Genomic DNA, 115,660 nt, shown 5'->3' on the forward strand with positions numbered 1-115,660 from the left:
AGGCAGTACAATTATTACTTTATCAAACAAGCTTTGACTTCGACTCAAGCGTAGATTTCAGCGGTCATAGTAAACTCTGCTCATTCTCGAGCTGCCAGTAAATTCAACACCAAATTTACTGAAAAAAAAATGTGATTAATATAAATCAGTTTAGTCAGACGGATTTCCAAAAAAGTGAAGATGTATTTTTTATTTTATCACATCTTTAAAAAGTACGAAAGATAAAAATATGGTAGTGGGGTATAGTAACGTCACTCGCTAGTAAAAAGCGTACTGGTAAGTGACGTCACTCGAGATTTTGGATCACTGAACCCACTCATTATTTTGTCTACGGGATAAAAGAAATATTGTATCCAATATTTTTTTGCTAATCTGTCTTCTACACCTACCCTTTTGCAACTATTTGCAACAGACACACTTATTAGAAAATACACTTATTTGAAAACTAGTGTATTTTCTCAACACTCCAGTGTTTAGTCACGCTGAACTCTATTACAATCATACGAAAGGGTGATACGATGACGTATAGGTCTCATCAATACGCGTCGCGCGTTCGAACATTAACCCGCGCCTAATGAGGTCGGACAGCGTTTAATAGAATTAAGCGTTGCCCGCGGAAGGGTTAGTGTTATACGACCATTTATAACAACAGCCGTGGTTATGACACAATTTCCTGTAATTTGTGATGTGTTTTTGTCAATTCTTTTATTTTAATTACATTAATTGCAGGAATGCGTATAACGGAGTTCATTAATTAAAACTGTTCCCTCTGTTTTTGAATTTCTGTTTCGATATTGGTTTCTTGGATTATTGAAGATTCTCCCAGAAATAGAAAATAAAATGAAAACAATGCCATATTAAAAGTTACAAAATTTTCGCCTTTGAGTTTAGTCTAATCGACAACCAATAGACAATTGCACAAACTACAACAAAGCAATAATTAATGACAGCCAAAAGATTTTGTACGCGAATGTCTTTGTCCGGCCACCTTGAAATCTCTTAAAGCGTCATGCGTTTATGCAATAACACTAAAGATTTCCCAGCTCACCTCTGGACTCTATTATTCGTGACTAGTGGAGTGGTCAGGTGCGCGGGACGGGGCGGTGTTGAGGTCAGCCGAGACGCAAGCCTTTTGGCTGTAAAGAAAAGCTACAGAAGGACCAGTTCTTATAACAAATGAAACGCGATTCGAACGTCTTTGGAACTGTGGCCTCTAAATGTTACAACGGAAAATACTAAACATTTTTGATAGGATGAAGTGGGTAGTTGTTTTAGGTGTTCTTGAAGGGGTTTAGTACTTCTGTTCCTGTATTTTCGGTTCAGTGGAGGAGGGGGGGGGGTGCATCAGAGTCGCGGGCGGTGCCGGCCCGTTCTCACGCCTCTGAGGTCACGCCTTACTTTGACCATCGCCGCACAACGTACTCGTAGCTCACGAGAATAATGGAATACCTGTAACGGTATTGAGGTTCTATGCAATATTTCATTCGACGCCCTTCAGATAGTTCCACCGCGCATTACATGGGAAATACTTTCTAAAGTTTTGAACATATCTTCATTGCGATGGGAATTGTGTCTTGAAAGTGAATTACATAAATAGCATTTATATGATTTTTGAATTATATAAAAAAAATGAGTTCTTGTTTGCGGGTGACTATTTCACTATTCTAAGGAAGCATAGGGCCTCTCATTGGTTTAAATTATCGAGTCGGAAAACGACCACTACCACTATAATTGTATCTTATTCACGACTTTGGCAATAGTTTCAAATAAAAATAATTATAGTTTCCAATACCACTTATTTCAGTGCTCTTTCCTCATCAAACCAAACACATTTTCCGGTACAAATCAGTGAAATCATTCTTCTTTCGTTCGCTCACTTCTTCATCCATAATTCCCACGTCAACAATACTCAACATCTAAAATCTAAATTTAGCTTTCACACTTGTGTTGAAAACCTGTATTACTGTGAAAGCTAAACCTGACGTAACACATCCAACAAAGACACACAAGCTCCATTGTAATCCGTCTCCGTAAGAACAGCATATGAAATCAACATGAGCGCCATAAAGCCATGTTATCCTACTTGAGCGGGCTTTTGTGAGCCGGCGACAGATAAACGCAACACAATGCGCTTAATACTGTAATCTATGAATGTTTTCTATTGCGCCGTAGCTTTATAAGAAAGTTGGGATATCTGGCTAGATTCTTTGTTGTACCAGTGATTTTACATGAAGGTTGGGTTGTTTAGAGGTAGGTCAAGAAAGTAAGGAAAAGTTATATTTGACTTAGTGGGTATCATTAAAATAATGCGGGAAGGAAAGGGTGTTTGGTTTACACTTCGATTTCGAATACAAGCAAGCTCTTAATAAGTGTTTCATTTGTAAATCTTATGCTCAGAAAGTACGTAGACATATGCAGATTTAACACGATCTGTAACTTTTGTTGGTAAGGAAATATTTTGACTTCCTAGCATGAAATACGTTCAGTCTTATCTAGACAGAGGGATAAAAAATTATATCGTAGTTGAAGCTGTGTATGGTGTGTTCTTGAAACTATTTTTCTACTTTGATTGTCTGGAATGCTTTTCATCAGCCACAGCTCAGTATAAGTTTTGCTTGTTAGCAAATGTTTGGTGTCACGTGTCTTCTCCACCCTTCACACATGTGTTATTGAGTGAGAAGCATACATTAACAAATTCCGTTGGAACAGATATCTTATTCAGAGGTCGGGCCGCCTCCGCCGCGCCGCGCCTCGGTCGGCGGCGCCCGCTGCCGTGACTCAGCAAGACTCGGGAAAATAACACCTTCCCGGCCCCAATTCACACCAAAGCCTCGTTGAAACGATTCAAATCAGAGATTTCAGGACGATACCCGATTGTATTATTCCGGTTTCGTAACCAAAAATCCAATTGTGGCTGGATCCCTTTCGGGAAAATTTCGGAGTCCCGCTGAGATTGCCTGAATCGAACCGGCCTTCGTGGGAATGAATAACCGCGAATAATACGTTGTCATCCGCCATTATTATCTCACAATGATACAGTGGTTTTCGATAAAAATCTCGAATAACAATCGGGCAACTAGACCCTGCTATAGGCGTAATGTTATTTTAAATAAAAGAAGATATCATAATAATTTATGTAATAGTGAGTCATTAAAACAATTATTTCAATGTCTTTATTATAATAAGCATGTGGTTTTCATGATGTGATGTCAGCCGTAAAAACATTAGCCAAAATGGCCGGATTTGAAAATAACTTCATACGACTAGTGTATGAGATAATAACTCAAATATGTTATCTGCAATTATGTGTCTAAGTACATAATGAGTACGATCGAGTTGCGTCGCTGTAGGTCCACATGAGAACGGTTGTTCGGATGACATCAAACGACATAGCTTACTAACCTACCATGCAATTCACTGAGATTCTATTCTTCTACGATATAACATGCTTCTGAAAACAAAAATAGAGAAAGTTATTGCCGTGTTTATAGTATAGTTTATAATATAGTAATATTTTTTTTAAAACATTATTTGAATGAAAAACGAACCTATCTTTTTAAAGTCTGCTTAAAATACACACCTCAAATAATGAATAAAGAGAGTATCCTACTCATACAAGGCGTCCATAAATATACCATTTAAAAATAGTACCAGTTTGAGTTTCAGTGCTAGGTCGTTGCGTGCCACCCGCCCTAAGGCACGAAGCGTCGTGATAAATGACAAGCATACAGCCTGCGCTTAAGTGTAGGTTTACCTATAATCAATTGTTATAATTTTTCTTGGGATTGTATGTCACTGATAGAAAATACTTGAAATTTGAGGTAGGGTTGGTTATAGGGTGTCTTTTAAGTGGTATAGATTATTTTTATCAAGGTAAAATTGAATTAATCGTAAGAAGTTTTGACAACGATTTTGAAAAGCAATTATGTAATTATTTAAATAAATATATATTGAGGGCTTTAAAAATAATTGAAATAACATCTTTTAATTTACAGCTAAATAAGTACTTTCAATATTCCGCAATAGAATCGAATAATATTCTCAAATTGTATTGATTACATTAAAAAAATAAATAAATTATAAGAACTTGAAGGAATCCTGGTTATATTTTAATAAAATTACCCAACCATAAATAAATCGCTTTAGATAATAATAATTGCGATTGGTATGTCTTCGTGTAGTACGCTGCACGGTACCATGATAAATGACTGCGCAGCGTACGATCCACGCTGTACCTTAGCGAGACAGGACAGTGTAATGCGGTCGACACGCATTGGCGCACGTCATAATATTAATTAGATTTGTGTTCTATTTGGGAGATATTTTAATTTTGGTTTTGTACTCGATTTAAAAAAATCTGTTTTAAACAATTTTTCTTAATTTTTTTTTCGTACTTAAAGTAATTAAGATAAACGTATTAAAAACAGAACATTTCGTTTGAAATTATGAGAATTTTTTACAATAAACATTATGCAGGCACTGGAGCAACACTCAAAATATTGGAGTTAAAACCGACAACATTTTTTAGTGTTATGTAAATCAAAAGTATTATTATTTTCCCTAATAAAAATTAACAAAATTTTAATAAAATCAAGGCCAATACTTGATACTCCTACTATACAACAGCAAAGACCACAAAACAATGTCAATCGAGCTTGACAGTGAGATGATGACGTCAGTAAACGTCATCCACCCCCTCCCCGCGGAGATAACGAGCGCCAGATTTGTGTAGGGAAATTTATGAATACCTCCAGATATTCGGCGACGGCGATGACAAGACGGAATATTGAATACTTCGCGAAAATTGTTTAAATATTGTTAGCGTCTTGCATAGAAACTGTTTGTACGTACATGCTGCTATTGTTTCATAAATATTTTCTAAAGTTCGAAAAATAAATCTTTTGGAGTTTAATGAAAAAATTGAATCTTCTGCAAGTATTTTTTTATGAAATGTGGCAAAACTGTACTCTACCTATGCTTATTTTTCAGTCTGATAGAAGTAGTTTATGCATTTGTTTATTTGTGGCTGATTACCAAACGTCACTGAGTTTTAAACTATGCCCCAATTGTGGCTTTTAAACATCCAATTATTTCGATTGCCTATTGGTATTCACCAGTACTGACAAAGGCAGGATACCATGTTAAGGTAAGTAAGACGTTTTCTACCAAAAATAAGAAATTTTGCTCCTAGTCAAGGAGATAAGACTCCCTAAATTATAATTTCGTAGTTTTGAATCACTGAAAAGTCAGTCATATCATTTAAAAAAAGCAACGGATAAAAATGTAAAATGTTGAGACATTACTGTTTACTTGCGTTGCAGTTCCAGTGTTACACTTATACAATAACACATAACCAATTTATCCCCAATAAAACACGTATTACTAAACAAGTGCACATAGCAACTGTTTCCTTAGTCAAAACTCCTCATAGTACGAACTTATACCCTGAAGATCATCGTTTAACAAAAACCACATCATTTAACGTCGCGGATGGAGTTTCGTGGCGCTCGCTAAGTGGGCCACGTTTGTAGAGCGCAGCGTATTTACTCTATACTCACGATACCGCGATATGTATGAGATTATACCTAGTTACTGGAGTATGTAATGTATCTTGTATCTTCTATGTATAAGCATCTTATTCCTGGAACTTGTAGCTGCAGTTATAACTTACTAGCTGTTGCCCGCGACTTCGTCCACGTGGTTAGAAGATCTTGAACCGTTTTTGCAGCGCACGCAAGCCCTCAAAGATGAATACTTTTCCCGTTTTTTCCACATTTTCCATTGTATCTTCGCTCCTATTAGTCACAGCGTCATGTAATAGCCTATAGCCTTCCTTGATAAATGGTCTATTCAACACAAAAATAATTTTTCAATTCGAACAAGTAGTTCCTGAGAGTAGCGCGTTCAAACAAACTAACAAACTAGTATGGATTAAAAAGTAAGTTGCAAGAATGAATGAAAGAAGGCATGCAGCCTTCTTGCAAGTAACCTTTTTAGTAGTTGGAGTTAGAAATTAAGAAGAATTGGCAATTCATAACTTCTTTTTTACTACTTATATACTCGCAATACCTGAACATAAAAAGTATAATACCATTTATTTTTACCAATTTTAATAGTCAATAATTCATGAATTTATTTATGAGTGAAAGTGTTGAATTCTATGTGAGGGAATACGTATAGGTATGACATGGACTAAAATACAGATGTTTTTGCTTTAATTTCCAAATGGATCATTAAAAAGGGCATTAGAAATTGTAAAATAAAATGTTAAAGTTGGTCTCTGAGAAGTTACTTACTTTAAAATGAATGCGTTTGGTATCTGAAACTTAGGTAACGTGTTAAAACATAGCCACGTATATAATGAAACATCTGGCTTCATTTACATCAGATATAAAATACACAATATCTCCGGGCACTTCCTACGATTGGTCGAGGTGCAGAGCGCAGGAAGTGACGTCAGAGCCCGCTATCTCCACAGCTGATTGCTCATAAACCCGTCGTCGACTCTGATAACACTCTGTCGAACTTTGAGAATAGACCCCCAAGATACGTAAGTACCCACGTATCTTGGGGGTCTATTCTCAATGTATAAGTGAAGTCAAACGCCTTATTACAACATTATTAGCTTTGAAGATTACGTCCTTATTGCTTGAACCTTACAAAACCATTACGTCACGTCCTGTTCAGGTTACACGATGTAAAATAGATTTATTTAATAAGATGACAGCTGTATTGGTGCCAGATTACATCCTTATGTTAACTTTGTAAGAATTACGAAGCAAAATCTAACTACGTATTATATTTTATTGAAACCAATAATACTTATAACGAAGTAACATAAGGACTGGCTGAAATCACAATATTTTTTTTTCTAAAAGTATTTATGTAGAGTATGCTTTGATATCTAATATCTGAGTATACTCTAAATACTTTCAGCCAGTCCACAAACCTGAAAAAGGACAAAAAAGAAAAAGAAATAAAATGAATAGACAATATGGTGCAATAACCGTGTCTATAACAAGTTATAAAGAACAGCATAACCATTCATCGTGGCACAATGGTTGCGTGCCTCTCTGCTCCCATTGTTTTAATTTTACCCGGATCACTAATTGCCAGGGACGCCCGGACGGCGCATTTTAAATATCCCCGCAAACGTTTTTAACAACCACCTCATTGCATTTTAAAAGAAAGGATTATAATTTCTTTCACTCTGGGCGGGGAATTGGGGATCTTTTATTAATTCAGCCGTTGTTTAAAGATTTTTATTTTATTTTCTAAAATAAAACTTTTTGTTTTATTTTTTTAATTGAATTACACGACAATTTATTTGTATAGACCGCTTAAGCTATAAGCAGTCTTGATAGTTTATACTTAAAGTTTCATTAAGTTTTAAGTCGTTTGCCGATTTCCTTACAAACTTACTAAATGGTAAGTCATATAAGTTATTCCGAACATGTGTCGTTAAATGTAGACACGTAGGATATAAACTTCTGCTTCATGTCCTTTGAAAAGGTTATGGAAGGTGGTTAACAAATTAATCATCGTCGTGGGTGTTTGACACTCGATCACATCGCACTTGTAATTCAAGTGAAACGTGTTAGGTGGCTCTACTTACACAATTTTTCACTATCATCTTTTTTTCACATTAAGCTGTTACCTCTATTAATATACCTACCTAAAGTCACATAAAAGTCATTTAGAAAATATGAAGCGAAAATATAGAGAAATTGCTCTACATTTCACTTTCTATGCCATTTACAAACATTGCACAAATAAGAATACTTTCCTAACAACGATATCGTGATAATACATACACGATTTTTGTAACATACACTTATACAGCGCAGAAAATATAAAACAAAGTGCGGTTGGCATCGCGCGGCCTGGCTGTGTTGGGCGAAGCTCGAAGGTGCGTTCTGTTTTTGCGTCCAAATGGCGAAATAATGACAGGCGTACGTTTGCCGCGCCGGGTTTTACCACGTCCTCCCGCATGCTAATACCGTTCCATGAATATTTATAAACGTAATCCGACACTATGGAAAAAAATCGATGCGATCAAGTCTTTTTTTTTATTTCGCATCGAGTATTTTTTTATGGAATATGTATTATTTTATTTTTTATCGTGTTTTTATTTTGAGTTTTTAGTTTTTGTACGATTTCGGCATTTTTATTTAAAAATCTACAATCTAATTAATAACCATACTATAAATCGTCATAATTGATAGGCAAATCGACAGGTCTTATCTAACAGAAATTATCAGTTATTTGAATTCAATGCAAAAACTAAAATTGAAAAGCATGTTCTTCCATAACAGATTTTCTTCAGAATCTTTAGACGCACTACCATAAACAAAAGAAAATCAATAATTAAACAAAAAAGCACGAAACTACGTTTAGTTCACATTTAAAAAGCGATGCATATCGGATCGTACCCATTAGGGCAGGGGGAGGGCGGGCTTTCCTAGGATTTAAATTTAAATTGCAACGGTCTCTATCTAAAGAGTGTCACTCATGTCAGAGCTTGACAGATCGATGATTGTATCGAGAGCTTCGATATAGCACGCTAATCCTTTTTGAATAGAAACTCTGAGAAACGCGGGTTCGTATTTAAAATAAGGAGTTCGATTGAATTGTGTTGTCCTTTACGTGTAAACAATGAGTTAAATGTATAATTGTTATGATATCATCACTGACATTTTTTATGAATTCTGATTTAAGTGGATAAATAAAAAGTGTAATTGCTTTTTTTTTATAAATCAAATATTTAAAATCTTTCTTTTTTTGGATTTGATCCTTTATTGACAGGTAAATAAAAGAAAAAAAGGAACGCGGTGTCAACACCATTATTTTGAACTAACCTTGAATAAATGCATAAGCCGTGACGTTGGAATCAAAAATAAAAACACAATTTTAAATGCACATAATTTGAAAGCAGCCGCGAGATATCTAACAGACGGAAAATATTAAAGGGAACTTTACCTACATTTTTAAAAGAAGTTTTCTTTATCCAACGAATAAATCGAAGGTAGGGAGAAGTTACCCAGCGGAAGTAGAAATCTGTTGTTTTATTCATGAAAAAATAAAGAAGGGAAAATGTGGAATGCGAAGCAGTTTGTATGAGGAACTAAGTTTAAGTTTTGCATAAAACCTTAAACTTTACGCAGTATTTAAAATTGGAAAGATGTCAGGAAAATGCTCATGTGAGAATAACAGTTCCAATTGGAATCTTGAAGGCTAAGAGATTCATAGATATGTCATGCATTAATTTATGTAAAAGTAGTCATCACGAATCTAAGGCAGAGTACAAGGCAGAAAAACGTAGTTTAATTTACACCCGAGTTGAGTCAAAACGATCTTGTTGTCGTTACTATTCTTATTATATTAACCCGGTAACTATTTCATAGCAAAGTACAACTTTATAATTCTGAATCTGTACTACCTCTCAATTCAAAAAGTGTTCGTTATTTGAATTGATTAAACGATACTGCTACTGCTACACTGAACACAAAAAGAGCAGATTGTAAAAAAATAATCAAAAAGCCATATAGAAAAAATAAAACAACAATTTTCCTAAATGTGTAAGCGCCGTACAAAATATTGAGTTGTGTTCGAAACAAGTGAAGTTGTTGACAAATCCTCACGCACGGTATCCATTAAATAATGCAAATTTGTTGTAATCCCCACTCCGAGCTGCCGGCAGAGAGTGAAATATTTAATTTTCATAAAGTATACATTAGAGGAACAAGGGGACTACTCTCCTTGTTAACTGTACCGCAGAAACACTTCTAATATACCTATTTTGAAGAATTAATTAAAACCGCCTCTTATGCCGCTTTTAATGTGGTTTAGAAGTTTCGTGATGGAGTTTGAATAGAGTTTTATTCTCAGTAGGTTTTAAATTAGATATAATTTACTTGAAAATCGCATTAAATTTCAAAAAATGTTAGGATATTACATCTAGTAGTAGATGTAGTATAGATTTTTTAAAGCCAAAGAGCTGTTATGATAAATATACAATTTGGGGATCTCTTAAAACAAACGAAACCGTTAATCTTCTGATGCTATGGCAAAGAAATGCTACCAATAAACCTGGTACTTGTCCAACTATTATAGGCACACAATCGTTGGCAGTTCGACGCGAGCCGACAGCAAATTTGCATATCACCAATATTATATCGTCACGCGAAAAACGTATCCCTTACGCCTGTGTACACATGAATGACGCGTGATGCTGCCGACCTTCCCTGACGTCATCCATCATTCGACGTGGCGCCTGCACCTAGACTCGTGACAGCGCGGGTGGATTACCCAAATCACAACGAAAAACCAACCCTCTACGCGAAACATAGAGTTGAATTTCCATCACTAGATAACCATGAAAGGTGGCACTCCACCTCCCCGCGAGTGAGGGAGGATCCCTGTCAAACGCTGGCGAAGAGTTTGACAGACGCGGGGCGCGGAGTATTTGACATGAAGGGGCTTGTTTGATACGGGGGTGAGCTGACAGCGGGGAGGGGGCGAATTCTGCCCGGTCATGAATAGGCAATGGGCTCGCTTTATTTATAAAGATTGTTAGCCCAAACACCGGCCCAGTGAACTTCAGTTGGAAAATAAACACATCGTTTCTATTGATGTGACACATGTATTTCAAGCTTATTGGAATATCCAGACAATTTTTGCCAATTGTCTCTAACTAGAGCAAGCAAATGAGTCTAATTGGAATTCAGAACTTGTTCTATGTGGGAGTCTAGAGACCATTAAGACCAAAAATGACAGCTAACAATTTCCAACAAGACTACGGATTGTGTATAGACCTCCTTGACTTTAGAAATTTGCTAAAACATTAAGGAAGCACCGCAAGCTACACGCATACCTGCAACTAGCGTTGATATTTCACTGTTACCCAAAATAAAAGAGCACATAAGAGTTTATCAACGACAATTTAATTCAAGCAACCGCAACGATACCCTCGAGCATCTTGTTAGGGGGAATAAAATCCATAAAAGACACGGCAGTGCAGAGGCAGCGTTGGGTACAAAATTTGATTATTCCGCGAGGTTGGCCTATCGCCAGGGTTTGACTATTTATCAAGAGCTCTCGCCGCTCGACGGTTTACAAGGATACTAATCATCGATACGGGATCTCTATAGAGTGGTGGGACTGTGTATTGTGAGATACTGGTGTGACAGATGCACGTACATATAATATACTATTGCTGCGAAGCAAGCCTGTGGCTATATTGTGTGCGGTGTGCATAAAAACCGAAAACTATTGATGGTCGATGATCATAACGGTTAATTCGAAAGTATCAAGAAAAATATTTGAGTGTTCACTGGCAAAAACGAATTAAAAAATTCTTTAAATTACTGTTACCACATCGCAATAATAGCAGATCGCAATCATCCATCATTTTTTTTATATTTTGAGAATACTGTTTTAATTTAAAACAGTATATTACTCTGTATTAGACATTGTAAGGACCATCACTGATTTAATATTCAAACGACACATTATTATTATTATACGTATATAGGATTTGCCTTCAATATTCAAAATAAATGTGCAAATGTAATCATAACGGAAATTCGACAAATTAATTATCAACAGAGTTTTATGAACTACATATGTATACGAATTAAAAAAGAAAGTGGTTAAATAATTTTATTTTCATTTTAAGGAGATAAGTAAATAATTATTATGAAGGAATTCATAAAACTGCTCCCATCTGCCGCTATCTGTGACATCATGTGTATATTATCTACTCTATATAATTCCACTACCGTAAATTTTATCGGGCTGTTTTCTTATTGTCATAAATTCAAGTTGATATTAGTGTCCTTTTGACATCAATACAAGATACATCGTATATTTATCATTAATTATTACAATTATGTAAGCCTCATAATATAATGATTCGCTAGTACCTATTCATTACTATAAATTATATGCAATTAAACGCAAGTATGTCTAAACCGATACAGAATTTTCAATTTATTAATGACCTATTTAAGGTGTCCAAATTAATTAATGTAAGTGCAATACTTGGGCAATATTAGTCATAGTTGGAGCGATATTTTTATAATGACCTATCAATTAGTCAAATTATATCCACCTGAACCATTTACGTAACTAATATAGTTAGACAGATATTACGTGCATTTTGTAATGAGCGTCAATTCCTAAGAACACGACCAATTAAATTATGAACGATGAACATTAGTTTAATTGGGCTTAGTACTTAACTAATTTATACTGATATCAAATTTTAAACAAAGCTATGAGCTTTTATTAGTATGTACTTACTTTAAGGGTACTCATTATTAAAGTACCTGTGTTAATAGCTAACTTATAATCAGGTGTTGATTACGCCAAATTTATAGAAAATATAATTGCATCTAATTAATATAATTATGAAATAGCTGTAAGGAAATCGTTCTAATAAAATGCAAGTTGTAAATCAAAAGATCCTTTAGTTTATAATATACAATAATTTTTCTAACTACTATTTAGCTAAGCGAGCAGATTCAATGCAGCATTAATAAAAATAATAACAGATAAATATAACAGAGCATTAAAATGAACCCCTTGAGCATTTGAGATTCCCGCTAGGGTTGTTTCCGTGCCGTCCTATGATTTATAGCCCGCGAGATTTCGCCTCGGGCTCGCGTTTCCTTTTGTCGCTCGATTCGGCTTTGTGGCAGCCCTCGGTTGTAATAGACAGCCGATGATTCGATCCCGTAATGAATTCACGCTGCGTTCTCAGGTCTTTATTTAGTTGTTTTAGCTTAATTAATATGCTTAATGGCGTTTTATGTTTCAATTAATGTTATGATGGGTTAGTTATCAATCTTCTGTGTGATTGTTTGTACACTTCTCTTTTATCTACTTGTCTTGACTGTACAAAAATGATTGTATTAGTTATATTTATTATTGGGAATCAAAGTTAAATTATTGTAGTTACAGTAGTAACTAATTACCTATGTTGGAAAGTTACCTACTACAAAATCTAAAAGAGTTTTTTGAAAAAAAAAGCTATCTATTTATACGTCAAATGGATGTTCAAAAAATATTTGAAACGTAGTTTTTTAGCAGTTTAATAAAATCTTGTCTTTTATCAGTACGCTTTTTACTAGCAGCTGATGTTACCAGCCCCCACTACAATATGAATATTCATCATCTTATGTGATTTTAATCTTTCTAATTTCTTAGTGTAGATGTAATAAAATGGAAAACACGTATTTGAATAAGTGTTTTATTTTATTGTTTTAAATCAGCTTGACGGTCTAAACAGATTTATATTTAGTATTAGATTTAGTAAAATACCCTAATGTATCAATATTCAAAAAACACACAATAAAAAAAAAACCATTTTTTTAAAAAAATCATCCCTGGCATCAAAAATCGACATGGCCCGATCTTAGCTCAAAATACTAACATCATCGGCTCATGTACCGTCATCCCCACATCAATGTAGGGAGGGTTTAATAAAACAAAAGAAACAACATGTCGGCAGCGATCTACCGTCTGTCAAATAATGATGCTCATTTGTCAAACGCAATCGGGATGCTGCGATGTTCTTTATTATAGCAGTTATATGACCAAAATGTTGGGAACCCGGGTTTTGGGGTGTATGTTGTGTGAGTTATAGTTTATATGATGTTTCGGTGATTTGATAGTCGATTCGCTTTTATTAACTTTTGTTTTTAATTTGGTAGGTTTGTTTCAATGCTGTTTTAAGGGAAATCTTTACTTACAAAAGGTATATATTAGTAGCGTTTATTGCCCCTCAGTTTAGTCTTCTGACACGAGGTATACAATTAAATAATACTTAAATCTTTTTTTTATAACATTCAAACATGATACATAACTTTCTCATAAATGCAAACCGATGTCTCAATAACGAATACAACTTAATAAAACCTATCTATTCAGCATATACAAAGCCTACTTGTATACAAACATGTATGTTACAGGGATGTCTTCCTAGAGGCAGGAATAAGCTACGGATAGGGCTTGCCGTCGATCCCATCATTTCTTTTATATTTTTTCATCAATGTCACACGTGACGCCCGAATGTCATTTTCATATGACGAAAAAAAAATGTTTATTAAGACGACGGCTCCGCGATATTACAATTTTGCACTAGTGAAATATGGAAAGTGATTTTTTACGAGAATATAACAAGGTGCGTATAAGATTAAAAGCGAGAGGGTTGCTCTTATTAATGTATGTTTATGTGAGCTAAGTTGGTTGTTTTATTAAAAAAAAACTAACGTAAGGTTGAGGCATTTATATAAAGGAATAAATAAACTCATTTATAAATTGTGTTTATCAGTAAAAGTGCTTGCCTAGAATACTAATACATCATTTATGATTTTTTTTCAGGTTTATTGTCGTTTACCTACTTAGCAGTTACTGGTTGTGTAGATATACTTTTTTATTATAATAAATTATTTAATATCAAAGCAGTTTTTTTTAATACACTATTAAAACCTGCCGTCCCATCCACATTTTGCTGTTCTCATTAGTCTTAGCGTTGTATTATTGATATCTTTACTCGGTAAACAAAGAGGAAACTAATAAAATTATGTATTCGTTACCTAGTTTCAAAAACATATCGAATATAAGTGCGAGAGTTTGTCTTAAAATCCGTGTATGATACTGTCATTTTCGAGATCAGATCTTGTTTTGATAACAAATATTGCAGTAAACTAGTATACTTAAAGTCATCTAATGCAAGACTAAAAACAGTTAAAAAAACTACATTGATTGCCTACCTGTGCCAAAAGTCCCACACTGTCTCAATACCTATTACTTCAAGTAAATGTTATATTATCAACATATAAATAAACCAGGTGATAGTTCCATACTCGTACCCATATCTTATTCACAAAGATATGCGGTTGTGAGCCCGCAGCATGCAGCATCGCATCACACCGCGCCGCGCCCGCTCCGAGCGACGAGCGTGGCAGATGTGTCGCCGGTTGTGATTGTCTTGCCACTATGATTGATGATCTTTCGCGGCGGCTGGCCTCTAGGGCTACCACCAAAGTGTTTTGGAGATATATTTTTATATTTATTTTATGAATCTAAATGTGTGTTTTAGGGTAAATACCTACGAAAAGGATTTTCTTTCGTGTAATTGTAATTTCCATTTTTTTTCAATTGATACTTAATTTGACAATAAAACTTCAGTATTGAATTTGAATGTTTAATTTAAATTTTCAATGGCATAAATATAGTTAAAAATTTGTGTAAAAGATGTACAATATGAGAAGTCAGTATAACATAAAGCATGGTACCATTGCTTATTTACGTGCAGACAAATTTGGACCTCGCAATATTTACAAACCATTGTCAAGGTCTATTATGAAAGGGTAGCAGGTAACAAAACCTATTTCAACATTCTTTATCTCTCACAATAGTAAACAACAAACAAATTAAGAAAAATATCTTAAATCCTGTCAACAAAGTGATTAGTAATGCATCTATTGTTCTGTTGTTATTGGTTTAAGACGATAACTGTATAAATACTTCTGATTTACGCAGTATGTACATAAACAAGAACAGTCGCACAACAAGCAAGAATAAAATATAAAACTAACTCTACTGCTTGGTAATAAGGTCTCTTTTTAAATCAAAATATAGGATTACTGTACGGTTTAACAATGCAGGGATTATCCTCCCTTTGTGATTGTGATTGACAGATCACTCCATCTCTTTCTGACGCGTTGTTTATTCAGACTCCGCCTTCAACTGTCACTTGTAAAAAGGGAAATCCCGTATCTATTAAATCATGACTAGAATTGCTATTATTATACTGTAACCCAGAATGATAAAACTTATTTATTTCTTAATTAGTAAACGCAAATTCGGTGCATTAAAAAAACAAAGCTAATTTCTAGCTCGTATTACCGCGAAATTTGGTTTTATTTATTCTAAAATTTTGTTTGATTTATACTAAATCAAACATATTTATTAAAAAAAAATACATTAAACCATCTCCACCCGCGTGCCAGCCCTAGATGTCTATTCAACTCACGTTTATTCAATATAAGCAAACTCAGGCATAGGCCACACTGCCACAGTAAAAGTACTTTGGCGAAATATTCAACATTCGTAAAGCGTGGTGCCGCTTCCATTCCGATGTAGATACGACTGTGTACGAACCTCTATGGACTGATCTTGTAATGTAGAAATGAATCTGAGTCTAGCTTTGACTTGTGCATGTGTAACTTATAATATAGGGAGCTTCTAGCAGAGATATGGGTTTTTTAGAATTATTTATTTTTTGCTATTGTTCTGATTATTTTAATAATTGTAGATGGATTGTATGAGGATTTTTATTCGATTTTATATTTTATCTTGAAATTAGCATCGATTTGGAATAAGGAACTTTGTGTTGAAAACCTTAATTGCAATTACTAAGAGTCAACTTGGTGCATTATGACAACATTGACAAGTAAAAAAAGAAATGTAATCTGACATTCAATTTTCATTAAAAATAATGTGTCGATAAATCCTTGATACTCATAGTACATATAGTTGCAATTGGTGTTCTACCATATTAGCTTCGGGCATCGTTTAGCTTTTTTAATAATTTACCCTTTCATAACACCAATATTTTGTACTAGATATATTATCTATGTTTTATACTCATTGCTATAAAATTTGAAGACTACACTATGCAAAGAAAGTATCCAAGTCAAGTCGAACACATAGTCAAAGTTATATCTAAGTTTTACTACTATTTCAAGTAGTAGAGGCTTTCATTTCAAGAATAGCTACAGGCTACGCCATCTGTATTTTTCCTAAAAGGTTAACAAGAAAAGTGAGAGAGGAAACTGCACTGCATCAAAATATATCTTCCCACATTCCATTACATGGCTTTTAAGCCTATCACACTGTATCATAAATCTTTCTGTAATATTAATATAGGTATCTACCGCTACAAATCCTGCCTCAATATTGTCGAAAACTCAATTTTAGGCCTTTCTTTGTGAAACCTTCCCACATTATTACATGAAAAGCTTTCGTGTTAACATTTGCTAAGAACGGTTCATGTATCTTGTGTTGGTTCAAAGTTTGGTCGTTTGCTCAGCAGCCTCTTTTCTAGTAACCGAGATCGTTACTAGATGGCGCTGCCAAAGGTTTTATGGATCGCTTGAATATTCTTTTACGTATCTTTAATTTGGATTGAAAATGGTCTTATCAAAATAAACATTAAAGGATAAATGTTCGTTATTGCCTTTATCTTATTCTTAATAAAAAAACAGAACTAAACAGGTAGAGAACCAACATAGCTCAAATGTTACACTTTGTATTCAAGTTTTCAACCGACTAGGTGCTTCAAAAGGTAGGAGGTTCTCAAGTCTTGTCTATATTTTGTCCTTTTTTTCATGTTTGACACCTCAGAATTACTACTGGATGAAACAATTTTTTTTTACCATAACTAGCTTTCGTTTAAAAAAATAAAAAAAAATCGGTCCTATGTTTTTTTTGTCAAAACAATATGATAACTACAAACCATAGTTAATAAAAACTATGCTAATTTAACATAGGTTTAACGCCTCCCATCGTCTTGTCCATACAAACACTCAACTGAACGCATATTAGCGAAATAGACAATTAGATACAGCGTAGTTAAGAAACATCACATAAACTTATTGCATTTAATTGTCCATTAGATTAGTGATTACATCTGGTATAAAAATTTGTGCTGCAGCAACGCTAATTTAGTTTCGTACCAAACATGGGGATGTATGATTGTTATTTTCCTTGTTCTTGAGAAAAATCTGTACTATGACGAGTATACTGTGAATGAGAATATACAAGATCGACCTTTTTGTAAGAACTTTCAATTAAGTTTTAATCCTAGTGCTTTGTTACTTGTTATGATTTATTTATTATCTCTCGATCTGTTTCTCTTATTGAAAAAAATGACAATACGTAAAATATTACAATATTTTAACAGAATAAAAAGGGAAAAAAATATGATTTTATGAGGAAGGTTATAATGAAGTATTTTACAAAAATTATTCATTTCAACAATATTTATTATGTCTTGGAGATGAAGCCGGGATAATTTCCAATCATATCCAAGACCTTTCATATGTAGATTTTGCTTTATTTTGGTAAACCATATTGATAACAAAATGGCAACTGATAACAAATTAAAAATCGGAACTAATAAGTCGCTAATCACCTAATCGAAGGACAGAGCTTCAAACTACTTTGCTAATTAGTGCTTATTGAGGGGGTTGTTGCAAGCATATAAAATGGAGGTGCGATCCTGACAGTCATTATAATTAACTGAACTTTTGTAGTGAACGTTACTCCTTGTACTTCCTAACAATATGCCAGAGTCTACCACCTCTAGCCAGGCTTCCACGCCAACCCCCTATGAACTCAACGGTGGCGCTGAAGATGGCCACTGGGACCAAGTGTCTACGACCAATAGTGAAAGTGTTATGCAGGCTGTCATGGTAATTGATACATTTATTTATTTCATCCTTTTTAAAAACACATCTAAATATATCAAAAAAACAAAATATTTTGTACATCTTGTCTAACACTCTGTTTTCTTTTTTCACAGCCTTTGGATTGGACCGAGTTGCCGCCTCAGTGTATTGCACCAGTACCAGTATCGAGCAGCAATGTCTCCAGTGAGTACGTCACCAGCAGCGCCAATCATATCAACGTGCTAAGCAATCAAGTCATCTACAGCCCACCGAACTACATCAACGGCCCTTATCAGAGGCCAACTGTTCCCAATGTTCCTAATGGGTACACCACTCTTACCGCTCCAAGGGGAATGCACTCGCATGTCTTAAACGGACATGTTATGCGGCCCCAGAATGGACATCTGACAAGACCTCAAAATGGACCAGTCACTCCCGGCCCAGCGTGGTCGAATCAAACGACACCAGGAAGATTTGTTGCTCAAACCCCCGGGTGGACCAACAACAAACCCGCTGGAGCAGTCAAGAAGCAAAAACGCATCAGAACTGCGTTTACAAGCCAACAGATGATGGAGCTGGAACAAGAATACTCAAGGACTCGTTACTTAGACAGAGCTCGCAGAATAGAGCTCGCAGAGATTCTACGCTTGAACGAGCGCACCATCAAGATATGGTTCCAAAACCGCCGTATGAAGGAAAAGAAGGACAGAGCCGAGAGTCTCGAAGATTCTGAAGAAGCCAGTACAACTGTATCCTCTCCCGAAATGGGCAATGTTCAAATGCCAATGCTTATCCACGAGCAGTACCCTGGCATGAAGAACGATGGTTATAATCAGGGCAATATTTATTTAGAACACTATCCTGCGATGTCGACTCCTATTTCGATGCCAGTTACAAGTTTGAGTACAACGATGCCTGGTGGTCAGATTCAGATTCCAGCGCAGAATATCTACGCATCTTATATGGAGGATGGGTGCCAGCCTCAGTATCAGGAAGTGCACCTACAGGTGCAGCCTTACCCATCGCCCTTCAGCGAAGTTCCAGAGTCTTCTTCAGAAACTGCACCCAAAATAGAAACAGAGGCAACTGAAGTTCCCAGTGACATTATCGAAAAGAGTTGGGATCTGTCGTGGATTAGGTCTGTGCCGTATGAAGAAGAATATTAATTATAGTTATAGTTCTAAGTCATTTCATTGTAAATAATTCATTCAATAAATACCTTACCCAGAATATATATTTTTTATTTGTATGTAAAATGTTGACCTATCACTTATTAAAAGTTTAATATATTTTTTTATACTGTAAGCTATAGATAAGATATAGATAACAGATTTTCAATTTTTGTTTTTGTAAAGAAGAACAATTTTACAAAACACTTGGGCTAATAGTTAGTATCTGGAGGCATGTTACCACATCTCAAACTACATGTTGAGTTGTGGAAGTGTACCGGCGTAGAGTGTCGTCTTCCACAACTGCAATAACATTACCTTAACTGTTGATAGTAGAATCTCTAAACTACTACTCTGAGAAAAATAAAATTATCGAATATTTATTAAAAAAACCTTTTATAAATTACACTTCGTTTCCTTTTTTACTATTTTGTATGTAAATCAATTATTAAATAAATAAATATAATATTTTAATGATTACATGGCGGAGAACTGCAGAAAGTATAGATCTCTCATGAAGATAAAAAACATTCCACCAGAAAAATTATTATTATTAACAGATTTGAACATCTTAGATTAGTAAGAGTCATTTTAATCGACTTCAAAATTGATTAGCTTCTTACTTCTAGATTTATTATTTGTGTTACCTCAGACCTACAGACTAACTGAGCCGATTTTGATTATGGTTTTTTCATTGGCACGAAACAGTTCTTATTTGGAGTAGGTTGTACGTTCTTGTTGTTTAAAAAATATTACCCGTACGGTAATCCATCCTCTATTTCATTTAAAGTAGTAGCAAAATATCAAGAGAGATTGAGAAATGAGAAAAATATTATAATTTATCAGTTTAAAAGAGTACACTGTCCATAGTACAAGAAATCTTAAAACTATTAATTTCTAAGAAATAAAACACAGTATCTATTGAAGTATTTTTGAAGGGAAAACTTCTTTAGGGTTGTTGTATATTTTTTTTGTAATGAGTAAAAACTGTTAAACTCGCGTAGGATACGTGACCTGATTGAAAATTCGTAAGACGAAAACTTCTTTAGCACAATACTGCATCGATAGCGAAATAAATAAGTATTGTATTCCGCCCCATAAATGATAGTCATTTACTAGTGATAATTAAAGCAATTCGTGCAAAAATATTCCCTAACCATTCCAGAATATCAAAAATGCACTACATTAATATTCAAATTTTCACTTCTGCCGGCACTCCCTGAGTGCAACCCGTAGTTTTCTTTTGTATTCCCTCGATCAGTGTGTGAATAGAAAACTCCGTTTTATATTGCAAACGTTTTTGGACTTCAGTGTATGATCGCGCCAATTAAGAAGCTAATTTTAACATAAATAACATAACGCAATAGGCTTTGTAGGACTACTAATACACCATAACATGCCGAATGTAAGTACTGGGATTATGCTTCTAACTGCCTCGTATTAATAATGCACATAACAATACCGCATGAAATTATTTTACCATTGTTTTGTATAAAGATATATTTTTAAAATTTTAACGCTTGTGAGAAACAAGCATTTCTAAAGAAAATGGTCACCAATCCAATTTATGACTATACCAACCGCTGCCGTCAACCTCGATTTATATTTCTAATTATTTATTGTTAAAACTTTAACAGAACTGTGATATTTTTACCGTGCCAGCAAAACAAAAAGTATTTCGCTATGCCTCCTAAAAAAAATACAAGATGAAACATTTTGGTAATAAAATTAAATTTTAAAATGACCCTCTTTTTTCTATCACCGTACCGCAGTGGGTACTTAAAAATATAGTAGACAAGCAATAAAATCTCCAAAAGACAACATAAGGGATATAGTTGCCTTGAATGAATAGTAAACAAGGATAAACAATGCACATGATTAATGTAAATATTAATATCAAATTATACTGGGTACCTACAAGTTCAAACACATTAAGTATTACAACAATTAATAAGAAACATTACGATTATCATCCATCGTACGACAATAATTAGTTAATAGTGTATGATTAGGTAATATTATAATTAAATAATGATTTTCCAATCATGACTCGAAACAATATATAAGACTTCATGAGTTGGTTGCTCTTAGTCGTTTTGTGGGTCGCTGTGATTGATAACATGATAAAACATTTGTTACAAAACTGTGATCAAGATAGTTCTAGTATGCAGAGTGTTGGTGATTTCATTACAATGGATTTTAATATGAAAATGGTGAGCAAATACTTCGTAATAATAATTAATCCCCATAATTGTTAGAAAATTAGGATGTGGAACTTTAATTAGGTTATGTTATATTTTTTTATCTACATTTAAATAATGAACGACGCAGGTAAATTTAGCATTGTCACTCATTCAAATGTTGTTTAATTCCAGATGGATCGTCCCCAGCATCATAGCCCCAAAAAAGTGAAAAGGTTTAGAAGTGCATTTACAACGGATCAAGTTAATTATTTAGAGAAACAATTCAAGAAGTTTCCTTACATAGGCAACGCTCATCGTAAAGAAGTGGCCCTATCTCTAAATATTCCCGAAAGAGCTGTGAAAATCTGGTTCCAAAATCGACGAATGAAAGAGAAAAAAGATGGTTCTAATAAGGAATTTGATATTTTACAAAGTATTCCAAAGTCTTTGGAATTCGCTAAAAGTCAATTAAATAATGCGAGTGTGGTATCAGCTAATGATCAACAAATGCGATCATTACCATTACTGAATGATGTAAACCAATCAAGTTATGATAACGACATGGTCAAAGCCAAATTTACAAATGATATGTCTGTAGTTGCAGACCCGGGAATCAATAATACAAAAGTGAAAGTTGCTCCTGTATCTCAACATGTTGTAACAACTAAAGTGGTTCATCCACCTCCTGTGTTTTTAAACAATGGACATTTGAACCAAGATCCTAGAACACCTAGTGTCAATCTAGATCTATGTAAGAAGCTTCAGACGGAGCCGTTCAAACCATACATCGAGCCTGCGCTAAAGAAGGAAACAATTGAACCAAAGAAGTTTGAATCAATAAGTCCAATAGAGCAGACTGCACCAGAAGACTTATCAGCGAGTAGAAAACCTATTTATTCTCCAATGATACAACCTCCTTACACTAACGCTGGTTATGTATCTATAACGCCAACGGTATCGCCGTTTTACGCTCAACCATACATATCTGCAAGTGGTGTTGTTTGGAAACCAGTCAGTGTATTACCTGTGGTTCCTTCTCCAGCCACTCAAGGCAGTACAGTGTATGATATGCCAGATAGTACTGCGAACAGATCATGTAACTGTGATTGTCATGCTAACTCTCAAATGTCTTACAATTATCCCCAACAGTCATCTCCAAGATACATTATTACTAGTATGCCATTTCAGAATCCCAGCACTAAGTTCTAAAATACATTTACTTGTAATGGTTTTAATAATACATCTCTAGTCTGTTATAGACGTAGTATGTTTTTAAGGAGTGTTATTTGTGATTCTAAATCCCTTGTATATATTTGACTTGTATTTTTGTGTGTAAAAGTATGAATAAAACCAAACTATTTCATTGTGTAATTCTTTATTTTAAATTCATTAAATATTTATAACAAAATCATAACACTAATAGGTAGTTGACACTATATTTCTAATTTATTATACGCTAGAAAGGTCTACATTTTCAAACACACGTAGGTTATATTAATATCTACAAAGAAATAGGTTACAAAGACTTAAGATAAAATATTGAAAAAATAACAAGAAGCAGAAGAAAAGTCACTATTATTCCTTATAAATAATCTAATAAAGTAACCAACACTTTCTAGGCAAAGTATAAACTTCAAAAATAATAAAGTTCTTAAGAATAAGTTCATAAATAGTTTTCTGAATAACTTAAAATAAACAAGACTATCTGTAATACAATATTTACATCCACTGTGGATGAGAAAAACAATACTTAGGCAGGTCTCGGCAGGCACAATCTAAATCTAAATAAATGTCAATAATAATAACTACAATACTGGTAGAAATGTATTTTTTATTTTACTTACCTAAAAATACTTATAATTACTTTTATATTAATATTAAACTAATGTAGGTAAACAAGAATAAACTAAAATATCGACTCGCACAAACATTCTATAAATGTCAATATTTTAATAAATAATTTTTATATAAATCTACCCTGTTAATAAATAAAATATATTAATTCCTTTTTTATATAATTTGCTATCGTATTTTAAATATTTATTTATATTAATTCTCTTTTCGATATAATTCTTTTAGTATTTATTTAAATAGGAGTATAATAGGGGTAGTAATTAGACGACCAACAGTTATTGACATCATTACCAAATTGATTGAAATTCCCTTCACCGTTACCATAATTAAATTCATAAGGATAGTACTGAGTTTGATAAATATTATTGTCCCTACAAAAATAGGACGCGAAATTAGATGCTTGCATTTCTTGCCCTTGGTTGTAATAAGTAGGTAGTTGGTACATTTGCTCAGTGTTATAGTAACATTGGTTTGATGGTTCGCTTTGCTGGTCGTTGTTGACTTGTAAGGGAGGTGAAGCGGCTTCTGAGGGTTGCGAAGGGGGTGAAGAAGGTACTGTTGGAGTATCATTACCTGTTTCACTTGAAGACTCGTAACTGGATTCTGATGATTCTCTTTTCTCCTTCATTCTTCTGTTCTGAAACCAGATTTTGATGCATTTGTCTCCAATGTTCAAGGTCTTGGCCAGTTCAGCTCGTCTCTCTGAATCGATGTAGCGATGGCGGAGGTATGTGCGTTCTAAAGTACGTATTTGTTCTGTTGAAAACGCTGTGCGTACTCTCTTCTGCTTTTTCTTTATTGTTCTGGTTATACCTGACATAAAAGTAAAAATACATGAGCAACACACTTAAAATCAAGATAGTTGTATAGCTTCTTTCTCTGTCTAGCCCTTTTCTTTCTTTCGTTATGCTAAGGTCTTGTCTTATTCAACCAAATATTTGACATTACATATCTAATTTTCTTGGGTAATGTGGTAACGTGTCAAAATGCCGATTATATAAAGTTTTACTAACAATCGTACGGAAATACGTACCATTTGATTTTTGTGGTACATTTTCTGGCCATACAGTAGTAAACGGTCGATTTTCCCAACATGTGATCTGGAAAAAACCACTATCTGGTTAATTTCATAACCTAACAATTTTCCACAGTCAGAAGAAAATACAATTTGACAAATATTACCTCATTTTTGTTCTTTAAGGGTGCTAAAGCAGTTAATAAAATATTTTGAATCATTATGAACTAGCAAAATCAAATAAATTATAAATATTCTAAATCACTGGTCCAAACAGCACGCTCTCACTTCAATCATTAACTTTTGTGTCACGATAACGTACTTTTCCTAAAGATTTTTAGATGTACCGACATTTGTTTCACAACTAATGCTTATGGGTTCGAAATACCCACAAAAGATCACACTTTTATAGTAGATTTAATTAAATACGCCAAACAAACTTGTTACGTTCATTAATTTTGGTTGTATAACTATTTCGTCTATTTTCGTTAGATTTCACGAACCTCAAGCCATTATCAGGCCTATGATGATAAATTTTTGAATTATTTATAGCAATGTTGTGCAATCATGACTGCACCAACGACCGAGATATTATTATGCTATTATAGGTCAGTAAGTGGAGTGGGAATTAATGTTCTCCTTGTTCATCACTAGCTATATCAAGACTGGATTGAACAACATCAAAGAATGGGTTAATTCTTCTATGGCTGCATTTCAGCAATAATAAAAATGGTTTATGCAATCCACAAATCGCTGTCATTCATCGTTCATTCGAATTATGTTTTAGTCAATGAAATAAAGTTCAGAGCTAATTTTAAAATGTATTTATTGTTCTTATAAATATAAATTAAGTTACTACAAACTAAAAATAAATTAAAGGTAATTTGCACACTAGAATATCACAAAGAAAGCATAGTTTGTAAATCAAAAAGCCTTTGCAAAGACTCCTTAGGTTGTGATGGTTTCCAACCAGTTGAAGATTCTAAATCTTCATCATTGCTATCGGTAACGCTGGCTGGTGATATGGGCTCATACACTGGACTGTTATCACTTCCTGAACTTTCTTCAGAATGAACATCAAGACATTTCACCAAAAAGTCATCTATTACATTTGCCAGATTACCCATTATGACATCATCAAGAGTGACGTAACCAAATTCATCGGTCTTTTCATTTATACGTGATTCTACTACATCAAGACGATTCGCTGGAGAAAGTCTGTCTTCTACCGCTTGTTCGAATTCTTCTTGCTCTTCTGCAGATTGTTCTGACATTCTTTTGATCTTCAAGCGTCGATTCTGGAACCATATTTTGACGGCTTTGTCGTTAATTTGTAGCTGTTGCACGATGCTTTGCCTCTCTTCCCTTGAGATATATTGTTTCCTTTTGAAAATTTCTTCTAAAGCTTCCACTTGTTCGGTGGTAAAGATGGTGCGCTTTCTCTTGCGCTTGACGACCGCTTTGAAGTTTCCTTTAGAGGTTGGTGCGACTGAAAACAAAGAAACATCATTTTAAAATACATCGCCACTAGATATTTAACATATTTTTGGATGAATGGGAATGTAACGAATATTATTACGTTAACCCAGTGTATAATACTTACTTGTGATGTGAGCATGATGTTTCCTCAACATAAAGTGATTATCTTGTCGAGGCTGAACTGGCTGCGTTTGGGGTTGCAGCTGAAACACTGGATAGGATACTGGCTCAGGTGTTAGAGGAGTGTACTGGTAAGAGCTATGAGGAGTAACTGAGTAGTTACAGAACTGGCTGCTCGCAAAGTTTGCGGTTTGATCGTTCTCAGTTGCAAACTCAAGTAATTCTGGATCCAATGGTGAATGTATGAGCTGTTTATATCCATTTTCTGCATCAGGTTGTGTTGCCTGAAAATAAAATGCAGAAATTAATATAAGGACATTATTTTATACCTGAAAGTTTCGTGTAGGTTGTGACAAAGAATAAAAGCGTATACGCAAAAGGTGCAACGTACTGTATGCTCTGAATAATCCAGATTGCGGTATACATTTTGATCTGTACTACCTTCAACCTGGTTGACAGCGAAAGACATGTCACAGAGAAACTCGGTTTGGTAAGAAGCCATGATTCCTGTGTGTACTGGGATCAAATGATGTCAATTTGGAATATTCACTACCCTTTTATACGTGTTACCTCTTTGGCTAATTAGTAATTAGCTACCCCTTCCACAGGTGTTTCGCTAATGGTTGATAGTAATCCTTTTATTACTGCCTAATTAGGCTGAATTGAAATAAAAAAAAACATGTTTACATTTAAGGTTTTAGATGAAAAAATAAAAACAAGGATATGTAAACATGTTTATCGAAATTACAAGCTAAGACAAGCTTAACTGTGTTTAGGAAATGAAGACTTGTACTAATGCCAATAGTCATATAATAAATATCATAATTAAATTGATCGCAAGCTTTTAGATGCTTTATTCTAACATCTACCCATCTAACATTTTACGCATATTCATAAATCACCATTTTATGTTCTGCCTGGCATGAAGAATTACAACTTTTCCTTATTTTAAATTTTAATTATCATTTACGTTATCGATGCAATTGCCAAATTGTCTAATTACTTAAATACCCTCTATAATTGCCTAGACTCGTAATTGATTTTCGTGATTCACTATTTGATAGCTGATAGTTTATAATAATTCCGTTTATTTATTATCTAACTGCTCTATTGCTTTTTCATGATTGGAGAATTTTTGGGAGGATTTTCAAATACTGAAACAATTTTATGCAACTTTATCTAATGCGTGTGCAACGATGCAATGCAAAATGCCTATGTCAAATAAATAGGCTTTTATTAAGATTTGATAACTTTATTATATTATGTAATAATAACTGCAATCACTCTAAGGTTTGCTGTAAGAGAAACCAACTCTGGATTAAGCTCGCGTTTGTACACAAACTTTGCAAAAACATATTGTCGAGGTGTGTGATTGTGACATGTGATATAAAGTATAAACAAATAAAATAAATCTTGGTTTTATCATTTGGTATTTTGCTGAATTGTGTGTGTCCGACTAAATAGCTACTAACCTATCTAAAACATACATTATTAAGTACGTGATTTCGGGGAAACGTTGGGATTTCAGTTATTTTAATCATATTATTATCATTGAACCTCAGAAATGAAAATCATGGTTAAAAAAGTAGGAAACATTTTTCATAGATTTTTTATTAAAGATAAATGATACAACGTCCTTAAAATAAAACTTAAGTAGCTTAAAACTAGAAATGAAAATATATTTTTTTACTCGAAAAATAACTTTTTACAAACAGATGGCAACAGCAATTATGGCATAAATTGTAATATTTACAATTAATAACATGTCTAAAATATAAGAAATAACAAATTAAGTAATAAGTAAGTGTTATAAGGATATGTAGGAAGAATATTTACTAGTCGCGGTTGAGGCATGTTGACCGGCCGGGTCTGAAGGCGGGGCTATGTACGAGAAGTACGGGTCTTGAGATAATCCCAAATTACCTGTTCTTGAATGCAGATTATTGTCTTCATACGTAGGCATTGTTGAAGACATAGAAGTATTAAATCCATAATTATCAGTCGTCGTAGACGGTATAACGACACCGCTTGGCAGAGGGTTGTAGTATGTCGATCCTGCACTAAACCGCACTAAATCATCGTTCAACTTCAAGTTGGCCCCGTTCGGCACGTAGCTATCAGATGTCATCGAAGGCAGAGCGTTAGCATTCGGTGGCAGTGATTCATCGTTGCTGTACCGATAAACCTCAGACATCGGTGAGTAAGCGGTCCTACTCGTCCCCTGCGTGTAGTATGATGAATAAGACAAGTTTGGTGTATACGATGGCAGTTCCATTGTGCTCTGCGGCCCTTTTATCACAGATTTCAATGGATTGATTGTCGAGTATTCGGGAGGTCTTGCGACGCTGTCGTTGGATTGGAGGTAGATTTTGTGGTGAGATGTGTGGCTGTCAGACAGCAGGCGCCTGTGCCGGTCGTGTCCCCCACAGCTTCTCCCATGACTCATCTTGTGATCTTGGCTCGGAGACATCTCTTTAGAACTTGAGGGACTGCTGTCATCTACTGATGAAGACGGCTTGTTATGTTTATTGTCTTTCTTGTACTTCATTCTTCGGTTTTGAAACCATATTTTGATTTGTCTCTCCGATAGTTGTAAGTAGTTCGCGAGTTCGATGCGTCTTGGACGGCAAAGATAACGGTTTTGATGAAATTCATTTTCCAATTCGACTAGCTGCGAGCTGGTGTAAGCTGTGCGAGCTCGTTTCGTAAATCCTTTTTGGTAAGATGTCTCGGTTGACATTCCTAAAAATAAAACAATATACTTAAAACACAATAAGAAGATACATAATCAATCAAAACAATTTTTACAATAAACTAAAGTAAACTTAAATTTACATTTTTAAAACTATTTCAATATAAAAAGAAAAATCAGAAGGCTGGTCTATATTTTGCCCAAAGAATTAGCAATGCCATACAACGTGGCAATGCAGCCAGCCTTCTGGGCACGTTTCCCGACTTTGGCAGGGATGAAGATTTAGTAGTCTTTTTTGACGCTTTGTAAATAATGTAGATTTTTCTTTTTCCATAAGAAGTAAATAATGCATTTGTAAAAATATTGAATATTATTTAGAAAATAACTTGAACAGAATTCATCCAAATAAATACTTACAAAATTATAATAGGTTAAATTAAACATTGTGTTGTGTTACTAACCTGTAGCTGACAAAGACGAAGAAGCTCGAATAGTAGTGCTTGAGGGAGACTTGTTACTCCATGAAGGATTCTGAAATATGAAATACCACTTTAGAATAACGTCCAACGTTGACTGTGTTAAACAATACAATAAGGTAGGTTCGATACAATTCTTAATTGATACTATCTATAATAAAATTAAAATGCCATTAGGAATCCGGTTATTCTGCTGCAAATCACCTTCAACTCCCGGTCTCATTTGGCGTCAAAGCAAAAATACAAATTTTTGTCATTAAATTATAGATATAAAGATCGTTTTAGCGTGACAGTTACCTGACTGGGAAAACTAGAATCGTGCAAGTCGTCGATTTCTCTTGCAGGATCTTTTATGACATCGCTGCCTAGACCACTTCTTCCATGATAGCGAACAGGTTCATTAGCGACATAGCTTCGTGAGTAAATTACTTGATTTTCAATATGTGTTGCGGTTGAATTGAAAATGTTGTCACTTTTGTCGATACAATCTTCCGCGATTACTTCTTCTGTACCAGAACCGTAGTTATTTGAATTGTTGCTGATATTCTCGTAGTTTGGCATGTGGTACTCATATCTTGGTTCTAATTCTTCTTGGGTGTTAACGGGGTTATAAGATTGGTGTAAACCAAGAATATCTTGTATGCTGAATCCTGTCGAGTCCCTTGAGTTGTAATCTTGTACGAAGGCGTTCGGTATTGACGACAAGGCTTCTGGTTTGCAATCTGAGAATACATTGTCAGAGACATTGTAGCTGACACCATCGGACAGTATATCCGCAACACCATGGGATGTCACTCCGCCAGTTTTGCAGTCTCTCTGCGATGTCTCTATAGGATCGTACTTTGGTAAGCCTGGATTTGAGAACTCTGATGTAGTTGAATCTCTAGAGTCTTCTTGATCGGAATGTAGACTCGGAGGCGATGGGGTTGCTGTTGACATGTTTACAATCCTTACACTCTTAAGATAACAATCACTGACACATACTTTATTATGATTACGACCAGTGTTATTGTTAGCACATAAAATTGTTTAATCACTAAGCACCTAGGCGACCGCACGGAATGAGACTTGTTTACAAAATGCTTTTCGTCACCTGAATGTCATGTTAATTTGGTAATGACTTTGTTTCTCTGTGTGTATATTGAAAAAAGGTTGTTGCGTTTGTGTGCAACCGATAAGACCAAAATACCGGGTCTCCGATAGTGTGCATTCAATAGATAAGTTTAAAATCTGTTTCGGTAGCCAGCTCGCTTGTCACAACTACTTATCCTAAATTTATTTGTCTGTTGAAGTAATTCGTCATATCTCTTTCTGTCAGAACGTTGTTTTTGTCTTAATCTTTAAACAAAATTTAAATAACTCAAATTCATTTAAGTTCCTAATTGAGTGAAGAATCTTATTTGTTATAGGCGAGGGAAAATTCTATAAACTGACTAGTAAGAGGAAGCATTTTTCGGAAATCAGATATATTAGTACACTAAATTATCCGTCCAACTTTTTCATAGTACCATCTTAAACTGTTAAGGCTTGTATTCTCGCTAGAGACCTTGTGCATTTGGACGATTGCGGGTTTGATATAAATGCAGTATTTATACGGGACGCATTTTTAAATAGTTATTATAGAAATCAGACATATTTTTAAAAAGTAACCAAACCAAATCATTTTCCTATGTATTGCAAAGCAGTTGATTTTTTTATAATGTTCTTTTATTAAAAATAATGTAGTTAAATTATTTTATCTCTACGAATTGGAGGTGATTTGGGGATTTTTTTACTTGTTATGTGATGCCAATAGAAAAATTATGGCTAAACCAAATTAGGTATCATATCATGTAGATTACTAACTATTTCATGCATATATAAATTCTCTGTAAGTGCCGACGAAAAGTTGTTTCATTTGCACGCTTTTTTCAAGCTTTTTACGAAAGAGCAGCCTGCTTTTTCTAAAGCCAGCTTTCATCACCAGTGGTGTCTAATAATAACAGGAAATCATAGTATCAAGTTGAAAGTTATGCTGTTGGTACTATAGGTTTAAACTTGCAACCTTTCACATAAAACTAAGACCTCCGATAGTTGTGGTTTTACCAATGATTTGTGTTTCATGACTAGTCAATTAGACATGAACACGAGCCGATAGCTTGACCACAATTTCTTACGTAGGTAATGTAGGTCTCTACCTACTTGCACTTACTGATATGAAACTCATTAAGATACAACCAAGCGAATTCTGAACCAAACAAATATTCCTTTAAAATTTTAAATATACCAAATATTTTGTGTCTTCGAAGTGTGAAACCTTAAGTAATGGATTTCGCAAATCCAATAAGTGCTTTAGAAATTAAAAAGGATTATAATGGACGAAACAATTAAGGTAACGTGCTAAGCGATATAGTTTGAAATGTTACTCTTGAATGCAATCAGAAACCTATTGAGTTTGTATCAGATGATTAGTGCTAGGAATATATTGACAAAAATGGCAAAATGATGAAAAAGTTGGCTTAAGCTTAAGTGTCATTGATCCGCCTTGAAAGCTACACAAATTGTTAATCATACAAATAAGTAGTAGCTAGAAAGTAGAATTGAAACATTAATGACAATTTCTGTCCCATTGTTGAACAGTCATGCAATAAACTAATAACTAATAATGATTTTGATGACTTAACAATAATAGGTCCTAATTTAGATGCAAAGTATTATGCCAGTGCAAGTATTTTTTTCTAAAGGTTTGTAATGTAAATTAATTACGTGAATACTACGAATAACTCAGGGGACAGATTGATGGAGATACATCTGCAGTTAATAAAGTTTACATATTTATTGCAATGATTAAATTAAATTGAATTATCTTTTTTTTTATTAAAGCAGGTATTGAATTTAATGAATAGTAGTTTGGAGAGCTTAATCTAACAAAAAATCAGATTATAACAAATGAAAAAAGTAATATTTGGGAATTCGTCTGCGGTTGACGTTATCGTTGGCTCAGCATTTATCTCAACTGAATAAGGTTGAGTTCCGTAACAGACTTTAATAAGTAAAAAAGGTAAAATATTAAAGGATTTGTTCACTCCACATATTGAATATTTTATTTTTATTTTTTATCACGAGACAATAACCAAACAAATACAATTAAAAGTCCTTCTTTATGACCTTCCGGACAATAAAAGCGTATAATATTCGATTGTACAAAATCAGCTGCTCTGGCTGCGAACCCGCGACCCTGGCTATTGTCTCGAATGATGGATGAGTCCAATGCGTGAGGGACCGGCGCTTTCGCAGCTTACGTTTGTTCCGCTACCGGTCTGACAGATTATGACGTCATAAATTCGTATTATATGTCCAGCGAAAAGCTGTGAATTTGTTAAAAAAAAATGTTGGTTGAAGTTAATGTGGCTTGATTGGTTTTCGATGAAATCAATTGTTATTTTGTTTTTTTTTTATTAGGTAAGATTAGGTCGCAGTCAATTACACAATTATATTATTATAGCAATTTTGCAATATAACTTGAACGGACTTTCAAATAGTTTAACCATTGGATTATTCGACGACATGTAGAGTCTATCCATTTACGTGACCATGCCGAACCCACCGAGCGCGACGTGCTGTGGCGCGGGTTCGATCCCTGTGAAGGACAAACATTTTAGTATTTGAAATTACGTTTTGTTTTGAGTCTGATGTTAAAAAAGGATAGATTTTTATGTTGAAATGCACATGTTTTTGTTTGTCAGTAAATAATGCTACGATGAATCTATGCTAGCTAATAATCTTTTTGCACTCGTAATTTGTATCATAAAATACAAATGTATTATTTTTATTTGAATTAAATATTTTGTTTTATTCGGTAGTGTCCAGTTTTACCATTTTTGTGGGTAGACTGCAATAACGGCAACGGGAAGCTACCATATGTTGCCAGTATTACATTGTGGGAATAATCAGATTCACAACGTGTCAAACATCCTTTATGAAGCATAGAAACCGTTAAGTTTAGTAAAATTTACTGCTTCTGGACAAAGCGGACTAGTTCGGCCGAGGACCCCAGGCTCATAACGTCAAAGCGATGATATATTACAATTTGCTCAAAGGGGACCCTTTTTTGTTCTCGCCGGTAATGGTTTAGTTTAATCGACACCGGTGAGAGACAGAGATATAGTTTTTTGTAGGTTAGAACGGGACAAAAGACGAGCGTTTCATTCCCGCCGAAGAGGAAAGTGAGTCAAGCTGAGCTGCGTATGGATGACTATCAACAGTTTGCTTTAGGATTTTGTTAGTGACGTTTGTGAATGTCAGCAAGCGATATTTTGGCTATATTGTGAGCTATAAACGTAAAAACTTTGTGGAAACGACAACGAGATGTTATGAAGAAGCAGTATTTGGGGTGATGACGAAAATTCGCAGGCCGAGGTAGAAAAAAAAACATTATAATGTCAGAGGTTAGTGAGGTATCGATCGGCTTTTACTTATGTAGCTTCACTGAGAATAATGCCATCTGTTTATAGCAGCGGAATCTTCCTGAAACCTTCAGGGAGTGAAACGAATCTGTTTTTATGTTCAGGCTTCAGGGGTGGCGCTACTGTTGTATTAAAGTTCCGATAGATGGCGCTGTTTGAACTTTTTTTGAATTCATATTTATTATTGATGATGTTACATTTGCAATTAAGATTCTTTATTTATTTACGCCTTTTGTATAAAGTTTTCTTTTATTTCTTTCTTTTATAAAGGTGTTAGAATCTGTAATTATTGCTTTAACTTTAACAGCGCCATCTGTCGATATAACGCAGTAACCACATTGTGCTTTCGTTTTGCCCATGTATAAATTAAAGTAGGTTGTATAGCTCAAATAGACTTACGTATATCAAATATGTACGTAATCTGTGGTATGACGCAGATTGGGATCATGCAGTGGCTTTGTCTTGAGGTATTGCAAAACCCCTTTCGCCGAATTACGATCTGCCCCATAATATTTGGGTATAGTTTTGTATTAGGAGTTTACCTACGTGTCGTGTATTATTTTATTTTCTTAGTTTTCATCTTACTCAAATCTGAGTCAAAATAGGATCCAGATATTCTTAAGATTTTTAATGGTTGATGATATAATAGTAGTAAACGGACAATGAAAAGTAAATTATTGATCAGCACATAGATATAGCACCTTGATATTATTGCCTTTTTGATTGTGCAGTATGTTTGCCTGAATTAGCATGGCCACCTAAGTTCACATTGTGGAATGCAATAAACGTATTGAGTAATGAGCACATGCTTAAAGACTAATAAAATCTAAGTAGAAAGATACATATTATGCCATGTTAGGTAAGCGACGTTTTGGTTTGTTAAAAACGAAATCTTTAAGTTACCTCTGTCAAAGCACCGAATCTTAAATGAAAAGTAAGCTTACAAGTATTACCAAAATCCTTTGAGTGCTATCTTCGGGAATTCCTTACAAAGTCATTCAATAAGTGCCTTTTGATCCCGAAACCAGTCGAAAATACTGTATACCACTTTATTGTGTATTAGCGAAAGAGTTTCTCCACTTTACCGTAGGCGTAATGTATCCCAAGTGTAGGAAGGTACAGACACCAACAAAAATCCATGACACTATCAGATTTCCAAAGCTTTGAAATTCAATGGGGTGGAAGTACTTAGTATTGGGACTAGGAAACCAGATAGGCGAAACACCATAATGAGTCTATCTTGTTGCAGTATGTAGTGGGCAGCCCTTTGCCCAGAAGTGGTAAACAGCAGGCTAGATAAAGTAGATATTCTTGCTCAGCGACTTTCGTTGCTAACCTTACCTAAAATCATGTTATCGCATAAAAGGATTGAGTGCTTTCGCGGACGTCACGAATCGTTACACGGCTCCACAAACTTAATACTCTTAGAGATGAAATGCATTTAGTTTTATACAAATATTATGATAGCGATGAGTAAGTTATGACGTTATAAATACTTAAGTACTATCAGCTTCAAGTCTGTAAACGCACTTGGATTTTTACAAAACAATTATACACAGTTTCTTTGGAATTCAAGGTTTAAGTATAAGCGTTTGATAAGGGGCACTTAATTGAGCAACTATGTAAAAGATATTTTTATAGTTATTTTCGTGAGGTTGATCCATTATTTAAAGGGAATTGTTTAAATACCCGTGAAAAAACCATTGCATCATTTAGGTAATAACTAATATTTTTGTATTCGATTTAATGTCAGACCGTTTTCATTTAGTGATCTTTAAAACTTTTCTTCATAAAGAAATATCTGTAGTATAAGTTACGCTGTTTTATATTAAACGTCAAAACAACAGTACAGACGAAAAATATGTATCGTTTGATGACAACACCACTTTCAACTCAAGCTGAATATTTCAACATTTTCAACTTATAACTGCAGGCCAAGATTTGCGGGTTTTCACAGTAATTGCACAAGTTTGTCCGTTTCTCGCAATACATAAATCGCAAAAGAAATTTTGAAGTGCTCGGGTGAAACCGCTGGCGTCTGAATTAATTTCGTTCTTGCAAATTTACAATGTTGGAGTTACGACAGTTGCGACGAATGCGTCTGTTCCGACGTATACGACGATTCCGATGTAGTTTCTGGAATCTGTAGAACTTGGGGTAGTGCAGCTTGTACTTATGTTTTGGATGGAGGGGTGTCTGGTTCAGAATTGTGTAGACTAATAATTGAACTCTGTTGAAGCCTGGGCTTAATAAATTGGTTCAGAATGATGTTTGCATAGAACTGAAGCGTTTTTTTTTAATCAAAATGAAACCAACCACCTACCACCGAACCACAAAACCATACATGTCATCGATATTTTTTGTTAGCATGATGTCTGAATACAGCGTTACTTAAATACGTTAATTCAAGCTAAATAGAAAAGTGTTTGCTGGTATAAACGATGCTTTGAGCAAAACAAGTAAATTTTCTTTAAAGGGTTTATATTCGGGTATTTTTTTTGTTGTGTGCCTTTTCTAATTTAGAGACAAAAAGTTGAAGAATTTTCCAAATTCTACTAGTTTCGAGTTAACTGAAAATACTGCGTAATGGAATCCCTATAAAGCAACGAATTCAATTACTTTACACGAATAGATTAAAAAAAGTAATCGCAGCTTCTCTTGTATATACTGTACCTACATCTATAGAGAGAAGGGTGTCTGCGTCTGTCTGGTAACAGTAAAACACGATTAAACTGAACTTTGTAGTGTAATGTCTATGGCGTCTGGGCGTCGCGACACACTGGAATCAATGGCTCTCGTATAAATTGTGTTAAAAACGCTTATTTTTTGTGCAAGGGTATTTCTTAATTTATCGTTTTCTTGCTTTAATCTAAGTGCGTACTTTTGGTTTCCCGTTTCATGAATAATCGTATTATTCGATTAATTCATAAAATACAAAATAAAGTTTATATGGTTTAAGCATGACGGTTTTTAAAGAGCTGTACGTACTTAAAAAATCTTTAGGTAAAAAGACGAAATTCAGAAACTTACTTTAAAGAGAAGACAGCTTTCGGCAATACACCTAAGAATTATATTTTATCATAAAGATTTGCAATATCAGATGTTTGTCACGTGACAAATAACGTTATATTACATTCATCATCCAAAATAATATATCAACTTATAACATAGCAAACACACGTACATCCATCCACAGAGAAGCGTCAACAACATCGCCTCGCTTGTGCCTTAACGTCAGATGGATAGAGTCTAATTTTGCAGTTCCCTGTTGTTATAACCATGTGGTAAAGTATACAGAGCTTTATATTAAAAACGTTCTCGCCAGGCAGATGCTGCGAATGAGCCTGTTAACGCTAGTTCTGAACTCATGCCAACACTTGATACGAAATGGGCCGGATCGACTTTTATTGTTATAACTAGTGATTACACCCGGGTTTGCGTGGACACGGTGTACGCGATGCATTGGTCGCAGCCATTAAGCGGTCTACGGGGTTTGCAATACTGCAGAGTAGATAATTACTATTTTCACAGGAGGTCTATAGTCGAACAGACAACTAATAACTTGAAGTTTAACAAAGTAGTCAAATATTATGCAAATCGGAAATATTGATTGTATCCATAATTACTATTCTGATTTCTGAAATTATATACTATGTAGTAAATATATTTTTAAATTGAGCCCTGAAAACCACTTTTATTATATATAAATACATGATAGGAATTCTAGTTCAAGAAAATAGAGGACCTGTGAAAGTCGTTGGAATATCGCGAATTTAATTTGAAATCTCGATGGAGTCCGATCTAAATGCCTATTTTTTTTTTCTTAAATTTTATGAACACTAGGATAAATCTAAATCGTTTTGATGTCATCGTCAGTTTCTATTTCTCACATCTTCAACAAATACTTTGATTTGAATCGCTGTTAACACTGCCTCATGGTAATTTTATGACAGCTGTAAAATTTACCATCCAATTATAGAGGGGATGATTTATTTTTTATGCCCTGCTCACTAAGTAACAGAGCTGTTGATGAATTAAGAATTATTATTTGGTAATATACTTTTTGAATAAGGTTCTAATTATATAAAAATAAGTTTGCCTACGTGTTTAAGTAGACCTTAAAAAAGCTTTTAAAACAAAAATAAACAATAATAAGACAAATTAAAATAAAATTGTCAGCAATTTTTTAAACGCTTTGAACAACTTCTTTTGGATTTATACAGAAATTTGATGCGTAATCTAATTGTTTTTTTTTTGGGATGACAATAGTCATACCGAAAAAAAAATGGACGTTAATGGACGTTGCTAAGACTGTGCAATAGCACAGTCCATTAAAAAGTTCATTTTCGAATTAAATAAAAACTAATTATTTTTTAAATAAATCGTTACACTAAAGCGACCAGACACAACTACACTCACACGAAATGCGTAACAAATTCCCTAGCCATATTTTCGGAGCATTGTTCCCATTGTCGCCGACAATTATACAAGGGGTAGCATCCCTACGCTAGCCAATGCAGACTCCATCTCACACAAAGACCTACCCTTCCTCTCAACCAACAACTATTAATGTAGCCAGCGCATAATAGAAACTGCGTGTTTTCAGGGGTCAATATTAAATGGTCAGCTTTGTTGAGCATGTAGGTACAATTTTACTTTTTTGTACTATTTGTTCAGACTTAACGGCCAGTAACTATGTACATACAACGGTATTTATTATTTTATTGATGAAATAGATAAATATAATTTCTTTAATAAATGTTTGGTATAATTGGATGTAATGAAAATTGTTGTCCTGACGATATAGTCCGTCAAAGAAAAGCAAAAGAATTTGATGGATAGGCTGCCACGTTTGCGAATCAATAGCATTACGCTGCTAAAACTCGTTATTCATAATTCTTTTGGCGCTTAGATCACTTCATATTATCGACTAGCTGTATTTTCAACACCCACCGCATCAATTTAATAAAAAAAACCTTATTTTGCCTAAAATAGAAGATTTTCTCTAAAATAAAAGTACCCTACGCTACTCCTTATTACATCAACTATGAAGTACGATACTGTAAAAGCCTTCTTTGTACTATACTTTATATTTCATACATATCTATTAAGGTACATAGAACATGCATTGAGATTTAATTAATTGCACAGTTGTTAATCAAATGGTTTATGTTAAATACGTAAAGCTCATAAACAATTTGCATAATAAATTCAAACCCAAATAAACATGAATTAGACCAGTGACAAATACATATCTATTCATTACGGCAGACGCAGATGAACTACCAATAAATGTCAATGGCATTCAATGCAATTTAATTGAATTACGTTCGTTAGTAACGTTAATGGGATAATTTGATATTAGCTACGTACGTCACGTATTGTTATCGCAGTGTATCGGTGTTATATGTTTATTAGTTGTTGTAAATCACGTGTAATTGTCATCTAGCCGACTACAATTTGCTTTATAATATTCCGTAATAACATTTTAGGGCTGTGATTGTAGTGGTATGAGTCTGTTGGCAGTTTGGCACTGCTGTTATTGGCATAGAGGCTTTGTTTGATAGTTTTGATAATGTACATTTGAGTAAATGGTGCTACGGATTTGCATGTAATTCGAGGTCGATTCTTAACTATATCTTTATTTACTTATGTTATGTTTTAACGAATAAAAGGCTTTTAGTTTTCAATAAAGCCGTTCGTTTTTCGTTAATATACAAATAAAAATAAACATTGAAATATCTGGAGAAAAAGTTTTCATTACACTTTGTTTTTATAATTTTGTACAGTACCATAAGTAGAAGACGTTTCACGCTTCCAATCGCGCGCTTTTCATCGCGTCTCCTTATCTCATATTTACCAACAAAAGATTAGTCATAAATTATACAACCAAAATACACCCGAGGATTAAAGCGTCAACAAACCCATGGCAATTAGTTCAAAGCATAATGCCTATGAATAGAGAGCCTTTGCAAATTAATACTGTATTGTAAAGAAGACTTCGTAAATCCCTGTGCGCACTTTAAATAATTCCACACTTTAATACAATGGCATAAGGGTTAAAATCGTTTGGATAGTGTATTTTTAAGAGTATTTATACAATATGGTTGTTATTTCTTGGAAGCCGGTGTTAGTAGCGATGAAATCCCGCTTAATAACCCTACTAGGAGATAAATATTCGGATATATCCGAGTGCTTCCGACGTTGCGAAGAATTAAACTGAATTATGCTTGTCTATGCACAAGAATATTTAAAACGAGCCATTTTTATGGTAATTTTTGAAAATAAGCGAATTTTCTGTTGCAGTCTAAGTATTGATCCTCCTTTATAATGGCGAGATCGTAAAATTGGCACTTATTTTAGATAGCGTAGGTTTTTTTAAACGGTATAATTTGAAACTTTTTAACAAAATACAACTGAAAAACATTTATCACGTTGGCTAACAACAAACAGAGTTCAGTCCGCATATATTTCAATTAAATTCCCAAAAATATTAATGCAAACACGGTTTTAAACGAAAATTGCATAGAAATTTCATAAATTTTAACATTGTACACCTTTTCGAGTTTACGAATGTAAAATTGGTTATATCCGCGGCTGAGTCGAGGTATCCCATGGGAGCGGGTCCGTGTTTTCAGTTTAATATTGGCATTATTTTTTATTAACCCCAGTTTATTCCAGCCCGTCCGATATCAGTATTAAAACACGCATAACTCTTCACATTTGCGATGGAAAGTGTAATTGATTTTCGACGTTCATGTTTTATTGATGGTTTAGGAGAGAGTACCTTTGGTATCTACTTACTGCGTCTATTTATTTACTTAGTCATATATGTTCGACCATAAGGTTTACATTTTTAAATGTTTTTATGTTTGGGATAATAGGGGCTAGTAGTCTCTGAATGACATAAAAATCATAAAGTTAATCTTATGTAAATTATCGCAGTGAGCCACAAACGAGTCCGACGAGGCTTCATTTTCACAGCATCAAAAATGCTAATTTTTGTACATCAAATTCTACCTTCATTCTCGTTTTTGCAGAATATTTCATTAAAATACAAAATGACAGGCGAATAAAAGGCTTTCTCTTCTTTTTTTCAGCGCCGAGTCCTGGTATACATGTGACGCCCGAAGCGAAAATGGCACGGTCTAAAATGGCGGGTGAAAGATCAATATGACCTACCGAAAGGTAAGCTGTCTCTTTCGCACTCACTGGTTCTGTTTTACTGTCTCTGTCTGGCGGGCTGTAGTCCCTCAGTTTCGATAAGTCGTATGGCGGTGTAGTTTCAGTTGCGAATTTTCATGGAGTCCCCCAATGTATGGAGCTTTAGAGTTCTATTCAAGAGCGTTATGTTTGTAAAGCGATTAGCGATTTGCGGTGGATGTCATTACGTCGGGCCTAGAGATAATGCTTGATTATGAAAATTCGAGCGTTGAAAATTATTTTACGGAGTGTAAACATTTAATTGGCAATTTTGTTAATTAAACTTCAGGCACCCATCCAGAATTAAAATAACTAAGTGGACGATTTAAACAAAGCTATCAAAAATTAAAAGTAGTGTCCCGACGTACCCCGTACAACGTGTGTTTGAGAAGTCTGTTTTTTTATCACATATCTTGTTTACATATATCTATAGCTTATACAAGAATATGTTGGCAAACGCCCGACTAAAAATCCTAATTTATATCTGACAACAAAACTTTGTAGATGCCTCAGCTTTCCAGATTAATGCCAACATCTAAGTTTAAAATGAGCATACATTATTTGTATCCCAAAATTTTTCGGCACAAAGCGTGTGACGAAGTAAAAATATAAAACTAGTAATGTTTTTGCACCAGAACCTTTATTACTGTGCACAAAATTTTACCTTGAGTGTCTCAGAAAATGGGGTAGACGGAGGTTTATCGCAAATTGTTTAATCTAACCTGTCATTCACGAAGAAAACAAAAACCGTATTGTTATAGGGATCCTGATATACCTGAACAAGATGTGAAGACGTAATTTATGCTAAAACAGCCACTTTTGTCTTTTACGAACGACATCTAAGACCTTTTTATGGTTACATGTTGTAACATTTTTATTGGTAGGCACAGATTTTAGTGACGTGTTGCGTAATCTCAGCGTGAATTTAAGAGATTCAAAAGTAGGGACTAAAGCTGTAAAAAATTACGTTATTTTTTTAAGACATATTAAAAAAAAACGAATGATTATTCTGTGATAAAGTTAGCATTTGTTTCTATAGAATTTATGTCCCGAATTGAAATTCTAAAATTCTCTGTTGAACCTTCTATTGTTTCGATCAGTTGATAATTACTTTAACGGACGAAAATACTTTAACGACGTGTATATCTCATGCGAATTTATATTGTTTCAGTCCGCGGGTCGGACAATCGGATCCAATTTTATATCTTCATTAAAGCTTAACATTAGGGTCGTTCGCGGGTCGCTTGTAATCGAAGAGTTAGTGTGGGCACGGAGCTACTCGATTTATTGCCTGCTCTCATCGATTCTGATGGCTACAGTCCGTAACGAAAACGAAAAAAACGCTGTCCATAGACGTACAGCTACGTTGTCTACGTACTCGAGTATAAACTAAAAGTAATCGATATCACTCTTTCCAAATTCAGCACCGTAATGCTCCTTGGAATTTGCCAATCGCTATAAAGCTATTCAGAATAAATTACCAATTCGGATCTGCCAATCGTTGTAAATTAAATTCAAATGAAGTAGGGATTTTTTTTCTACAAAGCTAGGTTTTTTTCGTTCCGTCATTCCGGACTGACTGAACACTTAACAAAGGCTCTTCGAATCCAACCACAAGAGTAAAAACAAGGAATCCGCTCTCGTCAGTCATCAAACATATCTTAAAGTACATTAGCAAGGAAATTTATGCTTTAAACACCAGAAGCTACAGTTTACTTTACTACGTTTTCATCGAAACAGTTACGACACTGAAATACGACGTGGATCATCCCTTGAGGAGGTAAAAAACTGAATAATTCGCGTACATATCTCGCGACATGGCACGCGCCTTGGGAGTGGCAACAATTTCCTATGTGGTCGATCCGACAGGCTGCGCTATAAAAATACGCTATTCAGAGGAAGGAATATGTTGACATGTCGTGGAAACATGGGGTTACGTCACCAATGATAACTGACTGAGATATATCGCAATATATTCGTTGTATGGATACGCAAATATCATAATTCTCAAAAGAAATTGTTAAGAAAATGTAACCCTAACTTATCGAGTCGCTCGTAAATACTTTATCGAATACGTTAGTCTAGAAAGGAGAACGATATATTATTTGCATTAGAATGTATTGCATATTTGATGGAAGAACGGATTGCCTCGGATGATTTTACGTAAACGGTTGGTCTTTTAGAGATTTGTGTTGAATATAGCTTTGGAATAAATTTGTCGTCAGAAATTCTGAAAAAAAGTATAGTCGAAAACAAAATGAACGATACTTGACTTAAATTCAAAAGACTTTGGCACCCATCTGTTATTTGCATATCATTACTCGGTCTATTGCTTTCGCCGTACTCATAAATAGATCCGATACTGGGTTATCTTGAAAATATTATGTAACAATATTAAAGGGTGGGATTGAAGCGATGATTCCTGAGAAAGTTTGTGAGGGTCGGCCGGGCTCAGATAAAAAGGGTGCGAGCAGAGTGGGGCAATAATGCGGGGCCTGTGACACTGTCCTTTGCCTCACAATTTGACTGTCTCTTAACTGAGTGCGTATTTAGATACGGTATGAATACTGTATGGGGCGAATGATTGTAGTTTGCTCCTGTTTTGTATTCGGTGTTAGCCGTTGTTAGTCGTTTGTCAAGTGTTTTTTTGAAACAGAATTTGCTCTGTGTGTGGTATACTTATTTGGAAGACATTACCAAAACTTGTTAATTAATAAATTAACATTTTTTACAACAACAAGTTCGTGTCTTTCCCATTTTTATCATTTACATGGTCGAAAGTTATACATTACAGTAAAGTTGGCATACTTTACATCACTTTACGACGAAAATTTTTAGAAAACGGTCATAAACTATATGTGTAAATATAATCAATCCTCACTGAAGCACATCGATAACCGATACACGTTGAATTATTTACAATATGATAACTTTCATACTTCAGTCTCGAAAAATATGAAAGGACACGAATCCCCAATGCCAATGTTATTTACATGAGTGTTCCGATAAATGTAAGGAGGGTAGGACGGGGCTATTTACCCCGGCTAGCCCATGATACGCGTAATCTCTCGGAAAAGGGTTCCGCAGCCGACATGCCCAAGTGACGGCTACCAACGAACCCCGATTCAACACGAACTGTATAATTGACGCTGTCTTTTTTATTACCAGCGCGACAGAACGAGATGACAAATCGATTTGAATTCGAATCTCATGTAGCTGAGAACTATTACCACCTAGAGGGACCTAGCCCGTATTGATTTTCAATATTTGATACCCATTGTGTGAAGTTTCATGTAGAAGGTAATTATTGTACGGAATAATAGCTCCCTTGAGGCACTACATCAACGATGAATATCTACCTAATTACTTTCATGGATGAATCGCTGGATATGGGCGTGGAAAATGGAGCAAATATAAATTTCATACAAATATTTTGTACTGTGAAACTATGGTAATCTCTACAAAATAGATATAAAAACAATCATAAGCTAAATCGCATCTGCAATCATAGCATGTATGCTTGTTGAAATCAAACAAACAATTCAAATTTACAACAGCGACACGACAAATCCACCAAAAGCTGTGTATTTTCGATTTTGGGAGAATCCAAAGCAAATAACCAGTACAATCAGATTAAATCCATGTTTGTCAACATGACCATCAGTTATATTTGGCTAGAGCCGCGCATCGAATATTATCAGGCACCTCTGTTTGTAGCCCTTATGGCTACAAATGGTCGGCGTATAATTATTATCGCACTGATTTATAGCAGAGGTACCGTTAGCAGAATATAAACGGTAACATTATGAGCGCCTTCCGTATCAATCTTTGATTATGGCCGTCGTAATTGTGTTATACCTGCCTGTTACTTAGAAATTAGATGGTGGGGTACGTGATGATTTGTTCCACTTCATTATGTAGTCTGAGAAATGTTGGGAGTGCAAAATAAACGCGTTTACTAAGATTTAATAAGCACAAGAGCATTATCCGATTGAAATTAATGGACCATACACCCGTGTTTCATAAAAACTAGAATATACTCTCTAAAGATTAAATAAAATACATTTTCCCTCTTGTTTTTTCTGTCGACAGTCCTTGATGTTTGCCGCTGCACTATTTCTGCATCAATTTAATGACGTCATAAATTCTCAATTAAATTCAGGCTGCATGCCTCCGCCAGATACAAACAGTAGAATAGCGACATAAAACTAATTAGCTGGATAGTTATTAGCCTTTCTTGTGATTTATTTTGTTTTCTCTATTTCATTTTAGGAGTGTTTAAACTGTTCATTTTATTTGTACTTGCCTGGTTTAATTAGTACCTACTGTTTATGTTTTTAGACTGTTGCTGATTGGCTGGAAGGCAGATTGGGCGTTGGAGGAAAAATCAATGGAACTTGAGCTGAAATAAAGATGCTGCCGAATCGCCTTTTTGCCAAGACCGGTTTGGTAAGATACTTTAATACTCTTTCAATAAAGTACCAGAGGAATTTGCTTCAATGAAATCAAACAGTATTTATAAAATACTAGCTGACCCAGCAAACGTTGTTTTGCCTATGTGAGTATTTTTAATGCAACATTATAAAAAAAATAAAAACAAACAATTTAGTCCAAAAAATAAAATATATTTTTTTAGTGTGAGCAACCCTTATCACTTAGGGGTATGAAAAATAGATGTTGTTCTATTCTCAGACCTACCCAATATGTATACAAAATTTCATAAAAATCGGTGGAACCGTTTCGGAGGAGTACGGTAACTAACATCGTGACACGGGAATTTTATATATTAGATAGTACAGTATATTGGTTATGGATGTATTACTGTTGATTAATATCCAATCTGATGCTCATGTGAATATTTTTCACCTATGTTGGTAAGTAGTATCTTACTAAGTATACACGGAGTGAGCAGCCCAGTTCATGTATCCAATGACTAGAACACGTTCATGATAAAAAAAATGGTATTTATGAGATTTGAATAAATTTAAAATTCAATTTTTATTTAATATTATGATGCAATTCGTAGTTTTTTACAAACACAGCTCTGTTGCGAGCGCGGTCCGAGCCTTGTAACAATGGTGAGGGGCGCGGACGGTTTCGTTTTTATCATTTTTAAGAGTATATTTCAGATTTCTCTTGTTTAATTTTTCTTCGTACTTACTATCTTAGTTGATGATAAAAAAATTATTAACCGCGCCTAGGGGTATTTTACGTCGGATACATGAACAGGACTGCTTTTGTAAGACGACTAAAAAATCACGGTGTATTATAGTAAGTTGCAGAAAATTATTCATTTCATTATCTGTCAAATCTTAAAGCTTGGATTACTGACCTATATATTTGCGCCTGATCGTTTGTGTTTTATGTAACCAAATAATTCTATTCTATTCGTTAAATATCCATTACATATTGCACATCCAGCTCTTTGTACAACCAAAATAAACAAAAAAGACGTCGCAAAGTTATTTCCAGTATTTCCCAGTTTCCAATTCGGTGAGGTTTGCATAAATGTTTGGCAGAGTTCTCGTAACGGCTGCAGCTGCGTTTGTGATTGCTCTGGAACTTTGTGCGCAGCAAACTGATTGCGGAATGAAAGATACGTGTGTCGACTGTCGAACTTACGTTGATATGCGACGGATAATAAAACTGTTTGATGACTGTTCCTTATAATGGAGTTAAATGGTTTTGAAATTGCGTTTCTACAGGAATTATGTTTGGGTATAGTGTTCTACGGTTGCTTTCAAACTTTTGCCCGTTATTGTCCATAATTTCATCGTATTTTACTCGATATCGGATTTCTATATATATGATAGATAGGTAGATATGGTTTTTGTTATTTTTTTCGACTAAAAATTAATATAAATTCAAAGTCTGGGTTACTTTTAATTTCTTGAATTCTCAAATTTATTAAGCATCTCAGTACTTACCGTGAGATTAAGACATGTTAAATGCTGTCAAGCATGTATAGAACAAGAAAGAGATCATTTACAAAATATACTTTTTAACAATGGATTTTTTCGTTCCAAAAATCTGTTAGGTCTTGAGCTCTTGAATTACAACAAGAATAAAACAAGAAAGTATTTACTTTACAACACCGAGTGTGTAATATAAAAGCGAATGAATAAAAGTTGTACAATATGGGATGTTCGCGAGCCCGAGTTCCGAACGTGCTCCTAATAACTTCGGTATCGGTGAGATTTACTCCAGAAGTATGTCGACCATTCCTTGTTCTGAACTTGTGTACTACATCTGTTGTCTCTGTTAAATTGTATTTTATTAGGTGGATTACGAAACAATTAGGTAGATTGGGGTTTCTTTCCAGTTTAATTAAAGTAAAGGATGTTGCTCTAAATTCTGTAACTATCTTTTCCTTAACATGTGATAGTTTAAACTCAGGGATGTTAATGATATATAATTTCCTATCCGGATACGGTTACGGATATTTTTTATTTCGGATATCTGATAGTTTCGGTTACGGATATGGATATCAATAAACACTGGCTTTAAACGTGCACGTTACACCGCTTAGACAAAATATTGTTTTTGCATTAGCAATCATATTAGCTACTTAAAGTTGTGGTGTTAAGCTCCCCTACGTAAGAACATTATTATATACTCCAACCAAATTCATATACCCGGTACCTAGTATTCCGAATCAGATTTTCCCTTTGTATTACGGAATACAAAAGCAAATTCTTGGAGACCAAAACATTGTTGGAATCTAATATTCCGATAACAAGTTTTGTATGAACGGTTAAAGGAAAAACGGCACGATGTTTGCGTCTTTGTAAGTTCGTACTTACGCTTCGGGCGACAGTTAGCAACTTGTTATGATACGACACCGCACTTGGTGACACCAACCACCTTACTGTTATTTCAAAAACGTTTTCCTTTTTAATTAACAAAAAAAAAACAAAAATCATTACGATTATTTTCAACAAAAATGTTCTTCTTTATTTGATGACTCAAAGCTACACAAATTGAAGAAGAGATAAAATAATATAAGGTATATTTAGAAATTTAGAATACAGTTTTCAAAACGGTAGAATTAGAATCGGCAGTACACAAAGCCAAGCAGAGAAATTCGCTATCTAAACTTGTCCTCTTGCATGACAAGCAAGACTTTTTGCATTTGTCGACCTATTTTGATGGGTTAATTGGCAATTTTATTAAACGATTTGTTATATAATTCCTTCCAATAATACCTCCAAAATTCTGCAGTCATTTCATTCAGCCATTTTCGTTCTCGGCCTCTAGGCACAGCTTAAAATATGAACTGTCAGTAGCAACTGCATGTTGGCTGGACGTTATGTAAAATTAAAGCATTTAAGTGCCGAATGCGGCTCCAGCTTCCATCGACTGTGGCGACCCCATTAAGAATGAAGAGCTTATTCTGCGACCGAAATATTACATGCATTTTATAACTACATTATATGCTCTTGTGTTGTAATGAAAACTATACTTTTTATTTTAGATGGCAAGCAATCTATCCTGTCATAATAAACGATGTTTTTATTTACCCTACACTATATTATACTCGATCAATACGAGACCGATTCGTAATTGAGGGTTAATATGTGTCAAATGGTTAGCACTCAATCATTCGATGTTTAAAACGTTGGGAACGGTTATTCGATGGCATTGCGTTGAAAATCGAAATACGATTTCGATAGCGGTAGGAAATTACATTTGTGAGGCTCAGTTGGAATATTTTTGTTCGGATTTCGAATGTTCCGAGTATTTTTGTTTTTGAACCTAGTCTTATCTTGTAATTTCTTTTGTTTTTTATTCTATTCTGTAAATGTGTGTGTTTTGCCTTTGTTGTCTGGTTGTTCGGTTTCATACGTATTTTTTTTCAAGAGTTTTTTGTTTGAGTCGGATAAAATACTACAGCAGACAAATATATCCTTCTATTTTAAGCTTCTGGATACTTCTTCGTGATTACTTACTCGTGGATTTAAAAGTTTTATTTATAAAATAGGTTATAATACCAAAATTTAAAGAATTAAACTGGCTGAATGTTCTCAACTGAATTACTTAAAAATTACAAAAATATTCACCCTCAAAATTTAAGAAACCCAAACGAATCTCTATCAGCAATTCGCAGCACATCTCAAAAAAGTGTTTATTGATATTAGATCTTATCATGAGAGGATCTTTGGCACGTCATAGAATAGTCCGCTTCCATTTGGCCGGCGACCAAGGGAAGCCTTCGGGTCCAATTAACATGTTGATAATAAAACTAAAGGTTTGTTTTTCTGTAAAAAGCAGTATTCAGAGTGTTCAGAGTATCGTTGCGAATGTAATGTGCAATGTTTGTGTAATTAGACGGTTCTGGGACACTTAAGGCGGGTTTAGTAGAGATTATTCTTGCACGGTTAGGAAGTCTAGAATTTTCTTATGTTATTATCTTGTATGAGCTTTTGTTTTTCAGAATGTTTATATTTTCGAGTTCTGAGATTTGCCTTTAGATGTTTTCTTACCGAGAACGTGAAGTAATCAATCAGATAAGCGTGTGTAACAATGGCTGTTCCTTAACCATATTTAATCCAATCTAAGTTCTCTGTCTAAATATTTATTATTTTTTTTAAATTCGATATTTTTATAATTGTTGTGTTCATATATTATCAATTAATCAATTCAGCTTATCGAGGTTCACTGCTAGACAAGCGCCTTTGCCAAGCAGCACCACAGCATATTTTATTATAATAGAGCTAAAACCAGCACCTACATCAAAAGAGTAAAACAAGGCAAGAAACCAAACTAGGAGGTGTCGTAATTCCAGTTTTCCTTTTTGGGGAACATTTTGTCCATTGTATAGGACTTGTTTCTGGTTAGTATAATGTAGGTATATTATGACCGGTAGCTGCCTACGTAACGTTTTGCTGTCGGTAAATACGATCAATGTAAGATGTTTACTTTATAACCTAATAACATAAAAAGTATTGTACGCCCTTTAAGCCACTTTTCCTACTTTTATTGAACACCCTTTACATTAATACAACATCATCATCCTAGCCTTTTTCTAACAATGTTGATGTCGGCTTTTAGTCTGACCAAATGTAGCTGAATACCAGTGTTTTACAATCAGCGTCTGCCAATCTGATTTCCTCAAGCCAGTTACCAGGGCAACACGATACTCCTTTGTAAGACTGGTAACTGGTTGTTAGACTTTCTTACTAGCCGTACTTTCTGTCAAAAATGTATATAATAACAGCAGGGACACAAAATTTCACGTGCCATCCGAAACACGAAGAAACTCGTTATGACATAGAAGGTCGCCCATCGACGGACCGATCGAGTCAAGCGTAGCTCAACCTGTGATCGATCAACTTCTGCAGATATAGCTTAGCCACATTACATTAATACAACGTGTTGTTAAATAGCTTAAAAATGCTATCGGAAATTAGACATTCTAAAACATATTTCTTATTTGTTTTTTTTTAGATGTCACACTATTTTATACTTAATTGACCATTCATTCTGACCCTAGACTGCTTGACGGTCTGGTACAGAAAACATTAAGGACAATAAGGGCGAAATAAACAGCCCGTTGTCAACCTTTTACATCTTAATGTTTTCTATTCAATTTCTTATTTCAACGTTGTTTATTTTTGTTAATATACCACGGCATTAAGAAAAGTATTTATCAAATTACCTTACAATTTATGAAATAAACATTATTTTAATATTCTAAAGAATTTTGTTTTGCTAAGTTTCAATTTAATGGTATGATATTTTTTTAGCATTAGCTTTATTCCAGCATTTTAATTCATAGAAACCAAAATTACCTAAATCCTAAATTATTTCGCTCTTTAAATAGTATGATGTATGTATCTCTTCATAGCAATAAATACATCAAATTCCCGCTATGACGATTCTCCAGCTTCACCAAAGAAGGGGTCCTATGAAGAGACGTCAAAATTACTCATATGTCCCCTGGTTTACAATACACCAATGTTCGAAATCTAGGTGTAGGTACCTTGTAAACATTTCAGAAAGCCATGTCCAGACATAGTCGCATAGTTTACAACGGCAATTAATAACTTGGCTACACGAACCCGGGCCTGTTACAGCTCTCAATACATTGTTAGTGTGCACCATAATTCCTATTCACCATTGGATTACGAAGCGCAGTCGTGCCAAGCAATACATTAAATTGGCTGCAGCCCAAACGCATTTGTGCCCAATTAATGGGATTTTACGAAGCGAGCATTTCAAACGCTGCTTATTTGGATGCTGTCCTTGTTTGTTTGTTAGATTTTATGGTAATTTGTGCTTTTCGTTGTTGTTGGGTTAATTTACACTATTCGTTATTTTAGATTTGCTTAATTACAACTTATGTAGTTATTACATTTCTTATCGTGTTTGAATTTTGTTTTCTATTATCGATGTGACTTGACTTTGGAATTCATCTTTGTTTGATGGATTAATGATATTTGTTAAATAATTTTTCCATTTTCCATATGTTTAAGTTTACAAACCGTCGAAGTCGTTCGTCAAAATTATTTTATGTTTAATATAGAAAGGCAAAGTCCACTTGTTTATCAAACAAAATTTGTAACTTAGAAGACAAAACACAATTCATACTAAAATCTAAAAGCCTTTTTAAAACGTTCAGTCGAATTCCAACATGGACTGAACATCTAACTTGTATTGGCATCCACCCAGCTTGCAGCTTGACTATAGCAGTAGGTGTTGTTAGATATCTCGAGGTTCCATCCCCCTCGCCCGGTCTGGACAACGAACGGTGAGATTTACTAAGTATACTGCAGCTTTGAACATATAGGTACCGTATTTATGCTCGTATGATCCGGATATCGAAGGTTAGTTCTGGTGTGAGAAACCGAATTATAAAATTTTGCTTTGCTTTTGCTGATAAAAGTTATGATGTGAATTTATTTATTTTTATAACTGTTTCTATTAACTTCATTTTATAGGACAAAAGTTGACGAGGTAAATTGATTTGACGGGAAAATGGTTTTTTGAAATTAACATAAAGGGATATTACTAAAAATCTACAATAACAAAAGTTACAAAATTTGTCCTTTCAATTAAATTTAAAAATGACTCGAGAATATGTTCAGTGAGCTTAACAAATTTTGGGATACGGTTCAAAATTGTTTCCTTAGTTTACGGCGACAATTTGTCTTGAAATTTGACGGTGTTGAAGTAAATGTCTAAGTAATTAAACTGACGAAACAACGAGTTTGTCTCAATCCACTGAGGCGAAGGAGAGAAACAGGTTGACAAATTGATAGCCTGAGCAGAAACATCGCGTCAACCATTATTTCTGACTTCACGTTGAAATGTCGCGAGCACTCTGGCTAACATACGTACAGATGTACACACACATTCATATGGTAAAGTACATTACATATATCATACATGTTGTAACGTGTAGGAGATGTTTTGAATGATGAATAGTACAAACAAAAGTTTTCAGCAACATAACATTTTGTAAAAATCAGTTCATTCTTTTTCATTTTATATCTATGTCGCCGAAATAGTGTTAAATGTAAAAACAAAACATGTATTATTGTAACACCAAGTAATGACAAATGTAGAAGGAAAAGAACTATATTTTCAATTAATATAATTTCGAAATCGGAGATACCGTTAGCATTAAGTTAAGGTTAAAAATACGTCACGTTGTTTATAATTATTATTAAAGAACCTTAGTCTTTTCTCTCACTGCACAATAAGAAGTATTAACTTTATCTATTTTTGGTTCGATAAGTATTTATTTAATATACAACTGTAACTAATGAATAAACTAGTTTAAATATATTCACTTAAAATTATGCATAACAAAAATCTTCGGCATCGCTGCAGGCTGGGAGTGTCGCCATCTTCACTTCATATCTTTATCTTTTACATAAATATTATAAGCCAATCCTTAATATCCAATAATGAACTGAAATCGCAAAAAAAAATACTAGTTTTTTCCCTTTTGATATTTCACAGATTCCAAAGAAACTCGTTCAGAATTGTAAGCATTAAAATACATAGATAAATTCTGTATCGGTGTAGGGAGGATTAAAGTTGAGCGAAGACTTAGTCCCCTGTCCTTCACTTAAAGGGTCGCCAGTAAGTGTAAGTAATTTGGCGTAAAACGTCGATGTCTGCTTCTTGTAACTTGAAATCTGGTCTTTATAAGCTTGTACGTGTATATTATGTTGGTAAAGTATTTTGTTTAAACCTTCACGAGATTAAGGATTGTAGTCTCAGTCTATAGGGCTATTGATTTAGCGCTACTTTAAAGTGTGGCTTAGAGTAACATGATATTCCAGTCTCATAGATTTCTCTCATGGACTTAATACTAGCTCAGACTAGTTTTTTCAGTTATTTTCTTTTCCGGTGTTTCCGGTTGAATTCTTTAACTGAATGAAAGGTAGTGAGTTTTGTGTCTGGTATACAATAAAAAGTATAATATATGAATACTTTTCCTCAACATAACATCTTGCTTCGCAGATAATGTAATGAGAGAGAATTCAATTACCGTATCTCTTTGTTTTTTCCCTCGCCATAGCAAGGGCTTGGTAAAGTGCACATTCTATGCTTACTGTACATTGGCGATTTGTACCGCGGAGCGTGGTTCCGAGTGTTCCGACACAACAGCGATGCTCTGTCCCCCTCTCGCCCCGCTTCCCCGCCGCGTGAAAGAGCTGGCGAGGTCTATTCAAATATCCCCTGTCTGTTCGCACCCCTCCTCACCCGCCAGCGCCTCGCAGTCTCGTTCATATTTCGTGTTCCTATTTTGCGCAGCATCCCCGGGTATCCAAATGCAGTCCGCAGACTCCAAACGGGCGTAAGCCAACGACGTTGTGTTCAAATTTCAACCTTATTTCTCGCCGGATAAAGTAGAATATTGATTGTGCGTCCCTGGTTCGATTACGACCTTAAGCGCATAGGCGTGGTCGCCTCCCGTAGCCCGGAATAGGGGTAGAGATTCAGTACAAGTAGCGTGTAGGGGCGCGGCTCGCCGCAAAGTTAGACGCAACTGAGCTCCAGCCGATAACGACACTTCATGTTACACTCAGTTTAGAATTTAAAATTTAATATTTTATAAAATCTTGAACAAGGCTTTGGGAAAATATAAGGTACGTATTTGTGATTATTTTCTGTGTATTTTCCGTGGTTCGTTTGAGAGGCGTAGGTTTCGTATAATTTGATTGCGTCAAGCGTTCCCTTAATGCGATTTGCCCTCACCTTTTTCCCTCGCATGAGCCGAGTCGTGACGCGGGCAAGTGTTGTTGACTTGTTGTTTCTATTTTGTTTTGACTTGGATTCTAACTGGCGTTTATTGCTACCTTTTTTGTTTTACAAACTTCTTTCCTTTTAGTTAGCGTGATTGTTGTGAACTGATCGTTTTTGTTATTTCAGATCGCGGGCGGAGTGGCGAGTGGCGGTCTTCTGTGTCAGGTAACGTATTGTTATTTTCATTTTGTTTTCCAATTTGGTTAAATATTATTTATGTACAGTTATAAATTTTATATTTTTTACCTACATATTTATATTTAATTTTAACTTCCTTTACATCCCTATTTTCTGTTCATTATCTTTTTACCGTTCTTATTAAGTATTTACCATATTTTTGTTAATCAATCCTTTTCGATCTCTTTTGTTTAAATATTTTGGTATCCAAAAAAAAAAATATTCAAGGTTTTGCGACGCGACGCTTATAATCGACTAGTATTTTTTACAACTTACAACACGTTAAAAAACAATATTTACTTCATAAAATTCAAAACCAGATTAAAATTGTCTTACAAGTCGTAGGCTTTTAAAAATCATGTAACTGATTGATTAAACGATATAAAAAAGTATTAGACATTAATAAAATTTAAACAGAAACTGTCTAAAACAACGCGTTTAAAAAGTAAATAACTAAATTTCATAAAAAATATTGAATATTACGAAAACGTCTTAGGAAATCATAAAACCAAGAGGAACAACATAAAATCATAAAAATGCATTCGTAGGACAACGGAATCGCAAAAAATATAATCGCAACGCGAGAACGGCTCCATGCTTACGACAACGACACTCAATCGCATCGATTTTCCTCCCCTAGGTGTAGACAGACGCGCGGCCCGTTTTAACTACCTACCTTATTTATTCAGAATCATTTCACTGAAAAGCGACTCAGATAAACAGTTCCAAAGCGTTCCGTTTCGTTATTATCCGATCCGTAATTGCCGACATTATACCCGTATCAAAGGACCAAAAATATAAGGAAAGCGTAAATAGGTATTTCTCCGTTTTCATATCATAGCAACTGTAGCAAACGGCCCCAAGAGAGCTATATTTATGAAGGCGGAGCAGAATGTAATAACAAAAGCAAATAAGGATTTTGTGACGCCCGCCTTTGTAAACCGAGTATTATATTCGTGACTTTAGGTGAGAATTATTTTTCCCTGTAGGGTATTTAATTAGGTTTTTTGTATAAATAATTTTAATGCTAATTTAGAATGGAACGACGGGTCCTCAGTTATCATGGTACGGGGGAAGAGGGAGGGGCTAATCGTTTCGTATCGTCATGTCGGCAACATTTGAACGCTTTGATCGTTAATGATATAAGCTGTCAAAAGTTTTTCTTTGCGGCTTTGGAGTTTTCTTCGGTAACATCTTTTGAAACGATGATATGAAATGTTGTAAAAATATTAAGGTAACATTCGTTTCTTAAACAGAATTTCACTAGTAATTTGTATTTCATTAACAATAATTACGTAAAACGTTAGCTAAAGATACTTAACGCAAAAAAAAATATTTCGTTAACACTTTTCATTCAATACGCCTATCTGTCCGTATACTGGGCTCAACATAAAATAGAAAGCGACCAACTACTTAAATAAATAGTTTTCCGCGATACAAAGAGGCGGTTTTTAGTACCATTTCTCAGCCATTCATTAACCCCGGGCAGGGAATGGTCGAGATTAATACTCACTTTCGAGATTACACACAGTTGAGACGAGCTTGTAATTTTTGGTGATGATGCTATTCATTTTCTAGAACTAAAATGATCAACAATATTTCTTTGTTTTAAAAATGCGACGGTTGCGCGGCGATTTTCAGATGTAATTTATTTCCTTACAAATATGGCGCTAATGATTAAAAAATATTTGAACTGCATATTTGACGCGGTAAACATTTAACGAAAATTCTTAAATAAACATTTTTACGGATTCTTCTAACTTTAGCTTTACGCTCTCTTTGACGGATACCATCGATTTTAACACCTTTAAAAAATGTTGTTTAAAATATTTCACTAAGATAACAAATATAATTTCGTTCGCATATCATACTCTACCACCGCCACCCAGTACGCAGAAAGTATTTACGCTCTACCACATGAAAATTCCTTAATTTTATAAAAGTACCAACGGCTACCAGCCACAGTCGACCGCAAAACCTCAATTTCACTAACACCGAATTATTTCCTTAGTTTATTGCCAAAATACGGTTGTGTCCTATCGTACCGGTAATGTTCCAGGACGGTACTTAATCCTCCCGTGGCCGGCAATATGGCCGAAATAATTTGGTATACCCTCAGCCGTTTATAAGACTCGGTGGATCCCTTTTGTTTGCGCAGAAGAATGAGGGAAATTTACAATACTAACAAGGTTTTATGTGTCTCTTGGTGGAGCTTAGCGGTTAGGAGCTGTAGGAATCCGACCGTGTATATACATTTGCTACGTCGATATTCTGATGGAACCTTTCCCCTTATGATACGCGTAGTAATTAGTTTAAATATTAAAGAGATTTTGCGAGTATAAGGGAATAAATAAAACCTGGGACAAAATTTCTTTAAAATGGATTTTACTTATTTAATACACTTTGATCGGATATTTTCTATATAGAACCCACGTTCGCATCGAAAAACATGATCTTTAGCGTATTTTTAATCTTTTCCCTACATTTATTACCCTTCAGGAAATTTAGTATCATTTATACGAGCTCATTATCCGACCAAGAGATCAGCTGCGCACTCTAAGCAGTTCACATGGCGCTATCTTTATTATTACACTAAAATTTTATCACTTAACTGACGTAAAATGCAAGACGTCTAATATTACTGCCATAACTAAGAAAATGAAATGAATAACTAATGAGTATGCTCAACAAGTCTTAGAAACGGAATTTTATTACCGGACCAGCGTAAATTCATTTTATCTTGCCCTTCATCCCATTCGGGATATTTCCAGACTTTTATTTTAATCTAAGAACGTCTAAATGAATTCTCTTTTATATTACTAAATTTAAATATTAATTTTATCATTTGCTCGCCCGCCTTCCATTAAACTAGCATGAATTGCCGTCGTGAGATTCCCAGACGCCATAAAGGCAAGTTTTTATGTCTTCTTTTGTTTGACCTGTCGACTTTGAATAATAAAATCGTTTAAACACGTCTCTCACAGACTTAGAGTTATTTTATATATTCTAGTTATCTCAACTGAAACTCCAGCTTTACTGCTCAGCTCACTCAAGCGATAAATTCAATTAACTGTTTGAAACAGGTGTGGATAGTTTTAATTAAATAACTTATTAATATGAACGAAGAATAAATACGTAGAACTTTAGCAAGAACATAATATTGTTTTTATGCCGTGAATATGTTTTATCACAAATAGTTCTTTATAATCTCTCATAAGATTTGCGAACGCGTACCAAAATAATGTGCCGTGGATTAATTAATCAGATTTGAAGAAGTTCTAAATACTAGCGCGTGTCCCAATGTACATGGCTATTTATAGAAAAACAAATTATTTAGTGTAAGAATCTGAAAAGTGTCTCACAAATAAAGATAATTGGAATTTCCAGCTCGCTATTTAGATTTCCCTCCCAATTTACCAGATCTTTTGGATTTGTGTCTATATACAATCGTGCAGGGAATTTGTCCTCGGCCGTGGCTCGCAATCTAATACGTATGCTAATTTATGATAGCTCGCCGGAATTATAGATGTCGCCCCGGGCGCGAAATTACGATCCCCTTTCCCCCTGCTGCCGCCATTCGGTGGCGGCCATCTTGCCATTTGATTCGCGTGGGCACAATTAAAATGCAGTAAACCACCCACAACTAGCCTGCTAATGTCCTTTTTTAATGGTATTCAGACTTCTGCCGGCGGCACTTAGATTCTGCAGATAATTTGTTTGCATTCCTAATTTCTTTTGAGATCGCAGCTTCAACCAAAACCGTTTTTCATAAGGCTTCATTATATTATCATCATTTATGAATCACAATTTCACTCGCCTTAACGGGCAAATATATTTTACTTAATTAATATTCTCAAAAGTTAATAAAGATACACAACGCCAAAATAAACCATCTGTATTAACAAATTCGCTCGGAAAGCCGGGAGTAATTTAAATATTGCTTAAGACGGTCTAAGCGGGTCCCAAGGTCTGCTTTTTACCTTCACAAAAAAAACTTTTGTTTTAGCCAAGATTAACATGCAAATTAGTTAACGGCCCTTAAATTAACACTGAAGTGACTCGTACCTTTGCAGATCTCGTTTCCATTTCTTTTGAATTCAAGTGTTATTTGGGTTGATATATTTTATTCAGGTTTGGTAGGATGTGTCGTAGGCGGGCTCTAGGGTGCAGTACAAGTCCTGAGTTGTGAATATTTCAGTCTCTTGTAGGCTCGGCTTTGGTGAATGTGGAGATAAAAATGGTTTAACTATGAGCAGGAGTTAGTTGAGGTGAAATTCCCTTCGTCTTGCATTTCTACAATTTGCATCGTTCAGAGAATAGTTGGATAGGACTTCATTTAAATAATGTTTAGTCAAATGATTCTTAAAAATCATGGTTACAGTTGAGGATAGTCATTCTAAAATCTTATTGGAAAATCGGTATATTTCAGATGTTACAAACCTTTTAGTATTCTTTACCAGCAGATCCTTTGAAAAACGTTATCTTTTAGCAAAAGATAAAATTCTGCAAATGTCTTTTAGTTCTGTCGTCGTAGATTGTCGGTAATTTATCACGCTGCGTCAAACGGGGCTATGATAGCTCCTCCAAGTTTTCTTACAAACTGCTTTTACAAATGAAAAATATGAAATTCGCGTAGTATTTTACTCTTGCTGTGTTATTTCTAGTAAACATAGTTGCCGGCTCGCATTAATTTCGTCGGCGCCCAGAAACTTGCATAAATATGAAAAACGGGTTTCACAACTCGGCTGCTAATGTGAAATATTTTCTTATTCTCTATTTTATTTCATGATCAAACATTCTAGTTATACTTTAAGCAGAATGTTAAGTTTTATAAGTATTTGCATTTCTCTGCGACTTGATTCTCATCTCATCTCATCTCAGCCTATCGCCGTCCACTGCTGAACGTAGGCCTCCCCCAAAGAGCGCCAACCATCCCGGTCCTGGGAAGCCCGCATCCATCCACGACTTGATTATGAAGAAGTATTCAGTTGAATTAAAGACGAGTATGTGAAAACCGATTTATATAAAGAATATATAATTTCAGTTATAAAAGACTAAGATACCTGAAATCCATAAGAATATTAATATTTTGTTTACAAAAGTCAGTTACATATTATAATTTGTAAAGACGATGTATGCTGAAACATAATTCTTGTTTTCAACCAACAATAAAGAAAACTATCCAACTACAATTTATTACGAAACTAATTTAGTATTCACAAACAATACCAGAACTAAATAGAACAAAGAGCAAGTCTCCTCTGGCTCTATATATTTAATGCATTCCAATTCGCTCTCGCCGTACAAAGGAGCGTGCGTTATGCAAATGCAATTTGAAATAACAGCGCTCACAGTAAGCCCTGTTTACACTATTCCAGTGTTTACGGTACAGTGATCGAAGCTAGTACTAAATCATAGTTTTGTGATTTGAATTGCAATGAATTTTTAATAACAGAAAGATTCTTAATTCTACTGAAATAAGGAATGTTTCGTGGAGTGTTTAGATTCCGATATCAAATGTTTCCGTACTTTTGAGCGAGTGATCCAAAGCCGTTTGTTATTAATGCTAGTACAATATATTAAGCTGTTTTCTTCTAAATTTGATGCCAAAGTTGATCATTGATGATATAATGTAGCTAAATCAGCGATGTGTAACCAACAAGTTTTACACATATCTCAAAAATTAAAAATCAACATTCCAGTCCTGATCGCTAGTCTGGCCCGGTACTTGCATAATTTGAACAGAGCATAAAGCCGCGGCTGCCAACACTATGTACTTGTGTTGGCTCGCAACGGAAATGTAATCCCGTTTGTTTGTTATGAGTCAGTGTCGCTTATATATCCGTCATTTTAGTCTGATAACTATGTATTATGGAGTTATAACCCATAGTGTCACTAGCATTGTGCGATTTCATTCTCGTTATTTTGCGAAACCAAATAAACTAGTTCTGAAAAAGAATAAGTTGCGTATTTCGACAATTACTCTGGATTCAACATCGCTTTATTCCAGTATACCTACATTTGCCTATTAACAGTTAATTCAACACGTTAAGTCCGACTAAATACAGGTAATATTTCAGGCCACACACTAGACTAAGTTTGTGACAGCATAAATGTACCAGCTTAACTGGCGTAGTTCCGTTATGCAGATAAAGCGACTGCAGAGAACTAAATTAAGTTCTGGTTCCAGCAATTGTCTCGCACGCCGAGATAGTTGCAACTTAACCGTGAGTTATGTACCCGCTTTGTTCGGGCTTAACTGCGAATAATAATGTATATTAAGTTAATGCAGCGGATAAAGCTTGTTCTTATTGTTTGAACTCGTAATTGTGTTGGTAAAGTTTTGTTCTACGAGTGCATATCTTTGTACGACAAATGCGGAGACATTTACGCATTTACATTTTTTTGTCTTTTGTTTCCTCTAAATAAAGTAGTAAAATAAGTATAATGTAACCTTTTTTAATTTAAATCCTTTATTGTTCTGCTTTTATTATTTGATTTAAACGTTAATGCTTTGGAGATTAGGCATGTTGAGCCGTCAGTCCCAGTGGTCGTACTAATACCTTTGACATGCGTTACGAACAGTCGACATTTATCTGAAATTCAGTCGCATCTGGTGAGACTGGACGGTGACAGATTATATTCAAGGTTTATGAAGGGAATAAACTAAATCAGAATTATTTCTAATTAAATTCAATTTGAAAATCCCTCTTTAAGAGATTTCTTCTCATTTCGCAAACAAAAATAAAATCTAGAAGCAAAAAAAAAGCCCCTTTTACAAGATCGAAACATCCAGAGTGGGCATCCGATTCCATCTTTTTAAATATTAATTCCCAAACTACTCACGTACCGAAGGCAATTAAGGAGAATACATAACTAATTCCCAGTGTTTTGTTTAAGTCAGTAAAAGTACAAAACAATGTAATTGCTTCCAATTAGTTTTGCAATCAAAAAACCTTAAAGTTCTGAGTCTCAAGCGGTGTTATCTGACAAAAAGTCCGCCGCACAGTGGTTCGTCCCCATACAAGAGGTTGGACATAGGATTCTTAAAACAAAAACTGTCGAATTTAAAAATATAAAGTATGCCATCGTATTCCTTTAATAAATTACAACAAATACTACTGATTCAATTTTTTTGATTGGGCTTATAGTTTAGGAGTAAATCGAAAAAAAGTGTTTATTCACTATGGAGAACAACACAAAAATGTCTGTATCTCGCGATTCCCGTCTTGTTTCGTTGTGCCGTTACCATTACTTGTTTCCGCTGATTAAATGCTACATTTTCTTCAAAGACACATGGTGCCCGAATCGTGCACTTTTTGAGATATGACCAAAATAAATATAAAAATAAAAATTGAGCCCTAATACGAGTGTTTGACGTAATATGACCTGATACTAGTTGATATACGTAGATTATGGAAATAAGAAGAGAGGATAAGGTACGAAAGTAGCTGTTCATGTAAAATGCGCGCATTAATAATCGCTGACAGTAATAATTTTGACAATAACAACCAAGGTATCGAATCGGACGAAAACATCAATAATAATAGAAAGTAGCAATAAAAACGGGTTATTGTCGGTAAGCACACAGGTAATTAGCAAACAATAGCATCAATTGGTTCATTGCTAATAAGCCGGCCTGTGATTTGCACCTGTGAGATCACTAACACGTTGCACTTAATGACAAGCCTACATACCGCATTAGACATATACATCAATAATATGATGAGATGCTTTCAAAAACATTAACTAATGAACATCCTCTTCTTCATCAACATCGTGATCACTACGATCGTCATCGTCATCATCGGTGCTAAAGTCAGAATCTGCTTCTGCAACATCGGTATCAATGAACTCAAAATCAGGCGTGTTATCATTTATGAGTAAATCGCTGAGTTCCTTAAATGAAGACTTTCTTTTTGTATTTTAATAATAGCAAGTTGTTGAGGATATCTTCATAAGTCACGATGCTACTATGTTTCCGCGTATGGTTTTCTCAATATTTGCGAAAGTCTTTATTTCTCGCTTCCGATGCTTCTTCAGACATGAAGCCTATAGGCAGAACAGATAGGTGGTCTACTATCTGAGGCCCATGTACAAGTAATTTATGAAGGCTGGAAGGCATATAGTACCACGCATAGAGATCCACATACATATTTGCTGTCTCGTCACAGTACAACTTGAATTTTGCTAGATCTATCTCCTCTCCTGATGAAATGAACTGCAGTATCACAGCAATTCTTCGAATTAAACTGACGTCTAATCCTGTAATACGTGCAGTCGTTTCGGGATTGGTAAAAAACCGTCTAGCAGTATTGCCAGGATTTGTGTTACCACTACCCTGTTTGACTACATCCAATAACAAACCTGTTTCTCTCCGAAAAATTTCCTAAATCAGTTTTTTCCTTTCCTTCACTTTTTGCTTCATGTCGTCACCTTTTGCTTGCCATGACTTTATGTCCAGTCTATAGGCAATGTGCAATAAGCATTCCATGGACCAAATCCAAGCATGAAACGAACTTAAACTATATTTGTATAGGTCCTCGTTCACTACTTTACCTCTTACTTCTTTAAGATTATTCATCTCGAGCTTTGCACAAATCACACACGGCAGCCGATGTTTCTGATATGTAAGAGTGCACTTTACCATCAATTATCGTCAACATCAAACTATGCGTGACAATGGAATTACCGCAGTCTGTTGGGTTTAGGTTTGAAATTTCGGATTGAAACGCAGCCATTTCATTTTTCACGTTCGCTTCTGTCTCTTTCATGAATTTAAAAGAAATTGGACGGCAGTATTCGGTGGACGACGGCCGATCGTTCTGCCATACGACATCTCCACTAAAAATATTTGTCAGTTTTAAAGGCACAAGGCTTGCTATAAATATGGTTGACAAATCTTGCTCACCTGTTGTGGTTCTTTGTTGGTATATGTTCTGGCTAGAAGCTCCGTCAAAACCCCATTTGCTATGCAACATGAGTTGCTCACCACTATTAAAACTACAATTAAGCGATTCCATCAGTCTTTGAACTGTAATATCAAGGAGTGCCTGCAGTCGTATTTTCGCAGAATTTTCGGTTACAGTTATATCTCCTTTATTAGGGTAGCATTTTTCTTCTCCTTCAACAACATATAATAACTTGGGTATTTCGTAAGCCCTTCTTTCAAACAGAAATCTCTTAAATTATATTCATTTAGAAGACCTGCACTCATTAAGTGCAACGTGTTAGTGATCTCACAGGTGCAAATCACAGGCCGGCTTATTAGCAATGAACCAAGTGATGCTATTGTTTGCTAATTAAATGAGTGCTTACCGACAATAACCCGTTTTTATTGCTACTTTCTATTATTATTGATGTTTTCGTCCGATTCGATACCTTGGTTGTTATTGTCAAAATTATTACTGTCAGCGATTATTAATGCGCGCATTTTACATGAACAGCTACTTTCGTACCTTATCCTCTCTTCTTATTTCCATAATCTACGTATATCAACTAGTATCAGGTCATATTACGTCAAACACTCGTATTAGGGCTCAATTTTTATTTTTATATTTATTTTGGTCATATCTCAAAAAGTGCACGATTCGGGCACCATGTGTCTTTGAAGAAAATGTAGCATTTAATCAGCGGAAACAAGTAATGGTAACGGCACAACGAAACAAGACGGGAATCGCGAGATACAGACATTTTTGTGTTGTTCTCCATAGTGAATAAACGCTTTTTTTCGATTTACTCCTAAACTATAAGCCCAATCAAAAAAATTGAATCAGTAGTATTTGTTGTAATTTATTAAAGGAATACGATGGCATACTTTATATTTTTAAATTCGACAGTTTTTGTTTTAAGAATCCTATGTCCAACCTCTTGTATGGGGACGAACCACTGTGCGCCGGTCCGTTGCTCTTTTATTTTATTTTCAGCCACGTTTAATTTCCTTGGGAGCTTCTCCCTTTGTTTGTGCTTAAAAGAAAAACAATCTTGAAAGTTCTGGGCTTTTTTTTCTCGAATTGAATTTTGCTCTCCGTTCGTAAAAAACGGACTTGCGATGTTTAAATGTTCGGTGTAATTCCGGTGCTTATCGGTAAATAACTTCAGGTTTTAAAAGTTGTTCTTCTTTTACTGCCCTTTAGCTTGGATATATCCGCATTTAAGTTTACAATTTTAATCCAATAGTATTGGGTTCATGGTTAAATTCTCGCGTAAGCTTCCTGAACAACGTTACCCGACTATCGTAACGTTAATGTTTTTTGAGTTGCGTTATATTAAAAGCTGCACTAAGATAAAATATTTGATGAGGTCTCGTAGTTTTTATATCAATTGGTGGTACTTATTTATAACGCCACCAGTAAAACTTCTTCTCTATTTACTGCCAAACAGAACATAATTGAATGCCAACAAATCGGGATGAAAGTATATCTTTATTGAAATCATCGTGAAAAGGTTGTATTCATAAAATAAATTTTAGTAAAAGTGAGGCTACAGAAAATATATTCGACAAATTGGCCATTTTGGAAGTAATGAAGTAATGTATATTTAGGTTCGAAGCTTAAAAAGGTATTAGTGAATTCTGAAGGTACTTATCATAATGATAAATCGATAATTATCAAATAACTACGGCATGGGTGATAATCTATTTGGAACTATACTAATTTCGAGATAAAATTGGCTAATAAATTCCAGAACAAGGCCTGAAAATAATGCAATTTATTTATTAAAAAACCTTTTAACTGGCATTGTTTTTATGTCCATAAATTTTCGCCTATACGATAAACGAACGTTCTAGCTCAATTCACTCAATAAAACACGCCAAGCTCGATTTATTCAAATTTTCGCTTGTAAATGAACAAATAGTGTTGGCAATATTTTACGCCAGACATTTTCACAGCCCGGAATCGCAGTAAAATATTCATCTGGCGAACAAAACTCGACTTGGCTCCATACTCCCATATGATAGGCGTATCGATCGTTGCTATATGGAAATATGTTTGCAATATAAATCTGTGGCGGTCGGCTGGCGCATAGCCAAGCCCGACCCTCGGTTCTTTGATTTAAGCGTCGGTTAATCAGGGTACAGTTTGGCTTTGTTGATAATTTTGGCAGCATACACCATGTACGCATTGAGAGGGCTTAGGTACATAGTGGGCAGATATGTAGATACCTATTTAGTACTGAAAGGGTCCAGTGTATACAGTTGAGGTATGTACTGGATATAAGGAGACTGGTATCTGTATATATGTCTTTTTTGTTCACTGAAATGAATCTTAAAGCTTTAAGGTGCAGAGTACAAAAGATTACTAGTCAATTTAATTTAGTCGAGAGTTTCAGAGGATAGTAAGGCTTAACCAAAAACCGCGCACGTCGGATGCCGGGTCGAGGTCGTTTCTACATAAACAAATTTAATGAAAAGAATTCGCAGACCCTTTACTTAGTGAAAACCTTTCTAAAACTTTTATAGTGAATGAAGTTCCAAAACGTGACAACCCTATTCCGACCGCCATCTTCTCGTCGCTTATGTGCGTCAGTTCACAATGGTTTATGTTGCGGTAACTAAGAGGTACTAGGGTTGTGCTCTATTTTATTTTTACACCTACTTTCAAATGTGAACTATAAACTTTAATGTTGACATTACTCGACAAATTTAAATGGTAACCTCAAAAGGGCGTATGTCCAAAGTTAAGTCGTTAGCTAAAATATTAAGAGCAAAGTTTTTGTTTAATGGGATCAAGTTTAATGTACGCGGATATTGTGGGTCACACTCGCTGACGTAATGGATTAACTAATTTAATTTGTGATTATAATTATGTCGTTGAATAAAAGTTATGTAGCCAATTGTGTTTTACAGTTATCTCCGAGAGATTTAATTTAGAAAATTTTATGGTGATATATTTTGGTTATGCGAAGAGTAAAATTGGATCCATAATAACTTCCAAAGCGATTCTAGATAATATAATAACGTATTAAGAACTAGAGTTACATATATTATAGAAAGTCATCAACCTAACAACTATAGACGCTTCTGAGCGGAGTTCAGTTTTTTGTTCGAATTATACATTTTACATATATTATACGAACCTTTTACAGCCGTAGTGCAGCGCAAAATTTAATTACTTAATTTTCCCCGTAAATGTATAATTACGTTAATGTATATGTAAATGTATATATACGTTTTCAGCTAAAAAGCGAGAAAAGGTATTTATTTTTAAAAAGGCCACGAGAATTTCAACTCTACACCAGTATATTCTCGTAACTGCAGTTCGCTGCGATATTGGACTATCCACTTTTATGGCTGTATCAGTTCCAATATTTACGGCATAACGCATTTTGGCGCATTGCGTATTGAATTTTGCACTTTATGCTACTTGCGTTTTAAGCGTAAATTGGAGTGCAATTCTGGCGTTTTATGGTCTCTATGTAGGGAGTTGGTTTAGGTAACATTACACAGCGGATACATCTCGTTAAGTGGCCGAGGTTTGAGAGGGGGTCTAAAATCAATATTAACCGTACAATGCTCCTGTTGAAATAACGTTTATCTTTGAGTTTGTGCGCGAATCCGTTGAGGATTTTTGTAGCGTCTGATAAAACTTTCTTAACAATGTCTAAATACAAATGTCTGTTCGCGCGGATGATGTTTTTACTTTTCGCTTTAAAAAAAATATTTATAGATGGATACATATTTTTTTTCTGAAAACATTGCTTTTCATTTTTATTCGTATACAAAACGCAAAGTCATATTTACTTCGGACGCATAGCAAACGAAAAAAGAACGGTTACCGAAATGAAATAAAAAATATGTGCTCAAAGACACACGGAGACATATTGTTTTCAAATAAAACACGTCGGAAGGGTGAACTAAAAGAAACGTTTGTTTTAGTCAGCATATTGAAATGTAACATTTGGGATTGAACGTTTCAGGACCGGTGCGAGGGGAAAACATGCTGATATGAGGAAAACCGAAGGGCAAACAATACTAGGTACGTTTCTATATTTTAAGGTGTATTTTCCATTATGTAGCAATTTCTGGGTGCCTGCGGACTTCGATCGTGTTTTGTTTGCAGTTTGAAGAACGTTTGTTTGCTTTATTGAGCTTTTGGGTAAATATTGATAGATGGATGGAGTATTTTTTATTGCAAGCCACCAAATGGATGATGGACACCCCTTGGTTGGAGTTTATAATGCACGAGTAACATTTGAGCAGGTAGTCCACGGTGCAATGTAATTTGTTGCTGTTTTTTTAATTCAAGTGTAACTATAATTTAGGTAAAGTAAACATGTTTCAGAATTACGGCTTAAGTACTTAAGTAACAATTTTATCAGAGATCGAACATCCAGACCCTTTTTATTAGTTAATGGCACAGACCCACATAAAATATTTGAGGGCACCCCGGTCGGCAGATAAAAGAAACCGTTTTCAGTGCCTCCGATACGAATCTGAAAGGAAATCTTTCTGCTGAACGATTTCATGAAATCAGCACAAATGAAGAATCCTTTAGTAAACAGTTTTTTAGAGAGGCAAGCATTATGAGGACCTATCGTTTTCAATTATCAGGCGGTTTAGTTAATGCTACGAAGAAGTGAAGAAGGTCTAATGAAAAAGTATTTTTAGAAAATGCCAACCGATAAATTCACGCGTTAATAACAAAATTAATAAATGCTTTATAACAAAGCTTTATTAGACAAATCAAAATTAATTGCCGTTAAATTCTGTTCAAGGAGAATTTCTCGGGGCTGTATCTAAAATCCAATTAATTAAGCGTTGGGTTGGGAAGGCCTCAAGGCAGTTATCGCTCATATCTGCGATAGTTTACTTACATTATCGACACGGCACAGCTCTAAAGTTGCTCTGGAGGACTGTTTGCTCGGCGCACAAGATTAATGATGGCAGGACGATGGAGCGCAGACTGAGGAGGGGGGGGGAGGGTTAGACAACCTACAGGGGATTTCTGCTCAATCCCCCAAACGTTGTAATACGTTACTATTTGAGCTAATTGCTTGTAGATATTTACGTAAGCGGCGTATATACGGGTTCCCAGTTAGATTTATAAATGAGCCGCAATTAAGGCTTAGTCGATGCCAGTCGTTAGAAACGATAGTTGATAGTTTAAATGTCGAGTTTGCGCGCTTAGTTCGTATAATGGTTCATTTATATGGAATTAAGTGTTCTGCATCAGTAACTAGTTAATCTTTGAATATGCGGACTTAATTTTATTTCGTTTTGTTAGTTTCTAACAAAGCTTACTATTTTTATTAAATTAGTACTGGTTACTGGTAAATTGACGATTTTTTTTAATATAAAGAAAGATTTTCTTAAAAATGTGGTATCGTGACCTGGCTTTCTAGAATATAGTCTCCATAGATTTTAGTTTTGGTTTAATTAATTAACAGAGAAACTAGACATGCGCTCGTAAATCTGACATCTCATCAAGTTTACGAACGTGTCGTACGTCTATCCAAGTTAGAGCAATCTTAGTCTCAAAGGGTCTGCGTCAATCTGAGGAAATTGATGAGTCAGACGATCGGGTGAGTTCGTACAAAGGCCTCATGAGAAACAAAGGCCGCTCGCCTTTCAGCGTTCTTCCCCCGTGCAATTAAGTGAACCTTTTTGTTAAGCCCCGCTTTCCTCAACTACATTATCGACTATACAATGGTCACAATGATTTGCGGAAACGATGAGATATTTTTTTGCGGCGTATCCCCCGAGGCTTCGATGCTGATTCCTGCGATTTGTGATCCCTCGTCATGCTATCAGATTAGGGTGGAAGTGTTGTATTGTGGGTGTAAATTGAATTCCGAAAAGCGTTGAGTTTCCTTTTAGGAATGTTTTCGCGAAAAGTATTCGGGATGTTTTCGGTTGATAACTTAATATTCTTTTCGAAATATAGGATTTTGAGATTGTTTATGGGGTTGTACAGGGTCCTGATAACTGGTTTAAACATTCAAAGCTTGATCACGATTATCTTCATTGAGTAATCAGCCAGGATTACTTCCAAACAATGTATTCCCAACATGATTATACCCATAATCATAAACTGCTCATATCCAGAACATAACTCTACACTCAATCGTAAATATTCGCGAACACTAACCCTAACATAAATTGCTTTACAGTCGGAATACGAAACGTATTTCACAAAGCATTTTCGAGGTAATAAATGATAGATTACGTATGTCACAAGTAACGAGATTTCCATATTAAACGGATGCTGGCGGCTGTCATGTTAATTATACGTTCAGCCCATATCATGAAGGCTTGTGTTAAATGCGACGTGTGGGGTTAACACATATTAAAATTTTGCTGTCAAGCAATATTGCTAGATAGTACCCATTTATTTCATCAAAGTTCGGAATAAATTTAGGTTTTATTAAATTTCGTGTGGCCTAGGGATTCATTATAGGACTTGTTATTAGAAAATATTTCGTACCTGAGGCGTTGATGATATTTTCTCCCATTTTAAATTTCGTCAATATTTCATATTTTTGATAGATAGAGACAAGACATTCAAAATACAGGCTCACGAAACTTTCGGGAAAATATTTCTTATTCAAGAACAAGGGGCTATTTATAAAAAAACTTTGAATCACCGAAGACACAAAAAGAATGTAATGAGAAAACCGTTTCGAAGTTTCAGAACGTATTCCATCGGCATCCAGGGACATCGACAACAGCTGCAGTCGAAAACTTCGGACGAAACTTTACTATGAAAACTCGAAACAACAACGGAACTTCACTCACTTCAAAATGGGAACTCGAAAATTGAAGATTATTATGGCACATTCGTGATCTACCCTGTAGATCCGGGCTTTTGTAGTTTAGTTCACATCAGAAGCTCGTCTCTACAGGTATCTCACGGCTGGAAGACCTCGCTACTAACGGTTCTCGCTTCGAAGACTGAAGAGTTTCGGAAGAAAGAAATAATCAAGATTATTGAAAGATTTTTGAATGATTGTATTTGTGTGTATTTCTTTTTGGGATAGGAGGCAATGCATGAAATACATGTAGAGCATAAATTGTGCCCTCATTTAAACAATTTTGACGAGCAACATTTTTTTTTTATTGGTTATTACAAATACACGACGATGTTAGATTTTATAATTTTTTAAAATGTTTTCTGTGTATTGTCTCCATAAATATTTAATGTTCTTTTGTCAATTCTTAACAGACTTGGAGAAGCCAAAGATATTAAGATTATTTGCAATAGCTTTAGAGGATTTTTTTTGAATTTTCGAGTGCCGTTACGTTTTCACTATCTTCGGACCCTTATCCTCACACTCGGGACAGTTACTACTATACCTTCAAACATTGTAGGTTTACATAAAACCAAAACATACATTATTCCACATCATGCGTTATAACAGTCAATACAATATCCCTACTTATACCTCTTAAAGTTACAATGTACTTCCCATTCAGCATCCTTAAGCTTTATTGTTCTAACTAACCATTGTCGCGACACTTTATTGCAGTAAATATGAATTATAGATGCATCTGTCGTATTTCGTATTCACATTTATTCAGACAGTTCTATAATAAAGTGTCGCTTTATGACTATTTGTGATTTACTCTCTGAAATAGTTGGAATTTTTTATGAATATTTTTCTGAAGTGAATTTATTGTTGATCGTGATCGGGATTTGGGTTTGCATATTGGGATTGTATAAATTAAACGATCAAATGAAATGGATTGTGTTGCTCACTTAAATCTGAATGGAACAGCTATAAAGTATTTTAGTATGGATTGATTATTAAACATTTTTTGATATTTTAAATGCAGTATGTGACTAAGCTTTCATTCAACTTTGATAAGGAATACTTTCATAAAAGTAAAGACATGTATTTTATCTTCTTGTATTCGTAATGCTAAGATCTCTTTTCCGCACTTAGGCTCTATATGCTCGTTCATTATGTGCAGGGTTACCTCTGTGACATATTAAATATCTTTGATTTTCTAATTATTCATTTAAGTATTTTTATGTTGTTGTTGTTTTGCTGTTCCAGATAAACCATAGAGAGATCCGGAAATAAATGCAAATTGTTAATTAATTGTAATAAATAAAATTATTATTGTATCTTTTGTAATAAACTGATTAATTTATTTACCTTGATTTATTCCTCTTTATTAGTAGTGAGACATACGAACAAGCTAGCTAAAAAAAAATTATTCAAATTAAAACCGAAAGTAGTATAATTTATTAATACATTATCAGTTTTTTAAAGCCTATTTTATTTACAGTAATAAAGATGCTAATTGAAGTTCATTTGAGCCCGATTATAGGCTGGCTAGATTTGAGATTTGAAATATTGTTCAATATTAAAAACTATTAGACACAATAAGAAGAACAAAACTAATTTTATTTTATTATACTAGAGGGCATAATTTATAGATAAAATACTACCACTACTACTATTGATAGCATGTCGTTATACCTAGTACCTATAAATTATATCAGTTTAATATATTATACCACCACCACCACCACCTAGGAAGCGGTGGCGAGACGACATTAACGCTTACCGCGCAGGCTGGTTCCATGCTAGCCAGAATAAAGAGTCGTGGAAGGATTTGGGGGAGGCCTTTGCCCAGCAGTGGGACACAGTGGGCTAGAGAAAAACATTATATATTATAATATATTATATTAGTTTAATTTCTAACCTTTAATTATTTATGAATTATAAAGAATTTATAAAAGGAATAAGATATTCTCCAGCCTTGTAATACTTACACATTGGTATAAATTAAGTTAATTAGTTTGTGGCTCTTACCAACCTATGGCTGTTTAACAAAAGTATTTGAAAAACAAGATTCAGAAAAGAAATTTTACGTCATATTTATATAGGAATATTAATTGTTGTACACCATAGAATTACAGCAGTGATTCTTAGTTCACACAGTGTAAGGGCACAATGGCGGTCTTATCCTCAAGACATCCTTTGGATAGATAAGAGAGATCGTTGTATAAAGGTAGATGGCTGGTGCACTACTGTCAATCCGTACATAATATCAGAAATAAAATAAATAATACAAATTATTATTAACATAGAAACTGTTTAAGTCTAGTGGCAGTTACTTTTTAGTTAAATTATTTATTGTCCTTTCATACAAGTTTAGGTAAAGTAGTGGATTGATATAAATAAACAATTAAAATAGTTATTTACTAGATTGTAGTATAAATTGCATCACGATTTATAGAAGCATATATAAACATTGGGCACACATAAAGCTCAAGATTGTGTTAAAATAAACGTGGCTCAATAAAACGGATGAGTCGAAAGATACACAATATTTAAATCGTTATCTAATGATTAGAGTTAGATGAATGACCATTGATTAGGATTTTAATTATGTGTTATTTAAGGAATATTAATTGAATAATAAAATAGTATTAATTATGATTACAAAGGAGTACCTCTCTATCGAAGAGGAGAAACTAGCTATCAGCGTTACTATAAAATAAACAAAAAATAGTCGTCCTATAGCAAAAACCTTTTATAAAACATTATATCAAATTCATTTTCTATAGGTAGATAATTATGTATAATACATACGTAACTCACACTACTCGACAACAGATGGCGTTAACTATCGCTGTGATGACTTCACTATCAATGGTGGTACCGTGTATTCGGCGTACCACATGGTAAGGTACCTTACTAGTGGCTTCCCATTAAGTAACAATAGGTGGCGTGCTGTAACTGCCGACAAATATAATCGTAATGTTACATTTAAATAGAAGGTATTCTTATTATTTTTTGATTTGATTTAATTTAATTTTGAGTTGTTTGGCATTTTAGAAATTACATTAGGTTTTTTTGCATGAAAATACACTTAACATGTATATGTAAAAAATAGTATTATAATACAATTTTTATAGTTGCTCAAGCAAAGGAATAGTTGGCTAGTCTACAAAAATCCGCAGAGTGTATTTCAAAACCCAATCATCGATTTAGCGGAAAATTAATATTTTTAATGAATACGAAATAACGAAGTTGAATAGACGCTGATGGTAACTCAGAAATAACATATCCTCAAACATTTTGGTAACTTGCGCATACTTAGGACCAATAATCATCAAATCAATAGTATTTCTACAGATCCCATTGCCTTCATTCAATCGGGCAAGGAACATTACGTGATGCCCCGATAAACGTATTGCCCATTGTCCATGGGACGTTGTCAATACAACGGCCATTATCAGCCATCGCTAATATAAAACGACCAAGCACTAAGACCTTCCGTGCCCCTCCAAGAAAAACAAAAGATAGAACCTTAAAGAGAACCTTCGATGTATGGTGTGGCTCAAATTACACTGGTTCAGTTAGTCTTTCAATCGCATTCGGACTTATAAAATAAATTACCTTACAACACAGACCGCCTATTTTGAGCTGGCTTATCGAACATTGATTAATAGCGTACGACAGGGCTATTTTTTAATAGTTACCTAAAACTGTCCCCGATCTAGGACTGCCCAAGTTGGAGGATGAAATATAAAGAGATGAAATAACGTTATTTCTGATTTAAAAGTTATTGATGACACAATGAGTTTGATTGTTATAGACGACTATGGATTTTATTTTATAATCTTATTATTAGTTTTTAGTTTTTCTAAACTATCCTGAGAATAGCTCCGAATTCTCATAGAGAAAAAGGTTTGGCAAGAAGGCACCAAATTTATAAATATTGTTGTGGACGGTATCTATGTAACCTATAACTTCAAAACGGATATAATCATTTAGGGCATCTAATAGGGCAAATTTCTTATACCTCTCTTTTTCTGTGTATTTAATATTCCAGGTAAAATCATCTCTATAGACATCCGCGGAAGTCCAGCGTGAATGTTTCTACGGTAGCCGGTCGTCACTCGTCGCCGATAACATAAATTGATGGCGACATCTACCGCTCCCTTGTGTACACGAAAAGGGTATCCAACTTCATTCGTCTTATCTTTAAAGTTTCGTTAGAAATTATTAAAGGATAGATGCAGCTTCTTGTATTCAATATTTTTGACCATATCAGTTTAACTTGTAAGCCTGTGATTTGTATTCTTTAAAAGCACTAGTTTCGTCTTCCGTAATGTAGTACTAAGGGATTAGACTTATTCCAATTATTGCCATGAACCAAAATATTAAATAAAATTAGGACTAATTGAGAGTTACAATTAGAAGCTTCAAGTATTTCATCTTGAAATGAAATGTTGATGTCACAAGTCATTTTATATGAATACGTGAATATCAAAAGTGCAAGGATATATGTACGAATTAATCATGGCCTAAACATTGTTATTAAAATAGTCTGTTTACAACTTTATATCAAAGCACATCTTATAATATACAATTTGATCTGCTTAAAGAATCTCCCTCCAAAACAATCGCTCTGCCGTCAGCTCGGATCTTCGATCCACTTAAGAATGAACGTTTCACTTAAAAGTTTCTTGCGAAATGTAGGTACTGGATTGAAAGGCACTGTATCGAATCCCAAATTACTTTTCGCTTTGAGTTAACTTTGGCCACCCTGGATAAATAAATCTCATTAATTTGATCCAGAAATAATACTCTTAGGACTGACTATTCAGCAATTTAAATACATTTATTTATTTTTTTTCTTTGCAGTTTAAGAGATAAAAACTTTTCATAACACTGGCAATCAACCTTTTGGGATGTATGGTATGGTATATACTCATAAAATCAGAGCCGAAATCAAAACCGTCAAAACGTTTTCCTTGAACTCCCAAAATTGCTTACCCCGTTACAAAATCAACACCCAAATACGGGAACAATAAAAAACAACCAAAAATACACATTCGATGTAAATTGCGGAGCACCCAACACGTCGGTCTCCAGGACGCTGATAATCGCGACGCACTCGATCATTTTTATCATTTAAAACAAGTTGGACGACCATGCGCCACGATAACTCGCTGCCGGGTGAAAATTTGCAACACTTATTCTTCTGATTGATGTTGTTCATTTATCACTCCCCTCGTTGCCTTCTCGGTACGTATAAAACTTTTAAAATGGGTCACAGGGTCTCTGCCTGATTGCTGCTCACTGTTAGAGTAATTAAAATTTGAAGATCGATATGCAATTTCTTGAGTATTGTTTTGGAGCAGTGGAATGGAATTTTGGAATAAATAGCTGAGGATTATTTTTTAACTGCTTGGTTTTATTATCTGGGTTTTTATTAAAAAATATCTGTTTATTAGATGTACATACATCTAGGCATATATTAAAAATGAATATGGATCAGGTTCTTCGGTTATTTTTCAATTTAATTCCAAGTGTCGTAAGATTAATTTTGCAAGTAAGTGCCTGGCAAAGGTTTCCTTTTCCTATGTCGTGACTTTTTATCCAATTCAATTTTATTCCAATTGCTATCTCAACCTGCCTCTTTTAAAAACAAATCATAATTATGAATTGTTAGTAATCAACCACTCCATCAAAGATATTTCAAACACATCACAAAACAAAACAAAACCGTGCTAACCCATGGTAATTTCAACACAAAGAACAAGAACATAACCAAGCCTACATGTTCTCTTAGGTACTAAATCCCACGTCAAAACATTGACGGGAGATCAGGTCCGACGTCACACTGGCTGTCTGAAGATGCTATCTACTGATGAGGCGGAGGCAAGCGCCCCCGCGTAAACTCGACGGAAATTCCTTACCAATAAACCATAATTCAAAACGATATCCGAGCACATTCGCGTTTCACTACCGGTTTTTCTTCTATCGTTGTTTGAAATGTTAAAAGATAGCCCGCAATGGATATTGAAGAGGGTTTTGATGTTTTAGTGTTGCTTTGTGATATCATTTCGTTTTCTTGCGTTGTTGAGATTGTAATGATAAGTCAATCAAGGAACTATCCAGGTCGTGTGATATGGGACAGCCTTTGCTTTCCTGAATTGTACGCTGATTAGATAAAAATAAAACATGAAATGGATACTTAAATTGCTTTTTATAAAAAGAAGTTTTTTATAACAGTCCATGTGAGATAATACTTTTCTCCCAGATGTCTCTATCTTTTGCGTATCTCTCTATATTTTCGGCCACGTGCGCTCTGCATATCAGTTAATATTTAATGCTTTCAATTTTATTTTATTATATTTTTCAGTAGTAAGACGTTAGGGATTTTATAGCTAGCCAATCTTTTTAATATTTTCTGAATCTCATTAAATAATTTCCGTATAAAGAAACGTCTGTCACCTTCAACTGTAGCTGAAGGTTTATTAACATCCAAGTTTTTTGTTTTAAAGCAAGTATAATGAATCTGTACTTTTGATCATTGTTTATTGTGAATGTGTACTTTAAACAAAAATGTCTATGAAAATCACAAAACGTTCGCAGCAAGGTAGAACTATGAAAGAGTGTATTCAACTGTGCCCTAGTAGCTGCCACCGATATCATTAATTTTGATTTTTTTCCGCTTAAATGTGTCTTTACAAACCAGTGTCAGTTGACGTACGAACCTGCGAAGTATGGTCAGCACATTGAATAAGTAATTTTGGAGAAATCGTTTTACGAAATTTGCAACATTTTACACAAAAATTCATTTTAGCAGACATAGAAATATACAAATTCATTTGGTACTTAATAGCTGATAACTTTGATGTTCAACAGTCAATTTTCCTCTTCAAATAACTTGATAATTAAAAATATAATTGACTGATTGTTGATAAATTTTATACATATAGAAGCTTCATATTTGGTTAAGGTAAAGCAAAAAATATATTGGCTTTGTCATATTGTCATATTGCTCTACATTATCTCAACTACGCTACGCTACGCAGCTGAAATTTTGGAGGATATCTAGGCTACAGTTTACATTATAAGCTTGTTCATATAAAATCAATTCAAATGGCAGGTTAAGGTACATATAAATCTGATAGCCCTTTTAATATTCTTAAGGCCGTACTTCTTTAAGCAGTTTGTGGAAAAGAGACGCCACTCTGCACCGTGTAGAGCTCTGTCACGTTTCCGCAACCGCAGTTATTTAACATCTTAAATTAGTAGCGATATGTCCCGTAGAAACTGATGATGAACGTGACCTTCTACATAAAATAGTTGCATATTATTTTACATCTACTGTTTTTATGTGCGATTATGATATTGTATAAGTTCTCAGAATACAATACCTAGGTGTTTAATTTAATGAGAATTTAATGTTGTTACTTGTATGTAATCTGCGTAGGAATTATTCCCATACTTCTAGCTTTTTCATTATATTTTGATTTGTTCATTTACAACTTTACATTGAAATCTTTTACGTGGAAAGGCTGTTGTAACTGAGCTAAAAATAGATTGCGTGAACAATTTATCTTCTCTTCCGTTTATTGTGGAGAAGACTGGAGGCTTCGCATAGTGTAGTGTGCCGTTCGAAAATCGGAGCAGTCCGATTTTAGAAGAAAAGACAGGAGGGTCCCCTGAAGCTCTAACACAATGTGTATAAAAAGAACAAAATGTGTGCGGAAGAGTGACAGCGCAATACCCAGCATAGAACGGCATCTCTCTTTCGACATGCGATAACATTTCTTAAGGTCGTGGCGATAGGCAACCTAGGAACAGAACTTCCTTCAAAACTAAGTTCTTTTGGTGCTTGTTATCATCACTTACTATACCGATGATATATATCTGCTATTTGTTTGTGAAATTTAATTTTTAATAACTCAAATTAAATAAAAAAAATTGGAAATGTTTTAAAAACCATTAAAGCAGCCAAATTAAGATCTCCACATCGCACCTTTAACAAGAAATCATCTTCAGAAAAATAGACCCAAGCATCATCGTTAATTCTAAATCAAACAAATTTGTTTCATAACACTCAACATAATTTGCTGTCTCTACGAGTAACGTACAATAATTACCGTCTCCAGTTCCGTGCAATGTCGCGAGCGGCTGTATCGAAAAACTTTTAATTTAGCCAAGTCCCCTTTGTGAGCCTTTTAAAAAGCTCCAAGTATTGTATGCATTTAACAAGGAGACCGTGACAGTTATTAATGGGTTTTCTACTATTTTTCTTGGCTGGTGCAAAGGATCGGCTTATACCTACCGTCCTAGTCTTTGTGTGAATTCGATTTGAAAACTGGATTTTTGTTTAGGTTTCAGCTGTGTTCATGTACGGTTAATGGATGTGCCCTTCAGTTTTTGTGTTGAAGGTGGCTTTGGAATTGTATTTTAGTTACTTAGTGACACAAGTTGGAATTTTAAAAATGGTTGAAAGTAAGATTTTGATAGATTTTTTAGTTATTTATTATATTATATATTTATATATTTTATATTTTTTTTTATTGTTTTAAGATAATTGTTACAATGTTTTCCACCTTAAAACTTACAATTTATGTGCAATACAAGAGTACATTTTAATAGTGGAAAAGATCTCCTGTGCTCTGTACTAGTTCGAGAACTGTATCACAGAACACAGGGCCTTCCATTTAAATGAACATCAAAAACAATGTATTGACTGACCGAAACTGTATTGGAGGGATAAAGTGAAATATAAAAAGTATAACTAATTACTAAATAGGTAATTGGATCAATAAAACCAAAACTTTTACACAATTGGAAATGTTTTAAAAATATTAAAATTTAATTTGGTTCGATTCCCGCCCAGGACAAATGTTGTGTGATGAGCATGATCATTTTTTCTGGTGTCTGGGTGTAATTTATCTATAATATGTATGTATTTAGAAATATATATGTAAGTTTATCAGTTGTCTGGTTACCATAACACAAGCTCTGCTTAGCTTGGGATCAGATAACCGTGTGTGAGTTGTCCCAGAATATATTATATTATTATTATATATTATATTAATTCTTAAAATAAGGAAACTTGACATAAGCGTTTGTGTCTGGGTGTATGTGCATTGTGTGTGTGTGTGTGCATGTGTGTGTGTGTGTGTGTGTGTGTGTGTGTGTGTGTGTGTGTGTGTGCATGTGTGTGTGTGTGTGTGTGTGTGTGTGTGTGTGAGGGAAGGTGTGGGATCGTGTACGTGAGTGTACATATACTACAGATACTCACTACGTTATTGGTGCGAGAAGTCTTTCAGTATCATCGTATGACAGTTTTAGGAGCCAGTTACGTAACAGCAACTTGCACTTCGTATATGGAGTCTCATACAAACAAAGTCGCTTGTTAGCTATGTTGAAAAGACGTGGACCTAGAACCCCCAGATGTCGACTAGCAAGAGTGGTTCTGTGGCGTACAGGAGAATATACATGGCCCTTTCGACGCTTCTCACGCATAAGTCCCGGGACATAAGCAAGGGAGGAGTGCTGGCGCAGGACAGCCTGTAGCACAAAAAGCTGTCTCACAGTCAACAGTTGACACTCGCTGTGTAGAAGGAATGTGGGGTACATACGGGGCTTCTTGAGCATAACTTTCAGAACGGCTCTTTGTGCCCTCTCAACTTTTAAAAGAGTTGAGGTGTATGCACCACCCCACACTGTGATGCAGTATGTGAGAAGGGATTGTGCCAGAGCATAGTACACAGCGGTTAGCGTAGCACCCTGCAAAGTCGATCTTAGCCTTTTGAATGTAAACATGAGTTTTCGAAACCTTCCAGTCAGGACCGTAAGATGCGTCTGCCAGTTCAGGGTAGAGTCAAGGTAAACACCTAGGTACTTTACTTTATCCACCCGCATTATGTATTGGCAGTTACACATTTGTGTGTTCGTGCCGCAACAAGTATGAGCTTTAAGGGATATTAGCGATTCAGACGGTTGGGACTGATTATTCCTGAGTCAGGCCAGTACTTATACCTACTTTTCATTATAAATATGTATTATTTTTATGAGAGACTCCGTCTACCCTGATGTGACATGGCTACAGTTTAGCCGAGTACTGCAGGTATAGTCCCAACAGAATAGCTTTATTTTCAATCCAATTGAGGTTGACTTGGTACTCGATACTGGCTAATTCGTGTACCCAACCCAACCAAAGAGTCTGAGGAAACTCGATAGCTATTTAGTCATAGTTTGATTCAATAGTACGACTTCACACCCAAATTCAGAACTCAGAAAATTAAAAACAAAATTAGAACCAAACCAATTAAAATTATTTTTTAATACGAGTCGCCTTTTGACTCTATACTTAACCCAGATTTGACGCTTCTACATTCCTAACAATCTTCATTCATTTTCATTTAAACCAAATTCTCTTGATGTACAATTTTCTAAACACATCCAAATCCCGTCACACATCTTCCAATACCGCGGCACCTTTGAACATTTACTCAATTATACGTATTTCAATCGTCATTGTCTACGGGTAGCGAGTACGAGGTATTTTTCGGAATCCTCAGTCTACCGCTACATCATTAGTCATTGTGAGGTAGTGTCGAGAGGCGCTTTTTGCGGGTACTGTGCAACGGAACGATGTGCACTGGCAAATCGATTGTGAGCGAGTGTTGTTTAAAAATAACGCAACATGAATAAACTGCTGCAAAATATACTGTTTTGTTTTAAATTTCAGTGTTTTATTTACTTCCTACAAATCTTTAGGTAGGTTTTATTGAACATATTTAAAATAGGTTTTTTTCACAAAATTATATTATGTATGTGCTTATGGATCTAAGTGGGCCATGTAAAATTTATTTAGCATTGTTGATTGACTGAAAGGCAGCCACTTTGATACTTGAATGAATTAATACCAATAATTTAAAATGCTTTTTGAGATTTTAGTCTTATTTCTAAGAAAGTTTCACTTCGTTTTGTTGAGTTCTAATCTAATCATATAATATAATTTTTCGAATTTATTTTTACCGTCTTTATTAAGCACATGATATTTTTAATAGACCACACCACTCCAATAGACGTCACAAAATCATCCTAAAATTATCGGAAAAATGGAAATCAGGTCTAGAAAAAAAACATCCAGCCCACGTTACCACGTAGACCAATAGGTACTTGCATGTGGATTATGATTCAAGTGTTAAGTATGTTGGTATTTGCTCTAACTGCATTTTGCAAACTCGAAACATTAAATTGAGTTTGTCTGAATAATATCCGAATTGAGATCATTACATACTTGCTGGAATGAGTGAGCTCAGCCTATGACGTAATTATGCGTCAACTGAGAATTTACATCATGCAGTCCCAGATTCTACTGAACTACAACCTCTTTGCCGTGTCTTTTGCAAAATACTGGCTTTTACAATCACCTTGGGTATTTTAAACAAAATTTTGCCGATACAAAGAGCGGGATAGCTTTTAAAACGTCGGCCGTCTTATCGAAGTCCCAAGCGGCTGCCTCTAGCCATACAATTCACAATTGTATAGCAAGCGAATCGCGACTGTTCGGACTACAGTGAAACACCCCCGAGACCGATCTATCAAACGTCTGCAGATATTAAGTTTTCTAACATCCCCTCAGATACGAAAGCGATTGTTTCGTCATACGATTCTTCGATGTCAAAATATTTACGTTGAATCAGTACGATTTTCCGGACGATCGATCATTAGAAAGTAAGATGTAAGCGTGAAATTTTAGTTTATTTAAGTGTAATGTAACAGTCCGGTTTTGATCGATCACTGTTAGGCAGATTCGTCTTTGTTATTTGCTGCTTATAATATATGTATAGGATCATGAGTGTGTGATATTTCATTGTACGTTTTATTATGTTGGGCAACTGTATCAACGGTAAAAGCTAACATACTACTTTCTGCATCTACTGCGATCTACGATCCTAGTGATATTTGTTTCAGTTCTGGTATTACTCTAAAATGTAATAAAATAAATTAAAACGTTTTGTTACTAAAATCCTTACGATACATTTAACCATAACTTGTATATTGAATTTATATTAAAATATTTATTTATTTATTTTATTATATTAGGAAAACTTACAGCTAATAACAAAGATTGAACAAGCTTATAGCGAAACTAAAGCCAATTAAAAGTTTCCACTGATAGTAGAGAGAAAAAAAATACAGACAGTATCTATGTCGTAGTATATTATCCTAACTGTATTTCGAATTATGAAGTACTTTGAAATGTAACACACGAAGTTTATTGCTAAATGATTATTTCGTCGACCTTAGTATATGCTTGCTTACTTCTACATAACACCCATAAACAATATGAAAATGCAGTAACAAAAGCAACCCCTATTCGCGGAGGGATAATTCTCAGAGTGCACGGAGGGGTGGAGATAGCAACACTTACAGAGAGAGCGTGTGTCGGATAAATTTATGCATTGAAATGCAAATTGCTTTTGCTTTTAGATAAAGTTGAAGAGGGTTAAAAGATTTGGGTTCAAGAGTTTATATGAAATGTTTAATTCGAGACGATGTGTGAAGCCGAGCGATTGTATTGTTTGAGTGGAACATTGATTGATACGAGTAACATTCTTCATGCAGTACTGAGTTGCTGTGGAATGGAAGGTACAGAAAATTATTGGTATGATCAGAACAGATCAATTTTACTGACATGTGTTAGGTAATATCTACCTAGTTGTAAATGGATTTAATGCAAAGAAGGTTTCATTTCGTAAAAATGCAACTACTTACGACATTGCAATGGAAAACACGGGTAATAATTACACTACATGTATCGACTGTGTATCTAATCATAATGTGTTCGATCAAAGTCTAACGGCTTAAGGAGATACAAAGTAAGGAAAAGGAAACAATGAGTTATTATCTGTGTCGGTACACACCGATATAATAGATATGTATACTATTGATTAGCGACCACCCAGCCTCCGCCAAGTTTCCCAGGAAATCGTGTCCAATATCCAATCTAAGGGCGCAAGAGGAAAAAAATTGAACCACGACGCCAGCTCTGCTGCACTGTCGCGACTGTTCGCTGATTAATGAAACATCTGCCAACTCATCTGGAAACAAACCTAAGAACAATCAATCCAAAAAATGAAAATACACCTTAACTTGTCAATGATAAAGTTAATAATGCCTTGAACGAAGTCGGTTCATAGGATGTTGCAAACGGTCTTGTCAGGAATACCAAACGTTCCCCCTCGACGCTGTAACATTTGACGTTTTTGTGAGGCATACATACACATAAAATGGCAAAATATGAACTTTGGCTGGAGCAGAAAAAATACGTGATTCAATGTGAGCAATGACATGTTCATGTTTGAAATCCGTACACACGTACGTGATATAAAAAGAGCTTTCAACACACGTGCGCTATTTTTCCAAAATCTGTTAAAAGCATTCGTAACAAAAAAAATATGAATCTAGATAGATAGGTACATTGTTTTGTAGGTGTCTAGCTTTTATCACAATTCTTTTAAACATGGTTAATGCAGATCACACTTGAAAAAAAATACAACATGGCTTTTTCTTAAATCCCAAATAATTTTATACGTCGAAATTCTATCCAGAATTATTCCTTTTGATGGGTGACGTCACCAAGGAGGAGTGTGGGAGGCAGTGGTGAGGCAAAAGTGGTGTCGGCTGTCAAACGTCTGACATACGATGACGTACCCGCGTCAGAAACTTGTGCGTGGCTTTGAGAAGCTTGCCTCGAAGTAGACGCGTATACAATGTTGATATGTGGGTGTGTATTGACATTATTAATACCAGCTATACAGAGAAATGACTAAGGTAATGGAATTACCAATGTACCTTAACCATTCATCAGTCCTCTTGAACTCTAGGTACTTGTACCTGTTACAAAAGCAATCGTACCGCGCATGTAAGAAGTAGAAACGACAACAAAAAATAACTAGTATGTTTGCAGATACATATATGTACCCCATAAATTTCATCGAAGCCAGCCCTCGGCATGGGAGGGGCGAGACATTGCAAAAAAGGTCGGCACTCAGCCCAACAAAGATAGGAAACGCAACCCGCCATTACAGAAAATTGGCTATACGATCCCCTTCACAACATGTGATTGGGAACAGGACTGCGAAATTTTAAATTGTGTTTTTTGCTCTCAACTTTAATGATACAGTTCCACTTATATCATTCCAAAATGAAAATAAGTTGTTCACGAAATACCGTAAAAATAAAAATGTATTAGTTTCGGATTTGAATTTAACAAATGATCTAGTTGAAATCTTAATATAATCCTAGTTTGAATAAACTCCCTTCATTCTGACACTGTATTTAAAAGGCAAAACAAGAAACAAATAATACGATCAAAGTCAGCTAAATAGGTTTTTCTTCAGCTGAGCTGTGATTTGCAGAAGAACTTATCTCCATTTACAGGAACAATGGAATTTCGTCGTGGTGCAGTTCTTTGTAAAGTTCAAAATCACGTGTAAGCAAAGTTAGGAAGTCCAAAGTTTGATTAAGGGTCTGTCGTATTGTTCATTAAACTTGGATTAAGTTTGCGCTGGATAGAACGAGCTGGCAGGCAGTTAGCGTCAGGAGAAAAAACACGACGGGAGCGAACAAGTTCGCCGAAGAAAGTTTGTGCCGATAAGGATGCCTTCAACGGAGACATTTATTTATCATAAGCAAATAATTTTAATTTAAAACTTTTGGACTCGATTAATTTTCTATTGGACAATGATAATCTTGTTTTTATTTGGGCCAGTTAACTATCTTTACTTATAATGTTATGTAATATATTATTTTTTGATCCATTTGCTTAATTTTTAGCGTTCTGAAATTGTTCATCTACAATTCAAATAGTCTCTTACTCATTCGAATATTTCCTCAACAATTATACCTCTAGTAGGTACACACTTATAAAATGAATTCGCAGTAACTGTTACGACGTAAAACAAATCCTACTAACATGCAATCAATTCAGATGACAACAATGTAAGTAGTAGGTACCAATTGCTTGTCAAACGAACTGATTGCTTATAACCTGGCATGTCGATTCGACGTATTAGCTATGATTAGACACGATCTAGTAATTATAATAACAAGCTTGACGTTTCCTGGTATTAAATAGTACCTATATACGGGTTCTGGTTAGCAACTTATAGCTATGTAATTAGTAATTATCATTGTCATCGGTGAGAGGTTTTTTTGTGCAGATCATCGGGTAATCCCTGTTCAGCGAAACTGTTTTGTACTTCGTTACAAGAAAGGCATACATAATTTGTTTTAAAATTGAAAATGATTAAAAGTTACCTAGATTGAAGTGTTCATAACAAATGAAGGAAAGTACAACCTTGATCCGGGGGAGATGAAAAATTGATTTAACTCCCAGCATTTAAATTCGATCGATCGATCCTGTCAATTTAAAATGTTTAACAGTACGTATTGTGAGGAAGTTAAGGACAGTGACTTAGTCTGGCGAAAAAAACAATGTGTTTAATATTTCATGAAATGCAATTTAACAGGCACCATATAAAAAAAAACTTGTTTATTGAATTTTCGTCTTTATAAAACGGTGATATCAAAAGTTGGTGATACAACGTCACTGGTGGTCCTGATAATCGACTAAAAAAAACAGATTCCGTGTTTTATTCTTTTCGGTTTTAAGATATTTTATTTCTCATAAGAACTTACAACTTTTAATCGCATTTTGTACGTATGTTCCTCATGATTTCATCATTATTAATGTGGGTGCCCAGAACTCTTAATCTCTATTCTGGCCTTCTTTTCGGCAAGTTACCTTGAATTATTAGAAATGAGACTTCAAAAATCTGATGTTCCTAATTTAGTCTAAAGCAGTCGCGACGTTCCATTCCCAAACCTTGCAACAAGCAGCTGAACCCTTACCGAGACAACACAAAACAGAATCAGTATCAAAAAAGGTCTCGAACCGAACCAGATACACGTCTATTTATTGATCAAACATCCATTGATCGGGTGTTACCACCTTTTGTGGTCGGGCCGGGAGCTAGCGTGATTCAGCAAAACTCTTCCGTAGACCATTGTGATCATCTAATTCAATAAAATCACCATTTTTGTTTATTTGGTGTCCAAGTCGGCTCCCTTGTCGGATCTTAGTGTAGTATTAGCGGCTTAGACGGTATCATAGTACCGTGACTAGTGATTGCTTTGTTTTTTTGTTTTCATGTCCAAAGGACTGATCGGATTTGTCGTGTGGTTTATCTGATGTGAGTAGGATGCTTTTGTTTTTGGATAGTGTGTTAGTGTTCTAAAACTGTGTGTTGGTTTTTGCCTTTCGCTATTTTGGTCCTAGGGTCCGATGGCAAAATACATTCTTAATATTTTTGAACGATTCATAAAACAGCTATTGCATGTATAGAATAAAAATTCAAACTATGTATGCATTTTCTGCTCTGAGTAGGTACTAAGTTTTAAATTAAGCACAAAAAATATCTTATTCATTGAAATGGTAAGTTAATAAGGTAGGTTTTCTCACGTAACCCGTTATCCAAATTAAACAGTAATTACCATAAAAGCTAAATAATAAACTACTAAATACTTGAAATCATTAATATTGCGTTGACCATGAGTGACGGATACTAAAATGCAAATAAGCGTATGATGGCCTTACACGGTTTGTATCAAAACTATTAATTTCTACCTAATTATATCTCACTTGTCGCCCATTATAATAATAAACAGCGTAATAAAGAAAAATAAAGGAAATTGCATATTAAATATTTAAAACTTTGCCCTGTGTCGCTACGAACAGAGACCATGTTCGTTCTGTATTATTATTAAACAGCTTCTTAATCTCTTCTATACTAAAGCAAGCATTAATCTTTGTGCTCCTTTTCTCTAATCCAAATCTTCCTTTGGTAGAACGAGACGACAATATGAGAGTGGTTTCTATGTCAGCGAATGATTTATACTTCTATTTCATTCGCACGCATTCGTTTGTTTACAAGCGGGAGGGGGAACATCGTGGTTGCAGGTTATTGCTTTTGAGACCCGTTGCGGGCGAAATTGTGCAGTTTACAATGGAGTTAAGGTTTAAAATACTTTGTGTGGACTTAAGTAAGTAACAAGAAGAACAGCTCCGCCTTAAAAATGGAAGGTGGTATGTAAAAATTGATGAACATGTATAGGAGTCCTTAAAGTGACAGAGTGTGCTGGCGTGTTGGGCAGTGTATATTGTCTCAAAATGTTGCAGGACTGCGCGCCTCCAGCTCCATTGTTTATTATCAAAAAGTGATAAATCAAATGACTTTGCAATAATGCTGTTTTAAAACTTCGGCGTTTGCAAGCCTGTGTAACTAACTGACTAGTTTGTGATAGTGTTTTGTGGACGGACGCTGTAGATAGTGAAGACAACAGTGTTAATAACTGTGATAATCACAACAAATCAAGATAAGCAAAACTGAACGTTGCGTGCAAGGTTTGTGGACATTCATAAACCGTTGGAAATATATTGGACAGTTTATTTTGTATACTGGAACTTTACAATTACGTCGTTAGAGACGTTTCCATTTTGTGGCTCTCTTTGCAAGCTTTAAGTTTAAGTTTTATCCATGCAATATATTGGTGTGCGAAGACTAACTTTTCATATTAATTGTGATGAAAGAACCCAGTTGTGAGTGAAATCTTTACTTGGTGGCAGATGAATCCTTTTATATTGTACCTATAATATTCATCACCTTTAAAAGGGATACTGAAACTACAAACAAATTGATAATACAATCACAGTATTCTTGATATACAAAGATTGTTTTACTTTTCCAATATATTCTGTATGTTATGATTTTAACTATATAAAACAAGGTGACATAAGAAGCTGAAACATTAATAATGTCGTTAAATTGAATGGCGGCCATATTAGCGAGCGTGTTGTGTGCGAGGTGATGCGCGGAGAGGACCACGCCCACCATGAGCTCATTCCTCACCAACGGTGGGTACCAACCGCAGCCGGACCCCAAGTTCCCGCCCTCCGAGGAATACAGCCAAGCAGACTACATACCACCAGGGGAGTACTACCAACACCAGCACTTGCAGTACGGGTACCAGCATCAGTATGCTCCCGTTCAAATTGGGACAGGGTATGGTTACGGAGGGTACTACCACCCTCTGCCGCAGCACCCACCTGTCGCTCCTCCACCAAGACCTCCAGAGCCGTCGCATCCATCCGACGCGGACCATGGCTATCCTCCCCACAATCCTGAAACAGCTCCGGGGCTGGCAGAGCTCGGGCTACGGCTAGAGAGACACATTGAAGAAGCTGCTCCGGCAGGGAGGAAGCTTCACGCATTGGGCCGAGAGGGCTCCCCTGGATCAGAACTGGATGACGAGAGACTTCTCCTCGACTCGCCGCCAGTAGAAGATGATGATTCTTCCATATGTTCTGACAATACAGACAGGGTTATATATCCATGGATGAAAAAGATACATGTTGCTGGTGCTTGTAAGTATAACAAGTTTTTGTTTAGTATTTCTTAGGTTGATACCCGTTGGACGCAAACATTTATAAAAAAATAACGTTGATTTAGAGAAGAAGCCAAGAATCACAATAATAGGTAAAGTTGACACTAAATCATCTTTTAAATACTACGTCGAGTCTATTTAGTTTTGTAAGCATCGAAGATCTACCTACTTGCTAGAAAAATGACTTTAATTAAATGTTTTTAATCCAAATAGTTACATTAGGTTAGCTATACTAGGTTAGGTAATCAGCTATTTTTTTGTTTAAATAATATGTATAATTTGTGACAATCAAAGAATATTTTTGCTTTCCTCCTTCGAAAGTCGTTGTATACTTTGTATAAACACAAGCATACTTATAAACTTATTTTTGGTACACCAAAAAACTCTCAAAACATGCAAATTTAAACACGGCGAAGAATATCTGAAAAAAGCTCTTACGAATAGATTTAAAATCGAATACGGTACAAGAAACAAAAAAAAAAACATCTGAATGCACCCAAATCACCAAATAAACCGCATAATGACGTACAAATGAGTATAACATATTCCTTCCTCCAAGATTAATATCCGAACATTAATTCTGCCATTGTGTACAATCAATGCGAAAACTTTCAAACATGTTAAACGTTCGCGGCGCGGCGCTTTAAATGAAAGAATTAACAAATCACCTCCAATTAATAACTCTTCAAAGTTTACTCCAACTAGTCTTCGAGTGTGTCCTTTCTGTTTTGACATTTTACTAATGTGACGTCGTTAAAGAGGTCCTGTGAGACGCCAGGACCATTGTCGCGCCACAAAGGACCAAACACTTATGTTAATGAGTGTCGTTTATTTTTATAGCTTTTAAATAGCTGTTTGTGGTTGCACATTTGCCGTAGAGATTATTAATATCTAGTTTTATGGGCTCGTGTTGGGATTTTTTTAGGTTTCGTTTCGTCCTGGTGAGTTAAATATTGTCGTATGTCAATATTTAAAAAGAAATGCGTTCTTTGAAACATATTTCTTGTCTTAATAAATGGTTCTTTATTGAAATATGGCAGTGATATCTTCAATTTCTTAATAATAATAAATTACTTGTTTTATCACGGTTGCAATCCACGTCACTTCGTTCGTTTGCTCTGAGTTTGCTCGATTTTGCGAAAGTCCTTTTCAGGGATACGAAACTTATGAGGTGAAAAGCTTGTATAAAATAGCTTTAGTCTTAACGTGTAATATTGGACATAGAAACAGTTAGCAGTACACTATTATCTCTTAATTCTCAAATATCTTCAAATCATTTATGCAGAATTAATCAAGATCAAAAGTTTTTATTTCAAGTAGGCCGTCTTCTAGGCACTATTCAAAACGAAAAATAATCAACAGAATCCAGCATTGCGTGCCTTAGATATACATAATTACAGTCTGACAATTTGGCAGTGCATGATCAAATATATCATTATGATGATATTACGTGTGGTATCATTTTATAAATAATTTGCCATACTAAATGTGGTGATTGATTGTAATTGACAAGATAGTCCCATTAGTAGCTGGAATAATAACACGCTATTTAAAATTAATTATATTTGGTGTCTACATAATATATGAAAGTAACTAACAGGTATTTATTTCAAATGTTTTTTTTGTTTCTGACACTTTGGTATTATATCCAAGTGAATAATTTAATTTGGAATAAGTGTTCGTTTGAAAAGGAAATCAATCTAATTTCAAACAGGATATCCGTTTGTGTGCTAGCTAGAGATTTAATTTGTAACATTTGTTTTAAATTATGCTGTAGGGTTTGGAGTTACTAAGAGAGGTAGTCGCAATGTTGGTTAGTACAGATGGTTACTAGATGACTATTAGGTATGCGATAGGCCATGATACAGGAGAAGTTCGACAAACTATAGGCTGTTTTTTTGTGTTTGATTTTGTTAGCGAATTAGCTTAGTGGTATATCCCAGCATCTCACAAATGTCTTTTCGTATTCATGAGCGTCTAACAAAATAATTTTAACATGCTTAAAACAGAAAGGAAAACAACGAAAGGAAACCAGGACACCTGAGATGTTTTCCATTTGAACGCACGTCAGAGGACTATAGATTTAAAACTGACACCAAGTTATGTATCAACCACATAAAAACAAGAAGCAGTTTCTGTTACAATATTATTTGCGTTGACTTATAAAATATGTAGTCTAGGAAAATATTATTGGAAGAAACATAGGAAAGTTTTTACATTTACTAGTTCATCCAGATTCATCAATTTTTGTATTTGCTTACTCTTCAAGTAGATGAATAGTCTGATGATCTCGGTTACTAGAATCTTCTAGAATAATTGAAATCTGAATACTACTTTCCGGTGAAAAAATAACAATTTTGCATAATTTTTTTATTATTTTATTTCTCAAAAAGTAAAAAGGGTTAACATTAACAAGTACCGAGATAATAATATTTTTTTTTTCGTTAATTTCTACGCGTTGATACTTAAGTTCGTAATTCCTACTAATGATATAAACGAAAATTTGGTATGTATCAGCGTGGATGTTTCTTGTCATTTGCTACAAAATCTTTAACCAGTCTCCGATAAAGTTGAAGAAACATATACTATGTAGATAGCCTATGACTAGAATTAAGTCTTAAGAAACTTCTTATCCATATAAAATTATGAATACGCAATCTCACAGGGTTTTCTGAAGCTGTCCAAATATCTTTCTTGCAACAAATTCACTTTTCCTACTTTTCCTCTTACAATAATTATTAATTAAGTTCAATGTCTACAATCAAACATAAATGATGTTTTTGTTCGTTTGTAAGGAATAGTACCGGTCTGTAACGATTGTCTCAAAAACCTGCCTTCAACACGTTCTTCATGCGTCTAAATTATGTACATTGTATTCACTTTGAGGCAAAAAGTTTGGTATGTTTATTTTGATTAGTTTGATTGGGTTCTGTAGAGATAAATACAGTCAGATGAACTCTGAAGAATTTTTGCTTTGATTAATATTCTGGAGCCTCAGCCTAAGGTTCCGTGACTTTTGATACTTAAACAGTATAAATAAATAAATAAATAATAATCTTTATTATTACAAAAGGATCACAAATTTTTACATTTTAGGATCATGGCAATGTGGGCCAGAGCATAAGGACCCTGACTTCTAAAGTAGGAAAAAACCTGTATCATAGAAGTCAGAAGCATAGAAGTATAAACTTGATTCTTCTTAAAAGTATAATTGTGATAAAGTTTAGCCTGTCTCATAGAGCACCATAAAGTTGAATTTCTGAAATGACGGCAGTACCCGAATTAATATACTATTACATCAAACCTAGTTTGCCCGCTGTTGACACTGCCGTTGAAAATACGCTGGTTCCCTGAGAAAAAAATATTTTTGACTTGGCATAACTACGCGCCACTTGGAAAAGTATTTGTTGATTATTTATAGAATAAACCTTACAACTCTTGGTTAGTTGTCAAACAACACATATGTACAAAAAGTGAAATACAGCAAGATTAAAATGACAAACATCAAAGGAATCCTCATCCATTGTAGCATCATTAATGAACCGGTCGAATTGATTGATCGCCAAAGAAATTGCTAGTATCACATTCGCGCCGTTTTATTCCGAATTTAAAAGAGAGACTGGCTTATCGACACCTGTCATTGGGCTAACATTTTTCATGGTACACAATAGTGGGACAAAGAGGCTTTAGATCCATCGTAAGTTGGACGTAATGAGGCGGGACCACCTCGAGAGGCCGATAGCGCATGCGCCGTAAGATCGACTCGAGATTAACAGATGGACCACACATTGGTCGCAGGTAGCTCGTAATTCAATTGAGATTGTCATCGTCTTGATGACGTGATAGTGGCTAACGAAGCGAAGATCGAGCACCGGTAGCGACTAGCGGTTCTGATGACTGCTCAAATAATGAGTTGTTGCTTTCGTATCTTGTTGATGATACAAGCTTTTAAAAGAATATTAATTTATTATCTCACGTTTTGTTACCGCTATAAAAATCTTACTATGATCATATGTGGAATAATGTTTAGTACAGTTTGTTTTTGGATCTCCAACTTCTGTAAGATGTACAGTCGTATTTCATATAACTACCTAACCGTATCTGTTATGTATAGTTCATGTTTCAAATTGTAGAACTTTCATTTTATTTAGAACATAAAACCGATTTTACGAAAACTTTACCAAAACGATTTTATGTAACTGTGTTTACTATACCTATTTACTTCATTAATCTTAATCAAGTCATAAGGAACAAAAAAGCAATCACTTTTTCGGGTAATCAGTCAACAAACGCAAAATTTGTCACCAACATTTAAAATTTGTGCGTAATTGATCACTTCCTGGGAACGGATGACCACGAACATGTCATTGTTGCTTCTGGTCTTTATTTATAAACTTGGACATGTTTAAAACAAAAATAAAAAAGGTATAAAAAGTAACATGAGAAACAACTCCCAATCTATTATTTCAAAAACAGAACTTAAATTAGGTGCCTATTATCACTCTCGCTGATACCGAAAGGCGTCGTACTGGGTTTCTGATTTATTTTTGAAACCGGTTCTTGGTCGATGGTTTAAAACGTTCTTATTATAGTAATCATTGGAGATGAAGAAAAATATTTATTTTTCAACCGTCAGCTTTATTTCCGAACGTATCTCGGTCGATGTAGTTGATAAGCTTAAAAAGGGTTTATTTCTATTAAGATTGAGCAGTATCTTATCTCAAAAACTAAAATATGGAAAGCATGAGACACAACCAGCAGTGATAAATGATGAGCTTCATACCAAGTATTTCCTTACATTTTCCTCGTATCAGAATATGCTACAGAAAAACCATATGTAATTAATTGATGACCCATATAGCAGGGGCACGCCTACAGTTTTCCTCTTTCCTGTATCGGGAAGCCAACATGTACCTACAACTAGTTGGGTATATCTCCATATTTATTTGGTCCGATCCCTAGACCCGTCTCAACGTGGACTTGTCAGTGGTCAGCGGGAATCTCGGCTCAACCCGGCGACCGCACATACCGCACCGCGGAGATTCAAACAAATACCACTACGTAACTCACAGAAATGTTTCTATCCCTTTCCGGCTAGTGTTCTTTGATATATTAGTGATTTTTGATCTCGTTTTATAATATTTTTTGTTTTAACTATTTTTAAAAATTGGGCTCGGTTGTTGGTGTTTTACTTGATTTTTGTTGGTAGCATATACGGAGTTATAAATATTTATATCTTGGTGTACAATTAATGACATGAAAAAGAAAATTAATCAAGCGAAAAGCAAGCGAAGTACATGTTTAGGATAGGTACTTAACAAGAAAACGATTAAAAATCATAATAAAATATTTCCCGCAGCGGCTTTTGCAGCATAAAAGAACTAGAAGCTCTCTCTAAAATTAAACCGTAAATTACTTTAGCATAAAAGTAGCTGAAATTAGGTTAAAATAAAAAAAAGATGTTACATTGACACCCAAAATTCCTTTGACATGAAGTATAAAGGCAATTTCCTCGAAAGGAAATTACAAAATTACTAGAACTCAGGCGACAATGGAACTATTCTGTAAAGACGATTAGCTCTTTTGAACATTCAAATTAGGTTTGATATTGGGCTTTTGAAAATGTATCAAGATTTCGTCAACGAAATACTAATAGTTTTCTAGACTTAAGGAACTGGTACGGAGAACCTAATTGAAATGGTGATTCTATAGAATAAGTTGATTGTGCCAGAGTTATTTGAGACTTGATTTACAAAGTTGTGGACCTCGCATTCGCTTTCAGCTTTTGTACTCAAACAACCTAGAACTTCAATAAATATATGTTATACATAACATAAATCTGTTTAATTAAAAGAGCTACAGAAAACAAACTGGTACCTACATAAGAATGCAACGTAAGGGATAAAATAAATAATTGAAACATTTAAAGCAGATTTATTTAATTACGTTCTACATTATGACAAGACTCGACTTCGTAAAAAGTGTACCAACAAACTTGATCTTTCTCAATCACTCAAAATAGTTTAGATAGACTTCCTTATACAAAACATAATATGCAAAATACTGACACCATACAAGGTGTACGAAATAGTAGCAATGTCTACGGTGTCTGTACAACTAATTTACTAGGCGCAATTAATCAAAACAAAAAAGGAAGCTCAGGCGCATGCATGTGTAATTATTATGCACATTAATTAACACAACGGCTCGGTACATAAATTATTGTACGTCGAGCACGCAACGTTACTGATGTAGATAGGTAGCTAGGTACGGCCTTATTTATACATTGTTAGGTACAGTTTCATTAGATCGAGGTTTTAGCTGTGTATCAAGCATACATTCCTAGATGAGTGTATTTGGTTTAATTCGGTGTCGTTTAAAAAAGTTTCTGCCCATTTCTATTTTCGATAATTTGTTCCATTATTTCAATACCCTCATACCCTTTGTACTTTAAATTTGATAAATGAGATACTTTAAATTACTTTCTAGCTAAACTTTTTTATTATAACATATGAATAGAATTCAAAAAGTCTCTTTTGTTTCACAGCAAATGGCACATTTCAACCTGGAATGGAACCGAAGCGTCAACGCACAGCATACACGAGACACCAAATACTAGAACTGGAGAAAGAATTCCACTATAACAGGTATTTAACGAGAAGAAGACGAATAGAGATAGCGCACACTCTAGTCTTATCCGAGAGGCAGATCAAAATCTGGTTCCAGAACCGGCGGATGAAGTGGAAGAAGGACAATAAATTACCTAACACCAAAAATGTTAGAAGAAAAACTAATCCGGCTGGCGTCACCACTACCACGGCTAAGGGAAGCACACCAAAGAGTAGATCGAATAAGAATACAAATAACAATGATAAGAAGAAATCGAACAACAACGGCCGACCAGACAGCATAGAGAATGTTACTGATAACATCATGAATGATTTGCATTGTGTAGGAGCGCAACAGAATTTGTCGCATGATCCGGCAATTAGCCCCATGTCTCATCCAGGGAGTCAAATGAACCAAGGACATCCCATGACGCCACATCATCTTCACATGATGAGCATGCATGGAGGCATGGACCCCGCTATGCTGGCTAATCTTGCAGCTCACGGCTCTCCCGTTGGTACGGCGGGCTGCGGCAGTGGCATCCCGTCTAACCAACCAGTCATCAAATCAGACTACGGTCTAACCGCCTTATAATCTTTAGATGTGTAAAGAATAAAAATCTATTTTTCATTATTGAACTGTAATTCTTACCATTCCTTTGTGTCTAAGGTGTAATAAAGTGATTAAATTAATTTAAGATTCATTTTAAGTTGTGTAAGTATTCTAGAGTAACCAGTCATAATCGGATGTTTGGATAGTTAGGTGAAAAACTTTACAATGTCAAAAGTGTGATTATTATTATCTTAGGTAGGTAAGCATCTTCTGAGTGTTGGACTTGTACATTTTATTTTAGGTCATTGTCAGTAGTAACGATTGTATTTATTTAATATTAACTGTTTTCTAATACTTTGCAAACAAATTAATATTATCCTTCAATGTTTGTTCGCTAAAACTTATTTTTAGTTACCATGTTATTAACGTTGTATTGTATAACTTGTGCGTGGGTCATCTACCAATCTGTTCCGAAGCAAATTTTTGGTTTTTGGTTCTATGTAGCTTTTGTACCAAGTTTTGTTTTATCAATATTATCATTTCTTAATGCTGGTTTTTACGAACTGTTTTAGTAGTGAAAGCATCAAGGGATATCAAATACATTGTTCCTAAAAACGTTTAAATTACTATACAGATGGGTAGATGTACAGTGTATGTATGACAACAATAATCATATATGCAATTAAGATGTCTTTCATAAGCAAGACTTATGTGATGTAGACAATGACTTAGGTTTAGGTACAAAATGTGTTAATTTTAAATGAGAAGATTGTTTTGTAACTGAAATAGGAGAAATGTGAATACAAACCAATAAATATAGTAATGATATGAAAAATATGTGTCATGTTTTTATTTATTGCCATGATAAATTTAGCTATTAACTCTAGGTACTTTTGAATGACAAAGATCTACATAATATACTCCTACACAAACACTTAATTCAGCTTTAAAAGCAGAAACTACGAACAGATAAATAAAGCAAGTAAGCTATATTGGAATCAATTGAATTTAATATTCGAATATTGACACCGAAATCAATTTGAAATTCTCTCATAGGTACAATTAATTTCGATCCATGGCATCTCGTTAAGCAGCCACCCAATTTACATTCACAAAAATTGCATCGAAGCATATCGGCACGCATCACAAGACTTACTCCTACGCACCGATCGTTCGTCTGGCATCGATATCATAACCTTGTGACATTCGTATCGAACGAAATGAAAGCAAAAATCGTAATGTATTCGTTGAATGTAGCGTCATTAATCAACGTCGCCGGCTCATTGTGTGGCCAGCACGCAACATCTCCGACGCGGCTGACGACTACAGTTTTATCAACACTGATATTACGTGGAGCTGTGTTCACAGTTTTAACATTGCTTGTAGGGTGTATTAACACTTCGGTGTTTTATATCACTTCAGGCGAAATTGTTTGAATGTACTTATTGTATTTAGGCAGGATCACTTAAGCTTACACTTACTGGACAAGTTGAATTCTAGTGCACTATTACAGAAAAAAAAAGAGTAAATCGATCTAATTATTGTTTTTTTAATGTATGTACGAGTAGGTATGTCTACTTAGGAAATTTGACGCTTAAAATAAAGAACTGAATGTGTCAGATAGTTATTTATTCATTTACGGGTAGTATAAAAGTGGGAACAGAAACTAAAGCTTTTGGCATAAAGCCAGCCAAAATGAAACAGTATATTATGAAAAGATTTCCATATTTTGTCCGAGACGTAGATGATATGCAAAAAATGTGGCAAAAACTCACAAATTAGCCGAAACATTTTCTTATTATTCGCAAAAGACTGACAAGAATCCTTCACAATAACCCTTTTTTGCACGGCGCGTTAAAGAGTTATAATTTTTGCAGATATTCGTATTCTAGACAAAGGATGTTATTGTTGTTAAGATTTGTATGCAAATAACAAGATTATGCTACCGTCTCCGTTTGAAGGATTTATTGTACTTTGCCGCTTGTAAAATGTTTAGTGACTTACGTGTCCCTTGAGGCTCTTTTGTCAAATCAGACGGTAGCTCTTTAACAGTTAGTTTTTCTACCAAACTCAGATTGGTTTAGTGCTCGTAAGTCTATAGATGTACGGTACCGTTGTTTTATTTTAAAATATGGGCAGATATTCATTTAATTGATGAGTATTCATGAAATATTTTTGTAACTTTGTGTTGGTTGGTTTTGCTGAAGTTGCCATTCTGTTCATGGGGTTACTCGCATTCCCGAATTTGGCCTACTCAGATTTCGGTGACTAGCCAAATTCTTTGAGATGCTGACTTGCTATAAAGTAAGTCTATTGAATTCTTGATGTCGAGCAACTATGACACGAAAATTAAAATTACCTTTTACCAATGCTGATCACCATTGAAATATCTTCCATTTTGACCTGCAACAGTAGCAGTGGAGTAAAGTAAATGGACAATACCAGAGAATTCTTGTTCCTAAATCGTAGACTCGTACCGCAGGGACATGGGGATTACGCTATTATTTTGTAACCTACTAACATTTGGAAAACAAAAGGCGCTAAAGTAAAAGGTCTTTTAGTGCGGAGGCTTCGGCAGGTGAGTCCCGGGGGACTGGTTGAGGGAAGTAGAGTAAACGCCGACGAGACAGTGACTTGCTTAAATGGGAAGATACAAAGTGTGGTGTGCAGTAAAACAGTAAAACACCGTTTTTAGTCAGCAAGTCGTTGAAACTGTTTCATTAGAAGGTTGCATATTCGTGGTGTTAGAATACAACCAGATAATTTAATGAGGTAAACAAAATTAAATTGATGGAATGAGCATCACAAGCACAAGCTCTGTTTCGCACGTCGTCAATGTACCTAATAAGTACATGTTAAAAGATTTGCATGCGCCAAAGCACTTGTCTCATGTTCTCCAGAAAATTACCAAATTACTCATTTATCTATTTAATTGGTTGAATTATTTGATTTATCAAAAATTAATAAAAAGTAAGATAATCCAAAAAGAAAGACAACTCCGCAGGTGAAACCATGACTCCCGTGGGACTGTTTACTTGAAGTGCGGTTGCCTTTCTCGATGCCTCCAACCTTGCTCCGCCGAATGACTTGCCAAACTGTTACGTTATTCAGGTAAGGCTGTAAGTATTATTCTATTTCTTAGATAAAGTAGTGACGATTTTGCACATGTTTTAAAGATTTGGTATAGGGCTGAGAAGATCATAGTTTGTAACTCACAAATATTTAAGAAATTCCTGGCTAATACCTACATACTTCTAGCAAGATGTCACTCGAGGTTTCTAAGCATCTTCGATTCGTAGAGAATTATATCACCCATCGTCGGTAGCGTATCTGTTTTTGAATTAAGATTTGAATGACATTTGTGGTAAATCTTAAAATTAATAATATATTATTGTTCGTGTTTGACGCTACAACTAAGTACAAACATCAGTGTCTATAAGTATCCTATCATTCGGTCTTTCCTAAGATGATGCTGAAAATTGTCAACGCAGCACAAGCAAGCAACAAACTTAAATAATTAGCAATACCCGTCATACCGAACAATAGGTGTCTTAAATTTGAGCCAAATTTGCTAGACGTACACGTCGGGGCTCAGTCAGCAACTTTGCGAAGAGAACTCAAAGGGCTGTGCGACGCGACAAATTTCAATACATCGTTTCGTTGCGTAGACTCCCCTTGACTGAATATGGCGGATGGATTGGGATTGGTACAAGATTTTAAGAAAGAAGCTTTTAAAAACAACATTTTACTTTCTGCCGTTGAGAAAAATACAATACATTATCCAATCGGTTATCCATTATATCTACTGAACTATTAAAAAGATTTGACAATGGACAATGTCCGTTCGATCTTAAGTTCCTTTTTTTATTTTTGAAGTTGTTTTAGAAATGTTCATTGCTTTTAATCTGTCCATTATTCTTTGTATATAAAGTGACGATCTTTTAAGACTTTCTTTAAGTCATTAAATAATAAAAAAAGTGTGGAAAAGACTCAGTTACTCTCCAATATTAATATTACTCTCCTACTCCGATATTTCTATCCTCGCTTACTCTCATTACTTGTAAGTTGTATATCATGGTATAGGGTGGCTCAAGTCGTCGGCTGTATGTAATCCATACTCGAGTCGATCTGAGAGCTGCAGAAATGTACGTGAGAAGCCGACATATGGAGGGCACGCTTCAAATATTGGATTACTGAGTTCATGGAAAATTTAAGCAAGAACTTCAATTTCAGAAGGTTTGTATAGTTATTGTGAGAATGGTGGTAATATACGGGTGTTTTAATACATCCGAAAATTCGAGAAACGTGCCGTAACATTCATTTTATATTCGTAACCCATCAAAAAAATATATATATTAAGTGGGTAGTAACTAATTTGGAAATCTTGAAGTTCAATCTTGTAATTTGCTTTACTGCAGTAGTGTTAAAAATTGTTTTAAACTGCACGTGACTTTCGAACTAACTTAAGTGCATGAATGTTCCTTGATTGTGAACGACTGTGTTGCAAACAATACATGTGATTAATACAAACCTAAGCATGAAGCAAGCAAGCGAAACTTTGTTTTGCTTTTAATCTCGGGCGGTTCGCAGTCAATTCATATAGTACATAGACTACTTATAAAGACATACAATATATCACAGCTGTATACATACTTCGGTAGTCAGTCGGCCAAGCTTTTGTGCCCTTCTGTGGGGCGACGTACGATATGCGTGTGTGTGTGTGTGTGTGAGTGCGTGTAACTGTGAATGTGTGCGTTGATTTCCCGACACGACGCCGCGCCCGCCGCCTGCACGGTTTCAAGGTACGGGCTCAAGTAAGTTCTGTTTTATTGAATTTTATTGTTAGATAGGTATTTATTGTTTAAACTGTATGTATATTATATTTAGGTTTTTGTTCCCACTCGTTTAAATGTAGATTTATTTTATCCGCTCGCATAAGTAAATCTATGCATGAAATCTATTTTTGCTAGATTTCTTCCTGCATAGAAACTATAATTTCTATTTATTATTTAAACTTTTGCACAATTCAGATAGTATAGGCTATTATATCGTAACTGCACTATTTCATGAAGAAAGTTTTGGTGTACATATGCCAAGATACGTACACGCACACGTACGTCACAAAATACGTACCAAAATATTTATCGCAGGGATTTTAAATATTGCTTTAATGCCTCTTTAGTATTACGCTCAAATAACATTTCTTTAATTACTCAAACCAAAAAAGTACGATACATCAAGATATTTTATAAAAATCAAAAATTATATTCGGTACTTTCCTACACCCATACCAAGCTGTCAGCCGTTCGTTCCGAGGGCACCAACACACATACAACCTAATACAGTAGGTACGTACACACACACACGTACAGGTTAGGGGTGCGCCCGGGCGGCATGGTGGGGACTGTATTAAGTTCCTTTCTTTTCACTAAAATAATTTTAGGGGATGGTTTTAGTTCAATATTTTTTTTTACTGAGGGTCGTTGAATGCGTCCGTACAATTTGAGAAATGGCCGCTCCTGTAGGGTGCATTTACTGGTTGAGATGTTTGAAATATTGAGAAAATATTTTTATTACATTTTCTATTTCAAATTGCTCAGATATTTTTAATATCGTCTTCTAGTATAGCACATGCTGTACTAGAAGACCATTTTTTTCTTGTAGATAAACAAGAAAAAAAAACGCAATATAAATGAAGTGGATTTACTAAATGTGCTCTAAAAAATAACATCTAAGATTCTTTTTCGTGTTAAGTTTTAAACCTATTTATTTTGGACAATTACGCCAGATTGCAAAAGACAAGCCAATCCTAAATTTATTATAGACATCACAAACCAAAGAAATGTTGGCAGCTTTCCAGTTACAGAAAAGTAAAAAAATATTAAAAACAAAATTCGAACAGCTGAACGGAGGTTTGGCGTTAAAAAAAACATATAATATAAAAAGGCAAAGGCCGATAGCATCCAGCCAGCTTTTGCTGAAATATTTTTAATCAAGCTGGTTACCTGCGGCCGCGGGCGGTAACCAACCGACCTGTCAATCTTTCAAACGTTAGATTAAAAACATCATCTTTACTTTTTTTAGCATTAAGAGGATCAAGGAATTATGTTGAAAAAATCTCGGCTGTATGATTATAAGGCGTTAGATAAAATTTTGACGAAGGTCGGTGAGAATCTTTGGTTATGTATGTATATAAGGTTCAGGTACCTACGTGTGTATTTTATTTGCTTCGAAGATTAGGGAATAGGTTGTGAGTTTTGTTAGTAAAAAATAAATCTTGAGAAGGATTTTGATTTGGACGTGACTTTAAAGATATATTTAGTTTAGTAAGACTTTAGTTGACCTACGGATTTTCTAAATATAGTATTTGTAAACTTCGTGTAGCTGTCGCATAGACTGTAAAATAAGAGAGAGCTTTGCTCAAGGAGACACAAAAATAGGTCAAAAATTAGGCGTACTTATTTATTGATATTCTTAAACATTGGCCAGTTGTAAAGCAAAAAGAAACAACTATCATCACTTGGTGCCTAACTCTCAATGTTACTACACAACTTTACAGATTCTATAATTAACAAGCCGTATCTATCGCTAAAATCTCACTCAACTCATTAAAACCAATGAACAACAACCTTTAACACACCGACATAAAAACCAAACTCCTTTGATGACCTATCACCTCTGGGTTACGAAGGCAGGTGTGGTGTTAATGCTGAGTCAGCGCGGTGGCACCGGTAGTCCGTGGTAGCGGGTTCGAATCCCGGTCGATCACGATTTACATGTCAGTCTCGCCGCTTGATATCCGATTGTTGCTATGAAGTATGCCAGTCATGTTCGTCTTAACTTAAATACGATTATGTAGATGTGGATTTTCGTATTAGGTGACGTTTTACTTGATGAAGATAACGAAATATGAGTAAATATTGTGTTTATGGAGGTTTTTTCTGTTTGAGAATCCTCTCATATTCTTCTGTTTTGTTTATTATTAGGAAGTCCCTAAGACTCCTGACGTGTTAGCAAATATATATTCGGAATCTGCTTGTTTTTAAATATAATTTTAATATTTCCAATGTTTAGAATTGAAAACGGTCAACGTGAAAGGTTCAAAATAGTGTAGAAAACATTGTTATATTGTTTGAGAAGGTCGTTACTGCTGCTTTTTTTTAAGCTTTGTAGGTCACAGGGATGGATAGGTTCAGCTCGCTTGTGCATCATGGTTTGGTAAGTGCCACACACACATCACCATTTCTATTTATTTTCCTACTAAAAACAGCGTGGTTAAACAAATGAAAGTGAAATTTCAAAATCCTTGACTTAACGAAAACACTTTTCAACCTTATAAATACATCACTATTTTTCAAATAACTATCTTTATTAAATTCGAGTTTTCGAGCGTTATTCCTAAATTTTCGTATGCCAACAGTAGCGTGAGCAGAACGTACCATTATCAAGTCACAATCGGCACCGACCCGACGGCTTCCGTTACGAAGACGGACATTCCAATTTTAGCCAATCACTGTTACTGTAGTCATTGGTCACCAGTCATACAATACACGAATATTCATACACGGCTTTGATCCGAAACATTTTGATAATATCGGTCTGGTTTATTGGATGCTATTGATACAAATTAACTTTGTGCAGCATGTTTTAAATCCAATATTGTTATTAAAAAGCTTTTTATAATATCTAATTTTATGTGGTTTGCATAGTTTGGCTATAAAATGTATAAGCAATGCAATATACATAAAACACGACTATGAATAAACTATTTGGCATATTAATATCTAGCTTAACCATCTTCATCACATTCCTTGACTAGATAACCAGAGTTTTGGTAATGTGTAGGCACTTCTATTTTAAAATTATGCGACTTGAATATCGAGAATTCCCTAAATAAAGCGAACGTACCTAGTACATATCGCTTTACATAAAGTTTTTATCACACAACATAATCAACTAAAAGGCGCAAAGGATTATTTTCTGCTTGGAAAGTCACGTAGGTACCTACTCCCGAAATAGTCTTTTGTTTTTAAATATACTCTAAGGTAATGACATACAAATATATAAAAAATCTTATACATCAACTCCATTATTATTTCCTGAAAACAATCAACTAATGCACATACCAGCCCACAATGCAGTACAATATTCATAAAAGCCTATTACTGCATTACTCGACAAAATTGCTACCAGCACAATGGCTGAATAAACCATAAACACAAGTAGGACAATACCATTAAAATGGTTACTAACAGAGACGTCGACTATTTGGCCACTATAACTGCACTTTATTCAATTTGTGCAAACACTTTCTTTTTGAAAGTCATGCTAACGTATTTGTCTTCATTCGAATGACGGCTCAATGCTGGACGCCATGACCAGAAATCTGACGGAATTGACACGCAGATAGTGAGACAATAGTGTGAATTAAAAATGATAAAAACTGTGGCGCGTCAGTTTTATGGAGACAAATTGTTTGATGGACGTTGCGTATTTTTTTAATCTGGCATGTTTGCAGGATTAAAAGAAAATATTTTTTTTGAACCAAAATGTCTTTCTAGCTAAAATGTATCGTCTGTTGAACTATATTGAATTTTGTAACGTAATTCATGTGGATTATGATATAGTATCTTTTAACAGAAATTGTGAGTGTACTTTAACAAATTTCTTCGTCTTTACTATTCTGTCCATTGAACAATTGGCTGAAACGATTAGTGGTTACTTATTACTTATGAGAACTCACATATACATATTTAATTTCACGTGATATGTGAAAGTAACTGAATCTGTAAGTCTGGTAACTCCGACCGAAAATACAAACAACACAAAAAAGTAATTGAACTTATTTGTAAATACAGTACAATTTAATTCAATACCGCAAAAATAAACAATTAATCAAGAGCATATACAGCAAATAAACAAAAACCGATCAATAACCCCAATCAAAATGACCATAAAAAGCTCGCATCTGTCTCATTTCCCATTGTAAGCACGTGCTCGGTACATGCAACGTCATCGGGCAGTCATTATTGGGGTCAACGGCCCGCTGATTACCTCGCCCTGTCGTTCATCATTAGCCTAGGTTAGGATGTTTGTAAACATAGCCTCCATTCACTGGTCATATCCCGTGTAATTGGGTCACTTGGAAAACCGTAAATGATGCGAAATTATTTTGAGGCCGGCATTTTTTTTAATAATTTAAATAAGTCAGTGATATGCACACATTTATCATTAGGATTTTCCTTGTAATTGTTGATAGGATGCGAAGTGGTTCGAGCGCTTCGATTGAGTATAAAAAGTAAAACAAGTAAGTCCAAAAAGGCGTGAGATTTTGTCTCTGAAGTCAATTTACAGTTATTAGAATAATTTAAACCAATCACACCATATTAATCACTAATTTACATATATAAATCATACACGTATGGTCATTTAGCTACCATACATTTAAACGAAAGAAAGTAAGCAAGTAGTTTAAATCAATTAAATTAAATTCGCGAAGATCAATAACATAAGCCGACCTCTGACCCGTAATATATCACACTAAAATAAACATTAAAAATAGTTTAGTACACTCAGAAGCATATTACGTACAGTTATAAATTTCAACATAATAAATCATTCTAAACAGAACGTGTCCCGAAGAAAATATTTATTACCTGTCATTATTGCAGTTCAACTAATCAATTAATAAGCTATATTTGTAGTTTTCGAACGAAATGATAATGTTTATCACTAGGTTTGAAAACGAGGATGGTAATATGTTTGTGTGTACATTGACGTATAATAAATCAAAGTACGCATTCGTGGTCACGATTCTGCAGCGCTGAATGTATCAAATCAGCTTGGTGCCTCACGATTACTACCTTTTGTTTTGTCCTGTATAAGAATCATTTGAAATCTGTTAGCCCAGTTTCCAATTGTGTATAAAGGGAACAGTTGTGAAATTATTTGGTATAAACGAACTTCTTTGTTTGAGTAAATATGATGCAATTGTTTTCGCAATGATGTTGTATGCGATTTTAGTTTGACGTATTTTTCTTCACAATAAGTGGTCCTATCAAAGCATATTTCTCTTCCTGATAACCAAGTAGGTACATATTTTAGGAGACTGTCAAGTAATATGTGTAAGTAACTAATCCCAAATGTTTAATAGATCATTTTTAAAATAATAAGTTGATGAAGATGTTGCTTGGACTCTACCTAAGATTGCACCTAGCTTGAATATTCTGTTTTAGTTACATTTGTTGCTCTATGTACTTTATTTTAATGTCTCGACAAGACTACATAGGTTTTACATGAGAATTTCATGGCATCCTTCTTAGCAATGTATATCATAATTTACATTCTGGTTGCGCATGAGTGGCCGGCTGCTTTGATCTCCGTTACAATCGGACGTAATTGATGATTGCGCGCCAACTCCATGTACAGAAAGACACGGAGTAGTAAATGTCTAATAGACGCGAGATGGAGTGTTTAAGTAAATAACAATGTGGTGATACCATCTCTAAAAACAAAATTTGATACTACCGTACTGAATCGAATTGTTTCATTGCTAAAAATATGTTCTACGGGTTTTTATTAATGTTTTACTATTAAGAAAATACAAAGCGTTGATCAAAACTATAAAAGTTGATAGTCGACTGAGTTTATCACTTTTTGGAAATGTAACCGCTTGTTAAATAAAATCAATACGCCAGGAGCTGTCATGACCATGCACTCCATTCGTTTACTACTCTTTGCTATGTAGCGAGACCAATCGAACGCGCGCGCCGCTGCTGTCACGCCGAGCCGTGCGCTTGCGCATACTTGCTCTATGCACTACGAAATATTTAGGTAAAAAGACAATAACAACTTTACACTAGATCTATGTGGAGTATGTCCATAATTGTGGTCTTGTGTAAGCTTGCATATGTAAAATATTACTACGTATTTTTGTTAACATGGACTTCATTTTTATTCTTGCGGGGTAGGTGTATCTTTTTTCTGTCATGAAATAAAATATTGGTTTCAGAGTCAATTTTTATAGTAAAAATACAAAATATATGATTTAGCTACCTGATGTTTGTCCATTTCGTTACTTGCTAGAGTTCTAAGTATAATGGTATGTGGGATGCAATACTTCAACAACATATTTTAAATGTAACCATGATTTACCTGGTGAACTGGTATTAAATAATTATTTTATATAAATATTCAGTTTCTCTTTACATAACGTCTGTTCCCCAAACTTAAACTTCAAATCTCAGCAGCATTAAACTACATACTCCGACCGCGCGACGAAGCGCTCTGACCAAAATTGTTAATTTCGAAAACGTTCGGTATTTCGCGCAAAAACCACATACATGCACATAATAGCGTTTTAATACTACTTATTATAATAATATATAAGCAAAATCAATATGTAAACGTAGCGTAATGATGCCGAAGCACCTTATTATGGACCATGTATATTAATTTTCAATCCTTTTTAGATGACCGTCTCAAGACGATTACGGCATGGAAAATTGCACTAATGAAGTCATTACATCTTGGATCCATCAAGCTAATGGATAAAACCTCTTAAAACTTAATCGATCTTCATGTTTTTAAGCTGTGTCGCAATTTAAAATTATAAACATTATCCCTAAATGCGGGCAAGTGGTGTTTATTAAAATTGTGAACGCGAATTTTCGGTTGTAACGCAGCCATTGTTGAATGTACCAACCTATGTTACGATGGTGCGTGTTATCTAGTATCAACTGTTTGTTGATAATTTGTTGGACTCAAACAATCCAAGTTTTAGGTCTCAAAAACATTACTATTTCACCTATTAAGATGTATCAAAATTTTTTGAACATGGATTTTATCTTCCTCTCTCCTATAGAGATAGAGTACGCAACCAATATCAGTTTTGCTAATACACAAATTTGTTTAAATTCTTTTTAGTTGTCAGTCAGCTGTCCTGAAGGATTAACGTGGATGTTCCTGTGGCGCCTAGGGCGGTGTTACAGAGTACAATAAATTACAACTACGACGCGTTACATCCCTATGCATACCAACACGTCATGGCGTCAGATACGCGACGCCTTACGTATTTGGTTGGAGTTATTTTCGTCGATGAGAATACTGAAAATCGATTGTTTTGCTTGTTATCGATATCTTTTTAAAAAGGAGTTTTGATAAAGAAGGAAAATTAACTGATGTGCAGGAGAAATTGTAATACACAGACATCTTTAGGGCTCTATGTCATTTTAAGTCAAATTCTTTACTAAAAGTTGTGCTGATACTCAGCAGATATTTTAAATAATTTTTTTGTCGCCTCTTTTTAAACAAAAGATAATTATCTTTTATAGAGAATGGAGAGAAACAATCAAATACTTTTAGTAAAATACGAATATCAGAACGTTTACGTCATTGGTTGTTGCACAGCCACGTGTATTCAACTCAATCAATTTCAGATCTTTGACTGACAATCGAAATAGATTCGTAATTGTTTCAAACGAAAATGCTACATTGTATTGTTTAGTGAAACTCGGTCTGTCGCGTCGAAAGCTAAAAGTCGGCCACCAAAAATGTAATAGCTGTCACTAGCCATGATTAATGCAATTAATCCCACAATGGCCACAGCGCTGTACACTGCCTGCCATTCTACGTGTATCGTTTTAATTTAAACTTTTTTTCTTTCAATTTTTATTTTTACGAGGTATTGGTATAAAAGGTTTTATTCTATATCGGTCTCGTAAATACGAATAGCTGCATTCCTGGTTTTATCAGTAAACACGCTTTATCGCTAATTCTACTGCGTAAGTGACTGCTGCTGATTAAGTATAGAAGAAGACTTTTGTATTCTGGTCTTAACTTTATTTTAAGATCAAATTACCAGACTTTACTTAAACTTGCTTAATATCTAGAATTATTCCCTGAAATCGTTATAAAAAAACCGGCCAAGTGCGAGTCAGACTCTCGCACCGAGGGTTCCGTACAAACCTGATGATGTAACTAAAAATTTAAGGTTTTCGGAATTTTTCCTTTATGTGTGCTATAAAACGTTGCTTCGTGCCAAATTTCAAGATTCTAGGTCGACTGGAAGTACCCTTTAGGTTTTGATTCCCTTGCGAGTACTTGCGAGTTTCAAAATATGCAGCTTAAATTGCTGTTTCTTTTGATTGCGTTGACATAGAAGTTTGATTTTGTTACAGCTTAAAGGTATTATAGACCTGAGTATTTGGTATGAATTTCAATTTAATACCTCTACGCGTTTATGAGGAAATAGGTAGTAAGTTTAAAATTATTAAAAAAGAAATATTATGTGATGTAACTAAAAATTTATGGTTTTTGTAATTTTTCCTTTATCTATGGTATAAGACGTTGCTTCGTACCAAATTTCAAGATTCTGAGTTCACGGGAAGCACCCTGTAGGTTTTGATTCCCTTGCAAGTGTCGAAAATTTGCGGCATAAACGGCTGTATCTTTTGATTGCGTTGCCTTAGAAGTTTGATTTTTTCACAGCTTCAAGGGACAGTAGACTTGAGTAATTGATATAAATTTCAGCTTCATACCTCCACGCGTTCCCGAGAAAAAGGGTCTTGACAGACGGACGGACGGACGGACGGACAGACGGACGGACAGACGGACAACAAAGTGATCCTATAAGGGTTCCGTTTTTTCCTTTTGAGGTACGGAACCCTAAAAATAGCTCTCTTCGATTAAAAAATTGTTTAATGCCGAAATAAACCCAGGATTTCTTCCTAGACCCTTTACTTTATCACTTAATATCATACTTTCAATTCCAAAACCAACAGTCTCTACACATCGGCCGCCACTACAAACGCATAGTTCGGCGCTCCGTCTGATACATTTCATAAATAACGTGTACAATTTTTGTACATAGATTTATTACGTTCGGCGAGCGAAAATGGTTGGAGATTGTTTTTCAATTTAACTGGAGGTATCCTGCTGCTTGACATGCCAGGCGGGCCTTCCGCGCCGTCCGTGCCCACAGCTTGATATATTATGTGGATTTATTTCCGTTTTCATTTCTATATAGGTATTAATAAACTTTGGGATGTTTTTTATTTGATACCCGATGGTGTATTGTTGGTTGTCGGCGAAGGTTCGTTCTCGAACAGAATAAGTAATGTGGTATGTTAATATGTTTATTGATTATGATTAGTTTGAGATTGTTTTTATAGATACGTAAATACATGTAGGATTGCTTTTAGTATCTAATGGGTGACGGGGTTTCTGTAATTCCCCTTTCGAATTCGAAAACTGACGCCAGTATAGACGCTTATTCGTGAAAACCTTCGGATGTCACAAATTACTCTTACTATTTACGTTTACGATTTATGTAAGGTTTAAACTGAAAAGTTCAAAAGAAATACCTTGACAAGAGGCTTCACTTCTGACTCGTCAAAAAGACCACACAGCAGTATAATAAAATGAAGTGAAATCGTTCGTAAACGCCCACCGTCAGCGACAACCAATCTTGACGCACACATTCCACGAATTCTATTTCCAATACATGCAGCTATTTATACTGACCTAAGATTTCCGTTACAAATTATCTTAAACTGCTTTTGCTTAAATGTTTCAGAGCGTAACGCTCTGCGAATTGAAAAATGATTTTACTCCAGTAGTAGGAAAATAGATGCTGTATTTTACGTAAAATATAATTACGTGATATATATAATATCAGCCTAAAAATCGTCTATCGCTGAGCACAGGCCTCTTCCCTCAAAGATTCCAATATTTAAAATCAGTTAGAAATTACATATAACATTCAAAAGGTTACAAATGTAAAAGACGTTGTCACCGAACCTTCAATTTCTTGCATGGAAATCTAAGCTTAGACCTACAAGGCCACCATGACACTACTATGTATAATACTTTAAATCCAAAATCAACCAATGGCGTGCTAGACATCAAAATCAATAGCTATCCCTTAATGAAATGTCAACGGGCAGTGACCGCCTCAGCACTTACATTAAAAGCCCCTTTATCAACAATCTTTAATCCAATTAAAGGCCACCTCTCAGCAGGTAGAGCTGTGATGAATAAAACAAAAGTTGCGGTCACTCAATGACCAGCTCCACTTGACCCTTGGACTCTTTTGCACCGCACCTGTTTCATCATATCGACCATGCTTTGAGAGAGACAGGGTAGGTCATGTCCCCTGGTCATTCGACTGGACTTTAGGGATTTCGCTCCGAGGGTCATGGAAAAACAACAGTTACGGTTAAGCTAGGGCTTTATGCTTAATGGACTACGTTGGATAGTCTCTGGGTACTTTCACAATTAATTAGCACCTCTGAATGAGGGTGTCGACCTTACTTCACTGTGGTTAAAAGTTGGAATGGGTTGAAAGCAAAGTTAGGAAGGTTGTGTGGTTTTGGGGTTAACTCTAAAGTTGGGTAACTTTTTACATTGAGGCTCCGATGTAGGCGCATAGTAAGTGGACTTTTCTGTTTTGATCGTTAAATGTAAGTGTCACAAAATACCGCATTTCGATTGTTCAGACTTTCAAACACGAGGAACAACGCAGGCATGAAAAGTAAGGAAAAGATAAGCACAACAAGACTTGAAATAAAAATAAGTCGTCATCAATTTGTAAATAAAATGCCTCAAGAGCTTTACCCCGTAAATAAAAGAAAACTCGCGATATTTTTGCATCAACGACAAATTTACACTTCAACAATTTTCCCATTCCATACGAGTGATTTTAAAAACTCCCTCTTTTGCTCCCCTCGGTATTCGTCGTTCATTCTGAGTCCCTTCCCCCAGTCCCTCTGGCTTCCCCGGTCCTCTATCCCCTGGCATATCCCCGCATCCCGATGGGCCACGTGTCCCTCACAGTGCTGATTGGCACAACTCCAGTGGATTACCGAAGGGCAGTGTGATGACCACTCGTCATTTGGGAATTGGGGAATTAACGCTACAGAAATATAAATGACAACAGCGCCAAATGTTCGTTTAGTTAGGTAAAAATTCATGATCATAAATTCAGTAGGTACACAAAAATAAAACTCTTGTGATTCTCATCAGCAGAAATTCGTATAAATTCCTTAAAAAAATCTGTCACAAGACAACGATTGTTGAAAACCTGTGCGATCATCGATCTTAGATTTTTGGTAAAATAACAAATGCTGTCATCGGGCGCCCCTCAATCCCACGTCGAGAAAATAACTAAATCGTTTTTGTAAATTTATCGATTTATTTTATTCGATACGGATGCCACTCGTTTCGTTTTCATATCGCGTCGAAATGTTCGAAGTCAGAAATGTTTTATGATGCGTAAAATTGTTGCATTGTATGGATTCTTGCACATACCGTTGGGTTTTCCATTTTCAGCGACAACACAATTTGGTTGAGACGTGAGTTGTTAATGATCATGTTATTCACACGGTTTTTAGTAAAATATAATAATAAAATGTCAAAATCCTGCATCAAATAATTTATTTGAGAACAATGGCAATAGTTGCTGCGAAAATTAAATTATAAGTTCTATGGACCGATGGACTTTTAATTGTAATCCTATATGTTTTTACATAAAAACAATTTCTACATAACCTAGCCTAACCTAAATGATAATTTGGTGTATGGTTATACATCAAATTATCATTTTTTTAAACGTATTCCACACTGGGTAATAGATACTACATAATATGTTGCAGGGAGTTTCAGAAACATTCTAATCATAATAATGCACAAAGCCACCCAGACCAAGAACACACATTCATGGATCACACAACCACTTGCCATGGGTGCAGTGTAATTTATTTAATAGGAGAAATACCTAAAATCTGATAACTTTCCCCGTTAAATCCCGGAGTTATTGATATATTTAAAAATATCTGCTAGGATTAATAAGTCGGTCATAATATTGATAAAATATTGTATGAATCGTTTGCATTATAACAATTCCTTAACAACCCTAATATAAATTAACTTTTTAAAACAATACCACGCAACACGTTACGTGCGTGCGTCAACTCGGAAAGTTCATTTACAAAAATAAATAATTTATTTATAGTTTGTAAACAAAATTCTTTGTTAATGAACTGCGCAAAGTTTTCGTGATATTGTTGCTGATTCTATTTTTATTCAGATTTAATTAAGATTATGCGTGATTACAGTTTATTAAGGCGTATTCAAGGTTATGAATTTTCGCGCATTTTATCTGAAACAAAACAAAATATCAGAGGGTCGTTACTCGAGAAATTATGGTTAGGATTATTTTAGATGCCCTTCCCAAAATTGCTGTAAAAAGTTTTATGCAATTCAATGAGCATAATAGTATGTAAAAGATATTTCCACTGTACTGTTAAATGAAATAATTATTTGTTTCTGTTTTAGTTAGAATAATGTATATTTTTCAATGATTAGTTTAAGTTTTTTTATGTGATTTATGTAATTGGCTTCATTCCGTGTAAAACAATCAACAATATGTTTCTGAAAAGTAAACCCTGGAAATCTTAACGATCATCAATAAATTTAAATATACACTGCAACTGGTCCACCGCATTTATTTCGAGGCGCGGATGTTTGCAAGCGGTTTTACATCCCCGAACGCATGACGGTCCATGATTAATAGATGCCAATGTCACATGGCAGTGACGTCACGGATCATCCTCTACGCATTGCTTATTATTTCAAGAGAGCATGGAAAGCTCTTCTCGAGGATACAAGAATGTCCTTAAAATAGTTTATTTACTTTTGGTGATGCCGACTTAATGATGAACTTCTAAACTCTGGCTGGTAACAAGACATGTGATCGCAAACGTTCAGATTTGATGGTCAATCAAATCTGAATCAATTGTTTTTGAACTACATGGTAAATGATAAAAAGGAAAAATAAAAATCATGTGATTTATGTTGGCCGCTATGGTTGACGAAAGCGCTTTTCCTTGGACTTTTGCACTTAGGTTCGTTTCAGTAAAAATGAGTTCAGTACAACCTCCATCTTCCTCACATATTTAACATACGCTTGAGCTAATTTTATTTTAAAGCGGTCGATATACAATCTGCAAGTAATCGAAAGTAATGTGTTAAGTGTCTCAAAGGTAAACAACGACTAGAGCAATAAATTTTAAGTATCACCGTGTACACCGTGTTCAGGAGACAATCGAAAATAATCAATAACGGTTTTATTATTTATCAAAACTCAAATCTTAAGAGCTTTGACAGCGACTTTCAGACTTTTATAAAATTAGTCATAAGTAATTTTATAAATAAATGTCTGTATAATAAGGCTCAAGTGAAACGAATTTAGATTACCTTTAATTTACTTCATTAGCTCAAATTGAACGTAGCGTCAAAACTAGGTACTTATAGATTCTAAAACCGCAAATCGAATTTTAAATAACCTAGGTAACTGGGGAAAAACCTTCGTATAGCCTTTAGCCTTCAAGTTTTACTGAGCAATACTTATATTGATTCACATTATGATATAGTGTCATGAGTCTGTCTGGCACCAATGACAATGCGATTGAAAATCGTAGATGTTATTTTAACTTTAAATTTATTCAAGTTCAAGTTCAAGTTCAAGTGATTTATTTGCATAAAAACATGGTAGTTAACAAGATGTTCAATATAATATGTGTACAGCATGCTTTTGCCGTGGCACACGGCGTGCAAAAATATTATTAAAAGAGGTAAATTTATATGTAAGAGGTAAAGTAATATTAATACATTATACATTATTCAAAATCGCATTCATGAATTCAAACTAAGAAAAATTAACAATTAAAACTGAGAAAATCTTCCGGAATAAAACTGAATGACTATTGCCATATTTCTATTAAGTATTATAATTCAATCTTGGTAAATATGTTGTAGTATTAGTTTTTTTTTTTAAGTAAAAAAAGCTCTTTTCATCGTGTTAGCGTTTAAAAAATGTTTGGAAAATGGATCTCGTACTATTGCAAAATGTCATGCAAACGTCTCAGTCTTGAGTTAGTCTGACTTAATGCCCTTGGCGTGACCAGTAATTTAGATTCCGTAGAATAACACGATTACAAATAAATGACTCTATTCATGTGTCAGAGCGAGATTATCCTCTAACCTTTTGTCGTCCTTATTGATTCTATAGATTGTGATTTTGTGAAAATGTTCTAAGGCACAGAATTGCCATAGACCGAGATAAATGGAAAGAGGAAACTAAGGCTTTTGCCCCAACGGCAGATGTAAGTAATAAACTCTTAATCTGTAATTTATGTATTTCAAAGTCTTGGTTTGTTAAAACTGTAGCTTTACAATATCGGTATTAGTGATTTTACCCTTGCTATATATACCTAGGTAAATATATGTATTTTGTTTAATATAATAATAGAGAAGGAAAACATGAAGGCGGAAGTTAGAAAATCTTTCATTGCTAACTCTATTTTGACCCTTCAGAAGCCTTAGTAAAACTCACCAACATTATAGGCAGGTACACGAATCTATTACCGTTCATCTATGGCGGTTAATTAACAGTCAGTAGCAAAACAACGAATGCCCGTGAACCAATCAACCTTCTTTTAAAAAGTTTTTGCTGTCGCAACGCACCGGACGCCCATTCAGAGCTAACCCGTTGACCTACATCCTTCAATCACTGGCAATTTTTATTTAGTATCGTGCTGCTTGAAAAATTATTGTGCGAATGAAAAACTCGGAGTTTTGGAGACAAAAGACTAGCGTGGGCGATTTGAATGTTAAAACGATCATTAGAGAACTATTGTGGCTCAGCTCGCCGGCGGTGCTCAAACTCTTA

General features: G+C 34.9%; 6 protein-coding genes and 1 long non-coding RNA gene across 7 annotated transcripts; 4 read left to right on the plus strand and 3 right to left on the minus strand.

The window, feature by feature from the left end:
• Nucleotides 1–18,991: 18,991 nt before the first annotated feature.
• Nucleotides 18,992–19,627, plus strand: LOC113496768 (homeotic protein labial-like). The gene has a single exon (XM_026876090.1). The coding sequence runs from the start codon at nt 19,028–19,030 to the stop codon at nt 19,625–19,627; it is 600 nt and encodes a 199-aa protein (XP_026731891.1). The 5' UTR covers nt 18,992–19,027.
• Nucleotides 19,628–21,423: 1,796 nt separating this feature from the next.
• Nucleotides 21,424–23,380, plus strand: LOC113496695. Its single transcript, XM_026876000.1, has 2 exons — nt 21,424–21,843; nt 22,006–23,380. Exons 1-2 carry the CDS (start codon nt 21,703–21,705, stop codon nt 23,020–23,022), a joined length of 1,158 nt encoding a protein of 385 aa, XP_026731801.1. The 5' UTR covers nt 21,424–21,702; the 3' UTR covers nt 23,023–23,380.
• A 472-nt stretch (nt 23,381–23,852) lies between these two features.
• Nucleotides 23,853–25,000, minus strand: LOC113496686 (homeobox protein pnx-like). Its single transcript, XM_026875988.1, has 3 exons — nt 24,850–25,000; nt 24,701–24,767; nt 23,853–24,480 (listed from the first exon to the last, which is right to left on the minus strand). The coding sequence occupies exons 1-3, from the start codon at nt 24,901–24,903 to the stop codon at nt 23,900–23,902; spliced, it is 702 nt and encodes a 233-aa protein (XP_026731789.1). The 5' UTR covers nt 24,904–25,000; the 3' UTR covers nt 23,853–23,899.
• A 581-nt stretch (nt 25,001–25,581) lies between these two features.
• LOC113496770 (homeobox protein MSX-1-like) lies at nt 25,582–26,783 on the minus strand. Its single transcript, XM_026876091.1, has 3 exons — nt 26,673–26,783; nt 26,286–26,565; nt 25,582–26,195 (listed from the first exon to the last, which is right to left on the minus strand). Exons 1-3 carry the CDS (start codon nt 26,781–26,783, stop codon nt 25,582–25,584), a joined length of 1,005 nt encoding a protein of 334 aa, XP_026731892.1.
• Nucleotides 26,784–28,004: 1,221 nt separating this feature from the next.
• On the minus strand, nt 28,005–30,818 carry LOC113496620 (homeobox protein Hox-A3a-like). The gene is made up of 3 exons (XM_026875896.1): nt 29,747–30,818; nt 29,435–29,504; nt 28,005–29,023 (listed from the first exon to the last, which is right to left on the minus strand). Exons 1-3 carry the CDS (start codon nt 30,386–30,388, stop codon nt 28,089–28,091), a joined length of 1,647 nt encoding a protein of 548 aa, XP_026731697.1. The 5' UTR covers nt 30,389–30,818; the 3' UTR covers nt 28,005–28,088.
• A 2,470-nt stretch (nt 30,819–33,288) lies between these two features.
• On the plus strand, nt 33,289–71,588 carry LOC113496619. Its single transcript, XR_003400836.1, has 6 exons — nt 33,289–33,876; nt 40,995–41,082; nt 45,439–45,546; nt 54,484–54,522; nt 67,453–67,511; nt 70,161–71,588. It is a non-coding gene; the product is annotated as an uncharacterized LOC113496619 (long non-coding RNA).
• Nucleotides 71,589–86,297: 14,709 nt separating this feature from the next.
• On the plus strand, nt 86,298–96,244 carry LOC113496649 (homeobox protein Hox-B4). The gene is made up of 2 exons (XM_026875927.1): nt 86,298–88,750; nt 95,318–96,244. The coding sequence occupies exons 1-2, from the start codon at nt 88,219–88,221 to the stop codon at nt 95,971–95,973; spliced, it is 1,188 nt and encodes a 395-aa protein (XP_026731728.1). The 5' UTR covers nt 86,298–88,218; the 3' UTR covers nt 95,974–96,244.
• The last annotated feature ends 19,416 nt before the right edge of the window (nt 96,245–115,660 follow it).

This window comes from Trichoplusia ni, chromosome 8 (assembly GCF_003590095.1).
Source record: "Trichoplusia ni isolate ovarian cell line Hi5 chromosome 8, tn1, whole genome shotgun sequence".
Classification (NCBI taxonomy): domain Eukaryota; kingdom Metazoa; phylum Arthropoda; class Insecta; order Lepidoptera; family Noctuidae; genus Trichoplusia; species Trichoplusia ni.

What these genes read in the sequence shown, in the direction of transcription:
- LOC113496768 (XM_026876090.1), top strand. Translation starts at nt 19,028, where the DNA reads ATGATGGAGCTGGAACAAGAATACTCAAGGACTCGTTACTTAGACAGA.
- LOC113496695 (XM_026876000.1), top strand. Translation starts at nt 21,703, where the DNA reads ATGAGTTGGTTGCTCTTAGTCGTTTTGTGGGTCGCTGTGATTGATAAC. An exon ending in TGGATTTTAATATGAAAATG is followed by an intron (nt 21,844 to 22,005) that starts GTGAGCAAATAC and finishes GTTTAATTCCAG; the next exon opens with ATGGATCGTCCCCAGCATCA.
- LOC113496686 (XM_026875988.1), bottom strand. Translation starts at nt 24,903, where the DNA reads ATGATTCAAAATATTTTATTAACTGCTTTAGCACCCTTAAAGAACAAA. An exon ending in CCTTAAAGAACAAAAATGAG is followed by an intron (nt 24,768 to 24,849) that starts GTAATATTTGTC and finishes GGTTTTTTCCAG; the next exon opens with ATCACATGTTGGGAAAATCG. An exon ending in TGTACCACAAAAATCAAATG is followed by an intron (nt 24,481 to 24,700) that starts GTACGTATTTCC and finishes CTTTTATGTCAG; the next exon opens with GTATAACCAGAACAATAAAG.
- LOC113496770 (XM_026876091.1), bottom strand. Translation starts at nt 26,783, where the DNA reads ATGGCTTCTTACCAAACCGAGTTTCTCTGTGACATGTCTTTCGCTGTC. An exon ending in TGGATTATTCAGAGCATACA is followed by an intron (nt 26,566 to 26,672) that starts GTACGTTGCACC and finishes TTTTATTTTCAG; the next exon opens with GCAACACAACCTGATGCAGA. An exon ending in ACATCATGCTCACATCACAA is followed by an intron (nt 26,196 to 26,285) that starts GTAAGTATTATA and finishes GCGATGTATTTT; the next exon opens with AAAATGATGTTTCTTTGTTT.
- LOC113496620 (XM_026875896.1), bottom strand. Translation starts at nt 30,388, where the DNA reads ATGTCAACAGCAACCCCATCGCCTCCGAGTCTACATTCCGATCAAGAA. An exon ending in ATTCTAGTTTTCCCAGTCAG is followed by an intron (nt 29,505 to 29,746) that starts GTAACTGTCACG and finishes TTCATATTTCAG; the next exon opens with AATCCTTCATGGAGTAACAA. An exon ending in TTCGTCTTTGTCAGCTACAG is followed by an intron (nt 29,024 to 29,434) that starts GTTAGTAACACA and finishes TTTTATTTTTAG; the next exon opens with GAATGTCAACCGAGACATCT.
- LOC113496649 (XM_026875927.1), top strand. Translation starts at nt 88,219, where the DNA reads ATGAGCTCATTCCTCACCAACGGTGGGTACCAACCGCAGCCGGACCCC. An exon ending in GATACATGTTGCTGGTGCTT is followed by an intron (nt 88,751 to 95,317) that starts GTAAGTATAACA and finishes TTTGTTTCACAG; the next exon opens with CAAATGGCACATTTCAACCT.